Source organism: Tenebrio molitor, chromosome 2 (assembly GCF_963966145.1).
Source record: "Tenebrio molitor chromosome 2, icTenMoli1.1, whole genome shotgun sequence".
NCBI lineage: Eukaryota > Metazoa > Arthropoda > Insecta > Coleoptera > Tenebrionidae > Tenebrio > Tenebrio molitor.
This window is the reverse complement of record NC_091047.1, coordinates 26,883,041-26,998,054: the sequence shown is the minus strand read 5'-3', so window position 1 is coordinate 26,998,054 and position 115,014 is coordinate 26,883,041. Positions and strand designations below refer to the sequence as shown.

The following is a 115,014-nucleotide window of genomic DNA, read 5'->3' as shown; positions in this document are numbered from 1 at the left end:
ACTAATCGTTTTATGTTAATTATACGCTGTAGGGTGGTTTCGAATGTATTTATTTATTATAAATGTACAAAGTGATTTCGAAAACACGGGGCGAGCTTCCACGGAGGTGTCGTCAGGGGGACCTGGTGATGCCTTCGAAGAAGAGGGTTCGGGATGTCAGGGTAAACGCAGTGTCCACTTGTCGGCTTGCTTTTGATTCGGAAAAGACCAGTGACCACAGAGGGTGCTGCTGGAGGAGAGAGAGTTGTGTCACCGAAGCAAGCGCAACTGATGTTTCAAGGAAAAAAAAAGGAAACGGTACATCTTTCATTCCCCCCCGAAGGGGGGCGGGCTGCTGAGGCTTTCTAGAGCCTTTTCAGCCACACTGACGGGAAGATTCGGGATGGGTACGGTGAGGATGGGTGCGGAAGGAAGGTGGTAGGTACTGAGAGGTTGATACTGACCCAGCATTCGCCTCATCTGTGATATGAGGCATACCACGATGTGATGGTGTGGGGAAACCTCTGAAAAAAACCCACACCTGGTCAGGCGGCACCGGGGTTAGAACCCGGGACCTCCCGAATGTAAAGTGGCGCGCTAGGCGCTTGGCCACAGTACTCGGTTGATGTTTCAAGGAAAAAAAAGGAAACGGTACATCTTTCATTCCCCCCCGAGGGGGGGGCGGGCTGCTGAGGCTTTCAGCCTTTTCAGCCACACTGACGGGAAGATTCGGGATGGGTACGGTGAGGATGGGTGCGGAAGGAAGGTGGTAGGTACTGAGAGGTTGATACTGACCCAGCATTCGCCTTATCTGTGATATGAGACATACCACGATGTGATGGTGTGGGGAAACCTCTGAAAAAAACCCACACCTGGTCAGGCGGCACCGGGGTTAGAACCCGGGACCTCCCGAATGTAAAGTGGCGCGCTAGGCGCTTGGCCACAGTACTCGGTGATGTTTCAAGGGGATGCAATTTCTTTTATACCCTCGTCCGATGGCCTGAGGGCATGCAAAAGAGCGCGCGGAAACTTGACCAATGGGCGAGATCCTGGCTAAGAGCGAGAGCCGCACCGGGAAGATGGAGTGGCGCCCTCGAGAGCGTACTAGTGAAGCGTCACGGAACTACTCCCGGTCGCGAGGGTGTATTTGCGTTACAACGCTACATAGATTATGAAATTGACTTTTCCCACGGTAAGATACATGAGCTTTTAGGATTTGATTAAAAAATATATAAAGAAGGAAAAAACTATGCAACAAAAATTGCTAATATCATCAAAGATATTGATCAAATTTTGATTCACTGTTCCCTAGTTTCATCTAGTTATCAAAATAATCTCAAAAGTGATGTTATATACGCTTTTACTCCAAATATTTCACCTACATCTTTAATTAATATTGAACCAACGGATCCAAAATATTTCCAATTAATCGTACGGATTATATAATTTAATATTCGCATTTCCGTTACAAATCAGCTAAATCAACTGATAAATTTTAATGGGGAGTGCTTTAATTTTGTTCTAGATATTCAGTAATTCTTTCTTGAAGAATAAATGGTACTTGTCGTTCATAGAAAACAATTATTTCCGAAACAATATGGGTTTGGTCTTAAATATCACAGAGATATTAGAGGTGGAAATATTTTGCAATCTATAAAAAAATTTGCTATACCAGCTTTTTATATCGTAATATATTAAAACCTTTTTGGAAAAATAATAAAGAGGATATCATTCAAGGTGTAACTTCAGGGCTTAAAAATATAGCGTCTACATACCTACGTAAAATCACCGCCGTTTTCTACATATAAAGAAGAAATTATAAATCCTATTCTAAACAAAATGAATAAACATTTACGAGGCGACGGATTAAAAAAGGTTAAGTCAAAAAATCGATTAACTAAAAAATCAAAGGAAATTATTAAAAATCTGCTGAAGGCTGAGGTTTTCTAAAAGACTTCTTTTTATTTAAATAAATGGAAAACGTTGTAGACAATTTATGGCGTATTGATGAAATGCCTGTAACTGATGAATCAACAAAAAGTTATACTTACAATGAAATAAGAGAAAGTAATATCAATGTGAAAGAACTTGAATAGTATACGCTCGAAACTAACATAAGCGGATGGAAACATTTATCAGGTGCTTATATTTTTGTCAAATCTAAAATTAAAAACAATCCAAATAATTATATATCAACTATATCAAATAATGGGATAAATGCTTTTGACTATGTGAGGTTATTCTATGAAGAGGTATTAATAGAAGAAACAAATTATGTGGGTGTTGCTACGTTAATTTCAAATCTCATTGAATTTTCAGGAGATGTATCTGATACTTCAGCATCACAATTATGTTGGTATCCAGACACAGCAGATTCAGCAGATACATCTCAATATAAATATGATGCGCAAAATAAATCTGAAAAATTTAAAGATTTAGACGTTGATATAAAAACTATTGTTTCAAAAATCACAAATATTTCTGCATTTAATAAAGGATATTTGGAGAGATGGTTGTTAACAAAAGATGAAAAAATTATTACAAAATTTATTCCTTTATCTAAAATTTTTCGATTTGTACGAGACTAACAAAGTTTTGAAGGGAAAAATTCTCGTTGAATTACGTAAAAATCGAGTGAAAAATATATTACATGCTAAAGTTGATGGAAATTATGATTATGAAATATCTGATATTAGTTTGTGGATCCCAATAGCAAAACCCTCACTAGAAACTGAAAAAATGTTGTCTTCATTATTATTATTAGTTAGCAAATCTAACTTTCTTTGTGGATGGAATGCACTTAACTGTTACCGTAGTAATTTATGGTCTTCTGGAAGTGGAAACTGGCGCATTGTAAATAATCAAAATAAAATATCTAGTTTTTATAGTTTTTTCTAGAGCCGAACGAAATGATAATTTTACCAAGACAATGATGATTTTTGATAATATGAATTTAGAAAGAATAAATATTAAAATCAATGGTACCCAACATCCTACTTATGAATATCAGGTGAATAATGAGGATTTACAACGTTTGTATGCCGCATTCCTTTCATATAATTATAAAAAAGATTTGGACGAAGGCGCTTGTGTTAGTTATAAAGATTTTTGTAACCGCTATTTAGTTGTTACTTTTGATGTAACAAAAGAAAATGATGATGAAAATTTATTTAGTAAAACAAAATCTTCTGAATTAGAAGTTAATTGGACATTAAAAGAGTATCAAAATATTAATTACTACATATAACTACTGTAGTTGAATCTCAAAGAATTGCAAATGTGAATATCATAGATGAAAAGATTTACTTGGAAATGAAGTAGAGAGTTCGCTGAGTTTTTAATTAAATAAATGACTGAGTCAAAGACAATGAATGATTATAGAGTATATTTATCACCTAATCAAATAAAGAAACTCCAAAGTTGTAAAGAAAAAAGAATAGATTGTAATATAAGATTCGATTTAACAGAAAGACCTAATAAAACTATTAAATTAAGAGAAAAACAGATGGATGAAATTAAAAAATATAAAAAAGAAGAAAAAATATTGTGATATTAAATTTTCTCCAACACAGATAGGTGGATTTTTACCTGCTTTAATGCCCGCAACCGGTGTTTGTAAATTTCTCCGATGGTTAAACTAGGTACTGATAAAACATGGAAAATTTCTCCGATGGTCAAATTAGCCCCTAATTAGGCATGGTAAATTTCTCCGCTGGATTATGGAAGCATCACGTCCGACCGATCGAGTACCCGACATGATCCTAGAATATTATCGATTCATGATGAATGTGGATGAGGGGCGGCTGTGATTTATTTTTATCATCTTGGATAAACTGACACAATTTTATATTTTTTCTTGTCAGAAATATGACATGTTTGTTCCGACATTGAAATTTGAACAATGTTGTCTAATTTAATTTGATTAAAATTTTTGTTTGTTTGTTAGAGTATAGATTAAGGTACAGTCGCCAGCAATAAATTTTGTTTGTCAATGTCATTTCAAAATTTGGTTAGATGTCACAAATTTAAAAAAAAAAACCCGTCTGATTATACTCACGTCAATAAAGTGTCAAAAAAATTAGAAAAAAAATACAATTATTAATGTTTCACAATAGAGCATTTTCTATTGCGTCAAAAAATGACGTTAAAACAAATTCTAAGAAATCAATTTGTGATAGAAAAAATAAATACATGCCTACTCGTGTGTCAAAATAATAAGCGCCTACTGAAGGGTTAATCCTCTCAGGTACCGAATAGACCACCGGAGCAATTTGCCACTTTCCAGAAAGGCTAGGGTTAATCCTTCGGAGCAATTTACATGTTTGAGGGTTGAAATCGGAGAAATTTACGTCTGCCCCCTGCAACATTAGCTGTAGTCAAAGCATTGGGATTAGTGCAGCTGGTTATGCAGGTATAGTTTGTCCAGCGAGAGATTGGTTGACATAAAAATCACTAAATTCTACGCAGAGAAAGTAGTACCTAGCGCGCATAAAATTTGAAATATATCCTTCAAGCAGTAACATTTTGTGCCTTGAAATTATGCTCTAATTAAGGAAGTACCTTAACGAATAAGAGATAAAATTAATGAAAATATTACAGTTGCAGTATTTTACACGACGACGTGTACTCTTGATAACTACTTGCGTCAAGAATATTTAAAAGTAAAACCTCAATCAACAAGATCGTTTATATATCAATTTTATATCAATGCGAAATCAAACGACTTAATTTTGCTGGGCGTGAAATGTCTACGAAATTGTTGTGTTCAAAATAGCGGAAGATCAGTTCGTGAAGCAAAATATGGGGAACTTCTCAGGGGACTAGGAGTTAAAATAAAACAATTCCTTGGGTTGAAGGACGCCTGTATTTAATTTTTCAAATAAATAAAATCAAATACGTTCTTGTTTTCACCTGCAGTAACTGGTTAATTTGAAATTAAATTTCTGACTTAGGTACACAAAATTATGGACAGTGCTGCTCGAGTATCCTTAAGACATAATACCTAATATAAACATAAAACAAAAATGGACAACGAGATCGTCAAGATTAATTTAAATTAAATCCTGAGACTTCCTGCAGACGTTTGTCTGAATGACCTACTATCGTGCCCCAGTCCGAATTCAATTTGACTTATTAAAATATATTCTAGAATATTAACTTTACTTATTGAATAAACATCAGAAGAGCCTTTGGCGGTAGAAGACTGAAAATTTAAAAAAGAAATATTTCATTGAAAAAAAACTAGCTTTACAGTACACAACCCTTGTCTTACTGCTCTGCACCATATCATTGAGTACAAGATGAACTTCTTGCTTAATATTGCAATGCAAGTCTGCTGTAACTCTTCTGGGACGCTGCCTCGTCAACTTTCTTGATGATGTTTTAGTGGGACCATCTTTACACTGTGTTTTTGCTAACTCTTAAGCATCTCGCAGTGATCTTTAAGAAAAATACTTTTAACCCTTGATTAATCTGACCTAATCAATGATGATGTCAATAAAATTATGATATAATACTATTTTGTGTTATAAGGTATGAAAAGCAACCTCCAGTGGACTTTCAGTTGTAAGTTTTTCATTTATGAAAAATGAATAAGCACTTGCATCATACTCTGGGCTGCTGGGTTGCCAGTTACAGTCAAATAGCTTCGGGTTGCCTACAAAACAGTTTTAAAGCAATGTAATTAAATTAAAAATATTATCTTCATACCTTTGCATTAGTCTAGATATTGTTCGTGATATCACTAAAGGGATTCATGTTTACAAATAGAAATGTCATTTAAAAAAGGCACTCGAAGGTAAACAATAGGGAACAAACTAAAACAACAAACTAACTAATCTTAAAAACTTTGAAAGCTTAAACACCACAAAAAAAATAGTTAAGCAAGAAATAACGAACAAAACACACATTACTCGGAGGTTAACTATACAGAACTTAGTCAATACAAACGAACAAACTAACTTATCCCAGATAATTAAGAAGTTTTAAACACAACAAAATACCTCACTTGAAGACGAAAGAGCAAATAAGCCACACACGGTGTTGACGATTCAAAATGATAGCGGCAACGACAACAGCTGAAATTTGACAATTCGCTGTGAAAGCATAAATTGGCGTAGGATTACAATGCCCACGAAATTATTTCAAAGCTACCACCACAATGATTTATTTTATTAAATTTTTTTGTATTGTATTCTAGTGCATTTTGTAGTGTTGGGTTACAAGCCTACAGTTTAAACTCTCCCAATCTCTCGCTGGACGGAGTTTACTAAATTAGCACAAAAAGCCTGGAGATGGTATAAAAAAGAATAAAAAAAAGACAAAGGAGCCGAAGACAAGGACAAAAGGACAAGGAATAAAATTGATAGGAAAAAGTCTGGCAACGCCAGCCTAGAGGCAAAGCCGAAGTCAGGCTTAAGTAATATACAGGGTGTCCCAGAACTGGCTCCCCAGAGGAAACAGGCATGTGCCGACAACAAAAGAGATTCTATATTGACTAAAATAAATTTTCTGCTAGCTCAAATTACCGAGTTATAAAGTTTTTAATTTCACCAATCCCAGAAGCTCGTCCTCAGGTATTACTAAAAAATCCGATCGGTTGCTAAACAACAACAAAAAATCTCTGATATCGCACAAATCAATAAAATGTTTGGGCGACTGGAATTTTGACGTTTTCCGATATAAAAATTCGTTGACGTTTATCTGTCATCAACATCAAGACTTGACAATTGCAGAAGATATAGTCGTTTTCAACGACATCCGTGCTGTCAGTGTCATTTTTAATATGTTGATTCAGATTGTACACACAAATTCATAACCAGGAGTCAGAGTATAAGCAAATCATAGTTAAAAAAATGTCAAACAAGAAATTGAGGTTATGGTAAAAGAAAATTGCTATTTCGTGAAACATCAACAACAAATAATAAAATTCAGTCTTCAACACGGTGTAAAACATGGTTAAACTAGGTCATCGTCGAAATCCAAATCAGACTACATATTTTCTTTGATTTATTTGAAATTATAGAAAATAATTTGAATTTGGCAATTTGCCGCGTTAAGCTAAATTGCCAAATTACTAAACTGAAACAGCAAGTAATGCCAACATACTGTCATAGTGACAGCACGGATGTCACTGAAAAGGACTATAATAACTTCGAAATAAAACAATAAAAATGACGTTTCTAAAAAGAACCATTTATTTAAATAGGTAATAATGTTAAAGCAGATGTTCGAAATGACCACCATTCATTTGTATGCACAATTGTGCTCTACGTAACAACTTCTTGTGGTAACGTTAGTTATCATTTCTTCAGTAACTGAAACAAAAGCCTCCTGAATTCGAACTCTCAGATCAGCCTCTGAATTTATGGGCCGCCGATAAATGATAGATTTCAAATGATTCAGATTCAGATCTGGAGACCTGGCAGGCCAATGATGCGGTCCTCCTCGACCGATCCAGCGCTGTGGATATTGTTTATCCAAAATTTTCCGAACGTTTCTGCTAAAATGTGGTGAAGCAAGAGGTACAATTTCAAGTAAATCAGGTAGCTCCGTGCCAATGAACTGAGCATATCTTGCCCCCGTTAATCTTGCGGTCCAATCTAGAGCGGGAGATTCGGAATTTTAACAAATGGAAGGATCCACCACACTTATACTTATACCAAACGATCGCCCAATAGCCCAATCCACAAATTAACAGAAAACCTATGTTGAAAACCTCTGGGAAATAATTCTCTTGGATTTTCCTCTGCCCAGATATGAAGGTTGTGATAATTGGAACAACCTTCCCAGCAAAATAGCGACTCATCAAAAAACAGTATCCGTGACAAGAAGTGTGGATCAGCATCGTTTTGGTTTATTAACCATAGACAAAATTCTCGCCTAATTGGATAATCCTCTGGCAGAAGATGTTGTACCCGTGTATAGTGGTACGGCTGCTTCCTATTATCAGCTAGAACTCTCTGCACCGAACTCTTGGATAAACCCATTTCACGAGAAACTGTTCGAATACTCCGGGGCCGTCTTCCTCAAAGACATTCAATACGGCTTCCTCGTGTTCGACAGTCCGTACATTTCTTGGAGCACCCCCAACTTCTCTTCGAACTGGCTGCATCTGACCCGTTTCTCGACTCTCGACGATTAATTTCAGGAATGTTTTATGATCCGGATGACTTTGTCTTTACGGAAATTGTTCACGGTACAACCTTACTGCTTCACGTGCATTATTCCCACATCGTGCAAAAGTAAGAATCATATCTACGTACTCAGAGGAAGAATACATGTTAAATGATACACTTGAATGAAATATCGCAGCGAAATTGTATAACAAATCTCAAACTGATGTAAACAATCATTCTAATAAATGTAGTGGACCAAATCTAATGGACAGAATTATAGAGGTTTACGGATAAAAAGGAAACCTAGGCAACGCAAAATTGCGATTATTCCACCTTAATGGTGCTGAACTCTGATTGGTCAACTTCAGAATGTCTTTTCTCCGTTATCATTTGAGATAGGACTTTTTTTCTTCAAAATACACGTTCATATATTCGCCCTAAGGCTCCCATTTTTCTCCGGGGAGCCAGTTCTGGGACACCCTGTAGAAATATCTGATATTGTGAAAAATGAAAAGAATTTTCGAGGTGTTTTTGCAACTGACATGTTACCAAAAAAAAATTAGAAAAGATGAATCTCTAATTGTTTATGGCTCACACTGGGTATGTTACATAAACAAACCATATTTAAGAAATATTTTATATTTTGACAGTTTAATATTTCTCCACCAGAAAAAATTAAAAAATATTTATTAAGTAGCGGAAAAAATATTGCGTGGAACAACACACAATTACAAATTAATTCTTCTGTTTTATGTGGTCATTACTGTATATATGTAATAAATAATAATTAATGTAAACAGAGGCAAAGATTTTTATGATATAAACTAGGCAAAAATGAATAGGGAATTTTTCCATTTTTGAATTTTTTATAAATACAGTTTAAAATTTATAATGAAATGTGTTAGAAATATATAAAGATACACATTAGATGTAATGTTTCAAGTACCTGTAACATTTTAAATTTATCTAGTGTTTAAGAATACGTGGGAGGATTGGGGCAATTATTTTGCTTTCTAAGAAAAATTGTGGAATTCCCTATTCAGTTTTGGCTAGTTTATTATATTCTTTTAAACAGATGCCGTGTAGTTTAAATGAGAAAAAGATTCACCTTTGCCCACTCGTGAACCGTCTTTGACTTGTACTCCACACCCTTCAGTGATAATCCTATTTCAATATCTGAATGTAATTAAAAATTATATACTTATTATAAATGGAAAAATATTCTGAATCAAAGATTCATCAGGAAGACAGTCGAATATTTAAAAAAACGGTTGTATGTATACAGAAAAAGTTCTATATATTTTTATAAAATTGGAATCGGATTATCTATCAGTAAATTATTATTTAGTGCATCGAGATGATCTTCGTTAGCCTTACCTCCACTAGTTTGTTTATCTCTTGGTTCGGGGGTAATAGAAATTTTAGATAAGAGATTAAAAATATCAGAAAGAATTGAAGAATATAAGTTAATTTATAAATTTTATATACATATAAGGCTGATAAAATAAATGAAAAAGAAATAAATTTACGTGAAGAGGAATTTGTCAGTAATTTTAATTATTTTCCCAGAGAGAAATACCTAGAAAAAGTTCACTTAAACGGTAATTGATGATGATGATTCTTATTGTAATAAATGAGATGTATTACTTCGGTCTGCCAGTATTTTCTACTATTTCTCAATATTTCATCTTTATCAGGTAGTCCCTTACAGGGACGCTTGGAAATGAATATTACAAGTTATTTAGAGCAATTTGGGTATTTAATCACTAATAGTTCATCATTAACAGAAATAAATGAAGCATTAATTAGCTTTCAAGAATATTACAATTTACCTGTTGATGGAACATTAAATCAGGAAACACTTGATTTGATTAAACAGCCGAGATGTGGAAATAAAAATAATCCAATAGCATATAGAATTCATACAAGCAAATGGTCTAAAACAAATCTTAAATGGTATTTTTCGTTAACCACAAACGAAATGAAAGAATTAGCATAAAAAGCTTTTGATCAATGGGAATTTGTTTCAAATTTAAAGTTTAATTACAATAGTGTCAAACCGGATGTACTAATTTCATTTTCTAATACGCTGTTTCAACATAATCATAATACACGGTGTCAAAAAGGAGTATGTTCTAGCAGTTTTGATAGAAAAGGTAATGTTTTAGCACATGGCTTCTGTTCAGGCCGTTAGCCCTACCACTGGTGGGGGTTACCACCCCCCCTAACGCAAACCCTTGTTAGTTCTGTATCGCACTTGCCACTGAGAAATAAAACCAGAAACATCATTCAATAAGTCTTTCTTTTTGTTTCACCAAATTTAAAAGCGCCAAACGATATCGCAAATCTGGTCCTTCGAAAAAACGCGAACATCTTCTTTCCAAATAATGATGAATGTCTAGGAATTCATTTTGATATATCAGAAAATTGGTATTTTGGTGAATCAGGCAATACACCTGATGGTCAAACTAATTTTTATACAGTATTATTATACGAAATCGGGCATACATTAGGCATTGAACATTCTGCAAATAAACTAGGCAAAAATGAATACGGAATTCCACAATTTTTCTTGGAAAGCAAAATAATTGCCCCAATCCTCCCACGTATTCTTAAACACAAGATAAATTTAAAATGTTACAAGTTTATATTAATATATTTTTAACACATTTCATTACAAATTTTAAACGGTATTTATAAAAAATTCAAAAAAGGAAAAATTCTCTATTCATTTTTGCCTAGTTTAATAATTCAATTATGATATTGATACATTAACTCAAGACGATATGTGGGCAATTCAATATTTATATGGAAGACCTGAACGATTACAATATGAATTAATACCAACAACTATTAAAATTAAAATCTCGACAAATAAACAAGTTATTACAGAACAACCAAATTCAGCACATCCTCATGAGCCGAAAATAAATTCAACCAAGTTTTTAGAACCAAATTTACCAGACTTATGTTATATATTTATATGTTATAAATCATCCGGATAGTTTATTATTAACTTCAAAACACCATTTGTATATACAGGGTATCCCCAAAAAAAAAGACGAGTCCATAGCTCCCTTATTTACCGGAGGATTTTAATTATCTATACACCAAATCAAATGGTTGTTAGTAGGCTACAAAACGGCTTAATAAATTCACGTATAGCTCCAAGGGCTTCAAGACTAAACTGTCAAAACATTATTTTTCAAATGGGATTACACACTTTTTTTTAGTAATTCTGATTGAGATTTTAATTCTGAAAACAACAATGTATCACAAGTATAACTTCACATAAAAAAAATAACACTAACTTTTGAAACAAATGACGAGCACCAAGCGAAAAGCTATCAAAATGCATTGCGTTACAATGTAATAACCAAATTAAGGTAGCTGGAAAAACAAATGACAAATAATAACATGTGGGATTGCGCAATATGCCGCCAATGTTTAGCGCAAAACATAGAACATAGACGATAGTAGCGTTTTTTAAAATTTTTTTTGTGAATTTTTGGTATTTAAGTGTATATTTGTGATACATTGTTGTTTTCAGAATAAAAATCTCTATCAGAATTACTAAAAAAAAATATGTAATCCCATTTGAAAAAAAATATTTTGACAGTTTACCTTTGAAGTCCATGGGGCTATACTTGAATTTATTAGGCCATTTTGTAGCCTATTAACAACCATTTAATTTGGTGTACAGATAATTAAAATATTCCGATAAATAACGGAGTTATGGACTCGTCTTCTTTTTTGGGGACACCTGTATGTATTTCACAAAAAATGGGTTTGGATAATGAATATAAATGACAAACGATACACAGATCCAAAATTAATATCTGAATATTTACCGTTTGTAAAACAAATCTCTCACATCTATTAAAGACCTTTGTCTCGGTTCGAAAATTTCATCCCGTTCGTTTTTCGTTTTTTTGCGGATTTGTCCGGAGTGGAAGGCCCATGGGTTCCACTAATGCTTGGGGATGCACCATCGTTACTCGAACACCTCGAAAGTGACCTTAAAAGTAACGAATTCAGTAAACTCTCGCTCACAGTTAGGCCGAGAGTAATCGCATGTTACCGCGACCGTTTTGTTTGTGTCTTTTTCCTTCCCGATCCCTTATCCTCCCGTTCGCTTGTCGTTGTCGTTAATCCTTTCTACCTTGCCTTTTCTTTTGGTTTTCCTTGTCGGCTTTTCTTCGTTTTCTTTTCGTTGGCCCCAGCTGAAGAGGCAGCTGGAATCGTGCCCTTATCCTCACAATTTCAGCGGGACGGTAGCTATATACCGTCGGGTTTGTCAGGTCGCGAACCTTGGCCCTACGCCAGAAAAATTTCGCTCTTTCCTCTTTTCTTCTTTCTTCACGGCCTAGAGTTTATCGGAGTTGAGTAGGTCTTCTGAATGTACCTTTAACTTACCTTTCCCTTTTTTTTAAGACACCAACTCCATAAATTCCCTTCACCTTCTCGTCCCTGGACATTTTTTTTTCTCCTTCTTTCACGGAAGTCTCTTCATCTCCCGAAACACCTGGAGATGGTCTCGATCGACGGTACTCATCGATGATCGACGGCGTAGGCCTTTTGGTCCCTTTGTTTTGATTTTTCTAACCTATCTCGGTCCCGCTGTCGCGCGTCAAAAATTCGAGCACGCACGCACCTGTCGGTTCTCGATGTTCCTTCTGTCGACAGCTGTTAAGGTCTGTTTTCCTTCAACGAGACTGGTTAGACTTTTTTGGGCAAGGCGATAAGTTCGCGTTTCGATGCCCCTCTTCCTCTTTCGAAAAAGTACCGTGACTGGGTGAACTTCGTGGCAGCGTTTTCTTGTGCATCGCACCGATTTTTGGGATTTTCACGAAGTCTCCTGTGACCGTCAGAAGAGTTGCGTGGTTCTCCGTTTCGTGCTGGATAGCGTACCTTTTGGAATCCCAACTCTGTCGGAATTTCCGGATCTTGGGAGTCACGGACTTTTCCTGGCTTTTCGTCGCCCCAAAAAAAGACCTCACGCCGACTGAGTAAGTCACAGTTTTCCCGTCGTACGTTACCTTAATGGCGTTCTCTTCTTTCTATGAAAGGGTCTTTTAAGCGGATCTCTTACGAGGACCTTTTGTCGGACCCGTTCCAGCGGATCCGTCGAGTTCCCTGTTTTTCTGGCCTTCTTTTTTTCATCTACACCGGAGTCAGCAGCGGCCTCAACGGCACCAGGACCGCCGAGCGGCGAACCCCGCAGGACGCCGAAGGACGACGCAGGAGGTTCAGGTCAGATCGTTCCCGAATATCGAATATCGCACCTACAGGAACAAAGCCTCCATTTTGCTCGTGTCGGGTATCTCCATCTCTCGAGGTCGCAGCAGTTTTTCGGCAGGGAGATAACGTCCCTTCTTTTGTTTTACCGTCTCTCTCTTCTTATGTCGCGTATTTTGTCGTGTGTGTGTGTGTGTGTAATTTGGAATTCAAACTTTTTTTATAATATTATTTGTAAATCCGACGCCGGTAACTTTAGAGTTGCGCTTTGATTCGATACCGTTTGTTTTGCGGTCGCACCGAAGCTTGTATAAGTATCGTCGGCGGCTCGCGGGAATTTCATTTTTAGTTCAGATTTATTTTGTGCGTTACCGGTCAGGACCGTTCATTGAATTTGTTTGTTTGTTTGTTGCAATTATATTTGGCTTTGGCCACATCGAACAATAATTTAGTTTTTCACCAACAATCAATTGTACAAATTATTTTTTTTAATTTTCCTCATTGTAAATATTTTATTGTGTCGGGGAATATAATTTGATTAAATTGGTTAACTGGGACACGTGCGTTTCATTTCGGGTATCGGCCCCGGAGTATCACCGGATCCGGATACTCCCGAAGCATCAGTGCCGGAGGATCCTGGCGCCCTTACTGTCTTGTCTTTCGGGTCTGGCTGATTCGTTGGCTTACCCCGCCCAAGACTGAGCTACCGGCAACAATTGGCAACCGCCGACCCCAAATTCGAAAAATATCGTGGCACCTTCTGGAGAAGTTGAAAATAAATATTATTTTATTGGATTTCCTAGTTTTCAATTAAAGCATTCTGGAAACGTTTATGAGTTAGGAGTACCTAGCCATAAGAAAATTCAAACAATTTTTAATTCGTACACAGGCCGCACTTTTATATTTTATGATAATTATTATTATATTGAATTGAATTAATGCACTATGAAACCAAAACAACACGGAATTATTAATGAACTATTTCCTGCTGATGTAAATGCTGTCTTTCGCTATAGAAATGGTATATTGTATTTTTTAAAAAAGAAAGATAACAAAGCGATTTTATATGAATTTGATCAATTTTCAAATGTTAATAAAAGCTGCTCCATTTGATTTTAGTACCTTCAATATTCATTGTCCCAATCTAGGTATTTTGGAACAACTGAAAACTTTATTAAATAAGCTGACTTCTTATAGTTTTGAAACTGATTAAAATTATATGGAACACTAGAATTAACAAGCTCTTTAAGATAACTTTCAAAACAACATTGTTTTTATTAACTCTATCTTATTTTTATCAATATATCTTACTACAATTTTAAAGTCAGATGTAGGTTTATCACTCATCAATTTCAAGAAAATTAGACAGAGATGACTACACATGTTTGATAATTTGGGCTGTATTCGTTTTTTATTAAATACAACTACTTTGTTTCTAAATAAATTATTGATTTTTTTAAGATACTAGCTGACCCGGTGCACTTCGTATCACCTACAATCGCTGTTCGTTAGCCTCGCTAAAACTCAAAAACGGCTTCACCGATTTGAATATATTTTTTTTGTAACATTTTGATTAGCCATAATCAATCCTAATCAACCTTCCAACTTCAATTCATTGAGATCAATAGTACTGGCTATATTTTATACGGTTTGAATTTCGTTTGGTTATTAAATGAAACTTGTTTACAATTCCAATGAATTTAATGTTTTTTATGTACATGAAATATAAATACAATTGGTACCACTGTAATCTAAACGCATTTCGGATTTCCGGTTATCAGCTTTGACAGAGTTGACAGGCGAATTTGACGTTTACGTGGTATCATTCTTTATGATTCTTTCCAAATTAGAAAAAGAGTGATCGATCCGGAGGGTACCTACCCCAATATTATAACATCACGAAGACCTGACCCGATAGACGTTGTCTTGTTCAAATTTCAATACCTAAATTTGTTTGTGATCGTTTTGTGAATTTGTGAAAAGCTATTGGAAATGTGTAAACAAAGTAAAAATGAAGAATTTTATATGGGAGATGAATTCTATTGACAGTATTCTACACTGCTGAAATACTGAAAATGTGTGATGTGACTGATGTGCCTGGAATGTGATCGAGTTGGAACCATGCGGTTTTATTCCAGAATTTAAGTCACAATTTAAGTCAGAATGTCATGTCCAAACAAATGATTTATTTTCTTCCATTAAATTTGAAATCACAATGAATCTCAAGGAGTTTTATTGGGTGATTCAAAATGATTGTGAATAAGTGTTGTATGTACTATGTACGGTCGGTGGACAAATAAAACTGGGACACTTAAAATTTAATCTGTGTAAATCAGACCATCGAATTGTCAGTATATTTGTCAGTGTCTATACAATATGTCATACCAAAGTTAACCTATTTGTGATAAAGCCGTAATTAAACGATGCAAATTTGTAAATTTTGACTTATGTGATTGTCATTTTTGTCCCAGTTTTATTTGTCCATCGACTGTACCTACGAAAATTTATGTGGCAACTGTGTGAATGGGATAGAGTTGACATTTGTATGACATTTCATAAGCGTACATTTGATGTTTTTAATTCCATTACACATTGATTTGACAACTTTCAAAATTGTGCGACTATGCACTGTCAAAGAAATGTCAACTCTATCCTACCCACACAGTTGCTACATAAATTTTCGCACATAGTTGCCAGATTTATCCACAATTATTTTGAATCACCTAATATTTACGTTTCGATTTCGATTGCAAGATCGATGTTCAAGTAAACAATCTCATTGGTTTGATTCCCAATTTCACAATCAGCTGTCATTTGTCGGACAGATCGCGTAACAACACAAAAGTAAAAGCAAATGAAATTTTATTTTAATTTACTGGATTGCGTTTTTCCAGATTTTCCTTCAAATCTTCCAGGTTTTTTCAATTGAAAACAAAAAAAAGCATCAAGCAAATATGTAGCTCCTATTGTCAGTTATGATCGAGAGTGCATACAAAAATTATAATTTTTTAAAGGAGAACGCACACTTTATATGTAATTCTAAAGACCACTCAAATGGGGATATTTTGATATCAATCGACGCGTCTTGAAATGACGAATATTTGATATCATTGCGCCAAATGTGTAACTCGATTAATAAAGCGACAAAATCGATAAAATTTGAAATATTTTCCAACTGATTTCTGTCAGAACACTTCTTAAAACTGTCATTTGTAATTTATGGGCGATTACGGATTCGGTTATTCACGACAATAAATTCTTTGAAAGAGAGGCAGGTATAGCCGGTGGTCTTCTCACTTTGGGTTTCTGTTTCCCCGCTAATAACAGCAAGTTTGAATAATTTATTTTTCATATTAACAAATGTAATTTCAATTGTGTTGCATTTTTAAAAATAAAATAACTCCCTTTTAAAGGCATTTTACTGGTTCAGTGTCATCTTTGCAATTATACATCCTACTGTGAACCCTCTTAAGAAGTCAATTGCCCCCGTAAATAACTATCTTTATTTATGGAGTCCCAAAACTAACCCCAGAAGGGTATCTACCGCTCTCTTTCACACTCATACAAAAGTAAATGGTAGTTTTTGATTTTCAATTATAGACTGCGGCTTTATTTATAGAGTTAGCGTTTTGGCGCAATGGTATCAAATATTTGTCATTTCAAGACGCGTCGATTGATATCAAAATATCCCCATTTGAGTGGTCTTTAGAATTACATATAAAGTGTGCGTTCTCCTTTGTCCGAATTTTCCGACTTTCCTTTGTAATTGTCTCGAATTTTTTTTCCGAAAACTTATCCAAAACCCTAACAAACACAACCAAAAAAGAATTCCGCATAGCCTTCGTTCGAATCCTGAGTTATGGTCTTGAGTTCATACAAAAAAGCACTTTCAGTTTTCCCCGAATTATTTTAATTTAGTTTTTCCAGATTTTTCTCCAAATCTTCCATTTTTTTTCTATTGAAAACATTCAATTGAGTTATTTCCATCCAGAGGCAAATCGAACAAAAAAAAAAGAATTAATCAAATATGTCCTTTCCATCGTCAGTTATTATCGAGAATGCGTACAAAATTAATAATTTTTGCAGTTTGCCCGAATTTTTCGACTTTCCTTTGTAATTGTCCCGATTTTTTTTTCCTGAAAACTTTTTCACGACTATAACGAACAAAACAAAAAAAATAATAATGCATATCCATCACAAAAAAGCACTTTCAGTTTTTCCCCAATTTTCCAATTTTCCGGGTAACTTTTCCAGTTTTTCTTTACATAAAAACCTCATACGGATTATTACGAACGTTTAAAAAAAAATTAGCCAAATCGTTCCAGCCGTTCTCATAGAAAAAAGCACTTTCAGTTTTTCCCGAATTTTCCAATTTTCCGGGCAACTTTTCCGATTTTTTTTTCTTTTTAAACCATCCCTGAATCAAGGCGAACAAAAGAAAAAAATAAATATTCAAATCGGTCAAGCCGTTTTTGAGTTTTAGCGAGACTAACGAACGGCGATTCATTTTTATATACAGGTTGGTCCAACACTTACCATTTTTGCGATTACGCGGTTTCTAATTATCGAAAAAATTTTACGCTTGGCTAGGAAGAGACACACATTATGGAGCTATAAGCCTGTCCCATTATTTTATTTATGATCAATTAGGTTTCGCGTCAAGAAGCGATAAAGTGAAATTAATCAAAATTCAAAAATTTTTTTTTAATCTAAATAGGTTCAAACTAATACAGAAAACAGAAATCTGAAAATAAAAAAAATTAAAACGCATCACATTGCCGATTTATTTGCAAGTAAAGAAGGTGCCGCACAACTGACAGGAATTTATGACGCAGTTACACTAAGTGCCTAATCACAAACCAAACCAGAAGTAAGATTTAATAGTGAAATTTTGGGAAGTTTAAATTCTGTTTTTGATAATTTAAAATGTGACTTTTCCAAAATCGCTGAGGAAAAATTTAAACTATCTCAACATCCGGTTCAATCTGTTTCTAAAACATATTCTGAAAGTTTAAAAAATAAAACTGAACCTGCAGTTCTCATTAAACCAAAGTATATTGTCCAGACTGTCAGTCGCACTAAATCTGACGTAAATTCTGCGATAAATCCTGTTGCTGAACAAATAAATGTAAATAAGGTTAAGAGTATAAACAACGGTGGCTTATTAATCGGTTTGTCTTCCAAAGAAGACAATGCAAAATTCAAAAGAGTTGCCGTAAAAAATCTATCACAAGATTATGAAATTAAAGAAGTGAAAGGGTTACAACCGCGAGTAAAATTAGTGGGAATGTCTCAGCGCTTATCTGAACAAGAAATTACTGAATTTATTGAACATGCTGTCAAGTATAATAATGATTGCAACAACGTAGAATCGGAGTGTAAGTTAATCAAATGTTGGCCCACAAAAAAAAATCGCAATGTTTTCCAAGCTGTTGTTCAGGTGCATCGATCTGCATATGATCAAATTATGAAAGCCGGTGGAGTCTTCATCGGATATGATTTCTGTTTTGCCTTCGATGCTCATGATATCTTAAGATGCTATAACTGCAATGGGTTTAATCATTCTTCAAAATTTTGCAATCAGAAAAAGTCATGTCCAAAATGTGGTGTAGAAGATAAATTAGATCATACCATATCTGAGTGTGAATCACTGACCTTTAAATGTATAAATTGTATCAAATTAAACAGAGACGAAAATGCAAATTTTGATACAGAACATGCCGCTTGGGACTTTCGCTGCACGTGCTATCAGCGTGAGCTCGAAAAAATAAAAGATTACTTTCAACTAAAAAAATAGCAATTAACTTCTTCTTCTATTACTAGTAACAAGGCTAAAGAAATTACTATTTATTATCAAAATGTTCGGGGAGTTAACACAAAATTAAATGAAATATTCAATGCTATTTCCTGTTCATGTTTTGACTTTATTGCGTTATCTGAAACCTGGCTGAAGTCTTCAGTACTTGATTCTGAAATATGTCCTAGTAACTATAAAGTTTTTCGAAGCGATAGAAATCTGTTAAAAATGGACAAAAGTACAGGAGGAGGTGTTTTGTTACTTGGTAAATGCAATTACTTTATGGAAAAACTAGATCTGTTCTCGGCAGGATTTGACACTTTGTCATCAACTGACATCCTTGGTATTAAATGCTCCAATAATATTTCCACTGTTTTTATTTTCGTTATATATATGCACCCCAAATCCTCTGCATCTGAATATGAACTTTTATTTCAATTATTGGCCCAATTTGTCGATATTCAAGGACACAGGATTTTACTTGTCGGCGATTTTAACATCTCCCATTACTCACCTGACTTACCAATCGATAGCATTGGAAATGACCAAAAATTGTCAATTTTATACAACTATTTAAACTTTTTCGATGTCAAACAGTTTAACAATGTACCAAACCATCATGGTCGTTATCTTGATTTGATCATTTGCAACGAATCGTGTGAAATTACTAAAGCCAATGATATTCTCACAGCTGAAGATCCGCATCATCCATCACTCTGTATAACTTTGAAGCATGTTAGTATTGCTAATAGATCCTTCTGTAATTTAAAATATAAGCAATGGAATTTTAAGAAAGCTAACATTCAGCAGTTGTATGATAATCTTTCTAAGATAAATTGGTCCTTTCTTCACAATTGTGACAATGTAAACTATGCTTGTTTATTATTTTATAATAAGCTATACAGTGTTTTCGATACCTGCGTGGCCAAAACGCACTGTGGTAGCAGCAAATCTTTTCCCCCGTGGTTTACAGCAAATATTATAAAAATGATAAAATGTAAATGGCAACTGTGGCGTAGCTATAAAAAAAATCGGTCAATCACTAACTATAATAAATTCAAAACAATTAGGGCTGAAGTAAAAAAGAAAGTCAATGCCGCTCACATTGACTATCTCAAGAAAGTTGAAAACGATATAAAGATGGATCCAAAAAAATTTTGGAGCTTTCTAAGTAATATAAAAGGTACCTCCGGTATTCCCAGTCAATTGATCTTTAACGGTGAAACACTCTCTACACCAATCAAAATTGTTGATGCCTTTGCTGATCATTTCAATGTAAATTATATCAAATCTAATTCAAGTCCTAGTCTAACTGATAATTTAATTTATCACATTATCTCTTTTGGCTCGGTTTCCGAAGATCAAGTCCTTTCTGCTTTAAAGAAAAGTAAACCGAAATCAACAACTGGTCCCGATGGCATTCCGGCTTTTCTGCTGCCCAATTGTGCCGCTACACTTGCATTTCCTCTCTCAGTCATTTTTAACCTTGCACTAAAAACAAGTGACTTTCCTTCAACATGGAAAAATTCATATATAACCCCAGTTCATAAAAAGGGTGATAAGTATGACGTTAGTAACTACAGACCAATTTCACTTATCTGCAATTTTGCCAAAACATTTGAGTTCATTCTGCATGAGTATTTATTTACTAAAGTATGTAACCATTTATCCAACTGCCAACATGGTTTCTTTCTGAAACGCTCTACGATCTCGAATCTTTGCTGCTTTACCCAGTTTTCAGCTGAGTGTATTGATGAAAGAAAACAGGTTGATGTGATCTATACGGATTTCTCAAAAGCCTTTGACAGATTAGATCACAATATTCTTCTCTCTAAATTACACAGTTTTGGGTTTTCTGCTTCTTTGTTAACTTTTTTTAAGTCTTACCTAACTGGAAGGAAGCAGTATGTTTTCTATAAGGGATTCAAATCTAAAGAAATTATTCCAACTTCAGGTGTTCCTCAAGGATCTGTATTGGGACCCCTCTTTTTTTCGATTTTCATCAATGATATAGTCAATGGCTTATCATCTTTGAAACTGCTATTTGCTGACGATTTTAAGTTGTACCGTGAAATCTCTACCATTAATGACTGTGTGCTTCTTCAAGATGACTTGCTCAAACTCAGTCGATGGTGTCATGAAAATAAATTACATCTAAATCTGAACAAGTGTACTGTAATGTCCATTACACACAAAATCTACATCATTGAGTTTGAGTATAGAATTAATAACGTGAAATTAGCAAGAGTTCAATCGGTTGTTGATTTAGGTATTACGTTTGACAACAAATTGTCCTTTGTTCCACATATAAACGTTGTCGTTGCAAAAGCATTTCAGGCACTTGGCTTTATTATAAGGTGTTCCATGCACTTCAGAAATATTGACACATTAAAACTCTTATATTGTGCATATGTAAGATCAAAACTTGAGTATGGCAGCATCATTTGGGATCCAAGTTATCAGAGATATGTGGATAAAGTCGAAACTATTCAGCGTCGTTTTCTCAAATTCTTAGCATTCAAGACTGATGGTGTCTATCCTGAGAGAGGTTATTCTCAACAGAACTTACTCAAAAGATTTGACTTTCTAGACCTTCAGACCAGGAGAAGACATTTTTCAATGAATTTTTTAAAAAAATTGATCAAATACAAAATTGACTGTCCTGACTTGCTGAGTCAGATTTCTCTTCATGTGCCTAACAAAGGAACTCGCCAGTCGAGAACTTTTTACATATCCACACCCAGAACGAATGTTTTGAAGTTTTCACCTTTACATCAAATGTGCACTTATTATAATGAGTTACAAGACAATGATATTTTCAAGTGATTGCTGAACGCCGTAAAGTTTCCTGCCCCGTAATTGGATTCGTCTGTCGGGCAGTGTATAATAATAATAATAATAATAATAATAATAATAATAATAATACCCCATCGCCAAACTGCAGGTACTTACCCTGTCAGGGCCGAACTCGACTATTTTACGCCTAGCAATTTCGGCAAACATTCTGAAGAAGAAGAAAAAATTTCAAATAAATTACGTAATGAAGTTGAAATTATTGAATATTCAGTTTTCTAAAATATCTATTTTTCATTTAAAGAAAAATCCTTTACTTGCTGCGAATCGTTTCTATTATAAACTGGAATTTCACCAGTACTGACCTGAAAAATGGTTTCGGGGGAGCCGACAGCCCTGCGTCAAAAAGATTTATTGGAGGGCCATCACATTACGAGCTGTCCTATTCAGCTCTACCATAAACGGTCTTGGATTCCAGCTCTCTTTAACTTGATATTTGATCGCAATTTTCACTATTATCTAATTATAATTCAAAGTCGGAAGTGGATCAATCAAAAAGGTGAGGAGTTCTGTAACTAGTAGAGAAAAAAAAAGCTTTCAATATTTGGACCAATTTGATATTAAATCGCTATAAAGTTAGCTCCATCACAAAAATTTAATTGAAAAAAATTGATCATGCTCAATCATAGAATATTAATTGTAGATTGTGCCTACCGAGTTTCAGAATTTTTGGACAATTATTAAACGTATAATCGCAAAAATGGTAAGTGTTGGACCAGCCTGTATATAGATTTTTTTATTTCTTCCAGACTTTTTTGACCACAAGGATCAAAATAAATTACAGTATCATTTCTAATTACACTAGTCTACAAATTTTAACTTTAAAAAAGTATTCTTCGCGTAAAGTACTTTTTTTTATTAATCTTCATATGCTGAATACAAAATTTATAATATATATGTACTTAAAATTAGTTTCCGTTTTCTAGAAAAAAAAATTACAAGATTTTTGCAAAAATTCTTCTATATATTATTCTGTATACAGGGTGTGGCACAACTCACGCCCCAGAGGAAACTGACTTGTGCCGACAGCAATAACTAAAGACCGGATTTATAAGTTTTATGCTTACAACAAAAATTAAAAGCAGCAACAAAATAAATTCATTTCTTTATGAATCGTATAAAAACATACTATTTGACACTATGTTTTTTGCGCTTTTTTTGCTTTTTTTGTAGTTTTACGCTTATTTTTTATCTTTATGCTTTTTTTCGACTTTTATGCTTATATAAAACTTAATTTTAATTTTTCAATTTTTTTCATAGATTTTAATTTCTAGGGCTTGTGTACCTAATTTATTTATGATATGCCGGCACAGCTACAATGCATGGGAACAGTTGAATAAAACCAATGCTGTAACAATTTCACAATTTATTACTGAAGAATTGGCAAGATTTTTCCTACCAAATGTAGTACCAAAAAACAAGATTTTGTTAATGCTTTCAGATGCAGCGCCATACATGGTTAAAGCGGCATCTAATATTAAATTTTTATATGAGAAATTAATCCATTGTACCTGCTTGGCGCATGGCATTAATCGGATCGCTGAAACAATTCGCTTACAATTTCCATTAGTTAACGAGTTGGTAAAAAGTGGTAAGAAAATTTTCGTGAAAGCACCTTTACGAGTACAGCACTTCAAAAGGGCATTACCTAATGTTTTGTCACCGATGAGGATTTTCACCGGCGAATGTACTTTATTTGAGTCGGGAAATTGAAACTCGCTTTGCGCTGGTATTTGTTTATTTTCTGAACTACCGTCTGATCTGACTGAGTGCTGGGCTCGTAGTTGCTCTCTCAACCTACCCTCTGGACCCAGGTAAAATACGCGCAGGTACCTCCCCTGCTCCGGGTAGGGTGAGAGAACGCTTTCACTTTTTTCCTAATTCATAATGGTAAAACATAATTGTTTAATCCTAAGACTAAACACCTAATGTTTTCCTGCCTCCAGAACCAGTACTCACAAGATGGGGCACTTGGTTGGACGCCGCAGTTTATTATTATGCAAATAATTTTAAGAAAATTGTTTTGGATTTTACTGATACAAAACCCATAACAGACTGCAAAGATGTTATGCATGTTAAGAGTTACAAAACAACTTGGTGTTTATTAAAGCCAACTACAATTTTGTGAGCAAAACTATAGAATATCTTGAAAAATAGCAGTTGTTGTTAACTTAATCGATAAAAACTATTGAGAAATTTAAAGAGAGGATTCTTTCTGTCCCGGGTAAAATAGGAGAAATCGTTAAAAAAAAACAGAGGAAACATTTTCAAAATACGAAGGTTTTCTTAAATTGCAGGACATCTGTAAAATCTTAAATGGAGAATCTGATATCGATGTAGATTCTGACATAATTGTTAAATTGAAATACGCACATATCAGCTATCACTAGTGTCGATGTAGAAAGAAGTTTTTCAGCGTACAAAAATATCTTAAGTGATAGGAGGCATAATTTCACAATGGCCAATATAGAACATCATCTTATTATCAGCTGTTTCAAGCAGGAACAAAAATCTGACTTTTAAATCTTATATGGTTTTTGTTGATTACTTTTGTATTAGGCACACAAAATATGTTTAAAATGTATTTAAGTATAGGAAGATTGTTACCATAGCATAAGAATAAGGTATAATTTTATTTTTGTAGTTATGTTAAAATACAGTTTGGTATGCTCATAATAAAGTATTTTTTAATAAAATTTTATACGTTTTTCAGTTTTTTAAGCTTTATTTTTGGGTTTATATGCTTTTTTTGACAAAATGATGTGCCATTTTAAGCGCTTATTTCTTAAATTTTTATGCTTTTTTATCCAGTCTTTAGCAATAACATTACTGGAAAGACTGATTCTTTTTTCTTATCTGCTTTTTTAATCGACTTAGAAGCATATCAAATCCACCAATCCCGTTAGTCAAGCTCGGAAAAACTAGGGGAGAACAGAATGAATGAGGGCGTTGCATGGTTTCCAAAAATATTATCATTCTACTCAAAATATCTGGTCGACTGTATTTTATTGTCAAATTTAGCACATTATTGCACTGTCAAAAAAATGTAGGTTAAGAATAATGTCAATAAATTTAATAAAAGTTGTCATCGTATAGCCCGCAACTATTAATACAAATTTATTATTGGGCGGAAGTCGTAAAGCAAACAACAAATGGTGGTTCTAAAAAGAAGCGAGTTTAATAGAACGAAAGCAAATAATAACAAAACGAAACACAAACAAAACTCAAAGAAAGAAGAATTAAAGGAGATACTCAAAATGTCCACCATTCATTTCAAGACACAGTTGTGCACGCCGTAGTAAGTTTAATTTAGAGGCTCTGGCCATTTCAGGTGTAATTGTTGCAAAAGCTTTTTGTAATCTGTTTCGAAGATCCTCCTCGTTATGAATGGGTCGGTTGTAAACAACGTTTTTCACGTACCCCCCATAAGAAAAAATCCAGAGGATTGAGATCCGGAGATCGTGCAGGCCAGTGGCGTGGACCACCTCGTCCGATCCAACGATTAGGATACATTCGATTCAAAATACCTTGCACATTGCGACTGAAATGAGCTGGTGCCCCGTCATGTTTGAACCACTGATTTACGAGAAAAATCAATGGAATATTTTCAAGTAAATGAGCCAGTTCCATGTTTAAAAAGTTTGCGTACACAGCTCCTGTTAAACGCATAGGGAATTCAAAAGGTCCGATCTGAAAATAAAGAATACCTAAACACGCTTTCTTTATTTTTTAAAATCTTGACTTACCACTGAATCTTCCACTAGTCCTGACTACAAATTTACGGAAAATCGACGCTGAAATGCACGCGGATAAGTAGTCCTTGGATTATCGTACGACCAGACATGCAAATTTCGATGGTTGAAACATCCCTGCCGACCAAAACTTGATTCGTCCGAAAACAAGATCCGTGAAATAAAATTTTCATCTTCTGCCTCTTTATTAAGCAACCAAACACAAACATTTCTTCGAGCAGAGTAATCTTCTGGTTCGAGATGTTGCACCCGAGTATAGTGGAAAGGATGAAGTATGTTCTCATTCAAAATGCGATGTACCGATCTGCTGGAGATATCTACCTCTTGGGCAATTTCTCTTATACTCCTAGTTCCATCTTCTTCAACGATATTCAGTATTGCCTCTTCATTAGCCAAGGTTCGTGCGGTTCGTGCACCTCCGCCAATTTCATTTCGATTCGGCAAAACTTTCCCTGTTTCTTGGCCCTAGCAAGTAGTCTCAAAATTGTTTTGTGATCAGGAGAAGGTCGGTCAGGAAAACGATCAGAGAAAATTCTTGCTGCCTCCCTAGCGTTCCGTCCGCATTCTCCAAAGATAATCTCAACATCTCAACATAATCGGCAGCTGAATACATTTCGGCAGAGTTTTGCAACACGATTTCAGATCTTGAGAAAACACAATGACAAATTAAATGTTTAAATTGTCAAGATGACACAAACATCTGTCAAAAAAAGCAGTGGACCATTTGATTATAAAAAGTTTCGCGCGGTTCGATAATATTCGATTGCGTAGCGACCAATTAAGCCCTCTATGGTATTCTCGCCTAATTGGTCAATTTCGCAATGTCTTTTCTCGCTTATTTTGAGAGTAAAAAAAATATAGTTTTTAATTTACGTTTCAGCGTAATCCCACCAATTTGCCAGTCTTCTGTGGGGCGTCAGTCCTGCCATTCCCTGTATAACATGTGGCATGATGATACTTTGACAAGACTGCACACTCATTTTTTGTAATAGTTTTTGGTAAAGAATATTCAAAATCATCTCTAAAACTGTTAATTTTCAATTTCTTTGCATTTCTTAGAGTAAAATTTCTATCCGTTGGAACAATAAAAAATTTGTTCAGTTGTTTGTTGGATAGTCTTAACACACAACAAGTGTTGCTTGTTATAGCTCTTTTTACTTTTGCTTCATTTTTTTTATTTAATTGGCCCGTGTGATGTTCTTTAATATCAACATTTTAATGATACATATGTATTTAGTAATTTTAAGTCTTATACCCTTATTATTTTTCCAGGCGTCTATAGCCATTTTTTTTTTGTTAATTCTATTTGCATTTAATTGACTTTTTTTACCTGTATACTTTTTTTTTTTAAGGCCATTCCCGTTTTTTGCCATACGGCTTTTACGGTACCTTTCGGTCGGCCGTTTTTCAATTCCTGTTCTTTTCGTTCTAATTCATTAATAAATATAGTTTCTACATCAATTTTAGAGACCTGCGTCTCGGCCTAAAAGACATTTTCATTCACAAAAAACACGCACTTAATATAAAAGTAACTATTTCTTTAAATATTAAGGTGCTTTGGTGTTGTTTCTGTTCTGTGTTTGAGAAAAATAGCGATTCCATGTGTTCCATCTACTTCTGCATTTAATCTAGAAATCTAAACAATCGAGTTACTGTGCCAGTTTGCGAATTTAATGGCTGCTGGCGATTACCCATAAAGAGTTTAATGGTGTTCTGGCATCGGAGGAGCTTGTTGCAGATTTTTACAAGATCTATTCTGATCTACTCTTATCCTTACACAGGGTACATGTTGCTCTTTGTTCGTTGCACAGGTTGGGCTTTATTTATTATTTGAAAAACTTGTTTTCACCTTCTCCTTTTTCTCGAACCATAGATCTCTCGCAATGCTTCTGAATTTTGCATTTACAACTTTTTTCTATTTCTTACCGATCCATCCAGCACCTGGATTCACTCCACTTTCCTGTTTTATTTCATCTGTTATAAGAACCAAATTGCACAACATTTCATTACATGAAATGGCATTGCCGCAGTGCTGTGAGAACGTATTCGTATTAAAAATTGTAAAAATCTAAAAGGATACGTTGTAAAATTTTACTTATCATTTTATTTAATTATTATTCAAAAGCCTGAAAATTACGTCAGCTAAAAAATATGCCCTAATTAATGTATTCTAGTGCATTTTGTAGTGTTGGGTTACAAGTTTACAATTTAAAATCTCCCAATCTCTCGCTGGACGAAGTATACTAAAACGTAGAATTTTTGAAAAATCAAATAATAAGTTCAAGTCAGAAAATAATATTGTTTATTAGAATTTTTATGGTATATTTTCAGTTTACAACAAATGTAGTTTAATGTTATATCGCTAACTACCATCCATTTCTGCAACGAACAATAAAATTTGATAATTGAGAATAGTGAGATACAATTTGGAAGTGTTTATTTTCTGAAAACTTTGTTCCGATATGTTGTTCTGTTTTTGTTTGATTTCGGATAGATGTTAGAGAGGAAAAATATCGTTATTGTGCGGTGCGACATCTTTTCTTTCTGCAGATAACAAAATTTTATCTTATATTACAGTAACTAAGAGAAAGAATTAATCACCTTCGGTCATGGAACATTTTATTTCACGTTGTGTAATCTTCAACGATTCCATGTATATGGCAAAATTGACATCTTTTGTCACCATTTCCTGAATTACTGAGTTTACCGATTTTCGTTCAGCTCCAGAGTCAATCAGAAATTTGACAGTTGGCAAATCAGAATTCGATAAAGCAATCGCTAACGGTGTTTTGCCAGTTTCATCCTTCTGATTGATATCTACTTCTTTTTTCACAAAATATTTTACCAATGGTAAATTTTGCATATGCAAGGATTTAACGAACAGCTTATCTTGGTAGTCCTTGTTTACGTTAATATTTTTTTTAGTTATTATTTTAACTGCCAGTGCTAAATTACCCATTTCAAAACATTCTTCAATGGGAGATTTTCCATCTTTATCTTTCAAATGTACATCTGCACCATTTTCTATTAGAAACTTTGCCACTTTTCCGTGATTCAGTTTAAGAGCTTGCATTAGAGGTGTGGTTCCGGTGTTTGGGTACACCAAATTAATATCAGCTCCTCTTTTCTTTAACAACTTGACGATAACCACATCATCCGATGCAATAGCTTCCAAAAGTGCTGTGTGAATCGTCATTTCTGCACCATGATCCAAGAGGGTGTGTATCATTTTAATGTTTTTCTTCAACACTGCCCAAGATAGAGGTGTTCTGCCGTTTTCATCTGGCTTACAAGTATTAGCCCCCTTGTTTAATAAATATTTACCTATTGCCAAAGAGTTTTTATTTTCAATGTTAATTATTAAAGGAGTGTTGCCATCGTTTCCTGCCTTGTTCGGGTCTGCACCTCTCGATATCAAAATTTTCACAATGTTGTCACAATCATGGTATACCGCCAACATTAGTATGGTCCATTTTCTAAACTTTACAGGGTCAGGAACTGAAGTACTAGGATTCCATTTATTAATAATTTTATTAGCGTCATATCCTCCTCTTACTGTCTCTTCTACAACGTCCGGTTTATTCTGCAATATGGCCGAACAAATCTTGTTCTGAAAAATGAAAACACATTCTTTCATTATAATGTATATCAACAGATAACAAAATGATAAACGATAATAATAAAACTTTCAGGTAAACAAAAGAATACATTTAAAAAAAATCTTTTTGGTTGAAATTTTTGGTGAAAAACTGAAGACATTTCAAAGTGGTTTAAGCTTAATTTTATTTGTTATCATCAAAAAGAAAATCTTTAAGTTTGCTCAATATTTTGCATATTATAATAATTTACCCGTTTACTATTTTATAGTACTACTACTATACTATAGTTTTGGTCGTCGGTAGAAAGTAATATGTAGTACATTATCATTAGAGACAAAATTTTGGCCATTAGGTTGAATAAATACGTACTATTAAGCAAATACAACTTATGGAAAATTTATGATTTAATGAATTTACATAAAAATACATTATTTTCATTTACAGAATATTTTTGTCCAGAATGTTCGTCTTCAGAATGGAATGCAGTAGAAAGTACCACTTCAGGCTCCTTGGTGCCAATTCTTAGCTACGGTAAAATAACACTTAGAAAATTCCGTTTTTCTTCCACATTTTTTAATTTGAAGGAAGGTTAGATACTGCAGTTAGTTAATAGTGGCTTACTGCATAGGGCTAGGTCCTTTGCTTTTTGAAAAAGTGTTTATTTTTTAACTAATTAATTAAAAATTGATTTTCAGGAAATGACGGATTTCTTGCTCAAAAATATGTTTATGTTGGTGAATCGATAACCAGTTTGTAGGTTCTAAAATTTTCTATAGGGCTGGGTCCTTCGAATTTTGAAAAACGGTTTAGTTTCTTTATATTATTAAAAAAGGAAATAAAAACCAGGCGGGATATCGTACATTTGAAAGGATCGTTTAAATTACCATAGGTGGTTCCAGGTATGTTTTGTTTCTTTGTTTATTCCGATGATGTACATACGGCCGAATGAAGTAATCATCAGGTTTCCTATGAGCAGGTGAGATCTTGGGGCGTTGTGTAACACGTGGTCGGAGCGCGTGGGGTGGTAAACGGTAGTCTATTTCGGGAACGGCCCCATATTTGCGGTAAGGAAAATCGAGGCACGTGTTTGGCCGGAATTAGGCTGTAGACTCGGGGGCAGATTGACCACGTTGCAATGAAAAACGAGGGCCTACTAAGGGGGCCTTCTGGGGTTGCCGGTGTGGCGTTCCACAGGGCTTCTCCATGAAGTGTGGCCCTGGCCGTGGAGCTCCTCACGCCCTTGGCGGAAGCCTCTGTTTAACCATGTGTGGGTTCACAGTGGAGCTTCGGAGAACACAAACCGGGGCACTGCACCCATAACGAGTTAGGTGTCGCAGGGACTTGGACGAATGCGCCGCGGTAGTTTAGGGACTAATAGATCGGGGGGCGAGAAGTAGGTTAACTTCGCGAGGGTAAACCACGTGTTACGCGAGAAAGTGAGAGAGCGAGAGCGTAGTATTCAGTTAGGGTCTTAATTATTGTCAATTGGAGTTTTGTTTATTCATTCTTATGTCATGTTTGTATAAAACTTAACGATTAAAAAAGATTATAGTGTGCCATCGTTTGCGAATGAGTTTTGGAGGTTGTTATTATTTTCATATTTTACTCGATGTCGTGTTGTTCTTTTATTTGTTGTATTTATTGTGTTTTGTTCAATCTCATGGCTAGTGTTCATAAATTGTGTTGTTATGTATTTGTTTGTCTGTTTTACATCAAACACCGCTGTAAATGAAAACGAGAACGTATTTATTCCTATATTCGTGCAAATGAAATACAGGCGTCCTTCCACCGATTTATGTATTTTTCTTTCGAAGTTTGCCCAATCTGCAGGTCCGCCATTTGCATCTCGAGCTAGTCTTCCTCCATTTAGTATAAAACACAGAACGTATGGGTTTTCTAGAGTTTTTACCGTTTCTATGACGATCACGACTTGGCCATTTGTTAATTTTCGCGGGTTTTATTTCATTGTTCAAATATTTGAATTTGCGTGGAACTGCCGATACTTGGGTTAACATTATACCCTTCAAACAATTTTAATTCGTCGATGCGGAAATCTTTTCATCTAAATTCCTACATTATCACCGATTAATTTGGTTAATGGTTTCAAGATAATTTACAACAGAACCATGAACCATGATACCTCCCTGTATGAGTTTTCAATGAAAAATTTATTCGTGTTCTGCCTGCAAATTTATTGACTGCGGAATTGAACGATTCTGCTACATCATTATCAACATTGAGCAACGGACTTGATGTCAAGTTAGCTATACGATAAAGACACTCAGAAAATAGCTCATACAATAAGGCAATAAGTATTTAAAATTCGTTATAAGCAATTTTGTTACAGCACAATTAGGATTAGGTACTTCCAAATACGAGTACAACTTGATCCAAATAAGATGTCATTTCTCCAGTTCTTTATCTTTTCGGACATATAAACATTTTCATCCAAATTTAATAACAGCTGTTCTAACTTTTGAAATACCACTTCGTAAGAAATTTCTAACGTCCAAATCAACTCTGGATGTTTTTGCAATTGCTCTGATTTTATTGCAGATTTTTGATTAACATCTTTGTACACCGGGTGTTATGGAAGTCCACGTAATAAATTTAACCACCAGTAGGACTCGTTAAAATACACAGCAAAAACTGTTAGTATTAGAAGAGCGATCGTTCTTTCTTCACCGCACAAAAACATTTTCACTCACTCTTTCATTTCAATTGGTGCTTATTCCATGAGCGAAGTGTCAAATTAGGGGTTAGAAAAATGTGAAAAAATATTCGATTAAAAAAAAGAACAATTCATGTAAAAAATGTTTATTTTAAAGATTTCTATTGGTGATTAAATTTATTACGTGGACTTCAATAACACCCTGTAATTGGTGCAGCTCGATGTAAATGATTAATTTTTACACCAAACGACTCGATGAAGATGGTATCCACCACTCACCACAGTACCTATGGATCCTTCAATGTTCAAATAATGTAGGGCCGGTTGCACAAACGTGAGTTAAATTTAACTACAGATTAAAATATACGAAAACATTGTTATAACAATAGGTAACTAAAGTAACGAAGCATTTTAACGTACAGTTAACTTTAACTGGCGTTGGTGCAACCGGCCCGTAGAGAATTACATGCACTGCATTTTTCATACTGACTTTTAGATAGACGTACCTATTGCGCACGGATAATGAAAGAATCGCAAAAAAGTGATTTTCCATCCTTATTTTCCAATATGACGGCGCGAGCGGCAACCCCCCAAGATCGTAAACTCAGCAATATTAATAATATGCCTAGGTGCGTATCCACCAACGCCAGTTAAAGTTAACTGTAGGTTAAAAATGCTTCGTCACTTTAGTTACCTACCTACCTATTGTTATAACAATGTTTTGCTATATTTTAACCTACAGTCTACAGTTAACTTTAACTGGCGTGGGTGAATCCGGCCCCTAATAGTAGGTATAAACTTTGCCAAATATAAACTTTTCTGTACCTTTTGCAAGGTGGACCCATTTTTATGTCTCTATTGACGGAACCAAGGATGTAATTTGCAAGATGGGTCCTTAGCAAGAACGAAGCTTTTATTCGTCGAAGGTATATTGTGGACAGATGAGACCATTTTTACCAGAAATCGCCATTTCACTTGCTTCATTTACATATTGTTATTAGAGAGAGGTAATCCACATGTTTTTGAAAGTGGTCAACAGCATAGATTTCAAATAAAATTTAAGCAGGAATAGTTAGTATTATAATAATTAGTGTACTCAATCGAATGGGAGGAAATGAACTTTTAAAATTTTTGGCCAACGATTTAGAAGGTCTTTTTACACTATGCCGCTGATGTACGAAGGTGGTTCAGGTGTCCCCATAGATGGATGGGTCAGGGCAGTCCTAGTTTTTGCCCCCCCAAGAGTCCGGATTTTAATCCATGGGACATTTTTTTCTGGGGGCAAATCAAAAATTTGGTTTATCATCCATTATTGCCAGAGATGAACAGGAAATACAGGAACAAATTCTTATTGCTGCTAATTGTGAATGGAGAAATGGTGTTATGGATTCCCAGCAGTTGAAATAGACGGGCGAATACTTGTTTGTCAGCCAATGGATCAGTTTTTGAACAATTTTTATTATAATATTTTATTAAGATGTTATTGTTGATATAAATTTAACACATTAAAATAAACTGTTATACTACATATTATAATACATACTTATATCAACCAATTTTAGGACAGAAATATGAGTCATTGTTGATAAAAGTGTATTTTACATGTTTCCACATTTAAAAAACTTTACGACGCATTATCTTAAGAAATAATGATCTGATAACAAAACTTTTTACAAATCCGTGTTCTAACTGTAATCAATGAGACTCATGGTCATGAGTCATGATTGATTGCCTATTCGAGACTTACGAGTGTGGTGTGCACATTTTTTATACGATTTCAAATGCTATTTGCTTCACTATATCTAAAATTGTTGCTATCCTAGCTATCCTAGATCATTTTCTCTCTTTAAAAATGTCGTGTAGTTCAATTTTTGAACATTCTGCATTCCATTTTGCTGATGAAAATTCCCTCCAAAAATTTCCCAGTGAAAAATATGCAGCTCTTGCATTTTCTGTAACTTGCACTTTAACTACCACATTCTCAAATATATATTTGAAAAATTGGATGTTATCTAGATTGATTGATTGTTGATTTTTAATAATAAAAGAAGCATACCAAGATATCTTGTTCACTCATTTTTATGTAAATGTAACAACAATCAAAACTACTAAAGAGTAACACAACACAGCAGTAATAACAATTGTAACACCCAAGAACACAATATTAAACTAAATAATATGGTATCTAATCTACGTGTATAACTTAGTTGTATCTTATTGTTGACAGGGTCGGCCTGATAATAAAGGCTATGGGGCAGAAAACTTTTTCAAGAATTTCTCAGCCATCAAAATGCTTATCAAATTTATACGAACAATAGATAATTGTATAAAAGTGAAGCTTTACCACCGAATCAGGTAGAAACTTTTTTGGCGTGTATTGTATACAATTTTTTTTTAAACAGAGTTATTGAATCACAAAAGCTATTTTTTGTAATTTAATTTACATACATATAACGTTTAATATTGACAATAATTAAATTGAAATAAAATCGGAGTTTACTTTCTCGTGTCAAAAAGTTTTGGATAAAATTGGTATGATTTCAGAAAAAAATTAAAACGAAGAATAAAGTAAACAAATAAATTGGATTTGAGGAGACTTATTTTCCGAACGGCTGCGTTTGATAATAATTTTCTTTTCTGTTTTTCTTTTCTGGGATTCTATGTGCAACCCGGGGCGCCAGTGTCTTGTATCCGCTGCACCACCCCTGAGACCGGTTCTGTTTGTTGATAACAATTACATCATTTTGATATCAAATCTAGAATATTACAACATTGACTTTGCTGAATGTGCGCGAAAATATTTACCGATTTTAAGATAACATTACTTGAGATAAGAATCTTGTACATATAAACTGTATGTACCAGGTACATACAAGTGTCCACTTGTTAACTAATTACATAATGAGTACGTTTACACGGGCCGCTAACGCCGGTTTTATTTAAACCGGTGTTGTTAACACCGGTGTTAATTGACGTGTAAATGGGATTCAACGCCGGTTTTACTAAAACCGGTTTACTAACTCTACACCACTTTACCAACAGGCGTGACGTTACTAAGCGGGTGTAAAATGTACGTGTAAATGGCCACCTTTGTTTAACACCGGTTTTGAAGCAGGCCTGCCAACACAAGCACAGTTGTCGCTGGCAACCGCTCAACAACAAGCGCCGACCGCCAACGCCGATCTTCAAGCATTTCGGTTGGTCACACTGCGAAGAGGTTTTAAGCTCACACCCATTCACACCACGCCAACACCGATGTAGATTTTAACACCTGTACAACACCTCGTGTGTAAACGCCCGTTTTAAACAAGTTTTAACAACACCGGTTTTAAATAACACCGGCGTTAGCGGCCCGTGTAAATGTACTCATTGTATGGGCCATCACCAAAGTCATCACAAACTATTATATCTAACTACATATTTCATTGACTTCCAAGGGTCGTCATTCCTTGTGGTCTCTTGTTCATTCTTTCTTATCACGAAGGACGTCGTTCCATCTCAGCTTCTGTCGGTTTTTTTTTTGTTTACACAAAATAGGCGTCGCGTGTCTTCATTTCTAGAGAAACTGACTATTACAGTTCCACTTCTGAGATATTTGAATAGTCCAAGCGATTGGTAAAAGTAAAAGTACGTCTCTATCAAAGGAACTTATTGTTGCTAACCACAGGAAAGCTACGACAACAATTACCTGAACCAAAGTAATTCAGATTTTCGAGCATTTTAGTTTTGTTCTAGGTGTTGACAAGACACATTTTGTTTTTGCACGAATCTATCAGCACAGTATTTCAAAGATAATATAGTTAAGTTACTGAATAAATCTGAAAATATAACTTCAGTTCAAAATGAGAATATGATATTGAATCTGATTTAACAATTCTACTCGTATATATTACGATTCACATCAATTTGAACAAATCTGTTTGGGAAATTAGAGGATTTGGGATTCATTAAGTCCAACAAGATTCACATCAGTGTGAATAATAAAGAAAGAATATATTGCACTATCATTGTCAGCAATTAACTTATATCTAATTTAAAAGGGTAGGTATTGCAAAGGATATTATTATTTTCTTTTTCTTTTTAAGCAGGTGTAGGTAATGTTTCCATTTGGTTGTATGTCTAAATGGATATTTACTTTGTTTTCTTTCTGTATTTGAGCGTATTAGTTCATCTACTTGCGTTGTTAATTTTCTTAAACTACTTTTATTATTAATGGGTTGTTTAATTAAATTTAAATAAAAATTGTTAGTGAAAATTTTAGATCGGCAACCAGCAATACATATTGCGACAGCTTTCTCGAAATTCTGTGGATACAGGATACAGGAAGTAAAGGGATTCTAATGTTGTTTCCGGCTGTTGATACGCGAAGAGCAAGTGGTATTTTACAAGAAGTGGCAGCGATTAAAATAGATTTGTGGCGGAGGTGCTTACAGTTTCCTGCAATACCGACCTCTGTCACTTTGACAGTTCTACCGCCTCATCACTATCCCGAACAGCTGGCGCACCACATGATCGATACATGTATAAAATTAAAGAACACGTACGGTAAAAGCACCAGTGAGTAACAAGAAGTGGCGTGTGCAGAACAAGAACGATCGAGTCAATAATTGCGCCAGCTCCGCCGACGACTGTTCCGATGTCTCAACACAATATGTCATCTGTAGTCCGCCTCAGAAGACCAAGCAATAACGGTACCGACCGCAAAAGACAAGAGGTCACGTTGTAAGCTCGAGCGCGACCCCAACCCTGTGACATATCGTGTTTGTAAACAGTGACAATATGCCAGTGATCTTGCTAGACCGGCTGCCAGTGCCGAACTTGAGGATGTACTCGTCCGGAAGTGTGTTGGCCCTGTCCGCGTGCATCTACTTCGCCACCCAGGTGATTAAAGACCCCAACTGGAGTGCCGGCGAAAGTGACATGGCCAACGCCATCCACAAGCAAGACTCCAACAAGAGTAACGCTTCTTTGCCGGACGGGAGGACCATGGGACAGTATGTCTCTGATGTGTTTAGTGTTATGATCAGGGAGCCCATCTGCGTGTGGGTAAGTAAGCCGGCGGGCATTGCCACCCCCCAAGAAAACGTTGCGACCAGACGGGTGCATTGTCGGTGTTGATTGTGTCCTATTGATTTTTCATTATCGTTAATTAAGTTGAATTTTTTATTCATCAGGGGCGACACCGAATAAATAACTTCATTACGAACGCCGTCGTAAATAGCTAATTAAAGAGGATTCACTTTTGAATGTCGTTGACTGGGCGATATGACTGATGCCGAGGCTCGCAATAAACCTTTTCGTTCGGTTAAAGAGCTTAAAATGTCCTAGAATTGCGATTCGAGAAGTAACATTAACGACAAATTTAATGTGGGTTTCCGTAAATTTCGATCTGTGGCGCAATCATGATTTTGTAATTGGGATCTTTCAAGCGTCATATCTAGTTTTGTCCCAGTTAATAAACAGATAACTAACGGAAAACTTCCCAAATTTAAATAACACACCGACAGGTCAAAAAGAAGAAGTAAAACTGTCTCAATTATTTTGATTGCGAAATTTGAGACCATTTTTTCCGTTTCTGATATTGTACCACAACGTTAGGTTATATTCCGTTACACTGTCTTCAATATTATAAGAAATATTTAACTTAAGTTGTCAGTTCAATCAACAGAGGATTGTAGTATCTCGTCGAATATAAAATATTGACTTTTGATTTTTAATTCTATATCGGAAGGTATCACAGTTTGTAATAAATCATAAAAAGCCACAAACAGGAAAAAAACGGGTTTATGAAAATAAACATTTTTTATGCAACATTTATTTTTATCAAACGTGAACTTTTTTCTTCGAATGATGAGGTAAACACTACACGAAATTATTAACCACAAAGAATAAAATTTTCCCAAATCCCAGTGTTTTTTTAGTAATCTGTAATAATTAATGATGGGTATAAAAGAATTCAATGCGTTCAACGTGGCTTAAAAAATACTGTCCATTGTGTTTAGGAGTTCTAACAATTGTTAGCAAAGAGAGTGTTTGCAATGTACAAATTTTGAAAAAATTATATTAATTTTAGAAATGTTTTTGAGAAATTTAAAAAAGTCTCAGGAGTTAAATCTAAGATTCTTGCATCTCTGATATGCATATTTTAAAAGGTATTTAAAAATTAACAATGCTGTTTCGTAATCGATTTACTCACTTTTTACCTAATTTTGGTATAAATATTGGTCGAGTTTAATATTGTAAAAAGTTTAGGAAATTAATTTAATAACGTTAGCATAGTTACTCATTCATGATTGTATGTGGAGCAGAAACCATTTTATAATCGTTGCAATTGTTTGTACACAAGACGGTCACTTAGTTCTTAAGGTGTTTTGACCTTCGTTGTTTTGGAAAATTTTTGACATTTCCTGCGGTCACTAAACCTTTCGATTGTTTTACTTCTTGAACTTTAGGTGGTTGGGTCACGATTTAGACGAACTTTCGTAGCTAGTACGTACCTACTTCATCTGGTGCGACGTTTCTTCTTTCATTTTTTTACGTCAGATCGACTTTTTGTTAAACACTCCACGGTTTTGACTTCACAAAGTTTATTTTTTGAAAAATTTTAATTCAAATGAATTTCAAGAATATTTTTAAAGTACATAATTTGATACAAACTAGTTATACATATTATGCAAATATTGTTTGATATCTGGTTTGTTACATTTATCCTCATCAGTGACAAATGAGCATTTGTGATTTTAACCAGAAATCAAACAAGACATGATCGATGCCACTAATTAAGAATGAAAATAAATTTTGTCGTTGGTGTTTGCAATTCTTGGAAAATTAAATTATATTTTACCTGTGACTTGGAATTGTAGTGCTAAAAATACTACACTAAATAATGTTTTTTTACAATTGTTATGTCAGTGTAAACATTGACATTTACCTAGAATGAACATTTTGTTTGGATTGGCTTTAAATAGTGAAGATGTGGTGATTCCACGTGGAATGTTTGGTTTGTTCTAAAGTTCAACAATTTAGTACGGTTTTATGGCACACAGTTTGTTTGTACAGTTATGCTCGTATATGACGAAAAAAAACTTAATTGGTGAGGTTAAAGATCGATCAAGCAAAATAACCAGATGTGACCAGTTTGCGTACCGTAATTGTATTAGCGAGAGATTGTTTTATTTCGGTATGCGTAAGTGCGAACAATTTGTTTGAAATAGATATTTCAAAGATAAAACAGCCGCTTCGCAATCAGTTTTTAATCTGCAGGTCAGAAATCCGAAGATCAATGTATCTTCTCTAATTTAGAGTTAAACGATTATATCCTGATTTTATTACTTGATGGAATGTAAGTCAAATGAGGCAAAATTAACAAATTTTGACAATATGTAATTTTTTAAGGAAAATATGACTGAAGTTCTGTAAAATAATGTTTTTATTGCTAAAATTGACCGATACATAAAGGATGTTTTTTTAAATTTGACGTCGAAGTAGGCGTTGGAGAGTCGATTGAGAACGCACCACTCGTGTAAAAGCGTAAAAGCTGATCCGTGATCCTTAACCTGTATAGTGCATTCACAATCGACAATTCAACGCCTACTTCGACGCCAAATTTTAAAAAACACCCCTTATACTGGATGTCAGCCCTAAAAGTTCGAGTGACTGTTTTGGGTGTGAGTCAGTGCGTAGAGGGAAGTAATTCAGTAAAGTTGTGGTCTCATTATATCGTTCTCAACCACCCCCCCAGCCACTCCTACTTCATAATTTTAAATGACACCTTACATATTTAATGACGGATTATGATGAAAGAGGACACCCTTTTTTTATAACGTCTGCTTAAAAAAAAGTAATAGGAGTAGTTTACAAAGGACATTTTTTGAAATGTTTGATTTATTTTTTATCGATTGCTAAAAAGCAAGTGGGCGCGGTTAGAACAATGAAAACAAATTAATAATGTCTTCAAACCCTACTTAAAAAAAAATTGCGATTGACAATAACAAATAAAAATTAAGTAACAATATTTTGGTTAAGATTTCAAAACAATGTCTTAATTTTGAACATAAAAAAATGGTGTTTTTTTAATTTCAAAGTTTCAGATATCTCGTAACCTGCCATTGATAACTAGTTTAAAGAGACCTACTAAAAAGTTGGTCTCCTTCATAATCCATCATTAAAAATATAGGGTGTCATTTAAAATTAGGATAGGGATGCACTGACTTACATTCAAATATTTCAAATTCGTGACTTTAAAGACGTCGGAGATCAACCCATCTGAACTTTTCCCGCAAACACCCGGTATACTACTTTGGTTGTAGTATAACTTTAATTCTTAGTTTTCTGCAAATTTTTAATTCTGCAGTTGTGGAGCGGAGTCTGAATCTGAGAGTTTGTTAAAGATTAAAAGGCAAAATGCAGAATGTGCCATTTCAAGTTGCGATCAAGATCTTGAGCATTTTAAAAATTGATTTCTGAAGTAACACAGTATTAATTAGTTGATTATTGATCCCATCGACTGTACAAATGGTGAATAAACTTTCTTTCATTAGACTTTCGGTGCAATTTAAATTTAAATGTTTCAAGTTTCTCTAACAGGTTTAGTTCTGAAGAACTAAACTGCTAAGAACTTTTAAAGTGAAGGATAAAGCATGTTCGAAAAGTTACGAGACACAATTATAATTGAAAAAATTGTGTTAAGAAACTAGGAAATGTATGACACTGTAAGTTAATAACTTAGGATAGGCTCCTGAACCTTTATAATCGATATTTGTAATTGCAGATATAGATTTATAAGCGTTGTTAATTGTTTATTTTATAGTTCAGGAACTAGTAGTTTATTTGACGAGTTCTTGTGTAAATTGGGGTTTTTTGGCGCGAGCCAAAAAAGCACAATTGACACACGAACGAGTTGAATACAACCTTTTTTTGTTCGATGAGCCCCTTAAAGGCTCCAAATCGCATAAAATCTTTAAAATTAGCTTGACGTTTCGTTTTGACAAGTGGTGACATTTATCAAAATCCGTTCACATACACTCAATTTCATATAAATGTGCATCTAAGCAAGCCATGAAAATCTGATTTTCTGTTGGTGTGAAAGTTACTTGGATTTTCAAAGTTGCTTGCCCTGCGCGAACCTTGATTATAATTTTTTAGTTTTGTTGTCCGTTTCGGCATTGTTGATTTCAAAAGCACTGTTACATTTTTTTACTGATTAAATTACAGTAATTCACTAATTCTTATTTGCTTTTGTCTTTGTATTTTCACCAAATAAAGATTTATTGGAGATAACCTATAATGAATCTGTCATAAATATGACTTTTGTAATGTAACTAAATTAAAGGTGCTTTTACACATGCACAGCTCACTTGATGAACATTTATATGAAATCAACTGACAGTGTCGAACAAAAAAAAATTATTTTAGACATATTGTTCCAAATAGGCTTTTTTGAGAATATAATTAATGTGTCACATGATTTTTATTGACTGAAAGAGATTAGTACAGCGACAATAAATAACAAAATATTACCTTCTTCAGATTTTCTTCGAATTGCGCTATTATAAGCTAATCGTTGGGGAGACGGCGCTGAAATAAAGAATTAGTCATTGTAAAAAATTACATTTATCAGAAAGCAAAGCCAGTGGCGTCTGTTTATGGATTTTAATGTTCCTCCTTTATTCATTCATTCATTGTATTGTCTCTGATAGTCAACGATATCACTTGTGAAACCCGAGCAGCACTAGTCCACAGGACTAGCAGCACTGTCGAGGCTGGTGGCACATTCAAAATTTGTGTGGATTTTCAACGCCAACTACGATGGACAATCATTTATAATAAGCCTGTATATTTCTGATATTAGTTATGGGTGTTCTCAATATTAAATATTGTTTAGGAAACTAGATAATTTTGGGGAATTTTTTCCGATTTAAGAATGTACACATTTGTCCAGTTGTTCTACCTAAAATTCATTGTCAATCAGAAAAACATTATCAAGAGTTTTTGTGCGACTTTTTCTCTCAAAAAACTGTCGCCAGTTAGAGGTTATAAAATAAGAAAATGGTTCCAAGTTTAAACAAATGTCCATTGCTTGTTTTTTGCCGGTTATTCTTTATCGGTTCGATTTGAATCGGTGACTTTCAGACCAGTCTGTGTGTGAAGAACAAGCTAATTTTTTAGAAAATCTACGTGTTACACTTAAATATTTTCAAAGGATTTGAAAGCTGTAGTAACGTCATTAATTTACTTGTTATTAGTATTTGTGGTTTAAGAATAGAGTAATAAACTAGAAACCACTTTATTTATATTGTTATTTTTTTCAAAAATATCAAAAACGTGTGGATTTAATTTATAGACCAGTTGACATTTCGATATTTCCCAGTGCGAATAGTTGTGCCATTGGTACAGGAATTATTACCAACTTAATTAGAGTTATAACATTTTTAATAAACCGAAGGACTATTTAAACTTTTAATATTCACTAGTAATGACACTTTACTTACTTTCTATTTGCTTTAATAATTGACGACAGAATTAATATTTGATGGTAGCCGGACATGTTTTTCCGATATTTTCTCACATCGCGTGTTGCTCCTCTAAGACCAAGGTGACAATTACCACTTTTTCTCAACATCTAGGAACAACTTTGTCAAACAAAACAAAACCACGACAATTATCGACGATTAAAATTAGGCAGGTCGGGACAGTATAAGGTGATCATTGATCAATAACCCCTGCATGGAGTCGGAAGTATTAGCATGGAAATAACAAATACCTGAAAGGTCTAGGTCGGTTAATTACACCAAAGTTGTTTGTAATAGAATTTTATAGTGCAGACAGTTCCGGGTTGAGTGATTTCTTTTTTTTTTTAATTCGCATATACTAATGAAAATTACTAACGTTTTCCGTTATTGCCATTTGCCAACCGTGGCTTCTAAGTGTAAAGTCTGAGCAGTAAATGTGCGAAATCTATTTAACAGATCGTGAACATGTCTTCAAGAAGCTATTTACCCGCATAGGAAGTAAGACCGAGTCATTAAAATCCAATCAGTTTATTGACAGCAGGATTGGTTTTAGTTGGCGTGAAGCTGGACCTCATTGTCGAATAAAAAGTCTTACAAAATTGCGACTCATCATCTGTGTCACGTTAAATGAGAATTGAAGGTGTAAAATTCTTAGTATTTCGGGATCGGTGGGTGTCCTCCTACGAGCAATGGGATCAAGTGCTTGACGTGTCACAAAACAATTGTTTTATTTCTGCGAGACTAACAGCAAAGTGCCTATCGGTCCAGTGTTTAAATCTCTTTAACAATAAAACAGTTTTCGAGTGGCGGTGTCCGAAGATGGAAGAGTTGAAGAATAGTGGCAAGAAATTCGCGCAAAAGTTACTAAAGCGGGTGGAAAAGGTAATGAAAATATAATTATAACGATTATCGTGAAAGGTTGCGGGTTTGAAAAATAATGGAGAAACTGCATGCGAGTTGAACGTTTGCAGAAAGTGATGTGGTCGGTAATAATTATTCTGTTATAACATGAAACAAGAAAAAAAGTATTGCGTATCTAGCAAATTTAGTGGCGAAGTAAAAGTTACGCAATCCAAGTGACAACTCAACTGACTTGCAGATCTGAATGTGGTCATTTCAATAAAAATGAACCAGTTAGAATAAGTTGTAGTAGTGGACAAGATGAAAGTAATTTTTTTATGACGTGCGATTTTGGGAGCCATCTTTTGGACTGTCACCTCGCGTTGAAGGAATAGCTTTTGGGCGGTGGGTTTTGCAGCTTCCCGATCTAAACCCAACAGAAAACGTATGGTACAAGTGATTTAATACTGGGAAATTGATTAATTAAGGACACTATTTAAATTTTCTATTTTTAGGCTATACATATTTGAATGAGTTAAATGAATGTTTTTAATTTTGTTGTTACATTTTTGTGAGACTTCGTAAATCCACTTTTATCTTCACAGTTGTACATACTGTCACGAGCAAAAAAAAACTGGTCGTCAAAATCATGCTTTGACGCAATGTAAAATGCTCCATTGTAAAATGGTCGTAAAAATCATTATGTTGTATGACATTAATTAATAAAATTTTCTGACACTTTGTTGACATGGGCATAATCAGGAAGGGAATTTTTTTTCATTTGTGACAATCTAACCAAATTTTGAAATGACATTGACGACCAGAATTTTTTGCTCGCGACAGTACGTAACTGCTCGTTAAAGGGTTCAAGGAACGAGTTGGATTTTTGTCAGTGGACTCATTTTTGACATGATAGATAACGCTAACCGTCACACGACCGTTACTGATAGGGATAGGGAACTTTGTGACGCTTACAAACAATTATGTATCAGTTTCTTTGAATATACAATGGCGGACAAAAAAAATCCTCCACAACTGTCATTCCACTCACGTATGCTGTAAAATAGTCTTTAGAAACGAATAACCTCACTTTACATGTTGATATGTGTCAATCAAATGGTGTCTATGTTCTTATGGGTGACAGCAAAAAATTTCAAATTTTAATTTGCAAACGTCAATCATAATGACAATAAAATTTAAACTACACCCAGTTTTTATGAAATGACAGGAAAAGGGTGGACGAAATTTTTTGGCCGGAATAGTACCTACATATAAATTTTAGTTTTGCTTTAATTAAGTATATCAAAGGCAATGTATTTTAAGTTGGCATTCTGACTCATTTTATCTATTCCTTGTATGTGTTGTAGGAGTATTTGTAAAGGTGTCAGTAAGATTTTTTAGCCTCTTGATCATATGACAATTGACGTGTTGCTGATTCATTAAATTAAATACAACTTTAAATTCACATTGAAAAAAGTTGTAAATTTGTTGATTTTTCATAGTCCCAACACTTCCAACCTTGTTGTGTGAAACTTAATTTACTGTGGACTGAAGAAATATTATCAGTACGGACCGTTACAGGCCAGATTATGCAAATAAGTTGGCAATAACAAGTTGAAAATATATTTTCCTAATTTTGAAGCTTGACATTTTATTCTTTTTTTAAATTTTTGCTGATGACTGATAATTCAGAGCTTTAAAATGGTATTTTCCTGCTTTGTAAAGGTTTTATTATATTCGAACACGCAACGTCTGGTTTTACACTTTAATCAATATTATTTTATTGTTCAATAAAAATAGATTAGTTTATAAACTGCAAATCTTACATTTTGAGACTACTTGAAGTAGAAATTTTTACATATTTTATGTTAGTACATACATATTTTGTATGTTCAGGCTGCTAATTAGGGATAAATTGACCAGATGATGAAATATGACATTTAACATTAAAGAAAAAAAAAACAGTTTTTAAATCTAATACATATTTTGGGATTGATCAGGAGTGGGTATAATATTCTATTGGTGTAAAATGCACTTTCTTTATTGTAATCAACAGAAGATACGAGTATAACACATTTAAAACCTTGATCTTAACATGTCAATTAAAATTTAAAAAAAAAAAAACGTTCGTTTAACTACACAATACTAAAATATTCAAATCAGATATTTTTGGCCTGACCCGGGAGTTCAATATTCTAACATTAATCGAAATTGAAACATCTTCAATTTAATCAATATGTGTTAAAATAGATTAAGGCCCGGTTTATTCACCTTCAAGTAAATTTATCTGGCCAGTAGTTGCTATGATTTAGAATCTGATATTGGTAGATCCATGGTACTTACCGTTCAAATAAAGTTACCTGAAGGTGAATAAACCGGGCCTTAGTGAGTTAATGTTATTCAAAGTTTTTGATTTAACAAAGGGAGCACGGTATCGAGGCCGGATTTTATTTTTTCATTAGGGACATTTGTATCACATAATGATAACTTTTTTACACGACCTTTACGTTGGAGTTATTTATACGGGATTATAATCTTTATATTACATATTCTTGTTTTGATTACGAATTTAATAAATACATATTTAGTATTATCTTGCGATGAAGTGCAACTTGATCGACTTAATTAATAGAAGGTAATGGGACTGAGTAAACTGTCATTTACGATCTTAAAACAAAATAATCTTCTTTTAGATTATGTCAAAAATGTCAAAATAAAATATTTTTTCTTGATCAAGAGTTTAATGTCCTTGTATTGGTTGGAAATGTAGTTTTATTCATTTAATCGATAGAAGATTTAAAATTTTGATTTTAATATATCATTAAAAAATGTTTGTACAGTGTGTCAAGTAAGAAATAAAATTCCTTAAATTTGTATCGTTGACTAATTTGTATTTCAAAAAGGGGGTGCAACTCAAAAATTTTCATTGGTAACGGGCATCAATTTTTTTTTTGTTCGACACTGTCAGAATTTGAGAATTTTCTCCTGTGTGAACGGATTTTGATAAATTTCACAACTTGTCAAAACGAAACTTCAAGCTAATTTTAAAGATTTTCAGCGATTTGGAGCCTTTGGGGGGCTCGTCTAACAAAAAAACGTTGTATTCAACTCGTTCTTGCGTAATTTGGGCTTTTTTTGGCATGAGTGGGCCAGTTTAAAACTCGAGTGAAACGAGAGTTTTAAACTGGCCCACTCATGCCAAAAAAAGCCCAAGTTACACACGAACTCGTTAAATAACCTACTATTAGCCCACGTGTTATGTACAAAATTTTATCTAAGACCGCCCCGAATTAAAAAAAAGGTAAATCTTATTTATTTCCGCCAGTTTCATTACACCACTCAGTGGAATAATAACTTACTTATCCCACTGAGTGGGGTAATGAAGCTCACTTATCTTACTGAGTGGAGTAATGAAATGCGTCCGGTAATGAAGTTCCTTATTCCACTCAAATGAGTGGGATAAGTGTCATTTATCCCACGGGATTAGATAAATAAAAATATCGCGTCAAATTAAATTCTCAGTATGAGCTTTATCAACTTCTTGATCGATAGCCAAACGGTATTCAATTTCGTTGAGAACATTACGGTCGAATTTACTTAATTTCGTGTCTGATTCTCGTCCTTTGATTTTAATCAGTCAATTTTAAAAATTCTTTGACTATTAGATGAGGATAAAAAGCGCTTTCAAAAAATATGTATAACATTTGACCCCTGTTACCATTTAAAATTTTGAACCCCCGTGTGTCGCCACCGCGTGGAACAAAAAATGTAATTTTTTGCATTCGACACATCGGTGAGGTTAAATTTTTGTATTAACTTCTATAAAATTTAGTAACGACATTGACTGTGCAACTTCCTCTTTCAACGAAAGTTTCCCACGTAATCCATGCTGATTGGTTGGTACTAACAGGTTAAATATTAGTCAGAATGTCATTGGGTGAGAGGTAGATTGAGATGTGTAGTATTGCAAAGTTGCAACATTTGCATATTTACATATTTACACATCAAAATGACCAAAAACCCTTGATTTAAACGATTTTTGAAAAAAATCATATAGGAAACAGTGTGAAGCCTTGAGAATTTTTTCGTTTTTAATATTCCGCGTATGTTTACAGGTGCGGCTTTTAAATTTTTTTTCGATTCTTGATATGTTAAAATTCTGGAATAGCCGAATCAAGACGTCACACATCAATACGTCGGAATTTTACTTGCATCGTAAATTTCCAATATTTACCGACCGGATTTTATATTTGTTGAAATTGAATCATCGCAGTTGCGGCAGTGTAGGTGTTCCTGTTAAAATTTGTTATCACTTATCGGGGTGACTCACTGCCAATGGCGCATTGTTCGGGGGTGTCAACAAATTAAAACCAAAAGTAAAATCGAACTGTTCTTCCATCTAAATACAAAATATTGTGGCGTAGAATCGTTTTCCTGAGTGCTTGTGGTAAACGAAGTTGATAAACCCTGTTTTATATTTAACCGAAACGATTAGAATTGTAAAGAAGTATGAAAATTGGTATTCCGAATAGTCGATGACGATTCTACAAACGTTCACCTTCTTCGCCGTATTACAAAAGTCAAGATTCGCTCCATCGGGAATTCTAATATGAGTAATAACAGTTGAGGTCGAACAATGCTGAAATAATTTTAATTATCGACTTTTTGACAGGTATCCCGGATTTGATATCCAATTAAGTTAATTTAAGAGCCGTATCTTTTCCGATTCGTTTGATAACTTTTTGCATTCTCGCAATTATGAATTTTTATTAGACAGGAATCGAATGTCTGGTGAGGTCGTCTAAATCGCAAAATTTCACCACTCGTTCACTTTTGAAACGTATAATTTAAATAAGCAAAGAGATATCTCGTTGATCCATTGTTATTCGATGTTGAACTTTGTTCTTACGCTCAAGAGTGCTACCTCTTTTCTACCCTTACGGCGAAGTGTCAACCGCACGGGTAAAATACAAATGACTTTAAATGGGGTTGTGTCAATATCCTCGTAATTCTGAGAAACTACAACCCCACTCGATCTCGCATGCAGATAAATGTTGAAAAGATTTTTGGCGTAGCTTTAACACGTCAAGTTAGATTATTATTGCTGTTTTCTAAGCACAAATTATGAAAAGTGTTTCGTTTAAGGAACAAGTACGATCGTTCGTGTAATAAATGTTTATAGGAAAAAATATATGTATAGAGGAAAACGTTCAAGGTTTCAAGGTTTAAAGTAGTAACTGTAGGAAATGCTAAAACTGCCGAGTTTAAACTCTTGAAATGTCCAGTTGGCTGCTTACGAGGTGTGATTACTAACAGAAATGAATCAGTCATTTGTCGTCTTATCTGATAAAAATTTGATTTTATATTGTGTCGCAGATCAGAAATTTGACAACAACATTATTAGAAGATGTAGATTTTTGTAACATTAGCAAAAGTGCTGTAATGGTTCTTCAGGCGAAATCTTTTTTTCCTGTTTACTTTCAACTCCTATTGATCGACCGTAAAGACACGTCATTGTTATACGGACTAATACAACAGACTTTATGTTCTGTTGTTAGTGATATATTACTTGTTTCTTTCATTTATAATTTCGTACATAGTTGGATCATTTTCTATCCTTGATGTTTTTATTGATTGCAAAAGGACTTCATATTTGAGAGTATTATACCCATGGTGTTAGTATAAAAGCTACAGTGGGTGGAGTCGTGAAAAATTTATGATGAAGAATTAGAGGTAGTTTATCAAAAGTTCAAAATATAGATAGAATTGTTTATATATTTATAAGGTGAAGATTAAGGAAGTTTTTTTCTTTGATAGGAATGTTAGTCGATAAGGATATCAAAAATACATGGGGTTTCAAGGTTGACATTTCACATACACGTATAATCTAATGGAGGCAAAGATAAAAAATAAAGAAACAATAACAATTTTTAAGTTTTACTTTATTAATTTTTGTGATCAATTTAGTGAACGTTTAGTACTGTAGTGTGTAGACTTCTTCAGGTCTAATTCTGTGTGGAAATTGTTACATTCTTTAGATCGTCGCAGTGCTATCCGCTCGTACTCTCTGAAATATAAATAAGTCTTCAGCAAGGAAAGTTCTACCTGAATGGACTCGAATTATGATGGATTCTGTAAAAGAATGTGAATTAAATTTGTTGGAATATTGGGAATATGTTTGTGGAATTTGATCTGCGTTTATTGTTGGGTACTTCATTAACAAAGTTTTCGTTGTCGTGTCGTTGAAAGGTTTATTGAACTCTCATCCTTTTCAAAATTTGAAGAATTGTTAAAAGTTTTTATTTTGATACGTAGTAGAGAAAACCGTTTTTTGTTACATCTTTTGCAGTACTGCTTCCTGATGTTTTTAATCATATGAGAAGTCTCATGTGTCTGATGTCTTTACTGAATTACATACTTTTAGATGGATTTAGGTCTAAATTTTTTGGTTGTCATTTCGGTACATAGATAATAATAAATATACAGGGTGATTCATGTAGCAGCCCGTTCGTTAGAAATTTTGTGATTTGGTGATTTGGTATCCGACTATAATCGACTGCTTCAAGTTCAAATAAAATATGTACTTTCAAAATGGTGACACTTTCGGAAATACGGGAAATCGACGCCATCTTTTTCTAGCATCAGCAGTTTTTGATTTTCTTTGCTATAAAAACATTTGACATAACTTAAATTAAATAACCCCAGTATTGTAATAGATAATAAAATCTATTTAAAAAATTGTATTATAAAAAAATCTGTAAAGATCATTGGAATTTGTAGAAAATATGACTTACTTGTTTTGTGGTAGGTACTCAAGTCTGGGTTTTTTGGTGGCCATTTTGATCGTACCTTTTTGTTGTATCAGTGGACATTGCATTATTAACAAATATTTTTATAATTGTTAAATAACAAAAAAAAAAATGTATCTTGACAACCTAACTACATAGTTGATCTAATTTTAGCTAATCTAGTTAGTCTTCAGTTTATTCTTCTTACAATCATTAGCATGAGTAGATGGTAATCTTCAAAGGATTGTAAATTTGTCCGTAGTCACAAAAAAAATAAAAGAAAAATTAAACAAGTTTTAATGGGATTAATTCATGGAAAAATATTCAACTTTTTTGCAAGATTTAGATTCTATTATCTGTAAATATGACAGGTTTAAACTGGTAGATTCGCATGCTTATGTTGATTGGTTCAAAGTGACCTTTGCTGAATGTCAAAGAAAAATTTGCATCGTCTATTCAAAATCGATGTGAATTTTTTTTTGAAACGCGAAACTTCCGCCCGCCAACTTTCCCGTTTTCGCGTAGAACCATTAAGTGCAACTTATCGAAAGTTAAATTCGAAAGCACAATTTCAATATTGGCTCTCAATACACAATGGATATTGTATCGGCGGCAGTAAATGAAACCGCTGTTTGCGCTACGAACTTCTCGGTACACAAATCGGCCGCGTATTTTATCTATTTCACTTTTTCTCTAAAACTTTCTCTCAACCTAAAAATAGAAATTTCCGTTTTTTTGCGCTAGCCGTAATTTATTCATATGTGGCCACGGTGTTACGGTGCAGCTTACATAAACCGAAAAGAAAGATCGCGGCTGAAAAAAAATGGTGCTTTGGCGGCGTTGCAGGATCCGCAGGAAAAAATGGGAACGCCTGCAGAAGGGTTGGATGCGGGCCAAGTCCTTCCGTTCGATACGATACCTGCAGGTCCAAAGAGCGTCGTCCAAGAGGAAGTCGAAGCCGTTCCAGATTGCAACATTTCATAACCGGTCAGGTTTCTGTTTCGCCTCGTTCGACCTCCGATTATTTTTAGCTCGGTGCTCCATAAATATAGTAAATTTGGATGTTTACCTGGCGATTTTGGTGGCAATAATGTTCGGCGGTTTCGTTTTGTTTGCAGTAAAGAAATCCGCCTGGACTACCGGATTCGGCGTGTCGATGCAGTCATGACATAATGCTGGTTGGTCTGCGACTCGGCTTAATGACGGATAATAAATTCAAAATAAGGGTCCATGTCGTGCCAACGGATTTTATTTACGTTTGTTTGCCAGATCGAGCCTGTGCCAGCTCGAGATTAGGATTGTGTACTTTTTTTACTCGGTTCTTGTTACATAAAACATTATTAGTTGGAGGCTGGCCGAATCGGGGGCTCTTGTTTGTTAACACATCTGATTTTTGCATTTCGAAAATTGCGTCTTGGAAATTTTAAATTTGTCGACTTCGGTGTCGTGTTTTATGGTAATGGCAGTTATTTTATGTTGGATTGTTTGTTTCATGGTCAACTTCATTTGCACAAATAACTTATGGGTGTAAAACCAAATACTTATTTCGAAAAGTCTCATTATGCAATTTGGGTCAGTCTTTTTTAAGATACATTGTTGTCAAAGAGCAAATACCAAGGAATATTTTAATTTGCTAGAATTTGCTGCATTAGCGTGCCATTTTCAAATACACAAGCTGTTATATACATATTACATAAATATCGGGTGTTCATTTAAATTTTTCCTCAAAGTTGTTGTTGAAGAGTCGGCTGTGAACGCACCACGGATTGCAGATCAGTCAGATCACGGATCAGCTGTTTAAATTAAATTTAACCTCACTTTTTGCGTTACTCTGCAGACGGACGAGTGATGCGTTCACAATCGACTCTTCAACCCCAACTTTGGGGATACATACATTTAAATGAACACCCGATAGAATTTTGGATTTTTTGTGAAATTAGCTCAAACATTCTTACTCTCTCTGCAGTTATAGGCTCATTCCATAAACGAGATTTTCAAGATCAACAAATTTGTAATTAAATCATTAAACAAGTGTGATTTTTTTCTAAATTTTTCATCAGTTTTTCTGTTGTACTTTACATTTTCAATTTTGGATTCAAACTTCTTGAGTGTGTAGCGCCTCTCGTGTCGCCCTGACGTAATAGAACTCTTTTTCGTTGACCAAATTGGACTAACTTTGTTCTAAACGTCTGAAACTAATCACGGTGGACTTCTTTGATGACGGTCTGGTTGGAATTTAAACCCTCATGAATAATTCCCTCAATATTCTACCCTAGTGACAACATAATCTTCTTTGGATGAAGTCCTTGTTTTGACTGTGGTGACGGTGTATCCTCCCGGTTGATCCATTGTTTTTGACAGGGTACGTTATTGGACAGAAATATTTATTCTATCCTTGTTACAATTCGTCTCGTTAAATCTGAAGAGTGAATCTTGGTGTTCTCATTTATAAGTTAGTAAATAAACTGAAAACATTCTACTAGACATTTCTGGAGTTTTTTAAAGATGTAGATGACATTTTTTCTCTTTTCCAATCAGAATACAGACGCATTTTTTAAATAATGTTCTGTCAAGACATCTTGGAGGTTACTTCTAGTTCAGTAAATTTTACGAACAAAGATAAGTAGGTTTTTTATTTGAATTTTTGCTTTGTGGACTTTTCATATTGTTAATACTTTAATTTGGTTGCATAATTAAAAGCATTTGGCCATGAGAAAAGTTTTTTTTTCGTTTTCATTTGATTATTAACTTTGCTAATTCTTGTTAATTTATTTTGAGTAATGGTGAATACGTGAGAGTTCTCAGGTGTCTAAAAAATATTTTTTTAAAAGATTTGGGTTTTCTGGTGGTCACTTTGGTCGCTATGAGTGTACTAACAAATAAGAGTTTGAATTGAACTTTTGGTAAATTTTCAAGTTAATTTATTGCTGTAGTTGGTAAGTTGGTAATTTAAGAACTTATTGATTGAATCTTGGTGATTCGAGTTGGACGCAGTAGAAAAATAAATTATAGTTTCTTGTATTTGGTATGACGTCTTAAAAGTGTCAATTGCTGTCTGTTTAGAGTTGATATTTACTCGTATAGTTGGTCATGATTGTAACAATATTCGAGTTTTTATCCCTGCTTTGATTGCATTGATTTAGTTCAGGATTTGTGCTGGTCTTTTTATTACCGAAATTCCACCATTTCAATATATCGGGTGTTTATTTAAAGTTCCGGTCAAAGTTGGCGTTGAAGAGTCAGTTGTGAACGCATTAGCTGTTTAAATGTTACCTCAGTTTTTGCGTTGTTTGTGATTTTACACGAGTGGTGCGTTCACAATCGACTCTTCAATACCTACTACGAGGTGAAATTTAAAACAACACCCAATATTTTATCTTAAAGAATGGTAAGAAATTTTTTGAAAAAATTGGAATTTTTGTTGGTTGTGATAATTTGATTGGCAGCAAATCTGGTGGAACGAAGGACGAGCCACTACTTCTGTTCCAAACCTCTAACATTCTTCACTGTCTTTTATTTGGTATCTTCGTATTTTCTTAAAAAATAACATTGTTTGTTCGTTTATCAAATAAATACACTTTTACGCTTCCAGTATCTCATTATAGTGATAGCATTCTCTTTTGTTGTCAAATCCATTTTGCCAGTTTCCCATTGAGACCGGTTTAAATATCTCTTTCATATCTTTTTACAAGACTTACGGTGAATTTTGTTTCATCATCTTCAGCAAGTCATTGTCGAAATCGCCGGTGTAGCCACATTCTCCTACTTTTAATATCTTTATTCTAAATCGCTGGAACCATCGTCGGCACTGACTTTCACTTACGGTTCCATCTCAATCAATGATATTATTATTTCTTGGAAAACATGCATTATTTGTGAGATGACCCACTAATACAGTCGGGCACAAATGAGATACATATTTCTACGTGGTGGAGCTTAAAAGTTTCCTACCTTCATTCCGCCTTTAATTAATCCTTGGCCAAGATCATGGATATGGAGATATTAAGTAGGTACACACAGTCGGAGCAAATATTCAGTATTTTAATGTCGAAAGTTGTCTTTAAATTTGAAAGAAGGCTGGTTATAACATACAAAAATAAAAGTTTTTTTTATGTTTCTCCCGGTAAAGTAGGTATTGTATTTAGTAACTTAATGACTAATGAGTTTTTTATTGAACGTAGTAGAGTCAATAATTGCTTGTGTACACGTCAGTACATAATACATATAGAATCATGATACTTTTCCAAATATTCTCATGCTAAGATGTTAACACCGCCAATTAGAAAACAGTGTACGTAAGGTCATCTTCTTTTCAGAGGTTTTTTTTTTTTTTAATAAGTATACCTACTTGTGTTATTGACAATATTTTCAAGAGATATATCTTTAATGTAAATTAAAAAAAGAAGTACTACCCAAGAAGTCCTTAGTTTTACTACTAAAGTAATTCTCTTGGTAAAACATTTTGAAAATTATTTCAACTAATGGATGATTTAACAAAATGTACATTTGTGTTTGCATCAAACATTTTGCATTTACCTAATTTAAGGATCACTTGTTGCTTGGTACGATCAAAAAACAATTAACAGTTAACCCATCAAGAATTAGTAGTGTAAAGTGTTTTCTTGTTTTCATTGACTCTTAATCTTCACTGTATTTTTATTCAATTCCGATTCAAATCGCATCATTCACCTGTTACACAACTTCCAAATTTATAACACATTTCACAGATTCATCTATACAATGTGGAAACTTTAACTGGAATAAAATTCATAACTTGGACATCGGTGATTTGTGTGAAAAATCCCGAAACAGGTCGATTTTTTTTTTCCTTGTCCACATTTTGGCGCATATGGTTTTTGTATATCTCCTCCTGGAAGTGCGCAACCACCCCTAACTTTTTTTTCAAATAGGAGGGTTTGCCAAGTGACACCTCCTTTGAAAGTCCACTTCGCACTATTTGTTTTCTGAATATTTTCAAAGCCTACGTGCTAAAAAATATAAACCAATGTAAGGGAATACTATTTAATGCAACGAATGTTCAAAATGGGTACCGTTTGTTTGTTGGCAAATTGCAAATCGATAGTAACATGCATCTCTTACGTTTTGTAACATTTCCGGTGTGATTTGTCTAATTAGCACGTCGGCTTTGAAAAAATTCAGGGAACAAATAGTGCGTTGTATTCTTTGCGAAGTGTGGCTGTCAAACGAGGTGTCACTTGGCATACCCTTGTTTTAAAAAAAAAGTTAGGGGTTGTTGTGTACTACCGGGAGGAGATAGCAAAAACCATATGCGCCAAAATGTGGCCAAGGAAAAACAAAAATCGACCTATTTCGGGATTTTCTACAAAAATAGCCTATGTCAAAGTTATGAATTTTATTCCAGTTAAAGTTTCCACACTGTATAATTCGGTTTATACACCGAATGAATAAATTGCTATTAGTACATGGTGTTGATTTTTCAATCGATAATTGCACTTACGCTAATTGGAAATACAATTATTGTGAAACAGATGCCAGTTAAAGTCGTTGTTTTTTGTTGGTGGTTATTGCACAATTGTTCCAAAAAATTACCATGTGGAGTTACTTATAGTTGAAGTGATACTAAATTATTTTTCTGAAGCCAGCCTCTAATTTTAAACTCATTTTGCATTTTTCAAAAGATCTCTTAGGTATTTTTTTGGACATTTCAATTTATGTTTTTCTTGACCAGATTCTAAAGCATTTGAAAGGGTAACGGTTGAAGGTCGCATCCAAATTTTGAATAACAATAAATTATGAATAATTAAACAACCATTAAGACTGCGTGGACGGAACTGCAATGTTTCAATTAATTTGAAGGTTGCAGCAGTCTTTGGTGTGCATTTACCCAGACATCGTTCAAAAAAAATCTAAAATCATCGGCTCCGAACAATTTTTGAATGTTATCGATTCAGACTGACCCCTGCCCTTATTTACTATCCACCGGTTAATATTTTCATCTGTTGATTAATCGTGCACGTATTCGACAGAAAAGATATTGATGGATCTTCCATATTTTCGTAAACACTCGATTAATAATTTATTGCGTCATCTCGACTTTCTAGTTTCCGATTGCAGACAAAGTCGCACCTTGAGGGATGGCAACAAAGATTTTCTAAGTTAACGAATTGTACACGTTCACTCCAACAAAATTCCGTTCGGAACACGGTACGGTTTGTACCAGATAAATCTGAGATTATCCAACCGTCAAAATCCTCGACTTTTACCTCGGCTGAACTTGGCGTCAACACAGATTTCGTGTTGCTCGTGGATAAGCGACGCGGAAACGCAAGTACCGTGGGTACTCTTTCAGAGAAGTACATACATACGTGATCTCCTTCGCGTTGCACCGACTTGAAAAGAATCTCAAGGTTTCGCTTTTTGTTTACTGGAGAAGAATTCACATCGAGTCCAGGAAGAAATGTGGTTTATTGTTGCGGAAGAGTACTGGTAGTACTGGATCGGATTTTTTCCCCAAGCTTCTACTTTTCGTGGCTTTCGTTTTACAAGTCTCGTTCAATCGTGCCACTGCCGTTTCATTATTGCATTCTCTTGTCTTCAACAGCACCGTTGACTTAATAATGGATATTTAATTATAGTGGGAAAAATCGAAGTGGGATCTATGATTTACAGAGGTAGCGTAATGCGCGTCATCCCACATATCCTGTCTTCTCTTGGGGATCATTATTTTTCGATTAAGTGCAAACATGACCTAATTTTCTCTTGATAGTGCCGTTGCTAAATCCCTCGTAGAATCCTTAATGTGATAAGACGGGTTGGGTGCGGTGCTGGAGCTGAAAAAGGACGATTGTCGGGGGGCGGTTTTTGTACTCAAGGGGTTCTCGATCTGCTGTAATTCTCCATTTCCCTCGCTCTCGTTCGCTGCATTCTTTCAAGGTTCTTCATGAGACCTAGTTTTTCGAGTTCCAATCGTCCTCGAAAAACAAGAACTAAGTGCAGTCGAATAACTGTTCGGCTTGCGGTGTAGTATTGTCTGTCGATTGTGTTGAAGAAGAAAAAAAGTCGAGCTGGATGGGGGATCGAATTGCAACGATCCATCGAAAGCAGATGATTTCTGTAAGAATCAATGAGTGTTGTTTGTTGAGGGTGCTTCAGTGGTTCAGCGAGCGATGGTTTTTACTCGAGCAACAACGAAAGTTTAAGAAGAACATCGAACAAAAGTTGGTCTTGTGTGATAAAGGGAAAGCGGAAACTTGATAAATTTAATTGTTAAATCGAGTTTGCAAATGTGATACGTAGAAAATATTACGGTTAAGTTTTCATTTTTAACTTTTTGTAGTTTGGTGGTAAATTTAAATGAGAATTGTATCATTCTTCAAACAATTGTAAATGTTTTTTTTTTGCTAATTTTGTTTTTGTTTTCTCAACCTAAGTTTATCTTAATTACCATTTATGTACTTATCTTAAATTACTGTCTACTCACACATTAACGAGTCATTAATGAAAATTACTATTCTACACCTGAAATTATTTTCTAATGATGTGGTACTACCGGTTGAAACGTAATTTTTAATCAGTCATTTAATATTTCTTCTGTAGACATTACACTCACGTTTTTAAAAATGTTTTTCAAAATTTTCCCAATGGACGCAATTTTTGTAGGGTGGAAATTTTAAGAAAGTACAATTTTTCCCACATGTCTTCATTTATAATATCCCGATGCACAGATTCTATCCGAACATTTTTTTGAGTGCGTTGCTTACAAAGTTATTCCTTTGTCAGCAATGCACGAAAATAAAATTTTCAGGATATGAATCTATGCAGAGGGATATTCTGCAAGAAAATCGCATGAATACATTAACCATCAGTGAAAGACAAGAAATGTATCTAAAGTTTTTTAAAAATGTCAAGACTGTAGAATTGAAACTTTTTTTTGTAAAAATGTAGTAATTTGAATAAAAATTTTGCTATTTTTGTTATACTGGAAATATTTTTGTGTGCAACCATACGCGAAATGAGCACTTCGCGTGCCTACAACAGGCCGCGAAATTGAATTTGGCAGACGTTGCCTTGACAACGGCCGTAAAAGTAAAAGTCATTTTTATATTTATTCATTATCACAATTACAACATATCTATCTGCATATTTCCGGTGTAATCTTACAAAATCTTGATTGGTTACAGTTAAAGTTTGATTTTGTGTCAGGAACGGCCACTATTAGTACAGAATTTTCATCCGGTTTGAAATTTCCGCCAATTTTAAATGAGACAGCCGCATGAGAAGGAGTCGATAAGAAAGATCCCCATTATCGATCTATCATCTACTTATATAAAACATACACATGTGAATTAGGTTAATTTTGGTTAATTTTTCACCGATCAAAAAGAGAAATATCTCGTAACATTTCCTGAATGTCATCAACAGACATTTTGGTTTATTTGTGTCTTTGCACGGCTCCTGATATTTCCACGATTAAAATAACCTAAAAAGGAGCAGATGATACAACGTAGCATAACAGAACTTAACATTTACCTTCCACAATAAATAAATTCCAATAAATAGGTAAGCCAGTACAACATTATCCGACACGGTTTTCACATTCTTCTTGTTACATCAGTCTCAAAGTCACTGTAACATTTTTCATATTGCCTTTTCGATTTTTCAGGTTTCAAAGGCGACACTGCACAATTTATAATATTTTTTTAACTCTGGATGAGTACACCGAACGTAATTTTCTTCGGACATTTTTGCAATTTTTCTCAAAGTGAATTGTTTTATTTATGTCATTTCCATAGCGACATGGCGACATGTAGGCCGACTTTATTTTTATTGACAATGAAGGAAATTTTATAATTACAAATTTTCGGGTTGCACTCAAAATGTTGTGTACACTTTGGCTACGAAATCCCTTGACGGCCTCGAGATTGTTTACCTCGGCCGCAAACCGGCCTTGGCGACAATTTTTCTCTCGGTTCGTCAAAGTACGATTTCGCATCCTTGATATACAATTCTTTCCACCCAGAGTTGTCAAAATTCTTTCCGGAACTATTTTATGTATCCATGGTTATAACAATAAATGTAGGTTTCTCATTGGATATAGATTCATGAATGCGCTTTTCCATTATAAATATATATGTTTTTTTTACATTAAAAAATATTCCAAAAGTAATACATATTTTAATTTCAATGTTGATATTTTCGACTTCGGTTTTCAGTTCTTATCAACAGATAATAGAAAACTAAAAATAGATACTATTTATTTACATTTTACATTGTAGTTATAATCTGTTTTTTTTTTTTTTAATTCAAAGAACCACGACCTGTTGATTTAGGTTTGCAATAATAATAATAGTTTATTAAATTTGAGAAATTTAATGATATCTATTGGCAACGCTTGTCATTTTTAATGTCCTTGAAAGTAGGCAAACTCGCATTTAAAATTAGAACGTGTTATTAAAAATGCCTCGCAAAGTGAGACATTTATTAAACTCTCAAATTAGTTGTTATTAGTTATTATTAACTTTATTAATATGCTGCGCTACTAATATATCTCTACTTAACCTCAATTTTTATATGATGAGATTTTTCTCCCTAGGTCAAAAGTGTACAATGTTGCCAGCTCTATTTTGGGTGTAAATTGTAGTGTTGGTGGTTCTTTGTAAAAAAAAAAACAGACTATACGCAATTTTTATTTGAATATTTGGTCATTGTTCACTTTAACTACTTCTGGAATTTTTGCGTTTTTTCTGGCTAGACAGCCTCAGGGCGTCCTCCTAGATCGTTTCCCACCATTCAAACCTTGTGCAAATGAATTTTCCTTACCCTTTAGACAATGCCTTTAGTAATACTAAGACATTGACGCGACCTTGAAACACAACAAGAGAGAAAAAAGGCATTTGCACAAGGTTTGAATGGTGGGAAACGATCTAGGAGAACGCCCTGAGGGTGTCTAGCTAGAAAAAACGCGAAAATTCCAGAAGTAGTTAAAGTGAACAATTACCGAATATTTTGCATAATTGTGCCCATTTTTAGCATTTTTATCATAATGAAGTCAGAAAGGCGTAACATGTTTAGTCTGAATATTTCAAGGTCCTTACATTAATGCATAACTTCACCAGTGCATAAACAAAGTTGAATACAGCCGTGCATTTTTTCACGATAAAAAATTGTGTGTGACGAAACGGTCGCATTCGAAACTTGTCATTGTTTGTATAGTAAAATCAAGCTCAGACACCATTTCCGAGGGTCACGTTATTTCTTTTTGTTATTGTATATTAGCGAGTAACACTACGTTGCTGTCATACTTCATTATTACCAAAAGAAATTATGAAATATGTTGTACACAGCAAGTGTAAAAGCATTAGGGTCAAGTATTTCATTCGTGTACGGACCAAGTTTATTGTCATTAATATTAATAGTGCAGCAGAAAGTTCAATTAAGACTGTCGAGGACCCAGGCATTGGCCCTAATCCAGGGAAAGTTTGATAACGTTTTAGAATGGAGTTAGAAATTTGCAGTTTTTGCATCGATTGGAGTTTCTGAACTAGGTCACCCATTGTTAAGTTCAGAAATATAAACACAATGCAGTGCTCGGTCCGGTAGATTTTCACAGAAGTTTTATTTTGTAAGGCCGATGCGACTTCGAGAACTATAGCAATGTTCAATGTGTGTACAGGGTAGAGCAGAAATTTCTTCTGGACATCAAATGTACGTTGCAACTTCTTTTCATAGTAGCTTTTTAATTAAATGTAATAAAGCTTTCTTCTTCATCTTTTTCTTCTTGATTGAACTCAAATAAAATATGTACTAATCATAAAAAAATATTCATTTTTTTTTTAATTATGTGGGTAACTCCAGCACTTTTGTAACACAAAATTGTTGACAAATTAGTACATACAATAATTGAAACGAACTAAGCTGTCAAAATCTAGTACCTATATCTAGTATAGGTAAGTTTTCTATCGAAACACTTTAAAACGCTCATATTTAGTTAGGCAGTCCAAAGTTGACCTTTGCGCGATATGCTTTAATGAGTAGGTAACCAGAAGTCGTACTCGTTTACCGTTGGAAAAACCAATATCTTTACTTTGTTTAATGCTTCCGCTATCGGATTTTCCGGAGACGATATCAACTTTTTGCTCAAATAGAGCTCTGTACTTTTTAAGGTCATTACATTGTTTTTTTGTTTCATTCTTGAGGTTTATTCTTTCAAAATTTATATAAAACAATCGTAGTCTACGTGTTGTTTCTTAATCAAGCTCACAGTGACATTTGTAAATATTTTCAAAATTGTGGATATTGCAAACATCGGTTGCCTAAAAAAACATTCATACATATTTGACAGACTAACTTTATGAGTAGGTACGTCTGTTTTCATTGGCAGACTTTCAACAAAGACAGAATCGTCACTGTAGTATCACCTATTAAGTAAGTGGTAATTATGATAATTTCGTTTTGGAAAGTGTCACACTTTGTTTCTTATCGTATTAAACATAACTATTTATTCTCATTTATATGAGAAGCCTTACTTTTTTTTGACTACTTAACAGATTTCACCAACCACCTGTTGTGTAAATTAAAAAAAATTTTTTTTAAGACATTAGATTAAAAAAGTGGTCAAGTTAAAGTGTAATGCTTGACAGTACACAGTGCGGGGTTGAGTTGAATCTTCATACAGTGTTGGACGACACAGGTGTTTTACTTCGATTTTAGAAGTTACCTTACTCTTCAATAAATTATAACTTTAGACACTGAAAACAAAAATATACTTCAACTTTTCCGAGGATAATGTTAAGTGGAATTTTTGTCATCAAATGCCTGAAATTGCTTACTGGCTAATTAAGGTCTTTATTTTTTTTTGTCATGTAAGAAATACAAAAATAAATTTTTGGGATGATTTTCTTTGCCTAGGATATTTACTTTCATTCTAAACAAGATGTCTATTATTGCAGGAAAGTCAATAGTAAACGAAAAAGAGAAAAATGTTTTGATTTAAAATATATACAGGGTTGTGATTAAAAAGTAAATCAAGTAGCATTTGCAAATCCGTCACCTATGGCAGTAGAGAATATCGCAATTCGATTATTTCATTTCTCAGTAAAACATCTGACTGATAATGTAAATAAAAATAATAAATGCCTATCATAAAATAACTGAAAATTTGAATGAAACTCTGATACTGACACTTAAATGACATTAATCGCTTGATGTTTTTCAAGGCACGCTAAATTTTGTTATTGGAAGCTAAGCTATTTTGATAAAATACAGGGTTATTCACATAAGATGACGAGCCTGACCAGGTAAAAATGCAACCCAAAACGAACTTCACAAAGCAATCTCGATCCCTATTACATTATCCGGCATTATCATAATGCACATAAAACATAGATAGCTTTTAACGTCAGCCTAAAGAATGTCAATTTCTGACAGAAAAATACGTCTCTCAACAAAATATGATTTAATAACAATAATAATCAATTAAACTCACAAAAGTAATGGGTAAGTAGGATCATATCGGTTCTGTCATCGTTCGAAAACCTTTTAAAATCCTAAATATGAACGAAAAATGCAATGACAGATATATCTTTCAAATTAATAGAATACATTCTTGGATTCTTGATTTGATTTTTAAATAAAGTGTGTAAAGTGTAAAGTGTATTTTGAGTTGCATTTTTACCTGGTCAGGCTCGTCATCTTATGTGAATAACCCTGTATAAAAAAAAATCTCTCCTTAACATTACTTCAAGGTCAAGTTCTGAAATCGAACAATAAATAACTAAAGTTGACTCAAGTTGCAAAAAACCACTTGGCATTTGCAACAGCACTTTTATGGCATTAGTCAGTTGAAATTACTTTAAAACTGTACTTATATGGAAAATATCCAACCCAAACTATGATTTTCTGGTCCCTTTGTGCCTTTATTTGGTTCAAAAATATGAGAAAAATGCTGTTCCAAATGACAAGTGGTTTTTTGCAACTTGAGTCAACTTTAAGTTAGAGCCTGCGGCGATTTTTAGGAATCACCTGTATAACATAATGAAGGGTATTAGAAAACCTACTGATTTATTAATTTTTAAATATAATTAGAACATGGTGTTATCTAAACAGTGCATTTTTTTTAACTGTTGCTATAGGGAATTGCATGGTCAAATTTATACCCCCTGTTAATTTTTGTTCTGATGAAAATATTCAAAATATCGGATAGATTACAATTCGATATTCTAAACTAGAGAAAAAGTTGTGAAATAGTAGTTTATTTGACTAGTTTGTGTGTAAATTGGGCCTTTTTTGGCACGAGTGGGCCATTTTAAATCTGGAGTGAAACGAGCGTTTTAAAGGCCCACGAGTGCCAAAAAAGGTCCAATTTAAAACGAGTTGAATACAACGTTTTTTTGTTCGCCGAGTCCCTTAAAGGCTCCAAATCGCTTAAAATCTTTAAAATTAACTTGATGTTTCGTTTTGACAAGTTGTCACATTTATCAAAATCCGTTCACATAGGAGAAAATTCTCAAATTCTGACAGTGTCGAACAAAAAAAAATTTAATAAAAGTGTTTTCTTGCCACTATCATTTTTAGCAGGCTGAAATGTTAGTTGACTTTTGTCACTTTCATTTAAAAAATAAATAGGGAGACCTGCTCGAGGCTATGATTAAAATAAATCATAAATAAATAATAAATTAAAATATAAAACCTAATTTTTGTTCACATTTCGCCTACTGCGTTTTTTGTCAAATTATTTACGTTCATTAATTTCAACTTTGAAGAGTAAAATTAGTCAAATAAAATTTCTTGTCGTTGAAATTGTATGCATTACGTGCATCATTAATTTTTTATTACTAAAATAAAAACTTGCACCAAATCTATATATGCAATTCCCTATGGCAACAGTTAAAAAAAAACGCACTGTATGTCATTATAATTTCAAATACATATACCATTCTGGCGACTTCTAGCTCACTTAATATTTGCCTGATTTGTGCCCTATTGATCACTTCCTAAACATGATAGCGCAACACTTGAATAGGGACAACATTATCAGAACACAGAACTAGTTCTTAGTTGTAATAGATAGGGTGAGGGTGGATCCTTTTTAACAAAGCATTAAATTCGACGATGTGATAAAGTGGTTATATTGCAACTGAAAATTTTTGACTCTTTGGGTATTTCATTGGAATAAACGCAGCTATTGAACACTTTTCTCTTTTGTTAATGAAAACATGCAGTGCAATATTTCCCTGAAACTACATTTTCTCACTTTTTATTTGCACTTTTTCCGTCACAAATTTAAATAAGACGAACATGGCGAAAAGTTACACTAAATATTTCTGTCATGTAGAGACACGGGAAGATATAAAATGGTGACAAAAATTTGGTTAATTGCCATTCAGAGAAATACAAGATGAAAGATTAATGAATCTACACGGGAGCTAATTTGTATGGTTTTGTCTAAATTGTACATAAACAATTAGGTTACGCGAAACAATAGAACATTTTTCAAATTGTTTTGGTCAGACCATAAAAAAGATACATTTAAATTTGTTGTGCAGTGATAGTATGAAACCTTGAAATTTTAGATTGTTGTTTTCACAAAATTTTGTGGAATAATTCTTAGAAATTATTTTCCATTAACTAATGCTTTTTTGTTTATTAATTCATAAATAAACATGGATGGTTTACTAGTGTTTATAGGGAAAAAAACGTGAAAGATTTTAAGTCGTCGGTTGCATGTGTACCATTTATTCGCATCGAACACACCATCTATGGTGCGCAATTTCATTAATAAGCGTGATTTGTAAAATAAAATGAATAGCAGAGCTGTTAAGTCAGAGTTAAACGAACTCGGAATCCCTGACCTACTGCTATATAGCAACCGACCTGGCACAATAATTCGACAAAATAACGGACAAACCAAGAAAAATATATCTGACACGATTCTGTTGACCGTTAGCACCACTTTCGTAATCTGCCAACCGCGCCCTCGTTTCATGAGCAACTCCTGACGATTTTTTCTCATCTTTCCAGACCATGATCAACATGGCCTTCTGCTGGCTGATCCTGATCGGCACGGCGGTCCAGAAGTTGGTGTTCGGCGAACTCCGAGTCTCCGAACAGCAGCACCTCAAAGACAAATTTTGGAATTTCGTCTTTTACAAGTTCATCTTCGTTTTCGGCATAATTAACGTCCAGTACATCGACGAGGTGCTGCTGTGGTGCTCGTGGTTCTCCCTTCTGGGCTTTCTGCATCTGCTGTCGCAGCTCAGCAAGGACCGCTTTGAATACGTAAGTAGGAATTGAAAAAAAAACCTGGGACGTGAGGGTGATTTTTTTTTTTTATTTCAGCTGTCGTTTTCGCCGACGACGCCGTTGTGGAGTCATGTGAAGCTGTTGGCGTTATTGGGCGCTATTTTCGCACTGTCAGGTTTCATGCTGTTGGTGTCCGTCTTCGTGGGGTTCTTCGGTGGATTTAATACGTTTGCTTTCATGTCTGCTGAGGTATGTAATTTTTTTTATAATATCGCATGCATCTTTTATATTTCGCGGCGTCGCCGTCGTCCGGAAAAACCCACGGTTTTCGGCATTTTCTTTGTACATTTTTTGTCAGGGCCCGCTTCTGGAAAGGGAAGTTATTTGCGACCGAAACAGTTTAGATAATACATTTTTAAATTAATGCAATAAGAGTCATAATAATAAAAAATTATCAATTTGAAGTTTCAAGTATTTCATTTCGTTTATTGTAAGAAACTCATTCGTTTAAAATGTTTTGAGTTGCTCAGAAGCTAACAAAGAATCTTACGCCGTATTGGAATAATAGCGAACTTAAACATTTTTCTCTCTCTTGATTAATTCCAAAGATTTTGAGATATTCATGAATTCCAGCTAAATCTAATTAAGAATATTGAGCAATCTACATGACAGATGTGATTTTTAATTTTTATTTTTACAGAATTGAGCTAGGTCTTATCTGTTCATAGATAGTTTAAAAGGTGTGTTAGACAATGTTCAAGGTGGTTCTGTTTTTATGTTATTGCATTTGTGCCATTGTATAAGTTTTCAGTGTAGAGAATTAACCATTTAAATTAAAATCAAATGAAAGGTTAAATTAATTCTTACGTACTACAATTGCGAATTATCTTTTCATCTATATTTATAACTACATAAATCACAATGAATAAGAAAAGAACAAAGATAAGAAAGAACAAAAAAATACGAGATTTGAAATAAATAAGATAAATACAAGTTAAATCGTATTTATGATTGAATTAGAAACAATTTAAAATTAGCTGAAAAGATTTTAAAAATAAACCTACTGCAAAATTTTGACTGGGAATGGAAAATAATAAAGATTTATTTGAAATTTCAGAGAAGCCATATACTTATCTTTAAAGTTAGTTCGTAAGTTGACGCTAAGTTTACTTTTCGTGAATAAGATGGGACCCAAAAGAGAAGCCTGGGGTATTTGAAGCGTAAGAATAGCTAGGTAGTCACAACTAAAGACAGTAACTTGAGAGTCAATTTTTAAGTAAGCTAGAATCCATAAATTGTGCCTGTAATTTTGACAATGTAGTTTAGTGATAAGAACTGGTTCAATTAAAGACAATTTCCACCAGCAAAGAACAATTGAAGCCCATGTTGTATAAATGGCATAACTCCATTCTTGGGCAAAAATGATTTTTCTGCATCGGTTGGGAAAAAAACGACGCAAATTCATTTAAATTAAACAAATGTGATTTAGAGGAAAATAAATTGAAATAATGGATCAGCGTGAAGAAAGCGATATGGATTGTACACCTCCAGATGTTTCGGATAATGTAAATACATACTGCAATAGCAAGTTTATTCCCAGAAAAATCAGATATATTTGTTCTAAATTTTGTGTGCTATAATGCACACGCCGCCCCGGTGCAAAGTGTGTGTAAAATTCCGTTTTAGGCACACTTTTGAGTATCTGAAGTACCTACTTGAGGCATTGTAGATAAATCTAGTTTTATGGAGTTATTCTTTTTTAAGCGAAATGTTCAGTTATAATATGGATAACATATTGGTTTACAAATGAATTTCGTGGTTTTTTATATAGTTATTTACATTACAAGCTGCGAAGGTTTACTTTTATGTGCGAGGTGTTTTTAAATGGCCGAGGCGAAGCGTAAGCGTAGCCGAGGTTTTAAGCACGTGAAAGAGCTTTCGCAGCGTGTAATGTATTAAACTTTTCATTCTCCCATCGACATTTAATAAAATACAATGATTCAGTGATTATAATAAAATTATTATAAGCTGACTTGTTGTTAATGTTATGACATTTATCAAATATCGTTGTCGTTGAATACTTGGTCATAATTTAGTTTAAAATGCATTTCATTGAAGAAGCTACATATATTGCGTGCAGAAAGTGTGTTGCCGGACAATCCCACAGACCGGTAGGTACAATCAAGCTTATGAAAATTTCACTAAATGGTGTGCAACGAATGATGTTTTTGACATTTTTCCCTTTTTGTCGTCCAGGGCACGAAAGTTTTTCATAGCTAGCAACCGATCCCCTAGCATGTTTTACTTTCGCTTTCAATCGTCTTATTAAAATAGCAAGTTACACTTTCGTAGGGGGGAGAATGAAAAAAAATGTAAAATGTAGACGAAGAAATTTCGAAACTCATGACGATATAAATGTTACCTTTTGTATAAAATCATTATCACAATTTTGACTATCTTTGACTTTTCTGACGGAATAAGCTTCGTGGATAGAAAGTAGAGACATGTCTACCTCATATCGTCATATCAAACAACACTCTCAGTTTGTGATAAGCAACAAGGTGACATTGTGGTTGGCTTAGTCAATAAACGATCTCTGAAGGCCCAATTTATACTCAAATTGATTTTAGTGTTTGTAGTGGTGGACCACTGTACCTAATGTTTCGAAATCTATTTTGCGCTGGTTATTATTTTTGTTCTGCACTGTCAATAAAATTCATCACTGTACTTAAGACACGTTCTTTGCTTCCATCATTCGAAATATGATAGACATCCACTTTCTCTCTTTTTGATATTTTGCAACTTGAAGAAAACCCATTTTTCCCGAGTGACTCGAAGCTGCACGACCAGTTCTTATGCTAGTTTGGTTCCAGTAGCTGTTGTAGTTTCTGGTCTTTGACATTTTTAAGTTCAGCTGAACACGATCGATCACTGAAATGAAAATCATTCTTTGCAAAATTCCTAAAGCCACTTTGACATGTTGTATGAGTCATAGCTGCATTTATCTTTATCTGGTACGTGATGTGGAATAGGTATTTACTTTGCCTTCGTGCTCTATGCTGCTAGTTGTTCTTTTTAGATTTTATCGGCGTATGATGTGAAGTTTTGCAAACGTTAACAGGAGCACTTTAGATCTGTCGTAGAGCAAGCACAAATATTCCGTCTAACTTTCTTTACTGTTGAATTTGTATTAATAAAAAATCAGGGAAACATCTCTTTGTTTTTTATTGCATTTACTTAATTATTTATATCCTGCGATCTGTTGAATTTGTTATTAGAGTTGGCGCTGGTACTGTCAACGCATGTCTAATTTTGAACTATCGCGACAAAGGTCACATTTAATGACAATTGTAAAACAGAAAATGGGGAATTAAGGATTCGACGGATTAAGAGAAAAATTACAATGGTAATGTTTATTTTATTAAACAATGTTACAACAGATGCTGAAAGTGTTCACCATTTTGTTCTAAGCACAAACGGGCCCTTCGTTTAACTCCACTGATAGCATTTTGTAACATTAATTTATATACAAATAAGTATATCGATTCAAAAAGACCTACGGCTTCAGTTCCAGTGCCAACTTTAATAACAAATTCAATGGATCGCTCGATAGTTATACATGGGCTCGTTTTTCGTGGTTAAATAAAAGGAGAATAGAGAGAAATAATGTCATCATTTAGAAATTTAATTTTGTTGTCAGTATTACGTCAATTAAGCAACTGACTAAATAAAAAATTCCAATTATGTAGGTCACAGCGAATTACAATAGTTTTTGTCAAGTGTTCAGGCGCCATGAAAGTAGATATTTTAATTTTAAAAATGACCTTTCCGCCTCTACACAAACAACGCTTTCTAGTGTTATATTATAGGTACATATATTTAAGACAACTTTTCCGTTCATTACTTTTCTAATTGTATTTATTTTTTCCACATAATATGTACAGTTGCGGCCGTTGAAAACTCAGACACTTTGACAACGCCAAACTTTTGGCTTTGTAAATGGTATTGAAAGTGACGTTTCTCAAAATGTCACTTAAACATTATCCACATTAATTTTTCTAGCAATGGCTCTTATACTCACACCGTCCCTCAGTCAAACACATTTTTGCAAATCAGATAATTGCGGCATTTGAAAAGTTACGCGCGATTCTGACCTAATATGTCAAATACTGATACTGACTTTATAATCCTTGATGAAAATCCTGTTTACGCTAATCAAATTTCGGAATTTATACAGAGTGTTTAAATCTTTCCTGTCTTGAGATTTCAACGGCCGCAACTGTACATATAAGTTTTCATCATATATACTTATATTTTTTGAACAGTACGTTTTTCCTTACATCTTCTAAAATTTCCAGAATTTTGATTACCGATATATCAAATTGTTTTTACAAATTTTCTTGTTTGTACAAATGACTTCGCAATTTTTTAGCAACACTGATTATTGTTTTAGATTTTAGAGTAGGCTCAAATGTTGACATTAAAAGGTAATTACAAATATGTATTACAAATATCAAATAATTACAATTATCGTTAACAGATCATCGGACCGATTATTATCTTTCTTTGCAGTGATTGTGCAAACGTTATCGTTATTTTTGCCTAATCCCTCAATGATCTGAAGAGAAAGAACATAACAAATTCAAATTACGTTTTGAAAAATTAATAAATAATTTTTTGTAAATTTATATCTTGCATTCTTTAACTCTTGCTATTTAACACACTTATATTTTATATAAAAATGTAGAGCAGATGGTTTTTATTTCAAATATGTGCCAACTTCTTGGACGTGTTCATGACATAACTGAGCAATTCTTCTGGGTAAGACGCCATTAAAGAATTTCAGGTGCGAAGCCTTTCGACCATCCGCTAGTGTTGTCTTTTTGACTGTGTTATTTCAAAATACTAAGCTACACTTATATATGAATATAGTTGAGTTGAAATAAAGATAAGGTTCCTACTAATTTTTTTATGTTCGATTGTATTATACACTCACCGGCCGGCACAAAAAGCGACTCATTATGATTGCTTTAATAAATAATCTTGAAATTATATTTGTGCTTATTTTTTGTAATAATAGTTAAATTGGGATATTTTCAAAGATCGGGAGTGCTATGGTCACCATGGCAACCGAATTGTTTTGTTTAAATAAATTATTGAAAAGTTTGCGCTACTTCCATGTTGTGTTTTTGTCGGTTGTTTTACGTGTTAAAATTTTTAATTTTTTAACACGAGATACTAATTCAAAATACTTACTGTTCAAATTTTGACAATTTTTTATAACATAATTTTTTTTTTCTAAAAAATAAGTTTTATCATTTTTCATTAAAATCTTATTTCGTGTGTTTAATGTTTGGTTTGTCGGATATTCTTTGGCAAAGAATAACTTAAATAGCACCTACCAATACAACATGAGACCAAAAAAAAAATTCTAAGACAATGAATTATGTACTTAAAATTCAAAGTGAGTCGCGAGGTGAGTCGTTTTTTGTGCCGGTTAGTGTAATTCATGAATCATGATTTATGATATCGTTTATTGTCCATAAACTACCTCTTAGGGACTCGTCCGTAATGATAAAGTAAAACGGATACTTGTCAATTTTGGGTATTACTAAATTTCATAATTTTATTTAAATCAGGAAAGAATAGAATTAACACAAAACTTTGCAGTAAAGATCTTTGGCTTTTGCCGCAATTTCTCCTACTGTGCTCAATATTACAACCAGAAATAAAAACAATTTCAGCTCATATTTCAAACACAAACACTGTTCGTTTTCAAATAAATAGTAATAAACAACTTCGTTACCGCAGCAACAAAAACAGAACACTTCGAAAATATAGTAATTTTTAGAATCTATTAGTTTTGTATCTAAAAGAAACTTAACTTCACAATCGAACATAAAGATTTGTATAATTCGTACATAATTAGGCTTTGTGAACTTGCCCTATTTATTAGCCTCGCTCGCAAACTCGATCTGTCATAAACTGTAGGGATCGTTCACAAAGACATATGTTATGTACTTATTACATAAATATCTATTATTTGTCATAGATTTAAGTATAAAAATGTAAACTGTTACTTTAAAAATAAACGGGAACTGTCAGAATAAAAATAAATTGACACATTTTTACAATTTTTTAATGGTTTAAAATGGCTTATTTCTAAAAGAGTTAGGGTGAGAATGATGTGGTTGATTTACCAGCATGTAAAAATGACCGATTGACAAGTGACGGAAGAACAAAACTCAATTTACATAATAATAAAATTCAATACCCTTTTTTCTAAAACTAACTGTACCTACCTATACTATTCCGGACACGGAATCTTGGCCACAACTGACATTTAACTGACAAATATGTGTGAAGTGGCCTTTATAAAATATAACCCAACTTTTGACCCGATTATGCCATTTCCCTGCTTTTTTGATGTTACAGGAAAAACTTCAAAGTGATTTTTAATAATTGTTACTTAGGTCTTAATGGCACTAAGGATTGGTTAACATAATTTTTTTTTAGAAATGTCTAAAAAAAATGCCAAAATTCCGTGTCCGGAATAGTACATAACATAAGTATGTACCTACATATTTGAAAACAAGATTAAAATGGATAAATGTAAATTTCATTTTAAAACACATATGTAGCTGTTTTGTTTATCTTCATGACAAAATTGTTGTCTGTTGAAGTTAATTTTGAATTGTTTTAGAATATGTCCGACCTACTAACCTTAACGTGAGAAACCTACTCCAAATGTTTTTTTATTTTCAGACAAATTTATAAATGTGCATAGTATGTAACATTATTTACTGCTAAATATTCTATTTATATAACGATGTTATTTATTGTATTGCATTTTGCAACTCTCACTATAAATCTTCAAAACTGTGGTTTTTATTTTAAAACAGTTATACAATTCGACGTTAATAGTGTAATAAGGTATTTTTTTTATGTATGAATGCACAGATGTTCAAAAATTAAAATTAGAAATGTGTTGTCACTTCAGAAAAAATGCGATGAGTGAAGGAATAATAAAAATACGTAAAAACTGATTGATTTTTTAAAATTAAGATACTTTTTATTTTTTCAAGAGATAATAATCATCTCCTTTGATTTTAATATGTGTGAACTTTAGTATACTTTGTCCAGCGAGAGATTGGGAGATTTTAAATTATTAAATTAACCCAACACTACAAAATCCACTAGAATAAATTAATTAGAACATCATTTCATGGCAAAAATATTACTGCTTGAAGAATATACATATGTATTTCAAATTTTACGTGCGCTAGGTACTACTTCCTCTACGTAGAATTTAGTGGTTTTTATGTCAACCAATCTCTCGTTGGACAAACTTTATTGTATGTACCTATATTATAACTGTTATTTTTTTCAAGGCGAATTTTTTTCCTTCGTTACGCCGACAGAACATACTAATGTGTAAGTGAATTCACAACAAGTATAATATACATTTAAATTGCAATTGAAATACAAAATTCACAAGTCAAATGAAATTTGGCAATCCAGGTGGCCCAACGAACAGAATCCACCCACAATAATAAAGTTTTTCCTCAAATTTCAAACATTTTTTGGTAAATACTTAATTTTATTTTTACGACACTAATTTACAAATATTTGATGAAATTCCGCAATTGTGTATACACCCAAGTTACGAAGTGTCTCCATAAGAGATAATATCGAGCGATCCATTGAATTTGTTATTAAAGTTGGCGCTGGAACTGAAGTCGTAGGTCTTTTTGAATCGATACACTTATTAAATAAATCAATAAGAATCAAATCATGTTACAAAATGCTATCACTGCAGTTAAACAAAGGGCCTGTTTGTGCCTAGAACAAAATGGTAAACATTTTCAGCATTATGTTGTAACATTGTTTAATAAAAAAACATTACTTTGCACATTACATTAAAAGGCTATAAGTTTTTCAAAAAAAGTTTGAGAGCCACTGAATTTTATGAAAATACAGGTCCAAAATAATAATAGTAGACTTTTTTTTGTTGTCATTTAATTCAAAATTAAGTCACTTTGACAAGAACATCAATCTTAACCTCAATTTAAATCACAAATGTCTTTCCCCAACCTGGAGAAAACCGATATGGTTTTTGATCTATGGCGAAAACCGTGGACATTCAGAGCTAGCACGGCAAATCTACGGTGAAAGGTTGCCTCAAAGGATACTTTTCTCAATGCACGAACCTTTGTAAACGTTGTCCAGCATCTTCGCGATTTCGGGCGTTTCGAAATGACTAAGCGTGATCTTGACCGCCAACGAGAAGATCACATTCCTCGCAAAATCCAAGAACGTCACTTCCAGGAGTCATTTTTATTAACGTGTGGTTTGGGATTGTTGAAAATCACCTCACCGTTTGAATGTAGACGGTTATCTTAAATTTTTAAACGAAGTTTTGCCCGAATTACTCGAGGAAAATTTTCTAGCAATTCGAGGAAAAACGCCGCTCAGGAAATTCGTGAATTCTGAATCGAGTTCCGCTTTCTTGGACACGTCGTATTGCATTGCAAACAATGGCAGGTATTTCGAGCAACTTCTTCGATGTTTCATTCCATGCTTTTACTCACAATTACAGTCTTTTTACTTTGTTGGTTTAAGTCGTTGTTGTCTTCTGAATCAGTTGCAGGCACTATTTTATCATCACTTTACAAATTTTTCAAAGATTCATGATGAAACTCAAAAAACGTAACCCATAAAAGTCAAACATAACTTCGAGTGACATAAAAACTTGACTTTTTAGAGTGGTCGTACGTCAAAACTGGCCGCCAAATTTGAAATTTTTCAGCGTTTCCCAAACAAAGCGATTCCTTTGATTTTCTTGTAAACCATTATCATTTGTATAAGGCAAGTTGGGTTATTTTGCCTTCTTTTAACACGACCTACCTCAGGTAAAAATATCTAACTAAGCGAACTAAGCGTTTTTTACCCCATACGTCATAGAATCAGCCCTGAAAGTTTGTCCGTGAAATTCTGACACACCTTGTTTAATTCAACTATTCGTCCAGTATTTTTTGGTACCTTTTGGGTGTTGCTTTTGTATACATACTTAAACATTTGTGAAAAACAAATTCCTTAAAAAATACCCAGACGTTTTGTCGCATTTTATTGCATTCCGTCCATTCGTACTTTTTAACAGTTTTGGAAACAAGAAAGTCGTAATGAATTCACCGAGGTACTTGTTGTTTACTCGGACATTATTTATGCAGAACCGTGAGATCCGAAAATGAAGGTGAAAAGGATCGTCGCCGCGTCCGTGTCAGGATAACTGCGACCGAAAGCACGACCAACGCTGCTCTATTCTTGGCTCATTATTTATGTAATTGATTTGTTCAATTGGCCTTTCGTGGTCGCTTCAGTCTCTATAAAAAGCCGATGCCGGCCGGTTCGATCATTAAAAGATAATTCGTGTGGCTACGTCGAAGGGGTACAAATATTTACCCGCCCGTCTTGGGGTCGGTTATTACACGAGTACGGTCGTGGGTTACGATGGTTCCGATAAATCAGAAATTAGAACAGTGACGTCAATCGACCGAGGGCGTGCACCTTTTATTTCATTTTAATGGTGCGATATCGGGGAATTTTTAATTTTCACTTTCTTGTTGCCAGGTGTGGAGAGGCCTAATTCGAATTTAAAAAATCATTTTTAATCTGCGAGCGTCGGATAGGATAGGAGTAGAGTTTTTTCACGGGGGCAAATATCTTTGTAATTTTGCGTCGACTCGATGATTTTCCGACGACCGATCAGATTGGAAATTAAACGGTCGCATGTGGTTCGTCATATATTTTGCATTAACAATTCACGATTTAATTGCATATTAGCATCGATTGATTCTCCACCGTCCCGGTTTAATCACTCGTAATGAACCGCTTTTCACATGTTCGCTAAATAACTAATTTTGTTTGGTACCCAGTTGTTCCTGTTTAATTCAGTCGTTTTAGATATGAGTTCGCGGTTTGCACAGTTTACGGTGAAGGTGGAAGCGGAGGTCACATCCTGTACCAATTCGATAATCTCAAATCATTATGTATTTATGTTAGACCTTGTGAAAGGGAATGGAATAATTCATAAGTAATGAACTAATGATTATCGCAAAATGACGGCGACAATTAAGTCGCAATATCTTGTACTGGGAGATTTATTTAGAGTGATGCTCTTTAAATGTATTCAGGGGAAAGTATCGAGCATTCGAGCGATCAAAATAATTTGTAATCGAGTCATTCATGGATTTGAATCCGTGTGTCTTTTGCGATTGATATGTCGAGATCTAAAATAAAATCGGTATAGATGTGAATTGTCAAAATGACGCTTGGTTGGTATCGACTAAAATTACTAGGCGCGCTTCTCGGGATTTTTGAATTTAAGTTTTTGTTCTGGCTCCAATCGTCAAACGTGACAGGTAGATTTTTACAAGTTAAAAATTCAAACATTTTATTGAAAGAAAAATGAGTTCACAAAAGAAACGAACATTGCTTTCCGCAAAAGAAAAAGTGTGGGTGGTTAATTGCTACAATGAATTGCAATTTAATAATTATTATAATCTTTTAACAATGTATTCCCATTTTGTGGAGTATAACCTCACTCTTATCATTTGACATACGTACAGTCTCAGCAAAAACAGTAAATATTTTTTTACATTTTTTAGCGGTAGTCACTGAATTTTTTAAAACTTTGACGCTGACAATTCACATCTATACCGATTTTACTTTAACCTGTGTTTCAAGCTGTGTTTATTGGAGCGTGGAGTTCAAGTAACGACATACGATTTCGGATTCATGGATAACTCGATTACAAATTAATTTGTCCGCTCTTTATATGAAATAATAAAAGAGAAAATTCAAAGAACAGATCTATCTACTCGAACAATAAGTAAAACGTGTTTGAATTGGCAATACAGTACATACTTACTATGTTTTCTGTAGTAATTTATTCCAAATTTGGTTGTTTTCAATGATAGTGTGTAGGTACTATGGCGGCCAAAAAATTTTACCTGCCACTTCAAAAAAAATTTGTATGCCATACTTTATTGTCATTATGATTACCGTCTCGATTATGATTGTAATTTTTTGGGTGGTAAATTTCAAAACTCGAAATTATTTTGTCATTTTATACAACGTACGACTGCTCTAATTTTGTTCATTCATGTCGGATTTTTGGAATATCTGAGCTTTGAACAGTTTAAATTGATTGTCAGAATAACAATATGCATGTCAAAATAACAAGAATCGAAAGAGGGGCTCCGGTTACTAAAAGTTTATTTACACATAAATGGCAAGATAGTGCTAAAATTTTTTGGCCGCAATAGTACTATTGCGGACACGGAATCTTGGACGATTTGTCATTCGATTGACATAAAAATGTAAAACTGGCTTTAGGTGCAACTAACCTCACTTTAGATTTTTGTAATTTTTATCATACTGATATGCCAAAAAATAAACTTTCAAATGTCAAATAGTTTCAAACGTCAATCATAACGACAATAAAGCGTGGCCTACATTGACATTTTTTGAATTGACATAAATTTGACGTCTAAAATTCCGTGTCCGCAACTGTACGTAATACTGTAGTTCTAGAATAACCCTTTTATGGAGACTTTAAATGTAATAAGAATGAAGAGAGTAAGTTAGTAGTTCATTTCTAGACAATATATTTTTGCAAATCTACTCTTTCACAAGTGGAACAGTATATGTATGTAGGTATTTTGGCAATATGTGGCTTCCAGTTTTGATTTTTCGAATGAACGAATCGGAATTCATTACAAAATATTTTTAAATAAAATTTTGTTAGTGTTTGGATCAGCCTGCGAGTGGTATACTTTCAAACTATTCTAGTAACTACGAGTAGGTAATAAATTCATAATCTTTACGAGTATTTTATGGAGTTCAATAAAATTGAGGTTTCTGGTCGTTGGTACTTTCAAGAAATTCACCATATTGGACAAAAACTGAATAAAATGGTATCGAGTTTACTGCTTTTTGACAAAAAAGTGAAGCATCAATGTACAAAGATGGCGCAAGGACCGCTGTCAACTGAAATTTCAAATAGCGAGGAAGGTCATATGATACATCATTTTATTGTCTATCTAACAGTGTTACAGGCATACCGAACAAGTTGTTTCATAAAACAGTAAATAACATAATTTGTACGAAAACTTGGGAAAAATATATTTTTTAAACAATGATCTTCATTAATTGTTCAAAATGTCGTAAATGTTCTCCTTGCATTTCTTAGCAATAAAGCAGTCTATTTTGAAATTCCAATCGGACGAACGAGCGGGTCATTCGGTTGTACCATTTCTACCAATCTGCCTATATGTTTGGTCTAAAACAGTGCGTGAGAGGTCCATCCTCTTGGAAAATAACGTCCATCGCAAGCTCTCTCCAAATGGCATTTGTGTTGGATGTGATGATAGATACAGAATTGAAAAACCTTTCAAGTGATGTATTACATGAACTATACATTTTAAATGATTGTCCCATCGCAGTAGGCGTTGGTGACGTATAGTTGAATGTGCCGTAAGCCTCATAGCATGAGTGAAAGTAGTATCGTGGCACTACCGGCGGTACTGGAAATCTGTCTACTAGTTTGTCTAACGTTGCGAAGCTGGCGGCACATCCAAAATTTGTGTGGGTTTTCAACGCCAACTGCGATGGGACAATCAATTATAATGACCTTGCTATTTGAAGACGTTTCTTGTCACTTGTAAATTTCTTGTTTTCTTTAATTGTCTCTTCTGCGGTGATTTTTCGCCTTACCTTAAGTATTTCACTCTATTCTATCTCGTCATCACCATCTTAATTTATCTAACCAAGAGCTGTGTTGGAATTTTATTTAACTTCGTGTTCTTCAACTTATGTTGCTGATATTAAAGATATTTACTTTGTTTTAAAACAAGAACCTAGTTTTTTTGTGTACACTCAACTTTCTTCTATATTTATCATTTTTTATAATCCTACAAAGACTTTTTCTACATACATATCTGGATCACAAAAAGTAGTTATTTTGACAAAACAGCGTTTATAAAATACGTTTTCTTCTTTTGTTAACACGACGCTGTCATTGTCGACAGTCTCCTGATAATTTTTTCTGCACTTTATTTTCAATACAATTCAGTTTCTACACCTGTGATGAAACACAGGACCGAGAGAACTGTTCTTTTCAATTTTTTTTTTTGATAAATGCAATAGTGTAGATCGAATGAAAGGAAAAAAAGGTTTGGAATAACTTGATGAAGCAATGTTATATGATTTCTCTAAAGGATGATTATCAGAGTTACAATTCGCACTTGCAATTTCAGCTTCTTGATAGGTATATTGATTCTTTTTTTCTGTATTTTTTTTGTTTGTTATTGGAAGGGATTAAAATTCCACAATGTAAATTAAAGAATTGAATACCTTTGATAAACACAAATTATACTGGGTTGTGAGGTACCAACTTTTTAATGAGGGAAAAACATTGAAAAACAATTTGAATAATAACCGTTGAAATAAAGTATTGTTCTTTTTCAATTAAATTTTTCCGCATTTTAAATCTGTATTTTCTTTTATTAGAAATGTATTTGTGATTACAGGCCTGATTTAAGCTTGACTGTGAAATTAGATGATTCATTGCAAATAATTGACCAGTCCCACTTGCTCTTTTATTTAAACTGCTATCCTGGTCGAAAGACGAAAAACCCACATTTGCAGATAGCATATTTTCAAATAAAACAAAGCGTTACTGATTTCGAAGGTTTTTTGAATTTTTGAAAATGTTATTTATTTTGAAGTTACGTGTAATAATGATGAAGTGTATCCGTCGCGCCAGTGTGAATTGCTTGCAAAATTTTCAGAAATGAGAGTTAATAAAATGCGTAAACAGTTAAGAGTGTTGAACGAAGCCGCACAATTTGGAGTTTTAGGTCAAGTAGCTATGAACCCAGATCCCTCCGTTCACCAATTCTGTTGTTTTATCACTGTATATTTCCACGGATTCCACTCGGAAACTTTGAAAAGTGCATAATTATGCAAATTGTATCTACAAGGTTTTCTAAAATTTTGTTGTAAACAAAATTATACCAAATAATGATGTGTTCGTAAATTCCAGATTTTTTGGAATAACTGAAATATAATATTAATTACAAAAAGATATGCACGTGAAGGACAGTTACATTTTTAACAGGATGTCGTACAATTGCATTGTGCAGTTTAAATTGGAACATCTTCGAACAAACTTTTAGATCACTTCTCCATTAAAAGAGTTCACAAAGTATAAATTACGAGCTTTAAAACCGGCTTCTCTTGATTACAAAAGTACTTTGGTAGATCTGGTTAATACAAAAATGAGTAAAAAGTATTCCGAAACTTTCATTTTTGGTTTTTTTAGTTTTACTCTTAAAAACAAAATCTTATTTGGGATGAATCATCACGAATGAATTAACCAGTTTTGTGCCTAAACCTTTAATTATTATCTTCAACCGAAATGTTAAATGGTTCAAGCTTTCGAATATAAATACAACTTCTTTTTATCATCGCTTCGGTGGAAAAATTGTTTTGTCGAAGGTAAAATAACGAGACCTAATTTTTTTATCGGATAAATTTGTCAGTTTCACGAAAACTTTTTGTTTTGACAATTTTACGAGTTGAATCTGGGCATTTTAATTCTGGTTAGGCCCGAGAGCTTTAGCTCGAGAGTCTAACCTTTGAATAAAAATGCCACAATATCAACGAGTAAAATTGTCTAAAGCAAAAATATTTAAGTGAAAATTGGGAAATTTATCAGATATAAAAAATTAGGTCGTGTTATTATTGTCCACGATTAATTGTAGAATACAGACTTTAAAGTTAGGTAATTATTTATTTATAGTACAGTTATTAAAAGCACAATTATTAAAAACAATTTGAGAATCTGCCAGGAGTAGCATGCAATTTTAATCACTTTTGACAGTTGCCAGAGTAGTAGGACGTTTTTATCGCGATAAACATTTTTGATTGGCTGAAAGCAGCGCTCTGATTGGCTGAACACACACGTTTGATGTACGTGGGAATTAATCTAATATAATTTGAAGTTTTACTAATTTATTTGTTTGATAAAGAGGAAATATTTCGACAATTAAAACCGGCACTTGAGTTTTAGTTTTTCTTGCTTATTAAACATTTTCGACTTCCTCAATTCTTATTACATGTTAGCTATTATCTATCATTAGTTGAACCTTGAAAACAAAACAATCGCTTTCAGTTTTTTTTTCGTCTATTTCAAACCTTGATTCAGTACCTCTAATTTGTCATTCCATTTTCATCCCAGTCGATCTCCACAAATATCCGCAAACATCAATTCCAACCGCCGCGTTCCAGTTTCGGTGGAAATTATTTCGATCGTAATTATTCATACAATGTAGAATCTTGCTAACACGACAGAAAGCAATGTGTTCGTCGTCAGAGCGCGCTCAAAATACATCACAGTTGTATTTATTTTTGTTGGGTGCATGTCGCGAGCTTGCCAAGAGATGACGTCCGTCATGTATTTTTCTGCCTCTAATTGTATCAACAATTTAAAATTAGATTCTTTAAACGAGGAGAGCCGCGACGACTCTCAATGGGCAATTAAAATTGCGTAAGTCGGACGTGGAGCACCTCAAATGCGTTGGGTTGGCCGTTGTGATAGTGGTAGGATCACTAAGTTTTGCTCTTGTTTCAGGTCGTTTTATTGAGCATTCGCACCTTGCACGTGATAATCCGGTACGCCTTGCACCTGTACGACATGAGACAAGAGGGTGCGTCTTCGGTGAGCACAAACGAAGAGAACAAAGTGTGGGAGAAGAGAGGCCCCATCGCTTACTACACGGAATTGGGTTTCGAATTGACCGCCCTGATAATCGATTTCGTTCACCATCTCCACATGCTGGTGTGGAGCAACATATTTCTCTCGATGGCTAGTTTAGTCATTTGTATGCAATTGAGATACCTGTTTCACGAGATCCAGAGGAGGTACAAGAAACACAGGAATTACCTGTGGGTCAGGAACCATCTGGAACAGAAGTATGTCGATTTTGTTTCGAGGGGAAGGAAAGAAAGAAATAACGAATTTCGTTTTGTTGCAGTTATCCGATGGCTTCGTCAGAGGAGCTCGTTGAGAATTCCGATAATTGTGCGATCTGTTGGGAGAAGATGGAGTCGGCCAGGAAGTTGCCTTGCACACATTTGTTCCACAAGTAAGTGTAAAAGAACTTCATTCAGATGGCTCTAGAAGTCCAACGAAATGTATCATGCCGTGGAAACGAAAAATCTCCTCAAAAACCAATGAAATAACAATACATTATTTTTCCACTACTAGTCTCAGAAGGCTTCATACTGACTCTCGAACCGACCCCAGAAGTAGAATTTCTCTCCCAAGGTTAATAATAATTTTCATTATATATACCATTCACGATGTTTTGGCATAAGGGGAGGCCATGGAAAAAGTGCATTTAAGTTGGCAGTAAAGCTGTCTGTTGAATTAGGTTATGTTTTTCTAAGTTTGAGGTTATAAACTGCGTCATTGTCTAGTGCATTGTTGTCAGTTTTACTAGTTTACAATAGAACAATACTCACACATTTTTAATCCATTTTAACAAAACAGGAAACTGACTTGAACAAACTACGGAATAGTAAGGGCCGGGACCGAAAGACAAAGTGACTCCTGTCAATTTATGCACCACTTAGATAACCCATTTATACAGTATCTTAACCAACGAATTAGTAACTTCTCAATGAATTTTTCATGTTAACCAAAACGTTCCTAGAACTAGATTGTATAAAACCTTGTACCTACTTATTAAGCCTTACATTATTCGAATCTTTCTGCAAAATATTTACACACCCATCGTCCATGACAAAAAAGAACAAAACTATTCAACTTCCATAATTTCATTAGAAAATTCTGAATCATCATTACCTGCATGAAAATCCCAATCAAATTCCGAGTCAGATTCTCCTAATGAAATTATTATTAAAGGAAGAACGTTTTCAAATGAAAGATTTCCCATTAATTTTGCCCAATCTTCCAAAATAAGTTCTTTACAATATCTATAAAAATGTTGGCAAATTTCAGGAGTACATTTCAAAATAGGCTCAAGCCACTCATTCACAACTCTATGGCGAAGTTATAATAGGTGCCATTTCAATTGGGTCGTTGTTTCTTCCTTCACTATCCGTGCTACATATTTATCTTGTACTCACCTACGATTCAATTTATACATAAAAAGAATTTGACTTCACTGTAACTTACTGAAAATATGTTCTGCAGTCTAATATAAACACCATCAATACGTTTTAATGTCGCTTAATTATGATTACGGTAAATTCGGCAACATGTTACGTTCATTTTGATAGGTCCGCATGTCAGGCACTTTAGTGACAGCAGAGATGACAGAAATCAAACATGTATCCAACGTTAAAAAATGAAATCATAGCCTCCCCTTATGCCAAAACATCGTGAATGGCATATAGGTAAATAATGAACAGCCGTTACTTAGCAACGAAAGATTTTCGTTGATTTCATTGGTTAACGTAGACGATTTTCATAGCAACCGTTGAAAAATGAGAACTCGGATCGTCGCATCGGACAAAATAATTTTATTAATCATTATTATCCGAAAGGGTTTTAACGTATAGTCCAATTTTTACCCTTTTGCGATGACGTCATTATCTAGTAACTTTACGTATGTTTGCGCTAGGATCAGAAAGTCAGAAACAAATTAGAATTGATCATAAATAACTATAAATGTGTCAAATTTGTTGACAATTGCTTCGAAAGGTTATGTTTGTAATCAATGTAATAAGTGAAAGAAATTAAAAATTGTCAAATTGACAGAAGCATAAAATAACCTCAAAATGATCATCAATAAATAAACGTGCCTTTTTTTTTTTGTTTTTTTCTGTTTCTGTCGTTTCAATAAAGAGAAAGCGAGGAAGGAAATCGTGACGTCACCTCAAAAGGGTAAAAATTGGACTATATCTAGTAGTGGAAAAAGTAGTATATCAACCACGGTGAAGAAGTCCCTTATAGCCTTCGCGCCTTAGAACCCTCGGCACGCCTCGGGCTCTAATCTTGGCGCTCTGGCTATAATCATGAACTTCTTCACCTTAAAAATTTAATCGAACGATGAAACACGACTAATTCTGAAACAATTAACAATTGAAAATTACTTAAAACATCAAAATGCAAATTTTGCGTTGACCTAAGTTCAAGGACTCAAAATCGGACACAACAACTTTATACAATAACTTCTTGCGATATCTCTGACGCGAAGCAAAATATTGAAAATTGGACTTATTCGTGAAGTTACAGTAGACAAAAGATGCAACTTATGAAGTTCTACAACTTTGCGCAGAAATTCAAATTTCTATTTATAAAAACAACGAAAATATCATTTTCTTCATCTTAAGTGCGACACACTGTAAATACAGGGTCATCATAAATGATTGTAGTCCAAGTTGGAGTAAAAACTGATAGTAAAATTTATAGTTGCGGTTCCATATTAAAATGATCAAAATATGTAATGTGAATTAGTGAATACACAGAATTGACATTATTGACAGTTCACGCCGCATTAGAGTTATGTTTGTATAGAGCGGCAAAAATTTCATAACATAAAATTGGAGTGTCTGTCCGTTATTTCGGTATATAAACACGTTTTAGATTTTTTTTGTGTTGCTTCCACAGTACAGAAAATACAGGGTGTTTGAAAATTGCTAGTACAAAAAAAAACTGTGGCATCTGGAAGCCCTAAGAAATCCAAGAAACCAATTTTTAATTTTTTAAAACAAAAGGGATAAAGTAACCCTATTCCTGCATATTCTACGCCTCAGGCGGGGCAATATTTTTTAAACCTTGGTAACCAAGCGTGATGATCGTAGTGATAATGAAGGACTATACAACAATATGAAAAATTTATATTTTTTTGCAAGATCTTGGCAACCACAGATTGACAGTTTAAGAACATCAAATTTTTTATTTCGTTATTGCTTAACAACGTGAAGTGTCTTTTTAAAATACCTTAACTCAGTGGTGCACTAACAATTTTAACCCAATTTTTAGTAATTTTTATCTCGAAAACTAGAGGATTTTTATTAGAATTTTCTTTTGCCGATGACTTCAACTCACCATCACCAATTACCAGGTTTTTTTTGTACTAGCAATTTTCAAACAGCCTGTATTCCAGCCATTTTTAGAATGTTTGACTGTCAGTTTGGTTCTCTGTTTGAATCCACTCTACGGAATCCACTTAACTCAAAAACCATTCGATCGATTTTCTTTAAACAAAATTTGTTACAAAAGGAAAATTGTAATTGTGTTCTGTACTTTGTTTCATCAGTCACCACGATATGACGTGATGGACAAGTATATCGTGGGGTAATGAGCTCGCTCGCGGTTTGTCATTTTACGTCTTATGTTTTTTGACATTAGACATTACAATCGTAAACGTCCGAAATTGATTTTGAAATTCCTTTTTACTTGAATTTCTTTATGGTCTAAGACAGTGGTCCTCTGACCCTCTGGGGGCTCTGATGTCCTCAAAGAGGGTCCACGAAGCTTTGAAAAAATGTGAAGGGAAGGGATTTTAAATCTTAAACGATAATAGGTAAATCAATTAATTAACGTTTTTTTTTTTTTGTCAGTGATGCTGAAAGTGTGTGAATAGGGTTAATATCATCTTATCAATTTTGTTAATGAAAAAAGGATTTGCTGTATTTCTTAAAATTTCCAAACACTTCTCAGATTTTTTTACATTCATTTCGACAACATTCTCTATTTACAGCAAACATTGTTAGTTTGCTCATAAATTTGACGACTTTTTAATACAATCTGTACAAAATGAAGGAGCTGCTGCACTTGAATAAATCCTACCGGTCGTGAATAAATCCATTAAATTAATCGTCACCAAGAATTTCATTTGTTGAATAATTTGGAGAGCAGAAAAAGTTAATAGGGTTTTCTCATGCTATTTTCCCATAAACTTGACTGGTGGGAAATGCGTTTAATAACCTCGACGTCGAAAACTATTTTGCATTTTTAGTGTGCAATTGATTTTAATTGAATTAAAAATTATTTTGTTTTTTTTTTCATCCAATTATACAGGGTTATTCACGAGAGGGGTATTTCTGAATTTCTTTTTGCCGCAACCCATTATACACAATGCAACAATATCTTGATTTCAAATTTTGAAAATAATTATAACTGAATCCACGACGGGCTCTTAGTCCTGTCTCTTTGACGTTAAAGCAAAAAATCTTTGTCAATTCGAAAATTGTTTTTACAATAACGACGAAAAGACTGATGAGGAGCATCATTTATGGAGACCGTGGAGAGAATTCTATCGCCGTTGCGGATGTTTACAAGCCGATGGTAGGCACTTCGAACACCTTTTACATTAACTTAATTTGTTAATTTATTTGTTGAATTTTGATTAAATAAAAATTCATTTAAAGTTTCATAAGAATTTAGTTCTTATGGAATTTCCTTAAAACTCGGTAATTATTATTTTTATTTTTCTAATACAGCGTGATGGACACACATTTCAAATTTTTTTCTCTATTCTTTATTCTCTACACGGATATTAGAGGGAAGTGATGTAACATTCATGTTAAAAAGTTTAGTGTGTACCTAACAAATTCTGTGTTTCTTTTCACAAGTTCTTTTAATATTCTGGAATTCAGTGTGTAAATACTTGACTTGCCACGCTATTAACATTATTTTATTGATTGTTCAAATATTACAAGATTTTCAACAGCAGCATAAATTGAACATAAATATCCGAATTTTATGAAACCAGTTTTAATCAAGATTTATTATTGCTTAAATGTTGACATTACTGAGATTAATTTATTCGAACATGTTGAAAAAACATCAATACATATAATGAAAATTCTGTGTTAAGTACTTAAAAGGGAGCAAACATTTTGTTCGTAGCTAACAAGGGAGAGTTTTCCTTCTTCTGAAACACTTGCTTCTTATGCGTTTTGCATGTATGTATTTTCATTCCATAACAAGTGACTGAATGAATATTTTATAATTATGCTCAACGAAATACATAGATTGCCATAGATTTCAAAACTGTCAGTGTCAGATATCATTGCGGCGTCCTAATTGTTTCGTGACAAGTTTTAATTGAAATAAACACAAATTGTTCAGATTTAATTGTTTTTGATTCATACTTTCTGGTCGTGGAGAAAATACAGTTGTTACTCGGTTAGAATGAAAATTCGATCTACGATCTTCCTCTTTTAGATCGAATTTTCATTCTAACCTTGTTACAGAATATCCACCCAATGGCGGCGCAAGGGGGGGCAACTAATTTTTTTTTAAATAACGCCCGAGGTTAAATGTTATACTTTTTGAAAGTATTTTTTATACCCTATCCAATCGTGAAAGCATTTTTTAAATCGGTCAGTTAAAATAAAAAAAGATGTCAGTAAATTTCAGTATACTTCGAGGCAAAAATACTCATCAAACTAAATTCTCAAATATTTTAAGTACGCACACTCCACTTCGTAATATTCATATTTAATGGAATATATTTTTTAGTACATTTATAAAATGAGAGGACATATTAGCATTTCGAGTTTTATTATACAAGTAAATTGGTTTAGACTGGAAAAATATGTTTTTCAGCCTCCTCAACTCTAAATGACATATTTACACATTTTGACCAGCTACGGTATCTTGACTTTTACACACTGACCAAACTATCTGTCATTTTACCTCCAAAAAAGCTGTTAGCTTATCATAAAGTCCATTTATATACTAAGACAAGGTACCGCTACCATTGATCTGTTCAGTTTTCAAAAATGAACTAAATTTAATTGTTTTCGTCGAAGTCTGATGTCGCCATCTTGTGTCAGTTATCGGTATAATAGATAACTTTCTGCCATTTAATTAATCAAAATGTCAGTTTTTGAAGTTTTTACAAAATTATTGGTTACAAAAAAAATCAAATTTCAGAAAACGAGTAATGGGTCATCGGCCAAAAAGAATAATACAATAATAATACAAGCCTCATAACATGAGTGAGACTAGTATCGCCGATAGGTGGCGATACTGCCGGTAGTGGAAATCTGTCTCCTAGTTTGTCTGACGTTGCGAGGCTGCGACACATCCAAAATTTGTGTGGGTTTTCAACGCCAGCTGCGATGGCGATGGGACAATCATTTATATTGACCCTGTATATGTATATAGTTGACTCAAGTTGCAAAAAAACACTTTGCCTTTTGCAACAGCAATTTTATGACATTAGTCATTTGAAATTACTTTAAAACTGTAGGTACTTGTATGGAAAATATTCAATCCAAACTATGATTTTCTTGTTTCTTTGTGCCTTTATTTGGTTCAAAAATATTGAAAAAATGTTGTTGCAAATGACAAATGGTTTTTTGAAACGTGAATTTATGATGCATATGGCAGCCTTGAAGTCTGTTAAGTTTTATCACGAATTTAAACAATTAAAAAATTATAATAATGAACTTTTATATTACAGTCTATGTTACAATTTATATTATCTATTTCAACAAAATATATTGAAATTCGTCGTCTTTTAGTAAATAATAAGTTCAATTGAAGTTACGAATTGAAGACTGTTGTACACGACATCAGTAAATGATAATGTGAAGGTTGTGCAGATAATAAAAATCTTAAAATTGCAAGTGTACCTACTACACGCACTAAACAATCAGTGAATTATTGTTAGGTACACTTGCTTTCAAAACTTTCGCGTACACATTCAAAATCAAGTAACAACGATTTTGCAAAATTTAAGCAGTGTGAACGGGTAATTTTGAGATTAGGTTAAAGGTGACATTGACAGCAATTAAAAAAATTATTATCGGTCTTCTACTCACGGTTCCTTCTTGTTTTCCACCTCTTCTTTACTTATTACCTGTAGAACAGTGCTTTTATTTAGCCCATTATGTGTAGCAACCCTTCTTATGGACCACTCTTCTTCTAATTTGGAAAGCATCAAAACTTTGTCTTGCTCTGTCAGTCGAGTCATTTTGACTTTTTAAAAGTTTAAATGTCAGAGTTGATAAATTACAGTCCTGATTTAAAACAGCGAAAAATAGGTGTACCCGAAAGTTTTGAAAGCAAGTGTACCTACTTTATGTGTCAGTGTTTCTTTCTTTGTTGAGGTGAAACATAATGAGACTTGGAGGCAAAACTTTTATCACAAAATTTTTAAGGAAAAAACGAATTCTTTCCTTTTTCAAAATAAAATAAAAAAATTATTGCTGTATTATTAAAAAGAGAATAAACGATAGATAAAGACTCATTGCTTTATTTAAATAAATTCCAATGCAAATTTAAGTCTGTTAACGAATATCATTAGATAATATCATTTTATTAACAGTGCATTATTTTTAATCTCACTGTCACCTCAACAAGAGGCGAATCTGTAAACAAGGACATCTATACATAACTAGTTGAATCATGGGTCACATAGTTATCGAATATCGCTACCATTTTTCTTTTCACCTTCCCTCATTTGTCAGCGTACAAAGAGCATTAAAAACAATTTTTCCTTGGAATGTAGAAAAGGTGTGAAAATCCAGGTCAGTTTAAAACATCATCATTTTTTTAAATTAATACGCAATATTAAGTAACACTAAAATAACTGATTCATTTTCATTATTGGAAATACATACATTAAAAAAATGAAAATTTATCTTTCAAATATAATAGCGATAAAGAATTCAAAAGTTCGAGATTCTTTGATTCGTGTTCTCAAAAATGAGCGATCTCCTAGAAAAATTCTCGATCAAAGTTTCCAGACTCACGACCATTCAATATTAAAATTGTCATTTTACTAGCTCCAACAGTATTTGAAACATAATGTATCAAATGACTGACATTTAATAGCTTCGTGCGAAGTAATCTACGAATAGGATTTTATTTTACGTAGATTTAGCGTGTCAACAGTGAATTAAACGTATTCGTTGCTTGCAGCACGTGCTTGCTTTCGTGGTTAGAACAAGACACATCCTGTCCGACCTGTCGCCTGTCTCTCAACATCCAGAACCCATCAACTACACGAATAGATCCTCCAGAACTGCAAGTCGACGCTCCCCAGCCTCAGCGCAGACAGCTCAATCACTTCTTTCACTTCGACGGTAATTCTCGTTGTAATTTTTTCTGAGTCGATCTGAAAGAATGATCCGCAGGTTCGAGGTACGTCTCTTGGTTGCCCAGTTTCTCTGTGGAGGTCAGCCATGCTCAGCTCATGAGGCAAGACAACGCTCCAGCCTCCAACTCGCAGTTAGACGCAATGGCTCGTCAGGTAAGAAATTGTGCGGTTGCTCAAGGGGAAAAATTAATTCGTGCCTCCAGGTCCAACAGTTGTTCCCACACATTCCCATATCAACGATCACCAGCGACCTGAGGGTGACAAGGTCGGTGGAGATCACCATTGAGAATGTCCTTGATGGGAGATTGGTTGCGCCTGCGATGTACAGGGAACCGGAAGTTGTGCCATCTGCGAACCGGTCGATGTCGGTTTTGCAGACTAACTGTGATACAGAAACTCAACAGCAGAGGAATTGGGACGAATTCAGCACAGAAACTGTGGAAACGTGAGTGTTGCAGTTTAGCAAATGTAGAGACAAGAATGAAACTGTAGTGTTTAAGTTTACATGAACGTCAGAGAGTGTGTATAAAATTGATGATGATGTTTTTTTCAGTGAAGATGCGAGCAACTTGGGGAGTCGCTTTTCGAAGTCGTCCTCCGAACGCGAAAAAATCCTGCATAGGCGCAAGGAAAACCTGATCCAGAGCGCGAGGAAGCGGTACATCGAGAAGCAGAGAGCCGCCGCCGCCGCCAAGGCGGAGCTGCAGAGTTGAAGTGTTCGCCAAGCAGCAACTTTTTTCCGGGAAGAGTCTTATCTAGACATGATATAGTTGTCCCAGATGTAACAAATTGTTAAAGTGTAAATTGAAAATATCCCGCAGTTGTAACACTGCTATATTTAGATATTAATAATAAATGTCTAGAACATTAAATTACTAAACAAAAATTTAAGTTGATAAGTAAGATGTGTTTGCGCATTTGTTTTATGTTGCAGGATTGTGATTTGTTTTATTTTTGAACGTAAAGGCTCAAGCGGTACGATATAAAAATTAAAACTAATAAACGGAGAGCGTTTTAAATACAGATTTATAAAAGACAAATTGTTTTTGTAACGGCACTTTAGGTATCATTTGTTGATTCGGTTGATTTATGATTTTGTTATTTGTTTCTGAATGACCTTTGGTTGTGCGTTTTGGTACCTAAAATGTTAGAGAAATTTGTAAGTTTGTAACACACGTTATAAAATTCATGTTAAAATTATTATGTAGAGTAAGGTATTCATTAGTCCACTGAAGTTGAATCGACGTTGATTAGTCATCTCTCGAATGATACAATTTGTGAACGTTCATTTGAGTACCTATTTTATATAAAATTTGTTTAGTTTGGTTAGATTTAATCAAATAACTATGTCCTCTAAACGAACTAATGTTCCTTAATCAAATGTTAAATTAGCTACAAAAGTTAACGTGATAAGCAGTACGAGATCAGTTTAGAGCTAGTCTCACCAATAGGGTCGCGCCCTCTGTCAACTGGATGAGAATTTTTACATTGGTGTCTAGCTTTGGTCATTGTTGCACTTGAATTTTGTTCCAAGTTTGTAGTGTACATTGTGATAAAAGACTGACTCTTGGTATTTCCGTGTGATAATCTCACAATCTTTTTTGTGTTAGTCGTTAGTGTATTCCGCTTTATTTTGCTATAATTTACACTTCATTTATTTACTTACTTACATACAGTCTTAAAACGTCCGGCCTGAATTTTTGTGTACAATGAAAATGCTCAGATCTTAGAATTTGGAGACCCTTACACAGTGAACATGTAGTCTCTAATGTTGAAAAATGAAGTGCATGTTCTCTTTATTATACATAAATTGTCTAGTTATATTTCGATATAGGAAATACGTAATTGCCATGCAAACATTATATTGTGTGCCAGATATCTAAGGGCCAAAGTTGTATATCAGATACTTATTTCACTGTACTTACGTGTCCTGTCAATCTCCTAATCTTTGTTATTGTGCTTAGTATTGCTGTAATAAATTATTTAAAAAAGACAGACCCGTTTCCACGACCAAGACCCTTTTACCTCGTCGACAAAAAAAAAGGAAGAAAAAATTCTTCGCGTGTAATAAATTGTTTATTCTTATAAAATAATTACAAAGGTACGTCCAATATAAAAATGTTTAGCTTTGAGAATGAAAGCATCGAATCAAGGATTTTTCCGTGGCTACTTAAACGAAAACTACGACCCTACTGTTCCTTCTTAAATTTACTTAAACATAAAAAAGATATGACTAGACATGGACATTTCAAACAATAGTTACACCGAAAAATAAATTAACATCTGTCGTTTTTTACAGCTGGATTGAGATCACTGAAATACGCATGCGCCATTGCGTCGTCTGCAGACATCCTTCCCATGGGGTTGCACACTAATAATCTCTGCAAGAGGTCTCTACCTCTGTTACCCAACTTAGGCACGACCTAAAATCTCAACGGTAGATTTTATTCTCGTATTTCTATTATTCAAATCACCTGAGATAAACTCATATTAGGCTGGTACAGCGGAAATGGTTTGTAATCTGGAAGCTGAGACATTCCACTCCACGTCTCTTCCGTGGGAGTGCCGAGCAGTTTAAAAATTCTTCTCAACTGGTCGTCGACATCGGAACCGGGAAATAAGGGCCGTCCTAAACAGAGTTTTGACAGCTTTCATCGAAATTGGGGTTAGGAGTAGTTGTCACTAACGTGACCTTGAAAAGTGTACTAAATTGAACGCAGTATAGATATACTCGAAAATCAATATTGCCGTTTTTGTTACTCACCGGCATTTGCTAATTCTGCGAATATGCATCCCGCAGACCACATGTCGATGGATGTGGTGTACAGCTTCGCTCCAAAGAGGACGTCAGGTGGCCGGTACCACAGAGTGACAACCTCGGCGGAGTAACATTTTACCGGTATTCCGAAAGCCCTGGCCAACCCAAAGTCGGCCAATTTCAACTCGCCGTTCTTGTTGATGAGCAAATTTTGCGGCTTCAAGTCTCTGTGTAACACATTATGGCTGTGGCAAAACGCGAGACCTCTCAGTAACTGGTACATGAACGATTTAACCACGTCTAAGTCGATGTCACCGTTCAAGCTATCAAAATACTTTTTCAAGTCTTGATCGCAATGTTCAAAAACTAGAGTCAGTTTTTTATCACTGTGTAACACGTCGTATAATCTTACGATGTTTTTGTGCTTCAGTTCCTTGAGTAGACATATTTCCCGCAGGGCAGAGGACGGGACTCCCTCGTCGTCGTCGTCGAGTCTGACTCGCTTTAGGGCAACGATTTCGTGGCTCTCGCGGTTCTTTGCTTTGAAGACGGTGCCGTAAGTACCTTCGCCGATTTTTTCCAGCTTCTCATATTTCTGCATCGCGCCAACACTATCAATTACTAAAATCATCCACTACACTTTACTGTGATCGGTGAACTCTGCAAAATTTCTAGGTTATGTTTATTTTGTTTGACGTTTGTGTATTGACAGATATTCTAATTTGGTGGTGGTTTCAGTGACTTTTCCTGTTCAAGTGTTCAGGTTGGTAAATTCGTAAATTGGTAACTTTGTCGGTTGTCACCAAAAAATTTTGACACGCTGTCAAGTGTAATCAAATTTCCAAAAAATCAATCAAAATGCCGCAAATAGGTTCGGTAGTTTCAAAATTTTACACAGAATATAACTCTAAAACCCCGAAAAAGCTTAAATGTATCGACGCTTATTTGTTGTACATTTTGTTGACCGGCATCGTCCAGTTTTGTTTCTGCTGTTTGGTGGGCACTTTTCCCTTTAATTCTTTTCTTAGCGGCTTCATTTCTTCTGTCAGTAGCTTCGTCTTAGCAGGTAAAAGTGATGTGATAAGATTTTAATATAATTTTGTACATGATATGCATTTGCAGTGTGTCTGAGGCTGCAAGTTAACCCAGAAAACAAAAATCAATTCGCCGGGATTAGTCCAGAGAGAGGATTCGCCGACTTTATATTCGCTCACGTAGTGTTGCATTTAGTTGTAATGAATTTCATTGGTTAAATGATTAATTTTTTTTTTTTTGTGTTAAAACATTCTAATAAATTGTATTGTACATTTGATGAGTTTTATTGTGATAAGAGTAACCTTGCATGAGATATAACATTTCACAAGCTTAAGGCTAATGGTCAACATAATTACATAAATTGAATACATGTCACATTACTCATAAAAAACGGTTAAACATGTACAGATACAACTGTCATAACAGAGGTTGTGTGTGATATCTTGATAACGGTAAAATGCACATATGTCGAATGCACTGCATAAATTCTTGCATTTAGTCGTTGTTCTCGGTGTAATTATCGCGCCACACATTTAGAATTTGTAATTTTATTCAGTCGTTCACGCAACATAAAATGACGAGCGTGAAGGATAAAATTCCACCAAATCGTGAAACTTCAGTTCCGAAATACGGATTAAAAGTACGACTGAACCACACTTATCCCGAAGATCGCTCCCAAGACTTCGTTCCTAGCATACGACAAATATGGGCCATTCTACCCTTGGTTTTGCGGTATTTGAGGTTATGTTCTTGTTTTCTCATTTTACGGCTTTCGTTGCAGATATATATGGTACTACATCGTGCACAGAATCACGGGAAAGTCCATTGTTATGGACTACTTGAAAACCATAAGGTCAAAGCAAATATACGGTAGGTAGCTGTGGTCAAATGTAGGGAAGTACGAAGTTTTGAATGTGTCTTAGGTGTACCGATCGGAGGAATCGGTTGCGGGACTATAGGACGAGGATATCGAGGGGAATTCTGTAGGTTTCAACTGAAACCAGGCCTCTACGAATACAACACAGTAGATGCCAACCAGTTTATTGTTACTATCAAAGACAGACATCACGAGACTATTTTTCACAGTCTTCTATCGACGTTTCCGTATGTTTTTGTAAACGTATTGTTATGTAAAATAATTGTTTTTTTTTTTGTAAAAGGAAAAAAAAGTTGAGCAGCTGGCAGAGTTTTATCGATGGTTCTGAGTGTTTCTACACAGGTCTCTACCCAAGGTCATGGACAGAATACGATTTATCGAAATTTGGTGTTATGTTGACTTGTAGGCAAGTCACTCCCATTATTCCAAATAATTATAAGGTAGACATTGCCTAACAAAAGCAGTTTCTACTACTGAGCATTTTAAACCTTGTCTTCAGGACACATCCTTGCCTTGTGCCGTTTTTGTGTGGGATATCACAAACATCTGTGACGAGGACAGGACCGTCACAATCGCCTTCACTTTTAAAAATGGAGTCGGGGACAAGAGCAAAGACAGGGCTTGTAAAACATTCTCTTCTAATCATTGCAGTTGTGATTATTTACATTTCTTGCAGCGACTTGTAGCTCGAAAGCATTTTCCCTCGGCGACTCGGAGGGGGTGATCTTGTACCACACAATCGACAAGATGCCGTGTTCGTACGCGTTGTCGGCAAAAGTCCACCCCGATTTTGATATTTCAAAGTGTCTCTACTTCGACCCAAACTCCGACGGTATCGAACCTTGGATCCAATTGAAAAATAACGGAAGTTTCGATAAAATATCTGACAAGAGTTACGGTCAAATCTTCGGAGAAATGGCGTGCGGAATAGCGGCGAAAACTACAGTTGGTCCGGGTGAGGGCGCCACTGCCGAGCTGAGTCTAGTGTGGGACATGCCGACGGTGCAGTTTCCCAAAAGAATGCGGAAGTATTCAAGATATTATACGAAACACTTCGGGAGTGAGAATGCTTCGGTGCGGATTGTCCGACACGCTTTTGATAATTACAAAGACTGGGAACAGGCCATTTTTGAGTGGCAAAGCAAAGTTCTCGATAATGGGTAAGATTGATTGAATAAAGTAACATCTTGTAACGGTTTTGGTGGATGCGTCAGGTTTTTGACTTGCAGTGTCACTTATAATGTTGTTGGGCAGATAACAAAAGCTTTAACGTACGTTCATACCGGGTGTAATTGTAGACAACATTTTAAATGTAAAAAATAAGGAGTTTCATTTACATATTTGCTCTTCTAACAATTTGACGGTAAAGTCACTGTTTAATTTCAATTTTAGTTTTATTCAAACATCTTGTGGTGTTGAAAGAAAGACAAGAAAGGAGTTAGAGTGGAAACACTTTAAGAAGAACATGGTGAGTCATTCAAATCTGTCACTGTTGTTTTGTCCAGTGGCGTATCATTAACGTTCTGAAATTGGGGGACATGGTAAATCCGCTTTTATTTGAATTCTAAAACAAAAATACTAAAAAGTAGTAGTATAATACTGGACCATTCTTCATACCATATCGATTGTTTAACGCGGATTATTTAATTAAACTTGCTTGCAAGAAGTTGTAGGACTAGCTTTATGAAATTAGAGTAAATCATGAAATATGGTTTCAACATGATGGTTGTCCATCCCATTACACGCAAGAAGTCAAAAACTTTTAGATAACGCGTTTCCTAACCGGTGAACAGGACGAGATGTGCAATTCATTGGCCACCACGATGGCCCGATTTGGCACCAAGCGACTTCTTTTTGTGGGGCACGATCATTTGTATGTTGGGGAGAAAACTTATAACATTGTTGAGAATTTAAAAACAGCTATAACTGAGGAATGCCCAAGAATAAATTGTTATCAGTTGGCGGGAGTTAGAAAAAACTTATTTGTTTGAACATTTAATTAAGAAAAGAGCTTATATTAATAACATAGTTACATAAACATTTTTTTTTTAAATTTAAATTAAAGAGTGGAATTAGTTAGACAGTAATTTTAATTCTCTCTAACTTTCACCTTAACTATTTTGCCGTAAAATTGTTAAGAGAGCAAATATATAATTGAAACTCTTTATTTTTACATGTAAAATGTTATCTTATAAAATAATTCTACATCCTGTATATATTTTACTGTTGTTTAACTTTTTTCTCACTCTCTAGCTAATAAATAACCAATATCACAGTTAACAAAACGATATACAGACATTATTAAATATTTTTTATTCACAATCGGTTAGTAACGTGCAGCTTTTCTAACCTCTTAAAGGTTAGAAAGTGAGCAATTACTCGTGTACACATCAACCGGCCAGTAATGAGTCGTAAGTGGTCAGTAATGAAACCCATAACTGACCTGTGGTGGCGCTACTGTAGCACCAATCGCGAAAAACTCTGTACATTTTTCTGATATCGTAATTTGCTTTTCTCAGGTTAGAGATTGAATGTTAATTTGTGTGCGGATTCCCGCAATTCTGGGGAGGGTACACTCTATTTCACTATTGCACCTTTTGTTTGTTAAAAAATGTGGGCAAATGTCAATTTGGTTTGACTTTTGTGTACTAAAATTTAATACAATCTCAATCGTGCGCGCCTACTAACTTTTATTTTGCCAAAATAAACGATAATATTACGGAGGTTAGTTTTTATTTATTTTTTATTATTATAATGTTGCTTGTTTTATTAAATGATTGATTGTGAATAAAATAGTATACAAACCTCGGCGAAAGTCCATTCCTGTGTCTCGAGAACTAGTTCACCTCGAGGGCAAGCCTCTCGGTAAACTATTGTTCTCTCGACAAGAATGGAACACTTTCCTCCTCGGTATGTAATATACTATTATTTTTCAACGTTAACAGTATTGTTAATTCCTTTTTCGTGTTTTTTAACAAACATTGTCCAAAAAATAACATTATAGGGAATTACCCGACTGGTACAAATCGGCCTTATTCAACGAGACCTATTTTGTAAGTGACGGTGGCAGTATTTGGGTAACTGTGGATGAGGAGGAAGTCAAAAAACTATCCAAAAATGACCCAAGGTATAGAAAATAATTATACATTAGAACTCTGGACAAATATCTCAATTTTAGGATAGAACTTGGAAAATTCGCTTTACTAGAAGGCCACGAATACAGAATGTACAACACTTACGACGTTCACTTTTACGCTTCATTCTCCTTCATCGTGAACTGGCCTCTGTTGCAGTCAGTTCTTCAATACGACATGAAAGACGCCATTTTCACCGAGATTCCAGACAAAGTAAAAATGTTGTACGACGGAGAAATAGTCGAGAGAAAAGTACCGAACACGGTACCCCACGATATTGGAGATCCCGGTAGTAGATAAGGTCGCAAAATCATCGTGTTTTCTAATATTTTTTTTGACCTAATAATAGGCGAGGAACCCTTCGTTCTACTTAATTCCTATCCCATCCACGACGTAAGTCAGTGGCGCGATTTAAACTCCAAATTTGTGTTGCAAGTCTTCAGAGACGCCTTCATCACAGGCTTGAATGACTCCTCTGTTGCTTATTTGAATGACATGTACGACGCTTGTTACACAGTGATGCATAAAAGCGAACAATTTGACGTCGACGGTGACGGTCTGATCGAGAATTCTGGTTGCCCCGATCAGACTTTTGACACATGGGTCATGACAGGCGCGAGGTACGTTGACATCAAGAATGTGTTAGATAATTACTTTAACGTGGCATTTAACTTTCAAGTGCTTATTGTGGTGGGCTTTGGTTGGCCGCTCTTTTCGCCATGACCAAAATAGCAGACGCTTTGCAGAAAACTGAAGATAAGGACAAGTTCCAGAAGCTTTTAGATAAGGGCAAAGTTGCTTTCGAACGGAAACTGTGGAACGGAAGAAACTACAATTTTGACTGTTCAAACGAGGAGTGTCGATCCATCATGGCCGATCAGTTGTGCGGTCAGTGGTACTTGAGGAGTTGTGGTTTTAATTACGAGGTGATGTTAATAATAATAACTCTGGTAAAAGTGAATTCACAAAGTTGTGTTTGTAAAGGTATTTCCTCAAGATCGTGTCAAAACTGCCTTGAAAACTATCTACGAGAACAACGTACAGTCGTTCTGTAATGGCAGAATGGGGGCAGTCAACGGGTTTATAGATGGCGCTGCTGACAAGTTTACTATACAGAGTGAGGAAGTGTGGACAGGAGTCACGTATGCTCTCGCAGCGAGTATGATACAAGAGGTAACGAGTGCTACAGGTCGTAAATTGATTTATGAAACACTTATTTCGTAGGGGATGTGGAGCGAAGGGTTTAACACTGCTGGAGGTATGTATAAGTCCATGACCGAACGATTCGGACTTGCCTTTGACACCCCCGAAGCCCTCTACGCCACCAAGTACTACAGGTCGGTGTCTTACATGCGGCCACTCAGTATATGGTCGATGCAACTAGCCATCAATCAACTCAAGATCAAAAATGAATAATTCTAGTTACTGAACATAGTTAGCGAACACATATTACATTCTGATGTTTCAGCTAGTTTTAGACAGTTTTGAATTCCTACTTTTAATACAGTTTCTAATGTTGGCAGAAATGCTGGATATTTTTTTGATAAACAATGTAAGAAGTACACTTATGTTAGAGTTCTATGACAGGACAGTAAGAAGAGTTTAATGGAAATAAATAAAAAATTATCAAATTTGTTTTCTTTCGAATGAAAGTATCTACAGGTGTCTCCAAAAAAGAAGACGAGTCCATAACTCCGTTATTTATCGGAAGATTTTAATTATTTGTACACCAAATTAAATGGTTGATTGGTTGTTAATAGGCTACAAAATGGCCTAATAAATTTAAATATAGCCCCATGAGCTTCAAGGGTAAACTGTCAAAATATTTGTTTTCAAATGGGAGTACATATTTTTTTTTAGTAATTCTGATAGAGATCTTTATTCTGAGAAGAACAATGCATATTGTTCAGTACTTTACTTATGTTGACAGCTTGTCATCTAATAATGACGTCATCAATCATTTTTTTAAATGACAACCCCCATTTTTTTTTTCTTATTTTTCTGGTACGCCTTCATACTATAGCTGAACGATCAATGAAAAAAATTGGTACCTTATACATATAACAATTTTTTTGAGAAATTGACAAATTTTACTTCAAAAAATTTAATTTAATTTTTAACGTAAATTTTTTTTTTCAATGGGTTGTAGTGACCCAGTTTAAAATTTAAATTTAAATTTCCGGTACCGCCACAACAGCGCGCCAAATATGAAGGTACTAGCGGCTAGACTAGGAACTACGAGCGGAAATATAGCGGGGGTTGAAGCTCGCTCGCGCGGATGGTTGAAGGGTGGTAGAGCACTTTTTGTTTAGTTTTTCGAAACGAACACACCTTGCGAAGAGCGATCCAAGTTTCTCAAATTTGTAAGTTAAACCTGAACAATTCCACTACCGTTCCGAGTAGATATTTTGTGTCCCCGGGAGGAATTCAACGTTTTTAATTCACCTGGGTAATTTATCCCACTTTCGTTGCCTTTTTTTTCTTTGTGGTTTGTTTTTGGGGCCAGGACCACGTGGTAAGGGTATGTTGTAGATTTCATTTTGTTGCATGCTGTTTCTTTAAGAAGCGCCCATTTGTTAATTTTAAGCGTTATCCCTAAGTTTTCTCCCGGGAGGTTCATCTTTTTGTAATCTTGTAATTTCGGAAATTAGGAGCCGTCGTCCGAACTGCGAGCGTCCATTTTGTTTTTTTTTTCTTCACTAACATTTTATTTTAACGGCACTCGACCCGCCATCTTTTTTGTTTAACATTACCAGCGATTATTGTATTCGTGATTTATGTTGTTTACTGATATTTGAGCCATTTAAAGTGGTTCTATTTTATCGTTATTTAACTTCACGTTTTGTTCTCTTTTATTTCCTCATTGTTTAATGTTGCGGTTTGTTTTTGCTTATGTTATCCTTGTTTAATGTTGCGTTTTGTTTTGTTTATTTGATCATTGTTTAATGTTGCGCTTTGTTGTGTTGAATTTTCGCATCGTTTAATGTTACGCGTTGTTCGATTGAATTAAACTCGGGTTTTCTTTATGTTGTTGTTAAGCACCACTAGATTTCGGAAGAGTTAAAGTAAAATGTTGTAAGTGCGCCACTATGGGAGTTAGGTTTCAATCAGGAAGTCGTGGGGTTGTCTAGTAAATTTCTGGGGAGGCCACGGTTAAGTTACGGCCGTTAGCGGAGGCGGACCTAAGTCCTGCTCGATGCGGCTCTGGGATGCTGACGTGAAACCTCCGTTGCGGTTCTAGAGATCTTAGGTTTTTGTCGGTAAACGGTTGGTTGGGGAAGGTGGAGCAAGCTCTGCTCGAAGCGGCTTGGGAAGCTCATCGTACAACCCCGAGGCGCTCTGTCACTATTTCTTGGTCGGTGAAATTGCCCGACGTTCATTACTAACCTGAGTATCTAGAAACGTCGCTGGTCTCAAGCCGATTCAGATTATTCTTCTGAGTCCCTCGCGGCCGAAAGTTTGTTACCTCCAGCTCTAAGCTCCCGAAGGCGTACCTTGACCGCGTAGTTCCGAGTTAAACATTGTTTTTGTCATTAATCGAATTGCAAAATACGAGTAATACCTGGGATACGGTTTTTGAAGAGGGTTTTTCATCCGTCCCTGTCTGTAATAACTGCCTTATAATTTGTTTACTTGTTTTGCAAGCTTTAAACTGTCATTTTGTCTGTCATGTGCCCGTTTTTCTGTTATTTTAAATATTGTTGCATTCATCTTGTCGTTTATCTTTGTGATGTACTCAACTAGTTAATTTCTTGTACTTCGTTAACCTTAATTTCTGTCTTTTGTATTCGTTTCAATTTCTTTTTCATCAAAGTTATTACAGGCATTTTTAATAAAAGGTATTTTGCGTCCCTCACATGTGTGTTTTATTTGCGGCACTCTTCCAACTGGAACCCTCACCGTTTGCATTCCGAACCTTTCAACCTTTTCCGCCAAAAGAAAATCACAACGTAGGGCTCCTCCGATTCGATGACGATCACGACCACATTTGTTACCGTTTTGCGCAGGTTCAAATATTTGGCGGAAGAAGTAATGTATTCAAATCATTACAGGGTTTATTTTAATAGACCAAACAATGTAGAAAATTTGCGACAGAGAATTCGCGCTGAAATAGAACAAATAAGCCCTGTCAATCCTGACATTATCGAGCGCAGTGTACAAAGTGTCGGTGAGTGCCAAATAGTTGGCGGGAGGCAATTTCAACATTTGCGTTAAATTTTATTGTTAACCTTAGATGTTTATTTGTTTTTGTTTGAGGTCAATTACAATTTTTACATACAAAAGGCATAGCGCTGAAAAGGCCTTAAGCCTTAAGCCCCCTTGTAAAAAGTTTTGCCATAGCCCTAAGAACAAATGAAGTGTAATACGGCGTGATCAACAATGACTGAGTCTGTTGGCAATGAAACAATTGAAAAGTACTGGTGTTTTTTGTGTGGTGAGTGGCACTGACCGGATTTTTTAACTTGAGACCACATTAAAAACATTTTTGGTTATACCGGTTATGTTTATGCTATTAGTCAAATTTCATTGTTACCAACAGACTCTGTCATTCTTGATCATACCGTATATGTATAAACAAAGAAATAAATGAAGTTGATGATGGTGAAACTACTGATTCTTATAGCTCTATACTGTGGTATTATACAGGGCTTTCATAAATGATTGTTGATTGGTCTCACAAGAAGGCTGTGTGTCTCCATTTAAATACAAGGAGTCACAGCACACCTGAAGTATGAAAGTCCTGTACAATAGGAGTGGAAAAACGTATTTTTTTGTTCGACACGGTCAGAATTTGAGATTTTTGTCAAAACGAAACGTCAAGCTAATTTAAAAGATTTTAAGGGGTTCGTCGAACAAAAAAATAGTAGATATACAGAATGTCCCAGAACTCGCGGATCAAATTGAAACTGTATATTCCTTGATGGTAATGAAGGTAAAAAACGTTTATAAAAATATTCAGGGTGCAACAGCTTTTTAGTTATGAATTAATCAAATTGACCAATAGAGCTCGATCTAATTTTCCCTTTATGAGAAAATTGAGTACCTTCCCTCAATTGCCAAGCAACGTATAATTCGATGAATAATAAAATTATTTTCAATATTAATCTGGTCAACTTGTCGAAACAGACGTCAAAAGTGACAGCTACCTTTGAAATAACCAAAAATGGGATAATTTCGCCAAAGGCAGGTGAACAAATGTATAAAATCTAAATCAGAGAACGCAAGAAGTTTCTTCCTTGAGGGGTATGGGAAATTGACGGGAGGGATATGATGAATTGAACCTTTGTTGATGGAAGGTAAAATGGCGACGTAGCGTCAAGTGAGTAATACATATTACTACCTTAAAAATCTTAGTAAAAAGTGAAATATGCAGGGCCTGTGAAGTGCATCGGAATCACAAGAAATTTATCCTGACTCATGTGCATACACTCTGCATCTGCAACGTATTAGCGCAGCTACACGAGCGGGACTCGTCATCGTCGAAATGAAAGAAGACTTTTAGGAACATTCTTGACATTGCAAAAAAAGCTGGAGTTACACGTAGGTTTTGAACAACAGATCAAGCATAGTGGCAGTTCTGAAAGAAAGAAGACAAAACTGGATTGAACTAACCTATTTATTTTAGCATCATTGTTAGTAAAAATTTAAGATCAAATTTTATAACTAAACGATGTAGAATGCAACAAATGAAATAAGAAACATGCAAAATAAAAAGAATAATTTATAACAAGTGTTCAAAATGACCACATTTCATCTGAAGGAATAGGCGAGCTTGTTTTATTAAATTTTCCCTTGCCAGTCAAAGCATATTAGGAATAACAGTAGCCAGTGTTTCGTAAATTTGGTCATTTAGTTCTTCTAAAATATTGATAGGTTCGCGGTAAATATAGTTCTTCAAATATACTTCTTCTACCGTCGTCATCAAAGGACTGAAGAACAGCATCTTCAGTCTCTGGCGTTCTAACTTCTCGCGGGGGACCACCAATTTCTTGTCAGGTAGGCACCAAGGACCCAGTGTCTCGAGCACGGTACACCAACCGTAGAAATACGTTATAATTTGGATGTGGCAAACGTCGTGGAAAACATATTGCATATTCCCTTGCATCCTCACGTGCATTGCGCCGGCACTCTCCATAAATTATGAGCATTTCGGCATACTCTGCAGCTGTATATCAATACGAAGTTTGACAATTTCGAATCAAATTATAACTTGACATTGTCAAAATCTTCACAGTTGCCCAAACATTTACTTGAAATTCCATACCATTCTTACTAGAATTATGTTGCTAGGCAATTCAAACCTTTGGTTAAATTTACGTGAAATTCAAATTAACAGCGGCCTTCTGATTGGTCAACTTTAATTATTCATCACAAAAAATCGACTATACCCTGTCCTTTTTTTTAAACGCTATTGCTTTCAGTTATCACCAAGGAAAGTTTGATCCGCGAGTTCAGGGACAGCCTGTATTAAAGAACGAGTTTCATAAGCGTTGATTTGGCGCATGAGTCCCAAGTGTAGAAAACGAGCGGTAGGGGAGTTTTCCATGGGACGAGTGCGCCAATGCCCTTATAAAACGAGTTTTTTATGTTATTTTTTAGAATTTGCACTCTTTCAATTTTTTTTAAATAAAAAATTAAATGTTCAAATCTTGGGAATTTTGTATTAATTGGTAATTCAAGGTAACGGATGCAACTACATCTGCAACATATGTTAAAAAGTAGAGTTTGAACATTAATATTGGAAGTTTTTTGGTGTAAATGACACTAATACACTGAAAATTGGTAAAAATTTTCTTAGAGATCTATTAAACCACGAGTGCTTTAATAGATAGCCATAAACGACTCCAAATTGAATACAATAATAGACCTATTAGAGACGCAAATTCTAAAAACGTTGTATTCAACTCGTTCGTGTGTAAATTTAAGCTTTTTTTGGCACTCGTTTCACTCGCGTTTTAAACTTGCTCATACCAAGAGAAGCCCAATTTTTGAGAAGGGGCACTATTAATTCAGAAGTTTTCTTGTAGTCCCATTAAAGACTGAAAGTCAAGTCAAGTTTTTATTTTCTAATTTAAATTTCATTGATTGACACATTTCACGTGAAGTTTTAATGGTTGCGTGATTCCATATAACGTTGTGGTTGTGAAGGTCATGTCTTCATGTGGCCATTTTAGTTCAAAGTTGCGGATAATCTAAAAAAGAAGTTTAATCAATTACGCTTTCAAAAGACAAGATTTACTTTTAAAAGTGCGGTTTGTAACTCCACATGGGCTAGTCGCTTTCCGATGCAACTCCTTGGACCGAAGCCGAACGGCAAAAATACGAAAGGATTTGTATTCTTGTGAGACAGTTCTTTGGGACCCGACGCAAGCCACCGTTCTGGTAGAAACTCTTTGGCTCTTGGGAAATAATCATCAGATGTGCAAAGGGCTAAATTGCAAGTGAACACATCAGTCTGAAAAAATGTTGCGTTAAGAAAATGACAAATCATGACAGACAACACTTCACCCCGCTTGGTACTTGATAACCCCCGAAAATCAAATTTTTCACTGTTGTTCTCAAATTTCCTACAGCGATAGGGGCTAGTCGTGTGACTTCTTTGATAACACCCTGGAGATATGACGCTTTAGCCAATATTTCTTTAGTAACTGGTGTATCTTTGTCTTGAAGAAGAGCAACAGCTTCGTTTCTGAGTTGCGTCTGTTTTTCTGGATTTTTGCTCAAGTAGTATAAGCCCGCCGCAAGGACTCTACCGGTCTGCAACGTATAACAAAATGACACTAAAATCTCCATGATTTTTTTGAATCTCACTGTATCAATCCCAGCTAGCATCATATCTATAGACATGCCGACCGCTACATTTCTGTCGAGTTTTAGTAATTTTTGCAAGACGCTAGATGTTTCGTCATTAATGTCAATTTCTTTGGTTTGTAGTTTATCAAGAGTCTGATTAATATATTTAACATTTGTCCTAAAATAAATCGGTGTTAATTAATCTGCTTGTCTCGAATGAATCAATGTACTTTAGTATAAAATCTAAAGCTTTGACTAATTTTCTCCAGTTTGATGTGCTGACATATTTGTACATCGACGGCAATATATCTAATTTATACGTCAACTCGAAGACTTGCAATACACTTTGTATTAATTGCTGTGTTTCTGAATGGCTATCCAAATCTCTTTTCAAACATCCTGTGCAGAAATAAAAAATGAAAGAACTATTTCATTGACGGCTTATGACAATACCTAAGTGTTTATCCAATGTAACAACTCCCACAGACTCTAAGGACCATTTGTAGAGTTCATTGTTGAAATTGTCGGGCATTTCACCGTTATGTTGTTCTGCTAAGAATTTTACGTTGTCAACGAGTTCGTCCGCTACTAGGTTCATTTTGTCTACATACTGTAAATTATTTCTTGGTTGCATCAAAATAGGGTTCACCACGGATCTATACTTGAACCATTCCTCTCCTTGACTAGACAAATAATTTAAACGTTTTTCAAAGATGGAATACAAATAATTCCAATATTATCTAGAGTTCTCTAGAACCAATAAATGTTTGAGTTGACTTACTGTTGAACCATTCCAAATCGAGGATATGTGTATTTTCGCATTTCTCGGAAGTAATCCAGTGACGCAAGACCTCTTCTAATAGGCCAAACACCTTCGTTTCTGTGCAACTAAAAGTGAAAAATAATGACTTGAAATTTAACACTGTAGTAGGTAACTATACCGTTTCGAAATATTTTGGATTGAACAACATTACCATTGGAGGTCCATTCAGTCCTTCCAAAATTGCTATATCACCGTGCTGGTCCCAAATACTGAAAAATCGTTTTTGATTAGGAGAGAAGATCATGACAACAGAAACTTACAGTTTTTGAATTTCTACAAAGTCTAGTCCGTGGAAATTCCCGATTTTTGGCAAAAATCTCCAGATATTACCGAAGATTGGGACAGGTTTGGGCCTGGGAATACTTTTGAAAGGTTTCGCCTCGTCCCAACCGACTGGTTTGGCGTCACTCTTTTCTAACTCGTGCAAGTTCTTGTAATGTTGGAATTTTTTTTCGTCGAGAGGGTTTTCAGTAATTCGAACTCCAGTCGACATGGAAATTCTTGTTCCATTGTGACTGACCAACCTGAACAGCTTTGTGCTCAGCATTCTGAAACCTGACGGAGCATGGGATTAGTACCGAATGGAACAAGCAGAAGGTAATAAAGCGTGCGAATTAAAATAAAAATTAAATTGGAAGTGATTACTCCCAATTTGATTTTTATTGGAAATTTACTATTATGGAAAGTAGTTTTGTGGCCTGACGCACCAAGTAATTGATAGACTGTGAATCTTTGATGACCATGAGACTAAATATACCTACTCCAGAGAGCTTACATGATTAGCACAGTTTAATATTAGCAAAAAAATTGTCTACATTGTGTTTAAAACTGTTTATTCTTATAACCTTGATGTTGTAATGTCAATAACATATTTATTGTCATTAAGCTTATGAGATTTTTTTTATGTTTTAGTGGAATATAGGGCGTATTCTGTAACTGCTCCGGTAAATTTTAAAGCCCGTTAAATTAAGTTGTCACAGCAATGACCAATCAGGGCTTGAAATTTTAAAGCCCGCTAAAATTTTAACGCTCATTTAAAAATTACAGAATACGCCCTATGGTCTATTAATTTTATTTTACTCACCTACAATGTAGTAAGTTGTTAATAACAAGTTAGGTACACGAAAAATATATACATTTTAGATACCATTAACATTCACAGTTATCAGCAAAAATTATTATCAGCGTTTGTTATTGTATTATTATCATTATTATCGGTCTACTTCTGGATGTTTTGTAAACTTAATACACTTTATATTTATGTTTTAATGCGATATTAACCAATAACCAACAGGATTTTATAATTAAGTCAGATTCACCAATCAAATGCAAACACTACGAAGAACCTTGTGATGACTGGATTAATACGGTAAAAAGTGCTTTATGAGGTTTAGATTAGTTTGCGCAGATAAAACTATGCAAGAAATTTCTTAAGGTTTGACAGAAAATGTAGAACATGATTTATACTATATTTTTATACCAAACTATTGGTTTCTACTACAAGGTGAGCAACAATAACTGTTTCAGTTGGCAATAAAAAAATTTACATGAAATTTTCAAGACTGTGAATTGTACCTATTTCGGTTTGTTTTATTGACACTATTGACAGCTGGTATACATTTCATATTTAAACTTCTTGGTTTTTGTATTCTTTTATTAATAAAATGGTTTTCTCGTTGAAACATGCCATAAAAGTCACCAGAATTTATTGCCAACTCAATCAGTAATTGTTGTTCACACGGTAGAAATCGTACGACACTTAAAAATAACCAATAGAAAAACAGAATTCGGTGTCGTTTCTATAACAATATAGAGATTTCCTGGAAATTTTTTGCACCTAGCTAACCCAACATTAAATTAATAACTGGAAATTTTTTCAGCCAATCAAAATCATTTATTTACCTACATATTAAAAATCTCAATTTTTTTTCCGTTGTCAAGGATAATTCTGTTATACAACTTGATTTTTTTGTCGGAAATTTATAATTTAAGAAGCATAATGTCCGTGTTCCACTCGGGCTAATTAATACGTTTTGGAAATGCATTCGAAAAAATTTCCGGAAATAATCAATGCACATGGGATATTTAATTGAAAATTTACGGATCATTTATCCTCCTAATTCATTTATTTTGTGTCAGGTTCTAACTTCAATTTAAACCAACGCATTACAAAAAAAATAACTTAAATATTTGTATAATAACATTAACACATTTAAACCCGTAATACAGAAGTTCTTATATTATAAAAATATGTACAAAAATAAGTCGATCTTGATATGTCATTTGTGTTACTTTTGACACTAGTCCTGCCAACGGCAATATCATCCACGTCTTGTAATTGCAACGTTTATTGATTGACGGATTTCACATGAAGCTCTAGTGGCCGTGCGATACCATAAAACATCTTAGTTTCAAATACCATGTCTTCATGAGGCCACTCTAACTCAAAATTACGAACGATCTACAACAAATTACTAGTAAAAAATATTTTTTAACGACACGAAAATTACTTTTAAAATTGCTATTTGCAACTCCATCGTGGCAAGTCTCCTCCCGATGCAACCTCTTGTGCCGGTGCCAAACGGTGCAAATATAAAGGGATTTGTGTTTTTGGTAGATAATTCCTTCGGAGCTGAAGGGAGCCACCGTTCTGGTATAAACTCTTTACCTCTCGAGAAGTACTCATCCGATGTACACAGAACTAAATTGCAAGTCAAAACGTCGATCTAGAAATGAAAAACGTAGATAAATTTAAAAACTATGAAGGTGAGTACCGCACCCCTTTCGGTATTTGGTAACCCCCAATAACCACGCTCTTCGGTGTAGTTCTTGTATTGCCCACTCCAATAGGTGCTAGTCGCAGGATTTCCTTCACAACAGCTTGAAGATACGAGGCTTTGGCTAACGTTTCTTTGGTGATCGGTGTGTCTTTGTTCTTGAGAAGCGCGACAGCTTCTTTTCTGAGTTCTGCTTGTTTTTCTGGATTTTTGCTCAAATAGTATAAACCGCCTGCAAGAACCCTACCTGTCTGAAAAAAAAACCACACAAATGGAAGTCGATAAAATTGATTATTGGGGCCTCACTGTATCGATTCCAGCTATCATCATATCTAGTGACATACCCACTGCAATATTGCGGTCCAGCTTCAGTAATTTTTGTAAAACGCTAGACTTTTCGTCTTCGTCCAACTTTTTCGTTTCTAGTTTGTCCAGAGTTTGATTGATGTATTTTAAATTAGTCCTGGAATAAATAAGATTAGTTAATTCGCTTGTCTCGTTCGAGCGAACCCACTGTAGCATGAAATCCAGAACTTGTATGAGTTTCTTCCAGTTTGGGGTACTCATAAATTTACTCATCGAGGGTAGTATGTCTATTTTGTAGATTAATTGAAACAACTGCAACGCACAGTCGATTAATTTTTGTGTTTCTGAATCCTTGTCCAAATTCCTTTTTAGACATCCTGCGTATAAAAAAATCAAGAGAATTACTCTCATATACAGTTACGTCACTACCCAAATGCTCGTCTAATGTAACAACTCCTATCGACTCCAAGGACCATTTATGAAGTTCATTGGTGAAGGTTTTGGGCATTTGGCCATTATTTTGTTCTGCTAAGAATTTTATGTTGTCGACGAGTTCATCCGCTACTAGATTCATCTTGTCAGCGTACTGCAGACTGTTTCTGGGTTGCATTAAGATAGGGTTCACCATGGATCTATACTTAAACCACTCCTCTCCTTGGCTGCAAATAAAAATTTTGCTCTTAAGCTTCGAATTTTTATCAAGACTCACTGTTGTGGCATGCCAAAACTGGGCATAGCATCTTTCCTCATTTCTCGATAGCGGTCCAAGGACGGAAGACCTACTCTAATTGGCCATACACCTTCATTTCTGTATATCTGAAAGTGCAGTATAATCGATGGAAATTCAACACTGACTTGACTATACCGTCTCGAAATCTTTCGGATTGAATAACAATACCATCGGACGTCCACTCAATAGTCCTTTCAGAATTGATATATCTCCATACTGTTCGCGAATACTGCAAAATAACATTTTGATTTTGTGCCACATTTAGCAAAAGACTTACCGTCGTAGTATATCGGGGAAGTCGAGTCCATAGAAGTCTCCAATTTTTGGCAACATAAATCGCCAAAGGTTTCCAACAATCGGCGCAGGTTTGGGTCCAGGAAGGTCTTCAAATGGTCGTGCTTCATTCCAGTCGGATGGTTTCGTGTCGGTGGTGTCTAAAGCGTTGAGATTTTTATAGTGTTGAAATTTTTTCTCATTGGCGGCGTTTTCAGTGGTGGCTTTGACACTGGTAGACATAAATACTTTAGGGCCATTGTGATGAATTGATCTGAATGTCGCTCTGAGCATCGCGATACCTAAAACATGGACAGTGACAAGTTTTAAATGGTGATCAAAAGAGGGATCTCACTCAAACAGAATAATTTAATTTAACGATGATGTTGTTAACACTAATTTTGTTGTGAATTGAACGCAGTTGTGTCCCCCACTACGCATGAAGTAAAGTTAGACTCCGAGTTAGTTGATGCGTGCTACGGAGGTGATATTACGAGTGGAGGGAATGTAAAATTTTATATTTGTTCACTAGAGATAGTAGAGTTTTATAATTTGTTTACATTTCTCTTTTCTGCTTTTTATCTTGTTAGTAAATTTTTAGGATATTATGATGTGCCGTAATATATTATTAAAATTATTATTTATGGACGACAATGCATTGCTTAAATAAGTACAGTTAAATGTGAGATAATGATGAATTGATGACAGCAAAACATTATCAATTTAAATGGTAAGCGAGCAGTATTATATGCGAGAGACTTATCATCTTATCAATAATCATTGTTAGTTATGTAAAAAGCTGGATACAAATCAGTAGGTATACTTGGATTTTATTGCTCGAGGCTCGAGGTTGCGTCAATAATAATAGAAAACTGACCTTCGTTTTGTGGATCAAGATCATGGTTGACATAAGCGAAGTAAAGTATAAATAATTGAAAGAGTATGTATCTACCTACTAATAATATCGCTATTTAAATTTGTTGAGAATATGAATTGTGTAGGTCAGTTTTAGTACAAATATAATATGGACAGTAGAGCATCAAAAGCCTTACGTCAAAGTTTAAACAAGGTCAGATGAAGTGCCATTGATTATCTAAAAATATAAATAGCAAAGATGCTTTTGCACTAAACATAAATATTAAAATGATTAAAAACCTACTTTTAACTATTCTTATCAGAGTATTTAATTAGTTATTGAAAATAATGTAATGTGATTTTTTTTTTGTCAGAGTAGGCTATGATCAAAAAAGCGTAGGTATGTCTTAACTTATTTAAGCACTCAAATGGATGTGAATAGAGTTGCCTCTATAATTTCCTTCGCGTTATCTACTACCTCGACTGTTCTTTTGTTTGGTTCTTCACTACCTACCGATTTTCTTTCAACACTTCAGTTTTCTCCCAATAACTGAGCAGTTTTCTTTACGATTTAGTAAACGTGGTCATAAGAATGGACGGCTGCTTCTGCGGGAAAATGTTCCTCAAATCAAATCCAAATAATTTATTTCCTGTTTGTTTCATTTCATCTTATAATTAGGCTAGTAGCTATTTAGTTATACTAGGGCGCTGCTGAGGCTTAGGACCTTTTCACGCTAAGAGTGTTATAGAGTTGGTGGTTTACAAAAATGTGTACTTAATAATCATGAGTTTCAAAACAAGACAACGTGGTTTAAAAAAAAATTGAATACAAATAGATGTGGTTTATAATGGAAAGAGAATAAGAAAGAAAGAGAAAAAAAATATACGCCAATTTTGGTCCACCCTGAACTTTGACTAATTTAAAAAAAAATCTGTTGTACTTTTGTTGTTTAATTATAAACAACTGTGCAATTTCTAAAGAAAGATTAAATTATCCAAATAAGTATGTACTACTGTTTTATAATTGCCTTCCGCATTTTTTTTTTTTTTTAATTTGAGAAAAACTATTATGTACTGAAAGTAATTTTAAATTAAAATCTCCCTAGTGGATGAAATTATTTCTGAAAGTTATTCCGAGCTCATGAACGCTTTTGTTATTGTGCAAATAAGTAAGAGTCACTGACGAATGTCTTACTTGTACCTCCGAACAACAACAAAAATATTAATAAAAAATAAGGAAACATACGGCAAGTAGGTAATTCACATGCACCTGAGATATTGTAGATGCGAGTACAAACAAGAGACTCGTACACCAGTACAAAATTTGACTTTGAATGAGATTGAAATAATTTGTGATAAAATATTATAACTGCCTGTAAAATGTTTAGGTTCCTTCGATTTTTTTCACTCAAGCATTGGAAACAACTAAGCCAAAAAGAAAATACCTAGGTTTTCCAATCTTTGACCAAGGTTTCAAAAACACTGTCGAAAAAACTATAATTACAGTTGAAAATCTTTTGAACAAAGCTAAACTTCTTAGCAGGCACGTGGCTTATATTTTAATGAAGAACTGTCTTTTCATACCAAAATTTAATTTTTTATTAAGAACAACTCCACTTTGGAAAATTTCTAATTATGTTAATTCAATTGATTCTTCTTTAAAGTTTTCTTTAGAAACAATGCTTAATTTACGTTTAACTAATTTACAATCAGTCAGTTCACTTTACCGATTAGATTTGGTGGACTGGGAATTCGCCGCATTTCCGATATTTGCCTTTCTGCTTTCCTATCTTCAATTCATGGTGTTAAAAAGCTTGTTTCTCTATTATTAAATTCATAGGATAATGAGCTTATTGTTCACTATTATGATGAAGCTTTAGCAGTCTGGGATGTAGAAAATGAGAACGAAAGACCAACAATCCCACAATTTCAGAAGAATTGGGATAATATCAATATCAAACGAATAATTGCTGACTTAATCTTTAATTCACGTAGAGACTTGGCTCGTTTTAAGGCTTTGCAATGCAGAGAATCAGGATCCTGGTTACATGCAATACCTTCTCGTAATATTGGTACTCTTTTAGATAACACTTCCTTCCAAGTTTCTATTGGTTTAAGATTGGGTTTTAATCTTTGTATACCTCATATTTGCAAATCCAATGCGAAAGTTGACGAAATTGGTACCCACGGTCTAAGTTGTTCAAAAAGTAGTGGTAGATTTTCCAGACACAATGAAATGAATTCTATTATCAACCGGTCTTTGACTTCTATTCATGTTAATTCAACTTTAGAACCAAACGGACTGTCTCGGGATAATGGAAAACGCCCAGATGGGATGACTTTAGTACCATGGATTAAAGGTCAACTTTTAGTTTGGGACGTTACTATTGTAGATACACTTGCAGACAGTTACGTTTTGAAAACTCCTGAAGTTTCAGGTTTTGCCGCTGAAATGGCTTGCAAACGTAAACATAGCAAATATAGTTCAATTATTTCGTCAAGGTCAAACTACATATTTAAAGGTTTATCCTTTGAAACCTTAGGCCCTTGATGCAAAGAAGCCATCGATTTCATTAATGTCATCGGAAACCGACTTATTGCGGAATCAGGCGATTCAAAATCAAAGAAATTTCTTTTTGAGAGGATTTCCCTTGCCATTCAAAGTGGAAACGCTGCAATATTATAGGAAATTTTTGTATTGTAAAACTAAAATGTTAGTGCTTATTCACAATGGACATAAGATTGATATAAGGCATAAGAAATTCATGATACATGTAGTGGATATACTCTTAATTTTTACGTAACTTATGAAAAGTGACCTCAGTGAACATTACTGTTGTGTACAAAAAGGCATGGAGAATCATATTCGAGTTATATGAACACATAAATTATTTTCCAATTGCCCAAATTTATAAATTATTCTTAGGTATCTCTTAGGTATTTCTTATGTCCATTGTGAACAAGCACTTATGTACTTAAATTTTAAATACTTAGACATTGCAGTATTGTAATTAACATTGATCCTATAATTTTTTTCTACGAATGAAGGATGTGTAAACATTTAACACAACTTTTCTGGTGCACGTTTTTCTCTTTTTTGAAACAAGCCTTTTAACACTATTTTTTCCAGTTTTGTACCTACGTAAATTTTTAGATTCCAATAGACAGTAATGTGCCATTATGTTTGCGTTTCTGTGGCCGTGTTATCTTCTTTCTACTTTTTCGACATTTTGATATAATATTGCATCTAGGTACTCTTCTTGCCATCACTAAGAGTTTTCAATAAAGGACGAAAATAAATGATATATTTTTAGAGGCATATTACAACTTAAGAGCTAAAATGTTTGTAGCGTTTCTTCTAGGAACACTTTGTGATCAAGACTTTTATTAGCGACAAAAAATTATTTGGTAATAATTTTAAATGCTGCTCGTGCTTCCTTTTCAAAAGCATAGGTAGTCTACTTAATGTGAAGTAGAGACAATAATATTTTTTCCGGATCTATCTTTAAAGTCTTGCAGTGTTTGAAATGTAACACGTGTTCAATTGTGAAGTTCATCTAATTGGCTTTGATCTTTGTCGCTATCTTTGTCTAACCAACTTAATTTGCGATGTTGTTGTCTTTTAAAAAATAAAGTCAAAGCCAACTTGATGAACATTTCAACTGAACAGTTGTTCTTTGTGGATTCAAAACAGATCTTTTTATTTCTAAATTTGTAATTAATACAACTTTTCTTTTAATGTCATAACAATTATTGTAGTTGCTCAGGCAACTTGAAACATATAACTTGATGGGAGTTTGCGTATTTCCAACACTATCAAATTTGGATGTATGTACAATATTTTTTGATCCTGGTCTGGGATGAGGTTAGTTTTTTTAGATCATTCATTTTTGTCCACCATAAATGAAAAGAACTCCGGCAAGTCATTTTTATTTTTATTAAAAACATACATACAACTGGGGACAAAATTAGCTGCAGTCGAATTTGAATTACTTGAAGTTCACCTGTTGAATTAAATTGACTATTTCCCTCACAATATTTAAGTCAATCAAATCCCTTAACTTTTCAAAAATCATCCAATCAGACCGAAATTATGCGATAATTTTGCACGAGTGCAAATTATCGATAAT

The 115,014-nt window shown here is 34.4% G+C and overlaps 6 protein-coding genes across 7 annotated transcripts; 3 read left to right on the top strand and 3 right to left on the bottom strand.

Moving 5' to 3' along the window:
• Positions 1-28,015: 28,015 nt before the first annotated feature.
• On the bottom strand, positions 28,016-34,221 carry LOC138123729 (putative ankyrin repeat protein RF_0381). Its single transcript, XM_069038521.1, has 3 exons — positions 34,063-34,221; positions 28,338-29,346; positions 28,016-28,280 (listed from the first exon to the last, which is right to left on the bottom strand). Exons 1-3 carry the CDS (start codon positions 34,081-34,083, stop codon positions 28,234-28,236), a joined length of 1,077 nt encoding a protein of 358 aa, XP_068894622.1. The 5' UTR covers positions 34,084-34,221; the 3' UTR covers positions 28,016-28,233.
• A 2,253-nt stretch (positions 34,222-36,474) lies between these two features.
• On the top strand, positions 36,475-91,515 carry LOC138125110 (E3 ubiquitin-protein ligase AMFR-like). Of its 2 annotated transcripts, none has more exons than XM_069040386.1 (9): positions 36,475-37,052; positions 65,146-65,403; positions 65,464-65,616; positions 81,065-81,405; positions 81,468-81,578; positions 89,345-89,508; positions 89,560-89,675; positions 89,726-89,967; positions 90,076-91,515. In XM_069040386.1, exons 1-9 carry the CDS (start codon positions 36,786-36,788, stop codon positions 90,233-90,235), a joined length of 1,812 nt encoding a protein of 603 aa, XP_068896487.1. In that variant the 5' UTR covers positions 36,475-36,785; the 3' UTR covers positions 90,236-91,515. The 2 variants fall into 2 exon arrangements, with proteins under 2 accessions (XP_068896487.1, XP_068896488.1); XM_069040387.1 differs by lacking the exon at positions 36,475-37,052 and adding an exon at positions 43,289-43,399.
• A 70-nt stretch (positions 91,516-91,585) lies between these two features.
• Cdk5 (Cyclin-dependent kinase 5) lies at positions 91,586-92,998 on the bottom strand. Its single transcript, XM_069040388.1, has 3 exons — positions 92,287-92,998; positions 91,997-92,151; positions 91,586-91,945 (listed from the first exon to the last, which is right to left on the bottom strand). The coding sequence occupies exons 1-3, from the start codon at positions 92,909-92,911 to the stop codon at positions 91,799-91,801; spliced, it is 927 nt and encodes a 308-aa protein (XP_068896489.1). The 5' UTR covers positions 92,912-92,998; the 3' UTR covers positions 91,586-91,798.
• Positions 92,999-93,051: 53 nt separating this feature from the next.
• Positions 93,052-93,587, top strand: Dad1 (dolichyl-diphosphooligosaccharide--protein glycosyltransferase subunit). The gene is made up of 2 exons (XM_069040389.1): positions 93,052-93,346; positions 93,403-93,587. Exons 1-2 carry the CDS (start codon positions 93,139-93,141, stop codon positions 93,531-93,533), a joined length of 339 nt encoding a protein of 112 aa, XP_068896490.1. The 5' UTR covers positions 93,052-93,138; the 3' UTR covers positions 93,534-93,587.
• A 115-nt stretch (positions 93,588-93,702) lies between these two features.
• LOC138125109 (non-lysosomal glucosylceramidase) lies at positions 93,703-98,957 on the top strand. Its single transcript, XM_069040385.1, has 12 exons — positions 93,703-94,047; positions 94,097-94,185; positions 94,239-94,419; positions 94,476-94,632; positions 94,692-94,815; positions 94,869-95,352; positions 97,197-97,319; positions 97,371-97,615; positions 97,676-97,946; positions 98,006-98,252; positions 98,311-98,499; positions 98,551-98,957. Exons 1-12 carry the CDS (start codon positions 93,890-93,892, stop codon positions 98,740-98,742), a joined length of 2,460 nt encoding a protein of 819 aa, XP_068896486.1. The 5' UTR covers positions 93,703-93,889; the 3' UTR covers positions 98,743-98,957.
• A 5,416-nt stretch (positions 98,958-104,373) lies between these two features.
• LOC138124930 (uncharacterized) lies at positions 104,374-110,589 on the bottom strand. Its single transcript, XM_069040129.1, has 19 exons — positions 110,385-110,589; positions 110,034-110,331; positions 109,892-109,985; positions 109,736-109,842; positions 109,456-109,685; positions 109,235-109,403; positions 109,027-109,183; positions 108,723-108,971; positions 108,454-108,669; positions 108,293-108,404; positions 106,204-106,498; positions 106,062-106,152; positions 105,902-106,008; positions 105,574-105,803; positions 105,351-105,519; positions 105,139-105,298; positions 104,836-105,084; positions 104,567-104,782; positions 104,374-104,519 (listed from the first exon to the last, which is right to left on the bottom strand). The coding sequence occupies exons 2-19, from the start codon at positions 110,321-110,323 to the stop codon at positions 104,406-104,408; spliced, it is 3,255 nt and encodes a 1,084-aa protein (XP_068896230.1). The 5' UTR covers positions 110,324-110,331; positions 110,385-110,589; the 3' UTR covers positions 104,374-104,405.
• Positions 110,590-115,014: the final 4,425 nt, after the last annotated feature.

Excerpts from the sequence above, each read along its gene's own strand:
- LOC138123729 (XM_069038521.1), bottom strand. The coding sequence starts at position 34,083 with ATGAGTGAACAAGATATCTTG. Across the intron at positions 29,347-34,062 it reads TGAGTGAACAAGATATCTTG|AACAAGATTTGTTCGGCCAT; the intron begins GTATGCTTCTTT and ends TTCATTTTTCAG. Across the intron at positions 28,281-28,337 it reads AAAATGTTCCATGACCGAAG|AAAGAAAAGATGTCGCACCG; the intron begins GTGATTAATTCT and ends TGTTATCTGCAG.
- LOC138125110 (XM_069040386.1), top strand. The coding sequence starts at position 36,786 with ATGCCAGTGATCTTGCTAGACCGGCTGCCAGTGCCGAACTTGAGGATG. Across the intron at positions 81,579-89,344 it reads TGCACACATTTGTTCCACAA|CACGTGCTTGCTTTCGTGGT; the intron begins GTAAGTGTAAAA and ends CGTTGCTTGCAG. Across the intron at positions 89,676-89,725 it reads TAGACGCAATGGCTCGTCAG|GTCCAACAGTTGTTCCCACA; the intron begins GTAAGAAATTGT and ends TCGTGCCTCCAG.
- Cdk5 (XM_069040388.1), bottom strand. The coding sequence starts at position 92,911 with ATGATTTTAGTAATTGATAGTGTTGGCGCGATGCAGAAATATGAGAAG. Across the intron at positions 92,152-92,286 it reads CGCAGAATTAGCAAATGCCG|GACGGCCCTTATTTCCCGGT; the intron begins GTGAGTAACAAA and ends AACTCTGTTTAG. Across the intron at positions 91,946-91,996 it reads CTAATATGAGTTTATCTCAG|GTCGTGCCTAAGTTGGGTAA; the intron begins GTGATTTGAATA and ends TTGAGATTTTAG.
- Dad1 (XM_069040389.1), top strand. The coding sequence starts at position 93,139 with ATGCCGCAAATAGGTTCGGTAGTTTCAAAATTTTACACAGAATATAAC. Across the intron at positions 93,347-93,402 it reads CAGTAGCTTCGTCTTAGCAG|TGTGTCTGAGGCTGCAAGTT; the intron begins GTAAAAGTGATG and ends ATGCATTTGCAG.
- LOC138125109 (XM_069040385.1), top strand. The coding sequence starts at position 93,890 with ATGACGAGCGTGAAGGATAAAATTCCACCAAATCGTGAAACTTCAGTT. Across the intron at positions 94,816-94,868 it reads CAAGAGCAAAGACAGGGCTT|CGACTTGTAGCTCGAAAGCA; the intron begins GTAAAACATTCT and ends CATTTCTTGCAG. Across the intron at positions 98,500-98,550 it reads CAGCGAGTATGATACAAGAG|GGGATGTGGAGCGAAGGGTT; the intron begins GTAACGAGTGCT and ends CTTATTTCGTAG.
- LOC138124930 (XM_069040129.1), bottom strand. The coding sequence starts at position 110,323 with ATGCTCAGAGCGACATTCAGATCAATTCATCACAATGGCCCTAAAGTA. Across the intron at positions 109,404-109,455 it reads TACATTAGACGAGCATTTGG|GATGTCTAAAAAGGAATTTG; the intron begins GTAGTGACGTAA and ends TTTTATACGCAG. Across the intron at positions 105,299-105,350 it reads GCTTTAGATTTTATACTAAA|GACAAATGTTAAATATATTA; the intron begins GTACATTGATTC and ends GATTTATTTTAG.